The sequence below is a fragment of the Artemia franciscana genome, chromosome 12 (genome assembly GCF_032884065.1).
Source record: "Artemia franciscana chromosome 12, ASM3288406v1, whole genome shotgun sequence".
NCBI lineage: Eukaryota > Metazoa > Arthropoda > Branchiopoda > Anostraca > Artemiidae > Artemia > Artemia franciscana.
Genome location: NC_088874.1, coordinates 35,390,095 through 35,534,273, shown reverse-complemented (window position 1 = coordinate 35,534,273; position 144,179 = coordinate 35,390,095). Strand labels below are relative to the sequence as shown.

Genomic DNA, 144,179 nt, shown 5'->3' with positions numbered 1-144,179 from the left:
AAAGCAAAAAAAAAACAAATAAACACGCATCCGTGATCTGTCTTCTGGCAAAAAATGCGAAATTCCACATTTTTGTAGATAGGAGCTTGAAACTTCTACAATAAGGTTCTCTGATACGCTGAATCTGATGGTGTGATTTTTGTTAAGATTGTATGACTTTTAGAGGGAGTTTTCCTTTTCCCCTATTTTCTAAACCGAGGAAAATTTTCTCAGGCTCGTAACTTTTGGTATAACTGATCTTGATGAAACCTGTATATTTAAAATCAGCATTAAAATGCGATTCTTTTGATGTAACTATTGGTATCAAAATTCCATTTTTTAGAGTTTCGGTTACTATTGAGCCGGGTCGCTCCTTACTACAGTTCGTTACAACGAAATGTTTGAAACCATCTCTTCCGGGGTAAGCCCCACGCTAAAAGATACCGTTCCCTTAGGTATACCCTTAATTCCAATTATCCAACTAGGTGCAGATCAAGACAAAACATATAGCCTCTTTTCAAAATAAGTTTTTAGCGATAGCTTGTATACTACTTAGTAAAAACTTCATTTTCATCTTAAACAAGTATTTTTTTTAATTTAAAAAATCTTCAAAATTAGACAAGAAGCAAAGAATTTGGATTCGTTATTCAAAAAATCATGGTAATCAAAAATCGAAAAATTAGCTGAGATACCTTTTTGCATACATTTTGATTTTGAATATTTTAAAATATATATACTTTTTATACATTGCAGTCATTTCAGAGTTTTTTTTTACTTTTTATACATTGCAGTCATTTCAGCGCTTTCTTGGTTTGTAGAATACTTAAACACAAATAATGAAAATAATATGTGCCCATGGTTTGCACCATTTGTCTTACTATGCATTTTGTGTGCGCACAAAATCCAGGGGCTGGAAACAAACCAAAACACTTTTTGTCCCTCCCTAACTAGTTTGAAGCCTACAGCGGTAAGACTTTGGATTAAGAAGAACTTGATGTAAAAAAGTATTCAGGGCGTGCCCCCCCCCCAAAGAAAAATTTACAATAAAGGGCCGAAATAAATATCATGGTCCTCTTTAAACACATGTTCTTAGACCCTTAGGCTAAAGAGATCCCAATACAGAACGAAAAACAGAATTAAAATATTGGCTCCCCCCTAAATGTGGTTTGGCAAAGGACTAACAAAGGGCCAAAAAAATTGTTTTTTGCCTGATCACTTTGTATAAACAGGTTAGTTGTAGAAACCTGGGAGGGGGCTCCTTTGATTGCAAATAAAAAATTCCAGGTACCTTTTAAGAGTATACCTCGATATGCCTTGCTTTGCATTTTAAATACATTTTGTTAAAACAATGCTAATCATTATTCAAGGTAATTTTTGCTTCATTTTAGTCTCCTTTTCCTTATTTTTATACTAGCAGTGTTTTTCTTTTCTTTTTTTTGGTAATCCATATATCTTTCCATTTTTACATCTTACAAAGTTCACTGTGTAATATTAGATTAACATTGTAGTATGATTTTTCTAATTCCATTGCCCTATTTCCCTAGATGACAATAGAAGGTTTTGGAACATTCGCTTCAGTTTTGAGCCTCGTCTTCTATATTTATTTGGATATATTCCAAAAAAGCATTTCAACTGCAACTATTCTAGACTGATTTTGTAGAATAGTTTATAAATATTCTAGATATCTCTTATATAGATTTACCTCTTGTAGAGACGGAGAGGCGCAAAAAAATATTCGGCGGGAGGAAAACAAAACCTAAGACTCCCATTGGTACTTTTCACCCATCCACCCCTATAACTAGTGCAGCTTTTGAACTCCTGGGGGACAAAATCCCTTAAAATTATTCCCAGGACATAAAGGTAGATTTATTTTATGCATATAATGTATTTTAATTTGTGATGACTGATGTATTCCTTATATGTTTTTGGTCTTTGCGTCCCATTAACGAAAGTAGGTCCATTTTTATATTTCAGATGAAACTCAAAGCTGATGATGATGAACTGTTTGAACGTTTATGCCAGCTAAAACGTTTATAACGTTCTAAGACTTTAGAACGGCACATTCCCACTGAATGGAATTGAGGAATATCTTCCAAGAGAAAGTAGTTTCTAGAAGAAATTTAAAAACAAGTTTGTTTTTTTTTTAACCGAAAGTGCAAAGCAGCTTTAGAATTTAAAATGAACAAAAATGATACTGTATATGATTTTTCACGTTTATATATATGATAGGATTGATAGAATAAACATTGCCCTTGGTGGATGCCCTGCCCTTTCACCTTTCTGCAGGTAAGAAGATGAGTGGGATCTTTCATTTTCCACTAAAAACTCCGAATTAAAAAAAAGAAAATCATGCTAAAAAAGCACATTTTTAAGGGATGGGATTCATAAGACAAGTGTTGCTCTTGGGGGAGGGGGCGCTTTTCTTCGATTATTGTACGAGTAAGCAGATGAATGTGATATTTTATTTCACAAACAACAAGGAGAAGCAACAGGGAAATTTTTCTTAAGACAGTGGAACCTTAACCCCAAATTAATATTTCCATCCTATATCCAAGGGCCGTCCTCAGCAAAACACATGAAAATATAAAAGAAACTTACAGTAAAATACAACCATTAAAACTAAAATCTTTTTAAAACAGTCTTAGGATCCTTACTTCAGGGAAGTTCAGCCAGGACTGAACTTCCTGTTCTTTGTCTTCGTCGCTATTTATACATATTTTTTATTTCACACTAAAAATATTTCTGCAGTAAAGAAGAGTTTAAATAACGGCACTTTAATCCTTGGAAGGTTTAAGAGGCGGTGGCCCAATCTTCACTTTTTCCTAACCTTAGCAATTTAGTCTTCTTAACATTAATTTTCAAACCTATTCTAGCATTCTGAACTCAAAAAATCTAGGATGCTTAAATCATCAGCAAAATCTAAGCCAAGGAAAGTTTTTCTTCCCCATTTGATTCCGTTTTCTCCCATTGCCTTTCCTGTGCTCCTTAAGACAAAGTCCATCCAAATTGTTCATAACATCAATATTTGTAATCCACCCTATTAAATCTAATACATCTAATCGTTTTGTCTGATCCTGGTTCCGGCCTCTTAAGGGCCGGAATATCAGGGCCTTATAAGGGCCGTATCTCAGGGTAATTAGAAGCTTCTTTTCTTTAAGCATATTATCATATCATAATGACCTGTATCTTACCATCAAGGTCAGATAAAAACCTTTTTTGTGCAAACAACTGTTGAATAGTGACAATCTAAAAATTTAGTTTTCAGTTTCCTCACTCTTCTGTAACAGGTATATTGTATAACACACAGCCTTTTGACTTTTCACAGCCAAATTATAGTGAGATGCGATTTAGAAGGGGTAAACTGCGCTGTTCTCAAAAAATTGATAGCCCTTAGATTTCAACACAGCATTGTACATTCTAATGAAAGCTTTCTTGCTGACAGAGACTTTACAGTAAAAGTAACAAATGCATCCTTCTCTTGGTCGTAATAAAAAGAGGTTTACCACAAGTTCCCATCCTTGACACTCTCCTTGAGGTGGTGGTGATAGCCTTCTTGGAGTTGCGCCCAAAAGTACTAGGTAGAAATAGGGGCCTACTACACTAATTTCAGTCTTCATGCCACTGGCGGTCACCAATATTCGATCAATTGAAGCCAGTAATAACTGCCAAAATCATACTCAGAAGGAGGGGTTGAGTCAATCCCATTGACAAATGGAGCGTTTTTGAGGAGAATTTATCTGTAAAATTCTGTAAAATTTATATTGCACAGCGTAACACCTGCTGACTGTACTGTACTGCCGATCTACAATACTCTGGCCAAACTTACCTTTTGGTAAGGGACCTCCCTTTTGGTAAGGGAGGAACAAACTTACCTTTCCGTCATGCTTTGCTTGAGCTGAATGAGCTGTATATGCATCATGTAATGTATGGAGTACATCATCTGGGTGAGCCAGGCCAATTGATTTAATAGCAAAAGCTGTTTGTCGTATTATATCAGGATCTTTTTCACCACTGAAGTCAACCAACAGAAGGATTAAATCTAGAAATGAAAACATGGAAAATTGGACGGCAGTGAAGTTTTCTTAGTTTAAGAATATAACATGGTTAGGATTACCTTAGATAAAAAATTTATTTAGAATAATCCACTGTAACAAGTCTAAATTTGCTGAAGCGTAATAGAAAAAAATATTTTTTAAGTAAAAAAAAATAATAGGAAAAAACATAATAGTAAATTATAAACTATCTTTAGAAAAAGCAATAATTGTATATTTATTTATTTGAATGAATGAGTGTTCTTTATTACCCATCATCTATAAGCAAAAAAAGAAAACAATGGAGTAAAATAAAAGAAAGGAAAACAAAACAAACATGTCATAAAGATATACACAAATTACTAATAATAACAAATCTAAAATAGTACATCCTTCCACTGATGAGAAGAGGACTGGTTACTCAGTTTCTGAAACTGAAGTGTATGTACGTATTTTTTCTTGAAAACAGTTTCATATTTTTTTAGGAAAATTGGCATCCTGTTACATTTTGGCCTGTAAAGAAAATTTAGATAGGTCAGACGTTTGAGAAAAATTCGTTAAGAACCTCAATTTTAGAAAAAAACAAGAGCTACGAGGTCATGTGGCACTTGTGATGAGGTCAGAAGAGCCAAGAGCTGGTATGGCATGAGCTCTAGCAAAATTACAAGAATCAACAGATTGATTTAAAAGGAAAATCAGAGGCTTAATGCCAGTCGGAGTTTAAAACAAGAGCTCTGAGACACGAGGTCCTTCTAAATATCAAAATTCATTAAGATCCAATCACCCATTTGTAAGTTAAAAATACCTCATTTTTTCTAATTTTTCCTCCCCCTTCAGCCCCAAGCTGGTCAAATCGGGAAATTGACTGCTATCAAGTCAATTTGTGCAGTTCCCTGACACACCTACCAATTTTCATTGCCCTAGCCCGTCCAGAAGCACCAAACTCGCCAAAGCACCCCCCCCCTAACTCCCCCAAAGAAATTGGATCCAGTCAGGTTATGTAAATCACGTATCTACGACATGTGCTCATTCTTCCCACCAAGTTTCATCCTGATCTCTCCACTCTAAGTGTTTTCCAGGATTTCCAGTTTCCCCCTCCAACTCCCCTAATGTCCCCAGATCTGGTCAGGATTTAAAATAGGAGCTCTGACACATGAGTTCCTTCTAAATATCAAATTTTATTGAGATCCGGTCACCTGTTTGTAAGTTAAAAATAACTCAATTTTCCTAGTTTTTCTAAATTAACAAACACCCCCCAACTCCCCCAAAGAGAGCAGATTCAGCCTGGTTATGTCAATCTTGTATCTAGGACTTATGTTTATTCTTCCCACCAAGTTTCATCCCAATCTCTCCACTCTAAGTGTTTTCCAAGATTTCCTGTTTCCCCCTCCAACTCCCCCCAAGATTACCAGATATGATCGGGATTTAAAACAAGACCTTTGAGACACGAGGTCCTTTTAAATATTAAATTTCATTAAGATCTGATCACCCATTAAGTTAAAAATATCACATTTTTTCAATTTTTCCTGTCCCTCCAGTCCCCCAGATGGTCAAATCGGGGAAAAGGCTGTTATCAAGTCAATTTATGCAGGTCCCTGACATGCCTACCAATTTTCATCATTCTAGCACATCCAAACGTACCAAACTCGCCAAAGCACTGGAAATCCTCCCCCCAACTCCCCCAAAGAGAGCAGACCTGGTCCAGTTATGTCAATCAGGTATCTAGAACTTGTGCTTATTCTTCCTATCAAGTGTCATCCCAATCTCTCCACTCTTAGTGTTTTCCAAGATTTCCAGTTTCCAAGTTTTACGTTTCCCACTCCACCCCCCCCCCATGTCCTCGGATCCAATTCAAATTGAAAATGGGCATCTGAGACTTAAGATATTTCTATACATCAAGTTTCATTAAGATTCATAAGATAAAGATACCTCAATTTTCATGATTTCTCATCCTTCCAGCCTTCACCAGATGGTTGAATCGGGAAAACGACTGTTATCAAGTCAATTTGTGCAGGTCTCTGACACGCCTACCAATTTTCATTGTCCTAGCACGTTCAGAAGCACTGAACTCGCCAAAGCACTGAAAATCCCCCCCAACTCCCCCTAAGAGAGCGGATCCGGTCAAGTTATTTCAATCACTGTATCTAAGACTTGTGCTTATTCTTCCCATCAAGTTTCATTCTGATCTCTCCACTCTAAGCGTTTTCTAAGATTTCTGGTTTCCCCTCCAACTCTCTCCAATGTCACCGGATCTGGTCGGGATTTAAAATAAGAGCTCTGATGCACGAGATCCTTCTAAATATCAAATTTCATTAAGATACGATCACTCAATTGTAAGTTAAAAATACCTAATTTTTTCTAATTTTTCCAAATTAACTGTCCCTCCACCCACCCCAGATGTTCAAATTTGTGGAACAGACTATTTCTAATTTAATGTGTTCTGGTCCCTAATACACCTGCCAACTTTCATTGTCCAAGCTTATCTGGAAGTGCCTGAACTAGCAAAACCAGGACTGACAGACCAACAGAAACTGCAATTACTATATGTCACTTGGGAAATACAAAGTACCATAAAAACTATTTATGTGAGTGATGTCATTTTTATATGCATCAGTATTGCAATGATCTTGTCACACTTGTCATACTTGTGTGGAAAAATTGAAGATTTCCAGGCATGAAAAGACATTAAATTGCCTAAAGAACAAAAACTAGTAATTGCAAAAATTTTGTATATATTTTAATAAGGGATTAAAACAATTCCAAAACCTTAAAAAAGAAAACCAAAGGTTAGAATCTTGGTAAAAATCGTGGTTACAAACTGGACTTGCTGTAACAATCAAATATCTCTGAATTGAGTAAAAAGAGTATAATTTCTCTGAATTGAGTAATTTGAGTATAAAAAGACGTTAAATTGTGGAAAGAGCCAAAAACGGGTAATTGCAAAAATATTTCTATATATTTAAGCAAGGAATTACAACAATTAAAAACCTTATATGCTAAAGTTATTTGTAAAGTGCAAAAACATTTATGTTGTCTGAGCAATAATTTTAATGTTTTTAATCAAACTAGTAAAATACTTGAAAATTTTGATAGACCTATTTAAATATAGATTAATCTAAACAGGTTCAAATATAGTATGAATATGGGGATAAGGAGATAATGATATGAATTTCCATTTGATTCTACTATGTTCTGTGACCATCAATGTCAACAAAATAGACCACCTGTGTTTTATTTCAATACTTTTGCCATTAGAAAGAGGGATCAAATATCTTGTTTTTGCCAAAAATTTCGAATAACTTATCACATGGCACAGTTTAACCTAATTTGATAAGACTTCTTGTTATAAAATGACAAATTTACCTCAAACATGTACTTTGACAAATTGAACAGTGCTTATTGTCTCTGTACTTTTATTTTAATTGGGGGATAAAATCTTCCATCTTTCAAAGTATTTATATCCTTACATGTTTTTTTTAAACATAGAGCTGTTCTATAGGTTTGAGGTTAAGTCACTTGCATTGAGAAAAAAGATTGTTACTATTAGATTTTTATTACCCAAAAGTAAAGATTATCTGCTGACAGAGAAGGGAAGAGATAGTCTTTTTTTCCCAAATACGACAGAAATTTTATCATACAGTCAACAGTGAGAAATCAAATGTTTGTACTATACATGAATTCAAATTGAAAAGAAACAATCTCTTTCTACATGACAGGGATGTCAAAGCGGATGAGTCTTTGAAAGTATTTCATTTATGCACTTATCTTAATAAACTTATTTGAAATGCTGGCTACTTACTTCTAAGCTCAACTGCCAGATTATCTTCAACTGAAGAAACTGAATCTTCACTTTTGATTGATGATGTTTCTTTTTTCTCTGACATCCTTAAAAAAAAACTATTACCAAAAAACATTTAACTTCTTCAATAAATTGCCAAGACTCTTTTTCTGCAAAAGAATATTTGTGTTCTATGCACAGAGAAGATTTGCATCAATATGATATAGCTGAGTTGTAGCCAAGAAGGACCTAGGTACTTTACAGAAGCAAAACCAGAAAAAAAAGAGGGTTAAATAGAACAGGCTGGAGAGTCTATAGTCCTAAAATAAAGAAGAAGACTTGCAATGAACAGCAAATACTGGTTCCCATTAATATCATCCATATGTAGATTATCTTCTATATAATCTACAAGCATTGATCTGTCCCAACTGTTGGATAAAAAAAATTAGGACAATTTTGTCATTTCCATCTGCCATGTTCTTCTGTTGGCTTTGATATTTTTCAACATTTAGTTGAAAAAGCAGCTTTTAAGCAGCCTAACAGAATAAGAAAACATGGCAGAATTGTTTTGATTTATTTTTCAAAATAAACTTAATCACAACAAATCAATGCTTATGAATTATAAAACTTTAAAAAAATGGATTTATAATGAAATAGTAAGTTTGAAACAAATGTCTTAGCCCATTTTTATGCCCATAAACTATTGAAAAAATTATCATAGCTCTTTAAAAAATTATCATTGTCAAGGGTCCAAAAGGGCTTAAAATTGATTTTGCAACAAACTAATTATTATACTTAAGAAGAGTTTTAAAAAAAAACAAGTAGTGTATGCAATTGATTTGTAGGTAAAAAAAAAATGTGGACTCCTTCAACTTCTTCATCTTTGTACACAAGATGAGGCTGGCAACTTTTAAAGAGGGAAAAGAACTGTTAGAATGCCTGCCTACACACTCAATGACAAGATTTTTAAACTCCTTCATTCCATACTACATGAAGCACTACAATGACAATATCCTCAAATCAAAGTGATAGCTCATCATATGTGTTCTTTATGTTGTGTATTTTTGCGTTTTTCTCTTCTTCTTTTTTTGTTTGACAATACCCATGTTATTACATTGTGATAAAGGGAAAGAATAAATACTATTAATACTATTATTATTAACTTTACCTTCAAAAGCTTTCACTTTAATAACACAAAGGTTATAAAGGGTCCTCAAAGGTCAATGGCCTATGGAGGGAGAAAGAGTGGAGGTATGTGTTTCAAATTACCTTCAAAGGAGAGAATTAAATGCTGTGGATATATTCAGGAGTTTCACTCACCTAGTTTTTAATCACTAATGTTCTTTCCAAATTGGGAAAAAACATAAACTAGAATTTTACTACAGCATGTGACTGTTAGTCAGATTATCATGTATCCTTCTACCATATTTCAAATCATTTTTTATCCAATAATTGTACTGAAATCACTTGGCAGAATGTTTTTTCATCTGGTCAAGAATTCAAGAAAAATGGCTAACAAAGAACATATGATGCATCATGAGAAGTAAAACAGTGGACGAATATAGTCTATAGCTTAATTAGGACTATAGCCTAGGCTACCTAGAGCCATCAGGAGGAGGGGATGCATTGTCAGAAAAGTAATCATGATATTTGGATAGGGTACAAAATAAGGAATCTGATGGTACTGTCCTAATTTTATCAGAATATTTTCCTTAGATGTGATTAAACATGAAAAACTTACCCTCTTTTGTTATAGTATGGTAAAAGACCTCTTTTCTTTGGCATTCTGAAAAAAATATAGATGGGTTTTTGGATGTGAAGTGATGTGAGGGTAGCAACAAGAGCCCCACTTTTGGTGAAATTTTCACCATTTGACAAGCATTTGAAAAGAAAAAATTATATTTAATAGCCTATTTGTATTTATAGAATAGATACCAAGAAATAAAAGTTACAATTTTGGAGTCAGAAGAACATCAGCTTTCTTTTAATATGTGAGTACAGCTGAAACACTGAAAGGATATAGGCTATGCATCAAAATAGGATAATTGGTATTTTCAAAAAGAGGTCCATGTAGGTAAGTCAAGAAACTAATTTTTAAGTATTTGATCTTAAATAATTTTAATATTAACCATATTGATACAGATTTGAATTTTGGCTATTCATTGATATATACAATACATTTCAATTTCTCTTTGGTAGCTAGGTGTGAGGGTTTTAGTTTTACATAATTCTGCTTAATTGGATACTACTTTTTAACTCATCCTAAAATATAAATTAGAGCGGGCTATATTAATAAATTATTTTATAATAAACTAATAGGATAAATAGAATAAATATTCTAATAATATTCTAGTTATAGAATATTTGATATTCTAATTAATAGAATATTTAAATTAATAGAATAATCTATTCTAATAATAGAATAAATTAGAATAAAAACAAAAGCATTATGGAATCAAATAAATGTATGAGTTACTGGCCATTTTCTGACAAGATAATACTATGTTTTCTCAATGCTGTTTTCTTGGTTGTTTTCAACAATATAATATTAAATTTTCCCAGTACCAAAATTATTTATAATAAGGTTAGGTTAGATTAGGTCAAAAAGTACTTAAATTTGAATTTGTGATAGAAGCAATTATTATATCCGCAAAGAGCATAAAACAAGGCATCGAGTGACGAGTCAATAACATGGACCGTCATATATTTATCAAGACCGGTATTTTAAAGCCCTTGTTTCCATAGGCTACCCTTTGCCTAGAATCCATGGCATATCAAATTTACCAAGTTTAGTTTCATTTTGCTTGTAAGTAAAGTCAGATATGCAAATAGCCTGCCTAAGGAATTGACTTAAATTTAGTATTCAAGACTCTACAAGTATTTAAAGAATTCTAAACCTTGAGAAGTTGTTCGTTCAGATCATTCTCATCCACGTTTGCTTGTAAGTTTAAAGTTGGCGCTCACATAGTATGGGATGAATAAGGTTAAAGGAAGAAAACCAAAATTTGCTCAGCTTTCTTTTAAATTGTATCAAAATAGCCAGTATCAAAATAGCCAGAACTAAGCAATGTGAAGTGTATATTACGACAACAGCTAGTGTATAAGTTTTCTTTCCTCAGTACCCGTCCAAGAATTATTCCAGGTTGATTTTTTGAGTATTAAGCGTGTTAATTTAAGTAGAGAGAGCTTTCAGAAACTCATCAAACCCTGTTCACAAAAAAAGTACTAGGCATTACGTATTAGGCATACGTCGGAAGTTTTTGCTGTCTAAAACACCTTTAGGGGGTGTTTTCATTTATGATGGGGTCCAAATTAAAATCAAGAATTTCAAATAATCAGAGTTCCTTATTACAAATAGGTATGAAAATTATTTTCCTTAAGCTTTATCTTATCCTACTATGAAAAATCAACTCCCACACTCGAAAAGTACAAAAAATTAACGAAAATAAATATTATGAAAAAAATTAATTCTATATGATAAATTTAAACATTTTTTTTTCAAATAAAATTTAAGAGTAATGGTAAAACTTTTAAACGAACAGAAATTGTTCTGGAAATGAAGGGGGGCGCCTGCTTTTTAACTTCTTTTCTAGTTATGCTAATTTTTTTTTTTTTTTTAGTGGCTTCAAAAAGCTTGTTATTTCAAATCAGCGGCCTTTGCGTTTCAGTCAATTATTCTTGAAGAATTCGTACAAAAAAATAAACTTTAGCGGAAAGAGCAAGGGGCTGGAGAGGGACCAGCCTTAGACACAGAATAATTTTTTCTTTACTAAGTTTGAATGATGCTCATACATTTCAGTTGCAAAAATTAGTTTTTTGTTAATTTCTTATCGTTTTTCTAACCATGCCCAAGCCTAATCAAAACATAATAAAGGTTACGAGCCCCAGAAATCCCAAACTCTTATTAAATAATTACAAAGGTCTATAATTGTAAATTGATTGGTAGTTTTACTTTTGCAGTTTTCTTTTTGGAAACTAAAAAATGGGAGTGTAATTAAATCCTGTAAGACAAAAGATTTATATACTAGGGGATACATCCGAAATCCTATGTCGTACAGGATAAATTTGGAGTTCTTTTCAAATGAATGTTAGAAGTAATGTTAAAAGTCAAAACAAACAGAAATGGTTAAAACTGAAAGCAAACAGAAAAAATTTGGATATTTGTTCAATATTTTCGATGGATAGTTTCTACTTTATGGCCAAAAATTCTGCCTGATTTTCGATCTTCTATATGGCTGAAGCTATTTTGACCCTCGCAAATGGTTATCTAATATATTGTTTACATGTGTTTAAATGCGTTGAATGTATTCATGTTAACTACCAAAAAAAAAACTTAAGATATTTCACGGTAATGCTTATAATATCCCGTATTAATTTGTCCACTTCCGCACCGCTAAGTATATGACCGTAATAGTTTATTCTACATAGAAAAATTTTATCAAATTCATAAGGGCGCTATTACCCCCTCCCCCAGCATCAATAAAAAGGCTTCTCCCGTGCATATCCCCGTGAATCGGGAGGAATTATCTATCAATTTCTATTTCCTTTTTCCTCTTATCCAAAAATAATTTTATGTTTATTGGAAGGCTCAGTGAGAAATATAGTATTTAATCATTATTATGCGCTATTGAGGTATATGCCCTGCCTTCAAAATTTTCACCCTCCCACTTTCATGAAAACTGATGCGAACTTACACCTCATTTGTATTTTCGAAGCCCACACCTCCTTTCCGTGGTGTAGAAATAACCATTCAAAAGGTATAAATTCTTTTATTAGACAGTGAAAACAATGACAAAAACTCTGGATATTTTCGTCACGTAACTGTGACCGTCGTCAATATATAAGAACTGCGTATGTGACCAAAGTATCCACAGTTTTGGTCATTGTTTTTGCTGTCTCAAAAAAGGTTCTATTGAACTGTTATTTGTGTGGAACTTACTCCTAATTGTACGTAATTTTACTAGATTATTTGTCACGTGTTGCTTTGGTCTCAAAGGAAAGAAAATTCAAGGACAAAATAGAAACAACAAATTGAAATTTATTTTCCCCTTGGACTTTGAACGGTGGCATATCATTTTCACGAATGATTCTTGTAGCACCAAGCGAGGCCATTGGAATACATTACTTGTACTCATGTTTGAGTTGTACTATTTGACTTGTGCAACACATTCCTAGAAATTCAATCTTAAACTTGAATGGACGGACAAAATTCATATGACATTTCTGTTTTTCTAATAACGACACTTTGATGAAGACTGTAATCACAATCAGAATCGTAATTGAACGCCAAAAAAATTAAAATTAACTTATTTCCAAATCCATCTGGTTCGAACATTGCACTCTCAATACAATCAAAGTCTTCTTCTCATTCGATCACTCATTTCATTTGAACAAGCTTGGGCAATACGTACCTTTTATACTCCTAATGTTGATTCTCTTTGCTATTCTGTTTCATATGAGTAGGCTTGAGCAATGAATTGAGTAATGTTACTATTGAGCAATGTATTCTCTTTGATCTTTTGTTCCATTTCAATGGGTTGAGCAATGCGTCTTCTATCAGTTCCTAATCTTGATTCTCTTTGCTTTTATGATAAGTTGGCTTTGTGCAATGCTTGATCGATTAGTTTCCAATTTTAATTTTCGATGCTCATCTGTTTCAGAAACTTGTAATGCCTTTTGCTTTCATACTTCAATTGAAAATCATTCAAACACTTTCCGTTTGGGTGGCATAATTAAATTCAACTCAGAAATTCCAAACTGGAAAAAACAGGATTGTAAAAACAGTCTTGGAAGTGAATGTTCAGTAAAAAAAAAATCAAAAATATTTTGTGTGTGAGATAGATATTTTTACACTTAGAATAATTCCGTTTTCGGGCAGTTGTTTTAGTTAATTAGGATTAGGAATTCTTTCAATTTTTCAAATAACATTCATTCCACGATAGAGTTGATCCTAGGCAAAATAAAGCTGTTTCATCAGAAACTTCGTTGAATTTGAAATACCCCACTTAGGTTGTAGATTAGATCAATATCGCTTATGATTAGTGATTCACCAAAGAATCGCTTTTTTCTCTCTTTGCTGGACAAGTTCATTTTCTTACTTACTATACTTCAGGAGGACTCAGTAATTTTCTTTCATCAAACAATTCTTTGAATTTAAACTTTCTTATCTCGTCAGTATATTAGATAAGTTCTATGTACGATTCATCTAGGATTGTTTTTTCCTTTCGCTTGATTTTTTAACATGGTGAAGATTGTAGTCATCCTCAGTATTGTGATGTATATCCTAAAGATCCAGGTGACTCAAAATTTCTGCTATATCATATTAACGCTATTTACTGCTAGTATATTTGTTCGGGGTCTCTAATTTCAGTCAGCATGAAAATTATTTGAGAGATTAATAGGGTCTTCGGAGGGATTTTATTTCTAAATCTTTCGTCATAGTATAGCCAACAACTTCTAAGAGTTTCTCAAGAACAATACAGTAATGCATAAAATGCACATACACAGACATACATTCGAATTGTTTATATAGATTGAGCCTCAACTATTTAAAGTCTTATATTGGATTGTGACTGCTTAAGTATGTTTGTATTTTTTTACTTTACTAAAAACCATAAGTTTAAAAGACAACATTGATGAAGTAAGAGAAATAACGCTGTACAGCAAATACGAAAATAAAACTTAACACATATAAAAATGGTGCAAATTAAACAAAAGGAACAATTTAGTTTCAAAGTATTTTCATCAATAAATTAATTTTATTATGTTTCATTGCTTTTATATAAACACGGAGGATTTACTAACAATTCCACGTCGTGAAAAAGAGAAATTGTTCCCGGTCAAGAGAGGTAGCATCACGATTATATCTAATAGTATCTAATTAAATCTTATATATTATAATTATATCTTATAATTATAATTATCTAATAGTATCTAATTATATATCTAATAGTATCTAATTATATCTTATATATTATAATTATATATTATGATTATAATTATATCTTATAGTATCTAAAATGTTGAAGCTTCTTTTAGTTCTAAGGCCAATATGCCGATGTTTCGAATATTATCTACACAATTTTCCAAGTAAACCTCATCAATTTTAAACCTACACGTAGTTAAATCCTTCTTTTGCGACATTATATCATGCTGGTGAAATTATAGACCTCTACCCAATGCATTTCATGAATAATATAGGTTCACTATTTTCAATTTCTCACTTGAAGAGGTAGTCTTAATTCTCGTCAAATACTTTTGATAAGAGTTTGGTAGTTTAGGAGCCAGCAAAAATTGTATTGACATTCATTCTTCATTTACTTGTATCATAACTTGACTCTGCCATCTATATGAAAATTGACACGGTGTTGGGTCCGGTTTTTAATGAATTTTGTTGTCGTTACGCTCCATCAGCTTATCAGGTTTGCTCTGATTTAAAAGAATTCTCGGCTTCAGTTGGTACAAGCAAAATCATTAAAATTCACGGCCCCGTCCCCAAACATTTTAGGTGATGACACTTTTTTTCCGGCAAGCATCATAAAGTGTTGTTTTTGCTTGCATAGTTTTGGTTACTGTAGTCAAACCATGGATTTTCAATTGATCTAATTTTGAATTTTCTGGTGGTTATTTTGGGGTTGAGAAAACAAGACCACGTGTCTTAAACAGAAGTAGCTACTTATGATTATACAGTAGTCAAAAATAGTAGTTAATCAATTGTAAACCATCGAAGGATATACCCTGAGGCTAACAATATCTGTACAATCTACAAGAAATCGGTAATATACACCTAATCTATTACACTAAATATTTTACTTTCTTCTTTTTCTACTATAACGTTACCAGTCACACATGATACCCTGACCCAAAATAAACTCTCCTTTTTAGGTATAATTCTAAACCAAGGACAAAATGGCAAGTAAACCAACTCGTAGAACTGCAAGAAAAGTCTGTTTGGCAGTTCCATTGGTCGATTTGCTTTGAAAATTGTCCTTAAAACGCCTAACCTGGACGTAGCATTATTATGGAATTTCTACGTCTCTTTTAATTTAGCGTCTCTGTAAACCCCCAACGAAACCTTGCACTCCCGGCTGAAGGCAGTGAATCAAGAAATCAGCACCTGCGCAGCACAGACTATTGATCCGGATGTGAACTATTTTTTTGTTAAAACGATAAAGAATTTTGCTGTCTACTTTGAATTTCTGTCCAAATAGCGAGTGTTTAGCCTGTAAAGTGTTGACATTTGGTCGATTTTAGCGTCTCGGAAAAGGCCTGTTTTTTCTTTACCGACAAGGAAATTTTTTTTAAGAATTTAAGAAACATTAGAATCATTTAATAAAGTGAATATAATCTGATAGCGGGTCAATTAAGCATTAAACAGTACTTGACCTATTAGTGGGGGATTTATTAAATTGGAAACCCCCACTAAAAATGTGCTAGATTTACTACTTTGAGGTGACTGAAGAAAGGGAAAATAAAACCTTAAAGAATGATAAGCTACAAGAGGCCTGTCAACTTTGCAATATCAAAATCAAATGCAAAAGAAGGTTGACAAAAAAGGGACAAATCAAATCTTAAAGAGTGAAAAGTCAACAAGAAGCTTGTCGGCTTTGCAGCATCAATATCAAACGCAGTTTTATGTAGTGAAGGCTTGAGATAGATTTTTGTTTGAGATTCATTTTCAGGCCACCCACATCAAGACTTTCGTTTGCCACGGATTGTGCAGATCATAATTTTAAGTACTGTGTTTAACACGGGTATTGGTCTTCTCAGAACCCATGTTAAACCATGCTATTCTAGCGCGTTACAATTTTAAACAACCTGAGTCAAACACGCTTGGAACTCCTAAAGTGAAAACACTTTAAGGGGGAACGGTATTGAAAACCTCGCAGCTATCTCTTTCATGTTAAATTTTTTTAGAATTTTTTTAATAATAGACCTATAGGGGTATTGATTTTGGTCTTTATCTATTGCCTCGATCTAGCACTATAATTTGTATTTGCTACTTTTAATTTTTTTTTTTTTTTTACTGGGCTTTCTGAATTAAGCTTTTTAACGCAAATTATATTTCAATTTGTCTAAGAAAATAGTACGTACAAGTTATATAATTCTAACTCAGATTTGTGGAGATTTTTGAAAACAACAACTTGCCTTTTAAGTTGTTTTCTCTAATCAGCTTCGAAAAATGTATTTGCATCAATTTAATTTTTTTCTGCTGAAATTTGTTGAATATTTGAATAGAGGTATAATAAATCTTCGGTAATAAACAGCCAGCCTTTCAACTTGAGTAAATTGACACTGCAAGTAAATGTTTCAAAATATCAGGCAAATATGAGTGTTCTGTCAAATTAGGTTACGGACAAACAATTTGAAAGACGAGAATATCATGCAATTAATGAAGAACTTAGTCTAGTCAATATTTTAAAGGACTTTTTGAAACATGGTAAAGAAACTGCTAAAAGAGGACTTGGTTCGGTTACCGTGCCGAAGCACAGGGAAAAACTCAAGTAAATGTGCAAAACACTTGGAGGACCACGACTTCGAAAACATTTAATCGACGTAAATGAAACAACTCTCCAAGAAGGGACTGTAGTGGAACCAACAAGACTGAAATTCGTAACTGTTGGTCACAGTCTAGAATTGGATATTTTAAGAAATTCTTGCTGGGTGGCCAAGGTACTCTATTTTCTAAAGAGCTAAAAGGATCTGGAAGTCAACCATCTATATAATATCAATTTACTCATTTTGTAGTATAGGGTTTTCAAAGACGTTAGACTTTGATTTATAGCCAGGGGCGGTATTAGTGGGGCAAGAGGGGGTCTATATCCGGATAGTCAATGGACAAGGGCTATCCTTTAAGGGAAAGCTGGTAGTTCTGGTCTATCTAATTTGCTTTTACTTACAGTAAGCATTAATTATTGCTATTTAAGTATTACAGTAAGTGAGTAATTTCCTGCCAACTACGACCTCTACTTTATTTTAATAAAGAAAAATGTCAAAAACTACAGAATTATTATCAATACCAAATTATTTACTTCATATTTGCTCCACTAAAATTTCTGCATCTGCGGCAAATGCCTCCTCAACCCCCTTCATCTAAGGCTACCTGTGGGTGAAGGGGAATTGGAAAACTTGTGAAAAACACAAGCATAAATGTGTTCTAAGGATGTCTGAAAATTCTCATTATTCTGTTGCAAATTTTATCCCGTTAGTCTAAAGGAAATCAACTCTCTCTTTTGAAAGGGTCCATTACAAACATAAGCCAAAGCAGAGGCTGCACCATTAATTGGATCACGTTTGTTAATTAAATTTGTCAAAGCTAAGCTGCTTTCACTGTTATGATTATCTTCCCTTTTTGCTATTGTGTTACTATAAAAATACGTAGATGGTAATCAAAGCCTTTTTCAATACATTCTTCTTGTTTCACTTTTTGTTGCTTTTTTAAAGTTTATTCCGAGCCAAATAAAGAAAGTAAGGAGCTTTACCCTTTTTTTTGTTTTATTAGCCTTTTGTGACCAACTAAAATTAATACGAATTATACTTTTAGTTGTTTTACAAATCTTTTAAAGTTGAGAGCTGGACAACGCTGGTTTTTAAAGAACTGGTCAAGGACCCGAAAATTTGGCCATTTTGTATTGTTGAACCAACAGATGCACTTGCTCTGAATTAGTAATTTATATAATATATAGAAGCCCTGCTCTTCCAAGCCTGGGACCAAATGTGCATTTACTCTTCCACCTGATGGATAGAGGATGTACCAAGCGGTTAAAAAGTAAAGATAGCCTGTTTCTTTCTGAAGTCTTCAAAGGGACATTTTTCTTCAAGTGATAACGAAGAGAACTTACTATTTGGAATAGACTCCAATTGGGTTAAATTAAAAAGCATTACAAAATAAATAAATAAACATTGCACGTGCATGAAACGAACATAAACTAAGTAGCGGAGTCAGCATTAATTATGGCTGTCAGCAATGAGTTGCTGCAGACAAGAGTAGTGTATTTTAAGCACGGTTTTGGGTGGGCGATGGTGATTTTAATAAGCTTGACTTTTAGACAGCTTTACTCTTAATATGAAAGTGCATATACCCCTTTCACTTCCTTCAACTCCCGCGTCCATCATAGGAGACTTAATCTCGCAGTTGAGCGATACACTATTCCAACAGCCCCTTGCTTTGAGTCATTCAGTTGCATGTTATTTTTAAATGATGTCTTATAAAATCATAAAGTACACCCATAAAATTGCATTTGGTGAAACATTGTACAGGAAAATTACATCCCATCCCTTCCTCATTGAACAACAAGAAAAAAGCACAATTTTTACATGGGCAGAAGTGATATGTCCTCTTATTTTTCTTCATTGCTATTGAAGCACTGGAATCTCATGGAGATACTGGGGCCTCATAGACACCCCCCCAATGTTTTTGATCACTCGGTAAAAAGAAAGCAGTCGGTAAAACCAACGCCGCTAAGACACTTTTTCGGTTCAATAAATACCACGAAAGTACTGACATGTTATCTTCGATTTTTAATTCTTGTGAAAAAAGTTCTATTAAAATAAAAACGAAATTAACATATAAAAAAGGGGTTTAATTTTCATTTTGTTCAGTTGTGAATCGATAGGCAGCAGCATCGAAGAAACCGTTTATGTGATACCCTATTTAATCTAGTAAATTTAAAGTATATATTGTCACCAGATGTGGGGAAAGGAATTGTAATATTTCTTGAGAGAGTTTTTTTCGGGGGAGATAACTTTCTGTTGGAGGTTTAAGGATTTCTGGGAAAATTTTCCACATAGGGAGGGGGTGGCAACTCTTTTATCAGCTGAAAGTACGCTAAGCAGAATATTTCAGGTGTAATCGTCCGCAACAAATTTTCTGGTGGGAATTCCCAGCGAGAATTGAATTTTCTGGGGGGGGGGAGTGTGCAATTTGCTGGGAGGAGGATTTTACGTGAGAGAAGATTTCCATGGAATGGGATTTTTAATGAAGGAGGAAGTGTATTTCCTGGCATTATTTGAAAAACAAGCGGAAATAAAATTTCTAAAAATATGTTTTTCAGCTGAAAGAAAGGAGTAAGGTTAAAACTTTAAACGCATAGAAAATATTCCGTGTATGAAAAGGGCTTCTCTTCTTTAATACCCTCACTCTTTATGCTAAAGTTTGGCCTTTTGCCTAAATTCTGTAAAAAAAAGCTGCTGAAACACAATGGCCGTTTAATTAGTATCACAGTCTTTCTTATCAGTACTAAAAAGTTCAGCGTGAAGAGAGGGATAGTGAAGAGGGGGCAGCCCTTTATATATACGGAATAATTTTTTTTCGTTTTAAGTTTTAACGTTGCTTCTTACTGTCAGTTGAAAAACGAGTTTTTATTTAGTCAATTAAAAAAAACTTTTCCTGCAAAATAAGTTTTCTCAAGAAAAATATAATGCATCATTAAACGAAAAATGAGCAGAAGTCAAGTCAAATATTTTTTTTGTTAAGTTTAAAACTACCACAAATTTCAATCAACAAATAAATGAAATCCGAAACTAACAGAAATTACAACAAATAACTGGGTCAAACTGAAACAAGCAGACACCAAAACGAGTAGGGCTGACACCCTCCATGCCTTTTAGGGACCAGCACGTAATTTGTACTTTACTGAAAACAATCTTTATTTTGAGCTGACTGTTTCTATTTTCATAATATCGTGAAGATTCACCATTATAACCAAGATTACTGAAAAAAAAAACTAATGAATGTGGATTGATAGTTTAATTTATATTGAACTGATAAACCATATGTGCCTAGTGTATTTGGATTCAGTTTAGACCCATCCTTAACGTTGTTCTGAAAGTTTAATTAATGCCTTTAGCATCGGTAATGATAGTAGGCACAGTAACAGAAGTTATGGTAGAAGCAATATTAGCTATAGCAGTAGTAGTATTAATCATAAGCAGTAACAAGACTGATATTGTGCCTTTTTGGTTTAGTCCAACGACCCCTCCTCGTGCCCTGATTCAACTTGATACTTTAAGTCATTTACAAAATAAAGTTTATACGTCTTGTTGATAAATTTTATGTACATTGTGTGTTTGTATTTAGCCCAGCATACAACTCTACAGTAACTGGAAAGCTCCACATTAAAACAATTAGCCTTAGTATTATTAGTACTAAAAGTAGTAGTAGGAGCATTAATAATACTTGTAGTAGCATTTACAAAGGTTAGGATAGCCCATAGGACACAGGGAAGCTCGGAAACGGCCGTAGGGGCCAATGACTTTGGGAAAAAAGATGTATCAAACATAGTATGTAAATGGAAAAATAAGAGTTACTAAACTCTCAATTTTGCAAAGAATGTCTGGGAACATTTGTCGAAGTCCAACCTATCTAAATTTCCTGGTGACGAAGTTGACCCCCTCTAATCATCCTGATATTTATGGTAAGAAAATGACAGTAATATTTGTTTTTAAAAATGTTATAAGAATGGTATTATCACCGAGCAGCGGCTACATTCAGGCTTAATTCAACTAAATAAAGGGAAAAGATTAGCTTATACTTCCTCCCTCCCCAGATCATATTTTATGTTTACCTGAATGCTAACGAAAGGTTAAATAGTATTGACGTTAAAATGTGCTTTCGGAAATATTAAGCATTTGTACCCCTCCCCACGATGTAACGAACAACTGGTACTCCTCCATAGTTGCTGACGGAAAATTTTCTCCCAGCCAATTCCATCTTCACGGACAATTTCTCCAAGGTATATTTCTTGCGGACAATTCAACCTCAGAAATTCTATTGAGCACAATATCGCTTGTGAGACCTCTCCCGATCTTCTTGGAATATTGTTTTGATATGTTTACCCTTGGGAAGAACAAAGAAAAAAATCCATATGAATCAGTGATCTTTCTTCTCCGAAAAGTTTTTGAAATTCCACTTTTTCTCAAAGGGGAGATTGAAACCTTGACAGCAGAGTTCTCTGATATGCTGAATTTAATAGTACAGTTTTCAAAAAATTTCCTGAATTTTTTTTTTGTTTGGGGGGGTCTCCGTTTTTTGAAAGTCTGGTGGACTTCGCCAGTTTCAGGTATCAAGTTAAAACCTTCAGGAACCTTTTTTTGCGGGATGGGGAGGGGGGAAACTATTCGCTTATCTTCAACTTGGAGAAATAACAAATTGAAAAGCCTTTGCACATCCTGGCTATCAAACACCAAATTTGCAGGATCTCTAGAACAGTTCATGGCTTGGAATTGAAAATTAAAGGTAATAAAGGAAGCGGGAGGAGTAGGGGAATTTTAAATTTTTAATAGGGGATCGTCTTGAAAATATTGCGTCTCTGGTGATTCAACAATCTTATGCTGTAAGTTTCTTTAGCAATTAGAATCCGATCACATCTAAGTTGGAAGCAAGTAAGAGCTCAGAAGACGAAAAACTAGAATTTTACGTTACAATTTTACCCTTTTTCGCAATAGTCAGTTTTTTTAGGAACCCTTTTCTATTTTTTTTATTTATGTTGTCTGTTTTACCCTTTTGGGTCTCCTCAAGGGCTTAAAATGTAATTTGCCTCATGAGAGATTCCTGAATTGTGAAAGCAGCATATAAAAGGAATTGGGCGAAGTATTTAATCATCTAAATTATGTTGAAAACTGGAAATTTATGGTAGGTCTAGCCAATACGTAAACATAGCATTTTAGGCAAATTACAAACAAGCCATGATGGGTGGACATGCCACCTTCTTTTATTTATTTTTTCCTGGATTAAATAATTCCTCTGATTCTAGAAAACTGAAGCTAATTAAAACTACTGAAAATGCTGCAAAGGCTAAGGATTCTGAATCATTCGTGCTGTATTGATTTGAAATTTTGGCTTCCCACCATGACGTTTCGTGGTTTCAAATACTTTCCCATAAGTGTGGACAGTTTTCGTCAATCCTTGATAGTTTTCCCCAATCATTTTCCCATCCCTGTGAACTGTCTATTACTGTATATTCTCTTCCCTTACGAAAAGGTTGATCAGATCTTGATGAAATTTGATGTTTGAGAGGATATCGTGTCTCAAAGCTGTTATTTTAAATCCCGACCGGATCTGGTGACATTGAGGGGGGGGGAGTTGGAAGGGGGAAACCTAAAACTTGGAAAACATTTATAGTGGAGGGATCGGGACGAAACTTGGTGGGAAAAATAAGCTTAAGTCCTAGATACATGATTGACATAATCGGAACGAATCCGCTCTCTTTGGGGTAGTTGGGGGGGGGGGGGTAATTCTGAAAAAATAGAAAAAATGAGGTATTTTTAACTTACGAACAGGTGATCGGATCACAATGAAATTTGATATTTAGAAGGATATCGTGTCTCGGAGCTCTTATTTTAAATCCCGACCGGTTCTGGTGACATTAGGCGGGGGGGGAGTTGGGAGGGGGAAACCTAAAACTTGGAAAACGCTTATAGTGGAGGGATCGGGACGAAACTTGGTGGGAAAAATAAGCACAAGTCCTAGATACATGATTGACATAACCGGAACGGATCCGATCTCTTTGGGGGAGTTGGGGGGGGCTAATTCTGAAAAATTAGAAAAAATGAGGTATTTTTAACATACGAACGGGTGACCGGATATCAATGAAATTTGATATTTAGACAGATATCGTGTCTCAGAGCTCTTATTTTAAGTCCCGACCGGATTTGGTGACTTTGGGGGGAGTTTGGGGTGGGGAGCTTAAATCATGGAAAACGCTTAGATTGGAGGGATCAGGATGAAACTTGGTGGGAAAAACAAGCAGAAGTCTTAGATACATGATTTACATAATTGGAACGGATCCGCTTTATTTGGGGGGGAATTAATTCTGAAAAATTAGAAAAATGACGTATTTTTAATTTATAAAGGAGTGATCGGATCTTCATGAAACTTCATATTTAGAAGGACCTTGTGACTCATATCTCTTATTTTAAATCTCAACCAGATCCAGCCTAATTGGGGAGGGGGCAGTTAAAGGGGAACCGGAAATCTTAGAAAATACTTAAAGCGGTGAGATCAGGATGAAACTGGATGGAAAGAATAAAAACCTGTTCAAGGCACGTGACTGACATAATCGGACCGGATCTGCTCTCTTTGGTGGAGTTTGGGGGGGGGGTAATTTTGAAAATTGAGTTATTTGTAACTTACGAAAGGGTGACCAGATCTTAATGAAATTTTATATTTAGATGGGTCTTGCCCTTTAAAGTTCTAATTTTAAATTCTGACCAGATCCTGTGACATTGGGGGGAGTTGGAGGGGGAAACCGGAATTCTTGGAAAACGTGAAAAATGGGGTATTTTTATTTTACGAATAGGTGATCGGATCTTAATGAAATTTGATATTTAGAAGGAATTCATGTCTCAGAGCTCTTATTTCAAATCCCAACCAGATCTTTTGACATTGGGGGGAGTTGAACGGGGAAATCTTGGAAAAACACTTGGAGTGGAGGAATCGGGATGAAGCTTGGTGGATAGAATAAACAAATGTCCTTGATACGTGATTGACAGAATCGTACTGGAGTCGCTCTCTTTGGGGGAGTTGGGGGGAGGGGTTCAGTGATTTGGCGAGTTTGGTGCTTCTGGACGTGCTAAAACCTAAAAGTTGGAAAACACTTAGAGTGGAGGAATCAGGATGAAGCTTGGTGGATAGAATAAACAAATGTCCTTGATAAGTGATTGACAGAATCGTACTGGAGTCATTCTCTATGGGGGAGTTGGGGGGAGGGGTTCAGTGATTTGGCGAGTTTGGTGCTTCTGGACGTGCTAGGACGATGAAAATTGGTAGGCATGTCAGTGAGCTACACAAATTGACTTGATAAAGTCGTTTTCCCAGATTCGACCATCTGGGGGGCTAAAGGGAGAGGAAAAATTGGAAAAAATTAGGTATTTATAACATACGAGTGGGTGATCGGATCTTAATGAATTTTGATATTTAGAAGGACATCGTGACTCAGAGCTCTTATTTTAAATCCTGACCGGCATTAAGCCTCTTATTTTCCTTTTAAATTAATCTATTGATTCATAGAATTTTGCTAGAGCTCATACCACATGATCTCTTGGCTCTTAGCTCTTCTTGCCTCGTCACAAGTGCCATATGACCTCTTGTTAATAAAAGTCTCTCTCTCTCTTCTGCATAGCTAGTTTTCAGTAATCGTACTGTCCGGCCTTAAAGTTTGGCTTGGTTAAATTTGGTTAAAGCTCGAAACAATTTTTATCGAACCCGCTAAAACAGGCTTTAAACCCAGTTCTTGATAATTACAATTTGGTAGCGGATTTTTTTGGTATAGGAACAATAAGCTCGATTTGGCGGGTTTTTATCTTTTCTTCTATAGAAAACTATTTGCCGTCCAAGCATGTGCTCAAAACTTGTGTGAAAGTGTGATGAATAATACTATTGAAAATGGATACCCTACCCTTAATAGCTGCTGTTGTTGTCGGAGGAATATGTGTATTTTTATTCCTTCGATCATGGATAACCCAAGCTGTTGAAGTTGAAAAAGGTTATCTCCTAATCATCTTATACATGGATAGTATTTTATGTCTCAAGGTGTAAGCCCTAAGCTTTACACTAATTTTTTTTGCAGCTCCAGTTACTTGTAGATAATGTTTAAGAAGTTACCACTTTAATTTTTGGCCATATCTTAAAGAAATATGCAAACAAAGTTAATGTAGCTAGGCTAGTGAGCTATTGTTAGATTCCTTTTTATGCTTTTTCCAAATATGATGGTCACTTTTCTGGTGCAGAGAATAGTGCATCCACTATTCTCTCTTCTTATGGCCATTGATATAATCATAACTATATATTTTTCTGTTGTTAGTATCTTGTGATGGGCTACTTAGGCAATGTAGTCTAGCCTAGCCTAGCCTATTTCTTGTTGCTTGGTATTCTATTTCTTACATTCTTTCCCCAGTAAATATTAATACAATTATTTTTATTGAAACTATAGCCTAAATAAGTTTTATAGTAACAGACTATTCAGGTAGCTAAGAAATAGGCTAAACTTAAGTTTATAGTCAGAATTGTATCCTGAATCCAAATTTAACATGTATTTGAGTCAGAAAGGAATCTTCTCCCCACTCCTACATGTACTAATTCAGGGTCTTAGGCAAGTCAGGGTGTTTCCACATTAGGGGGAGGAGTGAAGTTCTAACTTACCTTTACAGACTAGTCACAATCGCATCCTGAGTTGAATTTTAATAAGCTATTCATTTTGCATCAGAAATGAACTTTACCTCTGTCTCCCTAATGTGCAAATGTATACCCTGAATTGGTACATATAAGAGTAGGGAAAAGTTCATTTCTGACACAAATGAATATTAAATTTGGATTCAGGATGCAATTCTGACTAGCCTAAAAGGTTAACTGGGTAAAATTCTAGTCCATTGACTTAGGCCTAAGTCTGGCAAACATTGACTCTTCTATAAGGCCTATTTAGCTAAGAAGATCATATCATCACTCAATGCATCTCTTTATGCTCTTTCTAAGTATCGGCTACTAGGCTATGCCTGATTGCTTTTGTTGTAAGTTCTAGGGTAAGATACCTAGTAGGCCTAGTAAGACAGCCAAGGTAAAATTCTAGACAAACTACTTTTTGCTATCTTGTTAAGTGGTTAGGTGAAGAAATAAAACTTTAAGAAATGAATCCAGGGCCAAAAACATGCTCCAGAAATGTAGCCTATTACAAAGCTACTATGTTAACTCTTCTGATTTGTATATCATAGAAATAACAGGTCTATAGGCTGCCCAGATCTATTGCCATCATCAACTACAGAGCATCACAGTTCTCACAACTAATTTGCTCCAAAGTGCGAATTAAGGTAATTAAGGTATATCATAGAAATTTGCCTCCTTGACAGGTCTATAGGCTGCCTATTGGACTTTAGACAAAACAACATTATGCCTTAATTTCACATTTCCTTTTTCTCCGGTTTTAGTTCTAGAAATGGAATTCCTGTTATTTGATAAAATTTTAAGCCATACCAATGGGTCTTTTCTAAATTTAGGAAATGTATTTGCAAATCTGTGAAACTCACAAATTGGGATTGAGGAAAGTTTTGGAGCTAAATAAAGATAAGATATTTATTTAAAAAATGTCTTATCACATCCCCAAAGGACCAAATTTCCATTTTGGAGTCATAAAACCAAAAAAAAACAAAACAGCAAAAAAACAACAAAATCAGAATTGCAAAACCATTCATTTGTCAAAAATAATACACAGACAAATGTCAGGGAATTAAAAAGGTATTAAATAATAAAAGTAACAAAGAAAGAAATAGCATTAGCATTAAAAAGTTTTAAAAGAGAACATATAAAAACAGAAAGGGAACATAAGAATGAAATGAACATAAAACTTGGGTATCACAAGTACTGATGGAAAACTGGCAGTTTATTATATCAGTAATGAAGAGGGCAAATGTTTTTTCATACCTAGAGGGGAAGCATTGGATTGGGGACAAGATAAGAATGGGTTCAGAAAGAGTATATAGCATGTAGTGTCTGGATAGGGCATTTCTTTTGGGGAAAATCTGTTTTGTGTGAAGCCCTATTATTGTATTTCTTGCAAAATTTATGCACAATGTTCCTCTCCTGTGCTCAAGAATTTCCAGCTTGGCCTTTTTAGAAAGAGCCTTAGTATGGTACCTTAGCTTCTTTAAAAATTATTCTCAGGGCTCTTTTTTGAATGGATTCAATTTTTCTGATTCATCACAGAGATGCCAGGATGCCAAACTAGACAAGCATATTCAAGATGTTGGTGGACAAAGGAAGCATAGATCCTAAAAGAATAGGGTGGGGGAACCTTAAGTTTTTATTCAAGAGCTTAAGGAGAGACATGGACACATTAGCTCTATGGACAATATCTTTAATGTGGATATCCCATTTTAAATTAGAGGAAGTTGGAATCCTGAGTAATTTAAAGGAAGACAAAAATATCTTGGAGATAGAGTTGAGGAAAAGGGGTGAGGTTTAAAGGAAACATATTTGTATTACCATACCTTTAGAGGGGTTTACTCTCATGTCTAAGTCTTTAGTGTCATCTGCAATATCATTGAGGATGCTCATAGAGTTGCTTATTAAGTTTCTGTAGCAGGTTTCAACAACTGTTAGGTCATCCACAAATTTCCATCTGTTGGGAAATTCCTTAGCAAGGCTATTTGTCATAACAGAAAAGAGGGGACCTAGGAGAGTACCTTGGGGCACTCCATTGTGGGCAGGGTGGGGACTAGAATGATGATTCTGATATTTGACTACCTGAGATATATTGATAAAAAGGAGGCAACCAATTTAACCAGGAAAGAATCAGTATTGAAATCAGTTGCAAGTTTCTCAACTAAAATAATTTGAATTACAATGTCAAATGCTTGTGAAGGTCAATGGAAATTAAATTTAGCCAGCAATTATTTTTTTTAGAATTTTCCCAATTGAGTCAATAAGACAAATAAGGTAATGGAAAGTAGAAGTGGATTTGATGTTCCTGAATTGTCTTAGATCAGTAAGAGGTAGGATTTTTTTCTTTTAGCCAATCTGCAAGAAATCTTTCACATAGTTTAGAGAATATAGGAGTGAGTGAAATAGGATGAACACCTTCCAAACTAGGTTTTCTATCTTTCTTTTTCAAGGGGGATATGAAACCCTGTTTCCAAATTTATGGATATTGGCTGGTCTCAGTAATCTTATTGAAAATAACACACAAGCGATTTGAAAGGAAGTTACTGAAAGCACTAATAAGAGGAAACAGGATATCTAATGGGTTGACACTTGTTTTTTTAGTTTCTCAATTCCGTTTTTGATCATAGACAGAGATATGGAGGGGAAAGCAGGTGGGAGAACATCAGTTGGTAATAGATAAGACAATGCCAGAAGGCTCTAGACAATGGAAGCAAGGGGTTTGTTAAGATTATTTGCAGTGACTTCTGGGGATTCAGGTAGGTTGAAATTAAGCTGGTCTAGACTCTTACCACACAACTTTTTTACCTCAGAATACCAATTTTTGGTTTATTGGTTCTTGTAGTAGAATTGGGCAGATTTACACATTTTCTTTTTAATTGCTTTTCTTAGTTTATTAGCCTCATCCAGTTTACCATTTCTGAAAAGATTAAATTTTTTTCTAATTAGCACTTGGGTTGACTAATGAATGCTTTGTCACTGGAGCACTTTCTAAATCTTTTTTAAGGAGAAAAATCAGATATTTATCATTAGCTTTTTGTGAAAGGTAGTGATTTTTCTTGTCAAGATTTTGTAAATTGTAAATATCAGACCAATCCTTGCTACTCAGCCATATTCCAAAAGAAAGAAGGCCAGAATTTTTAAGGGGGGTGGGAAGAGCCATAAGTTACTGAGAATTAATGCTTAAAATTAAACAGGGGACAGGAGGAGGGAAAATGATAACTCCCACCCAGTGAAGGTAATACTGAGGGAGGACTGTAAAAATTATTCAGATTAGTTAACTTTTAGAGAGGAGCAAATTGAATTCATCTTAAGTTCATTTGTGTCACCAACCAGAAAAAGTCCAGCACTTGGATACTTAGAGATAACAGAATCAGTGTTCGTCTGTAACTGGAGAAATTTATGTTTTGCTTCAATGTTTTGGTTTGGCGAGTAATGGAAGACAGCTATTGCAATGATATCATGGAGATGGGAGAATACTTTAGGTCTGATACTTAGCCAAAGGATTTCACCATACTCAAATAAATTAGGAACAGGAATAATCTTAGAGAAAAGGTTGGATGGAGATTAATAAATTCTGAATAATTTGACAAACAAAGAGACGTTTGGTCATGAGACTGTACTTCTGTAACAGCAATAATGTCAATTTGGTTTAATTATGATAGTGTGTTGAGTTCAGTAAATTCGTCAAAATTAAGGCTTTGGCATTAGTGATTGAAAATTTTGGAAATTTAAAGTGACCTGGGTAAACAAGACTTGTTGAGTTTCAGTAATCCTTGGGGTTGATGTTAATTTTGGGCTGTGATTTTTCATTTAAGCAGGAGATCTAGGGTATGACCCCCCTCTCCCCAGTACTCAACTACATCTTGACATGATATTCTGTTTAAAAAGCATTTTTCCTATGCATACACAGTAGACTTGTAATTTCGGACCCTATGTATGTAGGGTTAGATACTTGTGATTGGTGGATGGTTGGGGCAAGACCAGTTGGGATTGACTGATTACAATCTTGGAAAACATCTGATTTTCAATCATTTGAATTTAGACAAGAGTTGCCTCTACAGCCTAGCCTATTTAAATACAATTATTCAGTTTCAAAATACTTTCCTTAGATTAAATGTATCCAAGGTTGACTGTGTCTGTGATTAGGGTATGTTGTTATAACTTTAAGATCCTTTGTCATAGATTAGGCAATATTGCAAAGATTAGGTTCAAGCTTTAAATGTGTGGCCAAGATTAGGCTCTGCTAAGACATTTGAAATTGTGAGTGTTGTATATAGGCTAGTTAAAATATTCAAGCTAATCTCATACTTGTTAGAACATTTTGACACATTTGATGGTGAAACAATCCACTTTCTAGGTAGTATGATAGAAATTTTGCAATGATTTAGCTGTAGATTTGCTGGCTGAGTAATGGGTATCTTACCCAATTTTGCAAGGTTCCACTTTTATAAAACAAAGATTTTTGAATCATAAGCCAGTGTTGTCTAAAGAGAGGAGAAGTGAAGGTAGGAACTTCAAAATACCTTCCCAGGACATTCTTTAATGTTTAGATCCATTCGTGAAAGTTTCGTTTTCCTAACCACATTCAAAGGCAGCACAAAGTAGCTTGTCTAGAATTTTACTGACAGCTAATCACCACCTCCGGAATTAAATCAGTAGCCTGTAAAATCTACAGGTTATTGTACAACCTAGAAATTATATTGTTTCTCCTTTGAATTTGTCTTAAATTGAGAATAGTCTATGATTAGCTGGAACATTTTAACAGTAAACAATGCTGATTAGGCTACTTAAAATTCACTGATAGTCAATAGTGTAGCCTAATCTTGGAAAATGTTGTCCAATCTTGGACAAAGCCTTTATATATCTTAAAATTCCACCAAAAAAATTGGAATGTTCACAGGCTATTACATACTATTTCAAGTGTTTATACAGGAACTTAAAGGCCTTCTTAAACTGTGAATCTGTTTCTGGAAATTTTATTACCTAGCATAATAATTTTTGTGTGAACTGCAGTAAGAGTCTATAGAATGCCAGTATTTTATTTAAAAAACAAAGAAATTTTGGTAGAGTTCCTGACCAAAATATTGAACTCTGAGTCCAATTCTTACATATGCTTTGAGAAATTATCATTATGACCTCATGTTCTGTAATGTCACTAATGATTTAGTAATTTAGTAATTTAGTAAACTAATGATTTAGTAGTCACTAATGATGCACTTTCTTGGAGGCATTTTGAAGCGGGCAGTAAGAACCATAAGTTATTTAGAATAAATGCTTAACTTGAAAGAGGGGGGCAGGAGGAGGGGAAATGATAACTCCCACTCAATGGAGGTAAAGTTCAGGGGGGACTAAAAATTATTCAGAATAGTTAGAATGACATCTAGAGAGGTATTTTCCCTAGTTGTTGGTATTTTAACTATTTGCTTAAGTTTTAGAGTGGAGCAAATTGAATTCATCTTAAGGTCATTCCTGAGCACAACTCTTACATATACTTTGAGAACTTATCATTATTACCTTAAATTACCTTAAATCGCACTGTCCGGCGAATAAGGTTGGGTGAACATCCTGTAGATTCGCCGGTTGAGTGATGGAGGTGGAAGTGCGTTGTCTAGTTCCGTTGAGTAGATCCACTGGCCTCCCAGTGTAGTTTCCACTCCATCGCTGCCCAGTCTCGGTCAATTGCTTTTTTGAAGTTGTCAACAGTTTTGGACTGAACTGTTTCTTCACTAAGGGAATTCCACAGTGGAACAGCACGAGTTGAGAAGAAGTTGGAACGTTCTCTCCGTGAGCTTCTTTGTTGCTGGAGCTTCTTGGTGTGGCCCCGGGTGTGGCTAGAGAGCGACTTATTAAAAAGCCCTGGTGTGACACCATTCTCCAGCAGCTTGTGGGTCAGGATTGCATCTCCGCGTTTCCTCCTGTACGTCAGGGTTGGGAGCTTGAGTTTCTTGAGGCGTTCAGGGTACGAGAGGTTCTTACATTTGGTTGGTAGTTTTGTAGCCCTCCGCTGAACGCTCTCAAGGATCATCTTGTCCACGACATAGTGGGGAACGGCAAGAGAGACTCCGTACTCAAGTTGCGGTCTGACCAGTCCTGTATATAGCTTCCTGATTGTCCTGGGAGATCTACTGGTGATATTACGTCTGATGAGACCAAGGGACCTGTTGCCTTTTGCAGCTAGGTATTTGCTGTGACTATGGAATTTCATTTTGTCATCAACAATGACCCCAAGGTCTCTTTCTTCGGTGACAGTTTCCAAAGTTATGAGCTTCCCAGTACGATCTGTCATTGTATATGTCATTCCTGGGTTCTTAGGGCCAAGATGTAGGACTTTGCACTTTTCAGCATTAAACTCGAGGGACCAGGAAGAGGACCAGTTGTTGAGGGTGTGCAGATCTGCCTGCAGAGCTGCGCACTGTTGGTTGTTTGCGACTGGGCCAAACAATTTCGAGTCGTCTGCAAACAGTTTAAGGTCATTTTGCACTGACTGGGCTGAGTCATTGATGAACATGTTGAAGAGGGTAGGTCCCAGTTTAGTTCCTTGCGGAACTCCGCTGAGCACTGGAGTTGGGTTTGACATGATTTGATTCCCCTCCTCATCATACATCATCACCCTCTGTATTCTATCCTTGAGAAACTGGATAATCCATTCTCTTACATCTTGGTGGAGTTGATAGAACTCTAGTTTCCTTTCCAGGTACGAGTGTACTACCTTCTCGAAAGCTTTGGCTTGGTCCAGCAAGAGTACGTCAACTGGAAGGCCTTCCTCAATCATCTTGGTGATTATGTCATATGATTGAATTAGGTTTGTCTCCACAGAGCGACCCTTCCTGAAACCATGTTGTCCATCGTATAACAGGCTGTTAGTTTCCAGATGTGCAACGATTGCATCATTTAAGACGCCTTCCATGACTTTTGATGGGACAGAAGTCAGGCTGATGGGTCTGTAATTCTGTGGTTTATCTTTCTGTCCTTTTTTGAAAACTGGCATGACATTTGCTGTTTTCCAGTCAGAGGGAATAGTTTTGGAAGCTATTGACATCTGGAATATTCTTGTCAGGGGTTCCGCTATTTCAGCTGCGGTCTCCTTCAGCAACCTAGGATGGATGCCATCGGGTCCCTTTGCCTTGGATGGGTCCAAAGTTTTTAGGCGCTTGTAAGTATCACAAGCTGTGAACTGGATCGATGGCATAGGGTGTTTGATGTGGGTGGTTGGCATATCCGGTGGGGGGCATCCAGGGTCTTTAGAGAAATTTGACGAGAAGCATTGATTGAGGGTATCTGCCATTACCAATGGGTCGGTTATTTTGGTTCCATCGCTGGAGGTAAAATGATGGATCGACCTGCGGCTTGGGTTGTTTGAAGTGACATATCTCCAAAACTTTTTTGGATTGGTTTTTGCCTCTAGTGCTATCGACTCCTCATATCTTATGGTTGCTTTTCTGGTCGCATTTCTCAGTTTGTTCCTGGCCTTTTTGTACTGCTCTAGATGGGCTGCACTCTCACAATTTTTATACTTTTTCCAAGCTTTCTTTTTCTTATTAATGACTTTTTTTAGCTGTGGTGACATATACGGAAGGGTTCTGGGACGTTCTGAGAAGTAAGTTTTCGTATGCTTCAACTCAAGACTCAGTAGTATGTCCTTGAAAAGCTCCCAGGATGCTTCAGTGTCTTGTTGCAAGGAGTTTTCCCATTCAATCTCTTGTAGGTCCTGGCGTATTTTCTTGTAATCAACAAACGTTCGTTTGATTTTGTTGGTTGGTATCTGATTCAAGATTATTGCACTCAGGATACAAAGATGGTCGCTTGCTCCAAGGGGGGGTAAGTTTGCTGTTGACATAATTTTTTCGGGGTTGTTTGACAGAACGAGATCAAGGAGAGATGGAGTTTGATGATTTCTATGTCTGGTAGGGAACTCAACTGTCTGGACCAGCAGGTTATCAGCAAAGGCTTCAAGAGTTGGATTGGTATAGTTGTTTTGAAGAGTAAAGCCTAAACCATCGACCCACCTGGTGTCCGGCATGTTAAAGTCTCCTGTGATGATGACATTTTTGGGGTTACATATTGTCATTTCATTTATAATATTTGCCACATACTGAAATGATTCTTCGGAGCTGGGGGGGGAAGGGCTACGGTAAATCACACCAATTCTAAACTTTTCAGACCCTACTGTCAATTCAACCAGGATAGACTCTACCCAAAAATAATTGGCACTTGTGAAAAGGTCAAAGTTATTTACCTTCAAGGCTGACTTGATGTATATGGCAACTCCTCTCCTCACATTGGGTCTGTCCAGATTCGAAATGACTGTGTATCCTGGTATCTGAATATGGCTATCCTCCAGTCTATTTTGAGAGTTTTTTGGGCAAATTTCACTTAAGCACACAACGTCTATATCTTCGTGAGCCAGCAACACTTTTAGCTCATTCAGCTTGTTTGGCAAGGAGTCAATGTTTGTTGACAACACTTTCATCACTTGTTTCTGTCTGCTTCTTCTTCTTCCTGAGCCCGCTGGAACTAGCACGTCATCGTTGGATGACGGACTTTCGTCTGCTTCGCTAGATGCTGCGTCAGTTGAATAAGAATCTGGCGAGTTGTATTCCGATTCAACAGAAAGAACGCAGCTAGTGTCAGATTTGGCAGTTTCAAAACTGCATTCCGATGAATGTTCTTGAGCTGATATGGAACTACTATATAATACACTGTTAAATGACACTAAACTACTATTTACATGTCTTTCGTCTGGCTGTGCATCTAGTGCTCCATCGCTCCCAATGCTGGGGGTGGAGCTCGCTGACCGTTTTTTGAGACGACTTTGCCGTTCCGTACTCCGAGGTCAGTCTCACCGTTTGCAATCCGTCTTTTAAGTTCCTCTGTAGCGCTCTTACGTTTAGCTCTGTCCTCTCGGGACTCATCGCTGTGGAACTGTATGTCTGCTTTCAGCTCGACGGATTTTTTCAAGATCTTTACCTTGGTGGCAATGTCCGTAACACTAAAAAGAATCGGGGGAGGGCGGTGTGGGACTTGCTGGGTGGGTGGTTTGTTTGCACCGAGTCTTTTCAGGTTCAGAATTTTGACGCCGGGGAGACTATAATCTGAGGCTAGGTGCTGGATCACAAAGTTTGTATCATCGTCTGTAGGTGAGACACCGTAAGCGATGAGGTTCAGTTTCCTGCGTTGTCTGTCCCTATCCTGCCTCATCACTTTTAGGACTTGGTCCTCTAGGTCAGTACCAACTTTTCCCTCCGCGACTAGTTTAGAGATTCTGCTATCGACATCAGCAACAGAACACTTAGATGCCATGTCTCTTTCAATGTTGGAGATCCGATCACTGAGTGGGTTTACTGCCTCGCTTATTTCTTTTGTGATACTGTCCTTAAATAAGTCGAACGAATCATCAAACTTTTTTGCGATTCGATCTTCAAACTCGGAAAGGAGGGTTTTTACTTGGTTACCAATGTTACTTTGATTGGACGACTGCGGTGCCCTGAGTTTGCACACTGGGCATACCCACTGGCAACCAATTCGCCTTGTCATCTTTGTGAAAAGATTGTACTCAGCTAGGGGCATCTCCAAACACTTTATACATAGCCAATTTTCACAAGAATCACATTCAAGGGCAGATGAGTTAGGGTCTAATGCTACCGCGCACGCTGAGCATTTGTCTTGGCCTTTAATCGGACTGTCTTTCTTCCGCTTAGATGACTGCGATGCCATCTGTGGTTCTTTCTCGAAAAGTCTGTAATTAATTCGTACTCGTACGCAGATGAGAGTGTCAAGTTTGTGGGCGCGGATTCAGAACTTGGGGGACCTGTGGGAAGCGCGGATACTCAAATCACCTATCCAACTTCATGTTTGTGTAATAGTAGTCACTAGTGACTCACTTTCTTGAAGGCTTTTTGAAGGAGGTGGTAAGAGCCATAAGTTGCTTAGAATGAATGCTTAAACTCGAAAGAGGGGGACAGGAGAAGGCGAAATGATTAGTCCCACCCAATGGAGGCAAAGTTGAGGGGGACTGTAAAAATTATTCAGATTAGTTAGAATGACATCTAGAGAGGTATTTTCCCTAGTTGTTGGTATTTTAACTATTTGCTTAAGTCTTAGAGTGGAGCAAATTGAATTCATCTTAAGTTCATTTGTGTCATTTAAGTTCATTCCTGAGCACAACTCTTACTTATACTTTTAGAACTTAATATGACTTCATGTTTGTGTAATAGTAGTCACAAGTGACTCACTTTCTTGAAGGCATTTTGAAGGGGGCAGTAAGAGCCATAAGTTACTTAGAACGAATGCTTAAACTTGAAAGAGGGGGGCAGGAGGAGGGGAAAATGATAAGTCCCACTTAATGGAGGCAAAGCTGAGGGGGGACTGTAAAAATTATTAAGACGTCTAGGGAGGCATTTCCCTAGTTGTTGGTATTTTAACTATTTGCTTAAGTTTTAGAGTGGAGCAAATTGAATTCATCTTAAGTTCATTTGTGTCATTTAAGTTCATTCCTGAGCACAATTCTTACATATACCTTGAGAACTAATCATTATGATTTCATGTTTGTGTAATAGTCACTAATGACTCACTTTCTTTCACAAGCTGTTTTTATCTGGAAAGTAAAGGAGTTGAACAAAATATGTTTGTAGTTATTGAAAACTAATTTCAGAATGCTTTTAGTACACATTTTTAGGCTAACATTGCTTGGTCCCCTTTTTCACACGACTTCCAGTCTCATATATCCCCAAAATGCAAGCTTCACTCACCCTCTGTGGTTTTCTTGAATCATGAATTGATGCAAGATTGTTAATATAAACAATCACTCTTGAGGGAGTAGGAGATTTATGAGATTTTAAGAGTTTATTTTTGTAAATCTGCTTCCCCTACAAACTATAGGAGGGGGAGTGACTCCCTTCAGCATTGTGCTCTTTAATCTTTTTTCAGACAAGCTGTCCTGAAACTAAATATTTATTTACCTAAACCTCAACTGAAAGGAAGGTAGAAGTAATATTTTGAAGAATCCCTACCATTTTTTCTGACAATAAAAGCAACCTTGGCAATGTATTCTAGATAGAATATTTTTGAGAGTAGAGCATCTAAATATTTATGACCAATTATTAAAAATGAAATCTATTAGTTCTCAAAGTTCTTAACTATTTATGCTTAAAAATTGCCTGAGTTGTCATTTTAAAATCCAATTTTTAGAGTTGAACAGCTAATCTGCTCTTTACAACAGAGCTATCATTTTTTTTTTTTTTTTTTTTTTTTTTTTTTTTTTTTTTTTTTTTTTTTTTTTTTTTTTTTTTTTTTTATGGTTGAACACGGGAATAGTATAATTTAGGATTTATTTATATTTTGTTATGAATGGTTTTATTTCTGTTTTTCTTGTCATTTTGCGTGTGTAGAATAAAAAAGGAAGAAGAAAAAATTAAATTGTTTCATGTTTCCACTGTCTCATGATGCATATTTGAAGTTTAAAAAAAAATCATAGAGTGGGGTAAGGTTATGTCAAAATTATAGGAAATCCTTTTCTAAACAACAATTTTGGGTTTAACTGTATTGAACTATAATCAGCAAAACACATAACCAACTGACTAAATTTATAGAAAATGCTTCCAGAAAAGCCCTTTTCAAACATAAGTATATTGATTAGGTGGGTTGGCTGAGTGACAAAATAGCCAGCTATATATAGGATAATTTTGGTTCATTTTGAATTGTCATACTGCTTTTTGCTTTGAATAAACATGTTTTTTAATAAAGTTAATGAATACAATAGCCTATATTCAGTTATAGATGATGTGCCTCACATGTATAATTTATCATTTTTCCTCCTGGTGGTCATCATACATAGTCTATGGTTGTAGAAAACCTAACCTCAAATGTATAATTTATCATTGTTCCTCCTGGTGGTCATCATACATAATCTATGGTTGTAAAAAACCTAACCTCACATGTATAATTTATCATTGTTCCTCCTGGTGGTCATCATACATAGTCTATGGTTGTAGAAAGTCAGGGTAAAGTTTATTCGACTTTAGGTTAAGAATTGTAAATTCCAAGCATAAAAGCATTTCTTATATGCACACAAGGGATGATTTTAAGGGTAAACCCCTCAAGATTAGTCTGACTCGTAGAAAAGACATGTGCTCCCTGAAAACATATGGCTTAATATGTGCTTCTGAAGGAGTACCACTAAAGTTTGTGTCATGCACCATCTAAATTTAAACGATGCATATAGATGTATTTATTTTTAGCTCTATTTATGATTTTAGATTCCAAAAATGAGCACAAAGAAGAGAAAACAGTTGAAGAAGTTGAGAAAAAAACTACAGAAGTAAAGGTTAAGAAAAAACAAATTGCAGTTGAGAGAAGAGCTAAAGAATCAAAACCAATTTTTAGTCACCCATGGCAAGTAGCAACACTGAAAGGTCATACCTCCCCAGTAATGGATTTGGACCTTAGCCCCAATGGGAAGTACTTGGCATCTTGCTCTGAAGGTAAAATTTCTTAATGTACTCAACAGAGCTGTCAGTTCAGATTCTCTATTCTTAAAGTAAGCCATTTCAGTTAAACTAGTAAATATCGGTTCCACTTTTTCTTTGCCAATCAAAATGCTCGTAAAATTGACGTCAATATCTGTGGTCATGACTTGAGATTTGGAAGTGACAGCCCTGTGACTTAGGGTATTCAAGGATCAGAAACAACTTTGTGTGGGAATTTCGATTATTGTTTTCAGTTCGTATACTGCTTTAATACCAAATCCAAAGCTGTATCCAATCAATAATATTGACTAAATCTTGTGTTAAGCTTCTGGTATAAATTTAATTCTGCTTACTAGATACTTTTTGTACGCCTAGGCTAATGGGCTAGAAGTTCTATATTGTATCCAGCTAGATGTGACAAAAGAAGTGTCAAGAGCAGTGGCATAATTTCGTCAAAATCTGGGGAGGGGGGCAAAGTTGGAGCCAATTGGGGCGGGGATCCTGCCCCCCTATTCTGTAGCAAATTATGCCCCTGGTAAAAAGCACGATGGCTTTCTGCTTTCGCCAGTGTACAATCCTTTGATCAGTATGTTTGTATTTACACGGGTCCTGTTGAAAGCAGATGAGCTTTTGGATTGTATGTTCAGTAATTCTTCCCACATGTTGTATTATTGAGCAGTGCTGATGTGACTGAAAAGCTGTTGGCATAGTTTATTAGTATAAAACTTTAGGAAAAGAAGGAGAATAAAAACAGTTTTATGTAGATATTCAGTATAATCCCTACATATTATACAATAAAATGTTGTATTTTTGCAAACCTTTGAATGATGCTTTTGAGCCTCAAAATACACTTATTTTAGTCATTGTAAGGTTATACTGATTAAGTTTAACTTAATCTTTTGTAGCTCTTGGGAATTGAAAATTAAAATTTTTGTTAGTTTATTTAAATATTTTGCATTTTTTGAAAGGGATTTTCATAAAGGGGTTCAGTAACATAAGCTTATGTTGTTGTTCTTATAAGTGCCTTGATTTGTTACAGATATAATATGGTGAAATACAAAATTATGATCATTCTCTGAATAATTTTTTTTCATCATTTTGTGAAGGACAACGCTTGTTTTAGGGGGTGTTGTAAAATGGAGAATCATGGATATGTCCATCTTCCAGTCTGTTAATCTGAACATTAGTTTTTGGGACTATAAACTAACAACATAATTATATGGGATGTTGTGTTAACGACAAGTTATGTTAACAACATAGCTTTTTGGGACCAGCATAACTATACGTTGGGTGGGGGATTAGATGTTGCATACCCTCTTTGAAAAATAAGCTTGGAATATAGGAGATCAGGAGCTCTCACGGGGTGCTAGCTTGATTGGAGGGTGCTTTTGATGTTGACAACTGTATTCATAAAATTGTTGTATTTTCATTAAGAAGTTTCCTCAATAAATTCGATGGGGACTTGAAGTTCAGAAACTAAAAGGAAACAAGTTAAATTCTAGAGCAGTGGCTTCCTATTGATTTTGGGCCATGTCTCACATCCGTATTTCTAAAATCCTAACCCGAAGGAGGCTGAAGAGGCCACTAACTTGGTTTTTGAGGTCATCTAATAGGTGTATTTTTACGAATAAAAATTATTGTCTGAATCTAACTGTACTATGTAGATCATTGCAATACTACCATGCATCTTATTTGTTCTTTAAATCCATTTGTGTGTGATGTTGTCCACGTTTAAAGTGTTTTTTTTTTTTTCAAATTAAGGTCCCTAAGTATTTCAGCCAAATAGTGCATGTCCTGCCCGCCCATGACCCGCCAAAATGTTGTCACGGCCGTTGATGGGGTTACGTCCCACTATGGGAATCATGGCTCTAGAGCGTATTAACCACAGTTTACCAATTTCAAATAAGAACCATTTTGTGTTGGTAATTTATTTTGTTTTTAAATATTTTACTTGAGTATTCACTCAGAGCCTCTTTTTTCTCTGCTAACCTATTTTAAAAGGAATATCATAGTTCATTCATTTTTGCCTTTTACCTTATGTGTGGGAATCACGGCTCGAGTTTATAAAGATCTATTTGCCAATTATAAACAACAATCAAGTTTGCTTTTTTTTAAGTATTCGCTCCTAGCCTCTTTTATGTTTGCCACTCTACTATAACAATGAATATTATAGTTTATTTGGTTTTTCCTTTTACCTTATGCATTGAGTCAAAATTAGAAAAAGAAAGATTTTACATTAAAAATGAATGGCGAATTTTAAACGTCTGAGTGTATAAGATGTCAAACTTTGTATATACGTTTGTATATATAAGATGTCAAACCTAAAGTGAAGAGAAATTACCGTGAATGAGGAAATAAAACAAGAAATAAACACCAATAACATCGGATTAGCCAAGATTGAAGAGACAGACATCACAGCCAAAAAGTTTGATCTTTCCATCTTTCAAGCCCTTCTCCTTCCAAAAACCAGGTTGGAATTTGTATTTTATCGAAAACTAAACAAAGTGGTTGAATTAATCAACCAATATTATTAAATCACTTGTAATTCACTAAACAAAGCAATTGCACTATTATCTCCTACAAGGCTCCATAACCTGGTAAAAGCAATTTATAGCTAATTTAATTGCAAATGAAACAAATAAAACTGATTTGATTCTAATAAATGTACTGATAAAAAAATGTCCTGCTGGACGTTGGAGCTGCGTTTAGTTTCTTTTATATTCCAAGAAAAATTACGAACTGTTTAAATTTTTTTCTTTCGCCATTCTCAAACTTGTAAAAATAAGCCGCAGAAATTCTTAACTGCCAATTTTGATGAAAATTAAATGTTGTTTTGTTATATTAGCCTAAGGTGTGCCATCAACAAATTCAGAAACCATTAATTACAAGTTTTGGTGGATATCAAATACTGTTTGTAACATATTTGCTAGGGAGTTTTATGGATAGTAATATTACTTTATGATTTTTAACGATGAGGACTTGAATCTGAATGATATCGATTTCAAAGAAACGTAAGACGCGTTTGTACGCAAACTCGAGGGATGATGTCTACTGGGAGGGGGCAAGGGACCACATGCCCACTCCGGGCCATCCGTAAAAATTGAAAATCTATGTATTTGTAAAAGATTTACTTTGTACATGTTGATTGTGGATATTTTTGTTGCACTATTGGCCACTGATCAGTGATTTCATAAACCGTTAAATACCAACTATAGTCGAAATCATTATCTCTGACAAATGTGTACTTGATATGTTCTGATTTTAGATAGTCAGGATTTAATTTTAATGACTAGAATTTAGCCATTTATGACCTATCATTAGCCATTTCAAACAGTTCGTGATAACGAACTGTTACCATGAACTCGATAGTTTGTGGTCGCATGAAGCGACCCGGCTCAATAGTAACCAAAACCGGGTCGCATGAAGCGACCCGACTCAATAGTAACCAAAACTTTAAAAAAACTGAATTCTGATACCAATACTTACATCAAAAGAATCGCATTTTAATGCTGACTTTAAATATATAAGTATCATCAAGTTTAATCTTACCCATCAAAAGTTACGAGCCTGAGAAAATTGGCCTTGTTTTAGAAAATAGGGGGAAACACCCCCTAAAAGTCATAGAATCATAACGAAAATCACACCATCAGATTCAGCGTATCAGAGAACCCTAGTGTACAAGTTGCAAGCTCCTATCTACAAAAATGTGGAATATTGTATTTTTTGCCAGAAGACAAATCATGGATGCGTGTTTATAATTTTTTTTCCAGGGGTGATCGTATCGACCCAGTGATCCTAGAATTTTGTGAGAGGGCTCATTCGAACGGAAATGAAAAGTTCTAGTGCCCTTTTTAAGTGACCAAATAATTGGAGGGCACCTAGGCCCCCTCCCATGCTCATTTTTTCCCAAAGTCATCGGATCAAAATTCTGAGATAGCCATTTTATTCAGCATAGTCGAGAAACCTTGTAACTATGTCTTTGGGGACGAATTACTCCCCCGCAGATGGGGGAAGAAGATTTCCATGAAGGGAGCGCAGCATTTTCTAACATTATTAAAAAAAATAAAAAATAAAATGGATAAGTTTTTTTCAACTGAAAGTAAGGAGTTAAAACTTAAAACGAACAGAAAATATTACGCATATGAAGGGTTCACCTCCTCCTAATAACTCACTCTTTACGCTAAAGTATTTTTAGTAATTTCAACTATTTATTCTACGGCCTTTGTGATTCAGGGGATAAAATTTAAGCTTTAGTGTAAAGAGTGAGGTATTGACGAGCGGGCGAACCCTCTCATATACGTAATAAAAACATACGAATATAGAAGTTTGTTACGTAAGCTAATTCGTAAGTTACGTATATCTTTTACTAATGATAACGTTCGTAAAAAACTAAAAGTTATAGTTGCCTTTTTAAGTGCCCAAAAAATTGGAGGGCAACTGGGCCTCCTCCCCCTCCTTTTTTCTCATAATCATAACTATGGGAAAGCCATTTAGCCAAATAAATAAATATACAAATTTCGCTTTAATTATTTATCTGCGTAGAGCCGAAATCAAAACATGGATTAACTAAAAAACGTTCAGAAATTAAATAAAAAAACAATTTTTTTTTAACTGAAAGTAAGGAGCGACATTAAAACTTAAAACGAACAGAAATTACCCCGTATATGAAAGGGGCTGTTTCCTCTTCAACGCCCTGCTTATTGCGCTAAAGTTAGACTCTTTCTCTCAGCTCTACTTTTTAAAACAGTATAAATGTTAGCGTAAAGACCAGGGCGTTGAAGAGGGAACAGCCCCTTTCATACACGGGTAATTTCTGTTCGTTTTAAGTTTTAATGTCGCTCCTTACTTTCAGTTAAAAAAAACTTGATTTTTTTTGTTTAATATCTCCGAGTGATCATGAGTCGACTGAAGTTAAAAATGTGTATGAGTAACTTTAAGGATGGGTGATGGTAGAGGGCATACAAAACCAGGCCCTTACTTTAAGACCTCTGTTCATAAAGATTGAGAATCCTTTTATGACCTTTCAGAAAAATATAACGTATCCGCTTTTTATAATCTGTTTTGCATAATCTGTGATCCATATCCCTGGCGCATCATGTATGAAGTTGCCACTGGAAGCATATTTTTTGGGCCATTTGATTTAACCTTAAGGATATTGCTGCCTTAAAAATGTTTTCCGATATTACGTTTTGCGGGATGTCGTATGGTCTTTCGAAAACCTCCGAAGTGTCCCTATGACTATCCATTCTACGTGATAAGACCAAAAAAAGATGGGAGACATATTGCTCTTTAAATGGAAAGCGAAGGAAAGCATTTACCACTGATTCGTAAATGAACTCTGATGAAAGCAAGATAGGAAAATGGTGTTCAAAAACTAATTGGAGCTCGGGGGAGATCCACTAATCCCTTGAATCTCCCGAGCTTTTATTATTGTTCCGAAGCTCATTTTTCTGTTTTGCTTTTATCAAAGATCCTTTTTCTATCAGTAATATATCATTTTCTACTAGTTAGATTTTTCTTGTTCTCTTAGATTTTTTCCAGTAGAAAAATATAGATTTTTTTTATTCCTTTTGTTAATATTTCATTTCCTCTGTACAAAGTTTGGGATGAGTTGTTAGTAAAAGAAATTGTGATCATTGGTAAACTGTCCGGATTCTTTGAAGTTTACTAAACAAAAATTCTTCTTTTGGGTGCTTTGAAGTCATATTGGAGATCACCATACGACGCATTTGGAAGGCATTTTTCTTCTGTTCTATCCCTTTTGTATATATTGAAAGCATTGTGAAAGGAAGCATGCATAGCTAAAGGCTGTATTGTGGATGATTCCATTGTTCGTTTTTTGTATATTGTGTCTCGATTCTGTTCATTTTTTTTATTTTTATTTTTTGATTGGAAAACAGCTTTTTGTTCTATTTTGGACTCAATTTGCTGTAGAGAACTGGCACAACGACTGGAGAACGGGGTATTTTAGGCCAAACCTGAAACAGAAGTAAATTGAATGTTTGACCTCATGAATGTTTAGCCTCGTGTTAGGGGTGTTTATAGGGTGATTTGGTTTCCTCCTAAAAATTTGATTTTTGTCAATCAAATTAAAATGGACAGTCTAGAACCTCAAGACATAGTTCTTAGAATTGAATCCCACCAAAGTTTCAGTTGGACTTCAGAATTGACTTGGCTACTTAATACAGCCTAGTAATTTATCATATATTGGAGCTGAACTGTTTGATCCTTTCAAAATGGTGTTATGTAGAATGTGAATCACAGATTGACTATTTAGAAGGAGTGTACTAGTTAGAAGCATATACACCAAGGGGAGTGGGGCTTCAAAGACTTATTTGTAGTATCAGTGACCTTGACAAAGGTGAATTATTTCCAGTTTTCCATTGATGAGTTTTTTGGACCATTCTTAGAGAGGAGAAACTCCTCTTTTGTTTATGAACAGGGATTATCAAGCAGGATTCCCTTGGCTATGGGAGGTAGAAAGCCCGTGGTTTGAGCCTTCTTTAAAAAGAGATTAATGAGACAATAAATAAAAATTAATCATATCTTACATGTATATATATATATATATATATATATATATATATATATATATATATATATATATATATATATATATATATATATATATATATATATATATATATATATATATATATATATATATATATATATATATATATATATATATATATATATATATATATATATATATATATATATATATATATATATATATATATATATATATATATATATATATATATATATATATATATATATATATATAGTTCAATGCTGAACTCTAGTTCAGCATTGTCGAGTGATAGCCATGAGAGGAAAATTTTCAAGTAAGTCAACCCGTAGTCAACCTGCGTGTGTTCCCCGGCGAGAACCTCCAACAGGTACGACTCTAGTTCGGCCTTTGTGAAGGGACACACATGCACGGAAAGGTGTAGCATAAATGGGAGACAGTAACAACGGCAATCAAAGGGATAAAATTAACCCTTGACTGGGCTGCCCACTTAATTGAACAATCTGTCTTGGCTTTTTAAATTCAATTAATCTCCGTAATTTTTTTTAAACATACAAAACATACATACATGTATGTTAAAACATACAAGAGAACATACATTTTTTTAAACATACAAGAGAGAAAAGCTGCAAATGAGACGAACATTTTCATAATTTCCTATAATTTTTATAACCTATAATTTTTACGGACGAATTTGTAAAGGGAGGAACAAAGAAACCAACCATGCTATATTATTTACCATTTTGGTTTATTGTTTTAACCTAGGATAACCAAACTACCGGTAAAGGAGGTTAATTTTCAGTCAGCGTGTATTACACGTGCTTTTTCTTTTGTACATTACTAATAAAAAAACAAGTTTTTTTCAACTGAAAGTAAGGGGCAACATTAACAATCAAAACGAATAGAAATTATTCCGTATATAAAGAGGTTGGTCTCTCATCAATACATTTTTCTTCACGCTAAAGTTTTTACCACTTTTAAAAAGCTTCATATTCTAATTAATCGACCCTTATGTTTTAGGAGTCTTTCTTAATTTTTTTTAGCACTTTAAAAAAAGCTTCCTATTTTAATTAATTTGCCCTTGGGTTTCAGGAGTCATTCTTAAAAATTAGGACAAACAGTCAAACTTTAGCGTAAAGAGTAAGGTATTGAGGAGGGAGGAACCCCTTCATATACTGATTTTTTTTTTCGTTTTGAGTTTTAATGTCACCTCTTATTTTAGTTGAAAAAACTTGTTTTTTTTTGTACTTAATATTTGACAAAAGTCAAAACTTCGGCGTGAAGAGCAAGGTCTCGTGGAAGGGGCAGCTCCTTTCATATACAGAATAATTTATGTTCTTTTTAAGTTTTGATGTTGCTCCTTACTTTCAGTTGAAAAAACTTGTTGTTTTTTTTTTTTTATTTAATTTCTGATCGTTTTAATTAATACCGAGAAATCCTGCTCTCCCCATGAAAAATTCCGGTACTTGTGTATTATACGCCACTCACTTAAGTTTACGATGTGAAAAACTACAGAACAAACCGGTTTGTTCTTTATTTTCTTCGTTACTTTAAAAACAGAGTTGTGCTATATATTTGCACATTAGGGGATGGGGGTAAAGTATAGCATGTAAAACGTGTTAGATACAATTATTCTGCATATTATGAAGTAAGAATTGTTTTCTAACTTCAAACTTTCCAAATACCTTACCCCCCCCCTTAATTGCAAATATATAGCCCAAATTATATATTTCCCGTCTAATCTGTCACTTCTCTTTCTCTTGTCTCACGCTAAGTAGCGGGTACCAAGTTAAAAAAAAAAATAAGAAAAAAATAGGCGAAAATCAATTAAAATTAAGCTAAAAGCGTATGCCACCAAAAGTTATAAGAAGGTTTAGTTTTCTTTTGAAAGTATTGTTTGTTTTGCACTTGTTGGTTTTTTGCCGTTTAATGTCAATTTTTGCTCGTTTTCTTAAAGAATTAGGACAAAAAAGTCAAAACTATTGCGTAAAAAGTAAAATCTTGTGGAAGGGGAAACTCGTTCCATATACGTAATAATTTCTGTTCGTTTTAAGTTTTGATGTTGCTCATTTCTTTGAGTTGATAAACAGGCTATTTTTTTTAGTTGAATTTCAGATTTAAAAAAAAGTAATATCGAGTAATTTGGTTGTCCATGAAAAATTCCGGTACCTGTGTATTATACGCCACTCACTCAAGTTTACAATGTGTAAAACTCGAGAACAAACTGGTTTCTTCGTTAGTTTCGAAAAAAATTCAACTATATATATGCACATTGGGAGGGGATCAAAATATAGCGGGTCTGTATGCAAAATGTGCATCCAAATTACACATTTCCCATCTATTTTGTCCCTTGTCTTGTCTCACGCTAAGCTGAAAGTAACTAACGAAGGAACCAGTTTGTTTTCGAATTTTACATAGCTTAAACTTGAGTAAATGGCGCATAATAAAGAAGTACCAAAATTCCTACCCTCTACGGAAAATAAAAAACAAAACATAAAAAAAGTTCTCAAATTTGGAAAGCCTTATTTTCCACGGGGAGGTATTTTCCGGTGTTATTTTCTGCGCGGGGGGGGGGGTAAACGCCGGGATGTATTTTACGGGGGTATAAACGCCGGCCACCATCCAAACAATGGCGAATTTCATAAACTACAGCCCTGTCCCAACGGGCTGTGGGGTCATCTTGCCCTTAAGTATTGTTTCTAGATCTTTCAACTATGCTGAATAAAATGGCTATCCCAAAATTTTGATCAGACGACTTAGAGTGAAAAAGGGGCTTGGGAATGGGGATAGTTGCTGTCTAATTTTTTTGGTCACTTGAAAAAGGGCGCTATAATTTTTTATTTCTGTTCAAATACATTCTCTCTTGACCTTCTAGACCATTAATTCGATACGATTACTCCTGGGAAAAAAAAAACAAATAAACACGCCTTCGTGATCTTTTTCCTGAAAAAAACGCAAAATTTGACATTTTTGTATATAGGAACTTGAAACTTCTACAGCAGGATCCTGTGATACACTGAATCTGATGGTGTGATTTTCATTGAGATTTCGTGACTTTTAGGGGTGTTTTACCCCTTTTTCGAAAATCAGGCAATTTCTTTCTGGCTCGTAGCTTTTGATAGGTAACACTAAACCTGATGAATTTTATATATTTAGAATCAGCATAAGCCGATTCTTTTTATATATGTGTTGATATTGAACAGTTTGACTACTCTAGGGTTTCTCGTGGGAAGGGTGATATTAGGCCCTCTCTGACGACATTGTTGATCAACAATCTGTTCTGGCGAGACATTATTCACCAAAAATATTGTTCCAGTGACCAAAAAAGCGTTTTGTTTATCAACAACGTTGATGAAGACTATTCACAAATTAAGATCATTCTTTGTCAATTTTGTTGGCCAAATACCAGCAGGAAGTTTCAAAGATGATTATCATAGGATACTCTTTTTTTACAATTTAGAAAAGAAAAAACAATTTGTTATAGAGATTTCGTACATATTATTTAATTGATGTCTTTCTTAAAATAAGACATGAGAAGATACTTTCTTTTGAATTCTCTTTTCTCTCCATAGGGCATGTTTTGAATTACCTATCTTTTTTCCCTTCATTGGACATATTTCGAATTACCTATCTCTTTTCCCTCCATGGGACATCTTTTGAAATACCCTCCATAGGATATTTTTTGAATTACCTACCTGTTTTCCCTTCGTAGGATATCTTTTGAATTATTTATCTCTTTTCCCTCCACTAGACATCTTGAATTACCCATCTCTTTTTCATCCATTGGGCAACCTTTGAATTACCTATCTCTTTTGCTTCCATTAGACATTTTTTGAATTACCCATCTTTTTTCCCTCCATGGGACATCTTTTGCATTACCTATCTCTTTTTTCCCTCCATTGGACATATTTTAAATTACCTATCTCATTTCCCTCCATTGGACGTCTTTTGAATTACCTATCTCTTTTCCCTTCATAGGACATCTTTTGAATTATCTATCTCTTTTCCCTCCCTTGGGCATCTTTTGAATTACCTATCTCTTTTCCGTCCATAGGGCAATGAATAAATCTTCTTGGGTTTTATGAAGAAGTCCATAATCTGATTCGACCCTTTGAAAGTTTATATACTCGGGTTTAATTGAAAATAGTAGAATATTGTTCTTAGATCAACAGTTGTTGATAATAAAATCTTTTCCTGCGACTGCTGATTAACAATTTGTTCGCCAGAAAAGTCCCATTGGCGAAAACTTCTGCTTAAAGGCAAAAGTCTGGAGGATTGGGCTGCCAATCCACACATTTTGACAAGGAACTAATGAAAGGGCAATGAGCATTTTTATCAGGGCTTAAAAAAAAAGAACGGTTAGAATTGAAACTCCCCAGTTTTATGTATTTCATCGTTTTCTCCTCTCAAAACTACCATGGTGAGTTTCGAGGGTCAAACTTCCGTGAGCTTATGAACTTGAACATTTCGAAGGATAAGTGGTTTGCTTTTTTAGTGTCTTACATTCAACAGAAACAATTATCTTTATTTGATTAACGGATTCAAAGGAATAGTTAATTATTCGAAGTATATGCTTTGACTTTAACCCCATCCTATTCCAAACTTATATCTTCGCATCTGCAGATGCTAGCTAGATCCAGCAGAGCAAAATGATTTTCTTATCTCCTATCTCTTTAAGGCTTTTTCAAAAAATAGTCCGAACTAAATCATACTTTTAAATATCTTGCTTTGTTTGATTAATAGACAGTTATTTTCTATCAGTTGTCGGACACGAAGTTGACAGAACATCATCGGACTGTCAAAGTGATGAGTCACTGCATGAGCATCAATTAGAAGAGAAAGAGATACATCAGCCAGAACTTCCAGATACAAGTATTGAATCATTTGAAAGAACTGTTGCCCGACTCTCCCGTCGACAGAGAAAAAATCGCCAAGAACGTGAAAAACAGAGGGAGAAGCAGCGCGAAGAGGCGGCAATTCCTATAATTGTCGAGTCTAAAGAGAAAAAGAAAAAGAAACGAGTTCGAAAGATTCATTTTGGAGGATCTGTACTCACTGAAGAGCAGATTTACCCCTTTTTCAGAAGTTATGCACTGTCTGATCATGCTCTCTTAACTCTTGGATTCCCTTTAAAATTAGAAGATAATAAAGCAGTGATTTACAAAGCTGACTTGAAGCGTTTGATAAAAAAGAAATTTGACGTTAATGCAAATGAGTTTGTTCCCGGAAGACGAAGTTATAACACTAAAGATGGTGATACTCCACCTCCTCATACACCTTCCAGTGATGGTTCGAATGATGACTCTGACAATAGCTTTGTTACTGATACAAGTGATACCAAATTCAAGTGTATAAGGTGTTCAAAGAATTTTACATATTCCCTCGCTACTGTTGATGAGTGCATTTATCATCTAGAAAAGTTTAAAGGATATGGTCCATCATTAGGTGAATATAGATGCTGTGGTCGAGAGGCAAGATCGGAGGGTTGTAGTGTTGCAAAAGTTCATGTGTGGTCTGGATTACATATTGGATTTAATGGTCCCTTAGGGGGCTTTGTTCGCACTCTACCGAGAGAAAAAAGTGACCGCTTATCTATTTATGCTATTGATTGTGAAATGGTTTATACAACGGTCGGGAAAGAGGTTGCGCGAGTTACGCTAGTTGATATTCTTGGGAAAGTGGTTTATGATCATTACGTAAAACCTGAGAATGAAGTAATTGATTATGTCACAAGTTTTTCTGGAATCACTGAGAAGCATGTTGAATCTGCAGAGAAATCGTTTAATGAAGTACAAAGTGATCTGCTGAAACTGATCTTTTCAGATACCCTACTTATTGGACATGGTTTAAATAATGACTTACAAGTGTTGAAAATGATGCATCCTTTGTGCGTTGATACATCTATTGTTTATACTCATCACAAAGGTCTGCCAAGGCGTTATTCCCTGAAAGACCTTGCAAGATCAGTTTTAAACAAACCTATACAAAATTCAAAAGAAGGACACTGCAGTATTGAAGACGCTGTGACGTGTCTCGATTTAATGTTATTCAGAGTATTACAGGACTACCATTTGGATAATAATGGATCTTCCGGGTCCCAGTAAGTTTTATTTCACATACTTCAGGGTCTTGAAACTATCAGAGTATAATTTTTACCGTACTTTTAGCATTATATATTTTAGAAGATATCTCTTTATCGAAGTTCCTTAAGATCTGAGTGAGTTTCTGGTCCTTGATGTGTGTTTTCTTGTAATTTTAAGTCCGGACGTGTTTTATTGATGCTTAGGCAGGATTCCGTCCATATGGCTTTTGCTCGAACGGGATTCATTCCATATTAGACCAAAATGTATAAGTCATAAATGCAACATGCCTACAAGTAGGCATCAGAAGTTTAAACAGCTATTTTGTTAGTACCCTACGAAATGTGTAAAATGACATATTTTAAAAATTTTAGGTTTGTTGCTATTAAACGTGAGGCTACTAAAAAACAAAAATATAGGTATTTTGTATTCCTCCAGACCAGGAGAGGCTTTGGGCCCCCCTCATTGCCGTGACAATTCCTTTTTTCGTTCTATCGTATTTTCGTATCTTGCTTCTCAATAAAACTGCTCGGGCTTTTTCACTTGTGTAGGTTTCGTCTGAACAAAGTAAAATAACAAGTGAAATCTCAGAATTGATGTTTTAACGAGTATATAAACCAGATTATTCTCAGTAGGCCTCGAAAAAATATATTTTTTTTTTAATACTTGCGCACGGGGAGACGAAAGACTTCTTTGATGTTGATTCTTTGATGTCCCTAAAAACATTTTTTTTTGTTTTACCACATTTTCGTGTATTCATTCTCGTTACAGCCTATTCAGGTTACCCCTCCTCCCTCCCGACCAACTTGATTGAAAATGCATTTTAATTCAGATTCTTCATCCCCCTCCCCTAGGGTCGGATTCTGGTGCACCTTACATCTCAAATTCCTAGTTTGATGACATAAAGGTAAGTAATTTTCTCAATTCGCCCAGAACGCATCATATTAAATACCTAACCCCCCTCTGTATACTAAATATTTAATTAAATACACCTGTATCCTAGCTTTCTCATTATGAATGACCTAATTATAAACGATTGCAGACAGACAAACTGGTTTTTCTCAGATGAAACAGAACAAACTTCTTGAGTGTATTCGGGATAGTATAAAGTATCAAAATTTTTGTCCGGGCAAGGCTGTATCTGGTTTCAGTTTTTGATCCCCCTCCCGAATTTTTATGCGTTTATGAAAGTTTTTAGCCCCCCCCTCCACGCCGAACAAAAACCTGGATACGTCCCTGTCTCCAGGATATAAGATCCTTCCCCAAATACAAAAAAGCTGAGTACTGATGGTAACTTGTCAGGTTCCTCTAATAATTTAACATGAGTATTTTAATGCTGTGATTTTAGTTACTAGTTTTGATAGCGAGATTTTATTGCTTCGTTTTTTGTCATAATTTGTTTATATGTGAATTGGTCAATACTTTTTGCAGCTGTTTTGTACCTTATCTGATTGTAATAGTTTTTTTTGTATATTTATAAAAAAGTATGACAGTTGTTAATGCTTGTGTCACTAACCATTAAGAAACGAAGTAAAGTATTGAGTATTAGGCAACAAATAAGAAAAGAATTTGCAATAAAATAGCTGGCTTGAGAATTTGAAAAGGGACCACGTGGTCAATGCTTGTATGCAAAAACTTACTTTGAGAGGGATAGTTTACAAGCCGAAATAATAGATGAATTAGTTGTAGATAAATTTTTCAACTAAAAAAAAAACCGCGAGATTTGAGATGGATAAAGGCTTTGAAATTTAAAATCAGCCTCGGGGCCCAGGTACATACACTTATACTTTTGGTGATTTGGAATTTAAAATATTTGGCACGAAAAAACAGGTAAATTTTATGCATTTACAGTTTTTAAGAAAAACAGCTCGAGATTTGGGGATGGCTGTATGAGGCCAAAAAGAGTGCGCGCCTAGTGTGTTATATTTTTTAATTGGGATTTTGCTTCAACCCTGATAAATCGGATCAATTGTTTTGAGCTGTTTCCAGTGCCTCAATTGGCATCCAAGAAAGTGTGGGTTTCCATCTTTCTGAGTTTGTCTTTAACTTTTCCTTAAAAAATTCAGAAAATCGAGCTTTTCGTCTCAGAAACATTTTTTACCATGTATATATATATATATATATATATATATATATATATATATATATATATATATATATATATATATATATATATATATATATATATATATATATATATATATATATATATATAGGTTACCTATAGCCTAGGTACCCGTGCATAAGAAAGGGCGTCCCACCCCCTGAGATAATTTTGAATAACCCATTTCCTGGAAAAGGTAAAGATAATGGCCAAAAATTTTTTTACGGTCTTGATATTATACCCACATCCCTGGTAAAAGGGCTGATACCGCCCCAGAAGTTTGAGCTTTACTGCACCTATTCAAACACACACACACACACACATATATATATATATATATATATATATATATATATATATATATATATATATATATATATATATATATATATATATATATATATATAATATATATATATATATATATATATATATATATATATATATATATATATATATATATATATATATATATATATATATATATATATATATATATATATATATATATATATATATATATATATATATATATATATAAAAATAAATATATATATATATATATATATATATATATATATATATATATATATATATATATATATATATATATATATATATATATATATATATATATCGAAGTAATTTCATCCTTCCATCTCTCAACTAAAAATGTTAATTTTTTCAGGGGGCTAGAATCAATCTGCCATAAGTTAATGCCTTTGAACGCGAATTGTTAGAGGTAATAGGTGAAACGATGCACTAACTTATCACATAAATAAAATTTTCTTGTTTTTATTCTTTTGTTTTATGGACTAGTGTTAAAAAAATACTCTTGAGGAAGTTCTGGCTTGTGGCTGTCATAGCGCACTTCAGTCTCTTGTAGGCCTACAACAGAAAACGTTTTTACTTTTTATTCTACAAGGTTTAACATAATTGTATAAACTTCACAATCTAACCCTTTATTTTCAGTTTAAACTATTAAACTGTTTAGTTTAAGATCTAAGTTGGCCAGGAGTATGGTGACATATGCGAATTTAGTCAAGGCTAAGGATTTGGATTGAGTATAGTTGGGGGGGGGGTGTTTAATTAGTTTCGTGCGGTTTCCACTTACGTTCATACAAATTTGTCGTACAAAAAAGGTTATTAACATGATTCCCAAAAGTTAGGTGTTTTTGGTTTCTGGTGTCTGGTGTCAGCATTTATAATATACCATCTCTACAGCTGACAAAATTTGACTTGTAGACTAAGTGTACCTTGATTCCAATACTTCAATGCGTTAGCAATAAGTCGTGGGTTGTTTTTTACTTTTAAAAATAATTTCAATTTGACAGTGCAAATTTTGTATTACCCTGTATTTGCAAAATGTAGTTTGACGTTTTATGGTTCTTTCGTTTTTATTGCTTTAATTTTTATTTTTTAAAATTATTTAATTTTACTGTGTTGTATATATGTTCTTAAAGGTTTTTAAATTGTAAAGCACTAATTTTGTGGTAAGGCTTGTTTCAGACATGTGTGGAACAAACACTACTGCCGCTAGTAATGATAAAGCAAACTTTGCGAAGGTTTTTTTTTCAATAGAAACTTTCAGGTTAGGTGGACTGGGTGAAACAACTCCGATTAGACTCAGTGCTGGCTTAAATGAGGTTAGGGTACTGAGAAGAACTTATGTATGAGGACCACGGGGTTTCCCAAGACAATTGTCAAACTGAGACTAAACCAAGCGAAATAAAAACTTGATGTTTTTTCTATAGAATTCATCCAAGACCAAACCCCTGTAAGGTTTAAAGCCCCTTCTGAAGTATGAAAAGGTAAATGAAAATGCGTTGAATTTTGGTGGTATAATGACTGGAAGGACTTATAAATGACCTCACATCTCAGTCCCCTCGAGTCGAATTCCTTTGTCATTTATGAAATGGTTATTGTTATCAGAAAATGGAATATCAACTGCGATCCCACAGGGTTACCAAATATAACCCCCTAATCCCCCTTCCAAAAAAGAAAGAAAAAGAATATAAAGATGTAAATAAAATTGCTTAACTTTTGGTTACTTAATCCCAGAAATGTCCTATAAATGACCTCATTGTTGTGCTTCTCTCCATTGTAATATAATCCCTGAGTTCAATACAAGTGTCCATCATTAGTAAAAGTTGAAATGCAATCTAGAACCAAAATTACAGACAACTAAACTACGTATGTGACAAATCATTTTGTCTTCTAAAAGAGAAAGTGTGTTTATTGATAGAATAATGGACAATTTCTTAGAATCTTTTTCAAGTTCCTCTTTCATATTAGCCTACTATAAATTCCATTTTTCTAAATGATTCGTGAAAAATTCGTCGTTTTGGTGTGGGATTTTGGTCTCAATCGCTGCTTTCGCTATGGTTAGCTTTAAAATTTGGCTATAGAAAGTATCGAAAGAGTTTCGGCAATATGTTCCTAGAAGTAGTAGTGGCTGACGGCCGCTTAGTCTGATGAAGCCTAAGGCGCTGCGACTATTTAAAAAATATCGAAAGAGTTACCGGCAGTAGATGCATTTGTTTCTGGAAGTAATAGTGGCTGAAGGTTACTTAGTCTGATGAAGCCTAAGGCGCTGCGACTATTTTAAAAATATCGAAAGAGTAACCGGCAGTAGATGTATCTGTTCCTAGAAGTAGTAGTGGCTAACGGCCACTTAGTCTGATAAAGCCTAAGGCACTGCGACTATTTAAAAAATATCGAAAGAGTAACCGGCAGTAGATGTATCTGTTCCTAGAAGTAGTAGTGGCTAACGGCCACTTAGTCTGATGAAGCCTAAGGCGCTGCGACTATTTAAAAAATATCGAAAGAGTTACCGGCAGTAGATGCATTTGTTCCTGGAAGTAATAGTGGCTGAAGGTTACTTAGTCTGATGAAGCCTAAGGCGCTGCGACTATTTTAAAAATATCGAAAGAGTAACCGGCAGTAGATGTATCTGTTCCTAGAAGTAGTAGTGGCTAACGGCCACTTAGTCTGATAAAGCCTAAGGCACTGCGACTATTTAAAAAATATCGAAAGAGTAACCGGCAGTAGATGTATCTGTTCCTAGAAGTAGTAGTGGCTAACGGCGACTTAGTCTGATGAAGCCTAAGGCGCTGCGACTATTTAAAAAATATCGAAAGAGTTACCGGCAGTAGATGCATTTGTTCCTGGAAGTAATAGTGGCTGAAGGTTACTTAGTCTGATGAAGCCTAAGGCGCTGCGACTATTTTAAAAATATCGAAAGAGTAACCGGCAGTAGATGTATCTGTTCCTAGAAGTAGTAGTGGCTAACGGCCACTTAGTCTGATAAAGCCTAAGGCACTGCAATTACTTAAAAAATATCATCGCTTGTGCAGGCTATCGGCTTTTTCTGAATTTTGTTTCCTGTTTTGCTTGTTTTTGAGCCTTTTTTGCTTCTTTTTTGTCTCTGTTCGTGTAGTAAAAATAGTTTTGAAATGTACTAAAATTCTGACGGAAAACTTTGTCTCTCTGATTTGTTATAAAAACCATATCTTGCTTTTTCGTTCAAAAATCAATTGTATTTAGTTTAGGTTTACTTTCCATGTACTATAAAATACTATTAGGTATCAGAAGGTCGTATCTACTATTATTGTCAAAGCACGTAAATATGTCATGGTTTTGGACATATTCTCCACTTGAATAAAAACTGGACCCCACAGGGAAATTTGGGACCAGGGTTGTACTCCTGTATTGGAGTCTTAAGATACGTAATACTCCTTGGGTTTGCAGCGACAGGATCCATAAAGAAGGAATTATTTAAAGATACTCTGCAGAAATATTACGTCTAGAAGCTTGTGGATGACAATCTTGAATTTAGCCAATTTTTTGTTTTTTGCCAATTTTTTAGCCAAAATATTTAGCCATTTTTTTTCACTAACACCAGTTTGATCTTTCCTGGGTCCTTGGACTCAGCTGGACTCTTTGGACCTATCCAAACTTTGGACTCAGCTGGCTTTCGCACCTGTTTTTCCATTTTGTTCTAGATGGCATAATAATGATACGAAAACCAAATGGTTGTTGGCACTGCCGTATCCATAATTTTTAGTTGGGGGGGGGGGTATTTTTACTGGGGGTGACAAAAAACTTATAAAATCAATAAAAGTAGTATGTATTTTCATTGCGTATGTACAAGTCGGAAAAACATTTCTGAGGGGGGAGATCAAACCCTCTAACCCCTTCCCTGAATAAAACTTGGGTTTTTGGTCTGCTCCTAACCTCAAGTTTATGACACCACAATTGTTTAAATCGAACGCAAGATTTTAATTTTTCTTCAAAGTAAAAGGTGAATTTAAGCCGACAAAATCCTGAAAATATTTAGAACTAATGGAAATATATAAAATTAATCTATCGAAAATATATAGAGTCAATATTTATAACCCGCCTACAAAATTGAAGGTAGTAGAGTAAGATAGAGAAAATAAATGAAGAATACACTGCAAAAAGAGCAAATTAATGAGAACAACCATTACAACAAAAATAACAATTCTTTTAAATTAAACAACTGAATAAGGCAATCATGGGGGCCCAGCCATAGGTAGGCATCAGGCAAGATGTGCTGATGACGATACAAATCAGGCAATATGTTAGTAGTACCAAGCTAAGCGATTATTATTCTATTCCCTATTAGACCCGGGAGAATAAAGGAGAAATCGGAAATAAATAAATATAAATAAATATATTCGCAAATTTGATGGCAGGCCGTTAAGCCTCTACAAGTAAGGAAGTAATAAGACAAATAAGAAGTAAGGGATCGTTCACACTAGTGAATAAGGGGTATAATTCATAAAATTCTGCGCCTTGTACACGAAAATCTGCGATAAATCTTATACACATTAAAAATTAACAGAAGCGAGTCCTATTTTCTTCTGCTATTCGAAGCCAACAGGCTGCCGACTTTCGTGTCACGTGTGTATTTAAGAGTGGAAAGAAGAAAGGTCTAATATTTTTTTTTTAGCCAAAAATTAGTTAATGAAAGGGAAAATCAATTGAATTTTATGAGTTTTGAGATTATAATAAAGAGAGAGTACCGACTCTGCTAATGTAACAGAATGGCGGTTGTGCAATTATCACTTGCCTGTGATAATTGAAAACATTTTATGTGCAAATTATTTCAATTATTGACGGGCATGGAGAATAAGGGTTATACACGTACAGTTTATTGCTTTTTTTTACACGTAAGCCAAAACAGTCCTTAAGACTAATAGCAGTTTCACAAAACATAGGCTAAAGCCTAGAGACAAAAAAATTAGCATGATCAAGATGTGAGTGTATCTTCGCGAGACCGAGCCTATCGCCACGGTTGTCGATTCGTACCTCAATGACGGAAAAGGTTTTAATACCAAGGTTTGAATCAGGCCGTGAATTAGGATTTTTCTTGGGGGAGAGCGGTCAAAATAAAACTAAGGATCGTCCTTATTTAATACTTTTCTGGGAGAGTCCCTTTGAACTAGTGTAGGGAAAACTGTTCCCGCCTGTTTGTGCAAGCATGTAGCTAGCGACTAGTTCCATTTCGGTAGCCGGCGTTTACCCCCTCGGATTATACCCCCCTGCGGCTGGTTGGTCTCCAATGACTTTTGACTTATAGAAATAGACTAACTATCAATTTCTAACCTAATGAGCACCCTCGAAGTTTCTGCAACCATGTGGTGGAGGTGGGATGAGGAAGGGGAAGTCCTCTTCTTATACGGAATAAATTCTGCTCGTTATGGGGTTTAAAATTGCTCTATACTTTCATAATAACAGCGCAGACCATAAATATTCCTGGAAATCAATAGGGCTAAGATATTAGTTTCATATTTTGATGTTTTTTAAAAGCTTTTTTGTACTCTCTCTGCGAAAATTACCCCATCCCCCCGAAAAAACACCCCCTCCCCCATACAAGAGTTCTGAATGCCGCCCTGGGGATGATATATCAATTTCGACCTCCACATATCCCTCGTCTTTTCCTTAGAACTAATTCTGAATTTATCTGAAGGCTCAATGAGAGTTTGGCATTAAAATGAGCCCTTTGAGGCATCTCCCTTCATCTTTTAACAAGAAAACTATCAGATAATCTCATTGTAGAGGTTTAAGGCCCTTATTTGTAAATGTTTGAAATTTGTAAAACAACAGGGAATTTACCTAAGACAGTGAAATTTGTTTAGACCTTAAAAATATTCCTTACAGGAGTGGGACTACCCCATCCTCATCCCCACGTCTGCCTCACTGCCGTAGAAAGTCGAAAGTGATTGGAGACCAGCCTGCTGGGGGGTGGGTGAACGCCTAGCCCCTTCCGCTTCATAATAGATTTGTTGAACAATAAGACGTCGGTTTGAATAATGGGAAAGCCCAAACACTTATTATTTTCAATATTATATGCCGCTTCTTTATGATAGCAATAACAACACTCAGTAAAGACTTAGGTTTATATGCTAATTAGCTGCTAATTAAGAGAATCAAGATATATGGTTTCCCCCTGTTTTAGGTATATTTGTTTATACAGATGCGATCTTTTGATACGTTTTTTCTTATTTTATTTTATAAAAGAAGTTAATTTAATTGCTTTACTTATTTTCTTCCTGCAGTTTGAGTGTAATAATTAGAAAACACTAAAAATATTGCAATTTTATGGCAATGTTTTTTGTCGGACTACAATTCGTTTTAAGAGAAAGTGATTTTGTCTCGTATTCTAGTCCGATAGTTTTTTTTCGGTGAACTTTTTCTTGTCTTGAAATCTTATGTTTTTGCGTTTATCTTAATTTGTAAAAATATATTTGGAAGTAGTATATATTTTTCTGTTAATTTGTAAGTTTCTAAAATAAACGTAATGAATTAGAATGTTTTGTTTTAAATATATTTTCGCAGCAGGCAACATCAAGGACGCGTTTCTATGAAATTGTTGCTGCGTGGTTCAACTGTTCGTGGTAAGGAAATGAGAGCAAGGAGCAACATTTGTCAGTAGCAACCGAACCTCTAAAAATTAAAAGTTTAGTAGCAACTGTTACATATGTTACCTTGAATGTCCGAAATACCTTTTTCTTTCCTTGGCCAGGGTTGCCAGTCAACTTTTTCAGTTTAATGGAAGGCTTAAGAATGATAGGTTAGGTTGGGTCAGGTAAGCGTAAGTTTTTGACCCATTTCTGATATTTATAACCAAATTTAACTTTAACTTTTACCATCATAGTTTGCATAACACTGAAAATTGTGATTCGCAAACCTAATTGAATCTAATCAGAGAAAATGGAATTTCGGTATTCATAGGTGAATGTCGAAATTAACCAGATTTATGCTTAATATATACTGAAATATACTTAAAAAGAGTGCTTTTATTGGTGATTCCCAATTGTAAAACCAAGTGAAAGGTTTTTTAAGTAAAAAATGGGGACATGTTCCAAAAACTGGGAGCGATCTTGATGAAAAATATATTGTCAAATTGAAATGTCATCTTACTTCTAGAACCCTAGATTTATTGCTTGATATGTCTCACCCTCTTCGAAAGGCGAAAATTGGGCTTCAGCATAGAGAGCAGAGATCTTGGGGCGGTATCCCCTCCTCACTCACATATAAGATGAAATAAGCTGGTTTTAGGTTTGAACTCGTTATCCTCATTTGGAAATCTCGTTTAGGGCGTACTGTAGCAATCGCATAAAAACTACTTTGGCTATATCATGGCTGAGACATTTTAAATGGTTGAAAAAGTCTTAGATACGGTACGGACTTAAGTGTTAATATCTTGGGCATTGTTAACCCCCCCCCCCCTCCTACCACCAAACAGCGTGTGGCCATTTCACAAAGAAAATACCTCTTAACAGAAGTAAAATTGACTCACTTTAGAATGAAAGTTAAAGCAAAGAAGTTGTGCAGAAGCCTTGATGCCAAAGTTAAAGCAAAGAAGTTGCGCAGAAGCCTTGATGCCAAAGTTAAAGCAAAGAAGTTGCGCGGAAGCCTTGATGCCAAAGTTAAAGCAAAGAAGTTGCGCATTAAGTAAAGGGGCCGCCAGTGTAGGCCTTACCGAATGTGAACTCTAAACGGTTTACATCTGTAATGTATTGTTTTCAACCATACCAATAATCCTTGATACAAAAGGGAATAAAACTAAAAGAGACTAATACAAATATAGTGAATAGACTGTTACTTGTAGTGTTTTAAAGTACTCTTTTTTTTCGCCTTCTAAGGCGAAAAAAAGGGTTTTTTTTTCGTCTTCTAAGGCTCATGCAAGTTGACTCAAAAAGGTATAATCTACGCAAGAAACAAATTTATTGATTTCAGTTAAGGGTATCAAAAAAGAGGAAGAAATGAGCAGAATTCGTGGGCGGACATAGGGGGAGGGCTAGAGGGGGTGAGCGCCCTGCAAACAAGCTTAAATTATAAAAATATTCGGTCAAAAATTGCAATATTTACAGTGATGGTGGTGGAGCAGGGGGCGGCAAAGCCTACGTTTGTCCCCCCTCCCCCACACTGAGAAAAAACCTAACTCCGGCTTAGGTGAAATTAGTCACTTAAGAATTATTACTCCCTATTTTTAACTTCTTCTTTCTTTTGTTGTCAAAAGAAACGAAACAGCGAAGAAAATTAGGGAAAGGCCTTGAATAGAATGATAACCTGGAGTGGAATTCACATCAAACTCACTCACAAGATGAAAAAAAAAACCTCTTTATCCATGACTTGAAAGCTAGAAGCCTTTGTGGGCAACAAAAGTAGCTTTTGTTGCCACTTGTTAGTTGCTTTCTAGTCGTTCACTATTTTCTGAATTGCTAGAAAATTCGTGATCAGTTAGTCCTTTGGTAATAGTAGCTACCGGAAATTTCACTTCTGCATTTCTCTTATTCAAAGGAATGCAGTGAAAGTACATCGGGTATGAAAGGACTTTAAAGGGGTTGAATGTGCTCTTGACCTTCATAACTTCAACGGTCTTGCGAATATAACAGCTTTAGAAGTTGTTCGATTTTACCATGGTTTGCTTTAGGTCAACACTCCTTAGGGAATGAAGGTCAAGAAATTCTCCTTATTTGCATAGTTTAGAATAATGAGGCGGGTTTTACGAATTCTATAGATTCGATGTCTGGAGATGTTATGACTTTCGTATTCCTAAATATATGTCCTATCACAGTGGTCCTATCACATTCTCATATATACTGATAGATAGTATATATGTATGTATGTCCTGATAGATAGTATGTATGTCCTGATAGATAGTATGTATGTCCTGATAGATAGTATGTATGTCCTGATAGATATCAGGACATACTGATATCTATCAGTATGTCCTATCACAGCGGTGTCAATTCACGAAAATGTAGGATGGAGGGGCTAAAATGTATTTCAAAATCTATGGGGCCAATTTTTTTAAGGGTATGACCTCGCCCCACACAATTAACGTTACTGGTCCTACATTTTCCTGAAAAACTGGTTGTTTGTCAAACATTAAGGCGATGTGGTATTTCATTGCTGAATTGTCAATCACTCTTGTCGGTAAATTGGTCAAAGAACAAAGCTTCAATTAGTGACCTCTCCAGGAGACTTAGTTATCAAGACCAACCATGAATTTGATTTCTGTCTCTTGTCAAATTTGAAAAGTTGACATTTTCAAATGAGCAGGTTTGTCTGTACGAATACATTACACCTTGACAGAAGAAAAAAAGTACCAGAGACGGAATTCTGATTGAACTAGTAATTCTATCAAATGAGGAAAATTTTATACTTAAGAGAATCTTTCGAAGGGTTACCGTCTGGAAAGGGAGTCATCCGGAGGGGTGCATTAGCCAGAAACTGCAAATATGCAAATAAGTAATAAAATCATTGAAACTTGAGGTCAAAAGTGTTCCCTTTGGGCTGTGGAGCGGGCAATTATCTGTATACTGTAAATACATAACTATAAACAATTTAAAGATTTTCGTTGAAGATCTAATTCGAAACCACGCCCTGCCCGGGTCTTATCCTAATATGAATAGACAAATTTTAATGGCAAGGACAGCTAAGAAACGTATATTTAGGTATAATATAAGGTAATTGCATACCTTAGTATAAGTAAATTCAGCTAGAAACTGACCTAGCTAGCCTAACCTGATTATGTGAGGGTTTTTCCCATGTAAAATACACCCCCTCCCCCTCTGCAAAATTCTCTCCAGACAGTTCCATCCTCGCTGAAAATTTCGTAAAATTTCTTGTGGACGATTAATCCAGAAAAATTCACCTTAGCACACTTTCATTTGAAAAAACATTAACTTTTTCATTGTTTTTTCGATCACTCCGGAAATCCCCCCTTCCGTGGAAATCTTTACTCCCAGAAATCGAAACACACTCAAAATACCCGGATAATTCTCCGTTTTATCCCCACACACAAAATTGAGTTGGCAAAAAGAAAGTAAGACAATTAAAAAGAATTTCGTATAGGAATTTTGTCAAGTTCTCCCAGTTAAAAATTTCCCATGAAAATTGTCCCTATGGGAACCCACCCCAAGCACATAAAATGTCTGTATGCTTCCAAACAAAAAATACAATAAGTAAACAATGGGCAAATTTCTTAGCTTACAGCCCTCTCCTAACGGACAGTTGTGGGTCATTTTATCCCTAAAGACACAGGGTACTTTTGTATTATAGCAACCCCAGTCAAGAAGTCAAGTTGGGTAAAATATACCAAAATATTTTGAAAATATGATTCCTAATTAGCAAAATTATGGAAACTACAGAAGAAAATTATTTGAAGCAATGTTATTTTACTGTCAGCAATCAGCGTGTTGACACGCAGACTTTTTCGTGCATAGCCTAGTTTTACACTTCCAACTTTATCGAAAGTTATGTTGTGTCCATTGACATACTGTTCTTCTCTGGGCAACACCCCTTATCCTGAAAAAGTCTAATTGCCTCTTTTTCAGTCCTTGGCGAATCCCTTGACAAACTAAATAAATTTCATTCATTGTCAGAGAAACCGGTTTTACTCTGATCAAGAACTTAAGTGGGGTCGCTATAATCCATAGTACGTAACAGTTAATGAATCTTTCGACTATGCTGAACAAAATGACTATTTCGAAATTTTGGAGGAAAAAGGGTCGTGGAAGGTTACTTAGGTTTTTGGTTACATAGAAAGGGCGCTAGAACTTTTAATTTCCGTTCGAATGCACCCTTTCCCTATCTACTTGGACGATTATTTCGATAGGATCACCCCTGAAAAATAAAATAGCAAATAAACACACACCAGTTGGAAACTTCTGCAATGGTGCTTTCTGATCTGCTAAATCGGATGATTTTGTAGGGACTTTCGGGTGGTGTTTCCTCCCTAATTGAAAAATCAGGCCAATTTTTTCAGGCTCGTAACTTTAGTTGAGTAACACTAAACTTGTGAATTTTATTTATCTGGAATCAGCATAGTATGCTAATTCTTTTGATGTATCTATTGATATCAAAATTCTGTTTTCTAAAGTTTCGGTTACTATTGAGCCAAGTCGCTCACTGCTTACAGTTTCTTACCACGAAATGTTTGACTATGTTTAGTGAGCATGAGATGGGGAAGTAGTGGAAAACGAGAAAAAATAAACAAGTAATATAAATTGTCATTGAAAATCAAATTTGAAAGTGGGCTTTCTTGTTGATTTTCCTAGGACAATTATTCTATTAAATAGAACTATGTTTAAAAGATATATGGGGCGGGGGATAACTGGGATAACTAGCCGAAAATTAGGAGTAAATAAACGACTGAAATAAAAGGAAATTCAGGTATCCCCCCCCCCTACAGCCCTCAGGGCAAGGGCAAGGGCTGTAAGTTAAGCAATTCCGTCATTGTTTACATATAGTAAATGTTATTGAGAAAGTTATGCATGTTTGACCCTTACTTTCCAAAAAGACGAAGAGTAATCAGGTAAGGCTTTCAGAAAACGTTGAGGGGGCTATTGAACTAAATCAAAACACGTTATGTGTCTAAGGGTGTAACTCAGGAATGTCTGAGTGTATTAATTTGGAACTCTCGGGAAATGATAAGGGAGATGATCAATTGACTGAAAATCTTAAATAAATAATCAAATCTTGTCCAGAATTTTTCTTGGATTCCAATATTTGAATTCTTAAGCAGAAAATTGAAAGAGCGGGAAGCTACCAACCAACCACTTTACAACTATTAGTACAGGCACTGAATTGTGATAACCTTTCCTCGGCTAATCTGTCAATCAAAGCGGGTGACAGCACATGAATTCTAAAAACGACAAGATCAACCAAATGATAATTCTTTTGAACTGACTTCAGTATTTTTCGAGCAGGTAGGATAAAACATTTGTCGGGCCTGACTTTTCCTGAACTCATTAGAATACTGGTTCCGATTAATAGAAAAAACAAAATTCACAGTTGTCGATGATGAAAGTCTCATCAAAACTGGAAATCTCTATATCAGGCCCAAATTGAAAGAAATTAAATGATTTTTCTAAGATATCTGGGAAATTCGGTGTCCGCTTTTAGTTTTCTCTCGTTTATATAAATCTATTATCTAAGTTCTACAAGTTATATCAAGGCCGCCTACATAATTCTAAATAGTTTACCCACACAAAGTAAAAACGTTTATAATGAACGAGGTAGGGCAAGTCTTTAAGGTACTACACACGTCGCCTTAATAGTTAATTTTCCTTTTTTACAAAAAAAAATGCTAAAAAGAAAATACAAATTTCATAATTAAATTGCATTTTTTCTATATCCCTGTGACTTGCAACCAATTTTTGTTAATATATTGTATCCAATATTTGTCAATAAAATAAAAACTGTTTAATTTACTAGTTTGAATGGGTCACCCTATAGATATGATCACTAGAAAAAAAGGACAATTTAGGTTAGAATATTCTTTAATTCATTAGATTGTCTTCATATTATCCGATCTACCCCTTCGTAGATCTTGTACAAGATAAACAAAACTTATAATGCTTTGAATTAATTATTTTAACATGTGAGAAAAGGATAAAAATAAGCTTCTGTGATTCAGCCGTTGATGTGTTATCGGTAATATTTCAACTATGAATTCAGTCACTTCTTACTGGATGGACCAATAGACCTTTCAAGTTTATCAAACAGTTCGTGGTGACAAATTGTAGTAAGGAGCGACCCGGCTCAATAATAACCGAAACTCTTAAAAACGGAATTTTGATAGCAATAGTTACATCAACGGAATGGTATTTTAATGCTGATTTCAAATATATAAGTTTCATCAAGTTTAGTCATACCCATCAAAAGTTACGAGCCTGAGAAAATTTGCCTTATTTTAGAAAATAGGGGGATACATCCCCTAAAAGCCATAGAATCTTAGCAAAAATCACACCATCACATTCAGCGTATCTGAGACCCCTACTGTAAAAGTTTCAAGCTTCTATCTGCAAAAGTCTGGAATTTTGTATTTTTTTTGCCAGAAGACAGATCACGGATGCGTGTTTATTTGTTTGTTTTTTGATCCTAGAATGTCGCGAGAGGTGTCATTCTAACGGAAATTAAAAGTTCTATGGCCCTTTTTAAGTGACCAAAAAAATTCGAGGGTACCTAGGCCCCCTCACAGATACAGTTTCCCCCAAAGTCACCAGATAAAAATTTTGAGATGGCTATTCTGTTCAGCTTAGTCCTAAACCTAATACTATGTCTTTGGGAGCAACTGCAAGTAAGAAGTGGCATTAAAACTTAAAACGATTAGAAATTGCTCCGTATATGAAAGATGTTGTCCCCTCCTAAACGCTTCGCTCTTTACGCTAAAGTTCGACTGTTTGCCACAACTCTACTTTTTAAAACAAAAAAAAAACATATATATATATATATATATAATATATATATATATATATATATATATATATATATATATATATATATATATATATATATATATATATATATATATATATATATATATATATATATATATATATATATATATATATATATATATATATATATATATATATATATATATATATATATATATATATATATATATATATATATATATGTATATATATATATATGTTAAATATTTAATTAGAACATACCTTCATAGTTACCGTAGTTTATCTCACTCAGGCTAAGCTAATTATCTCCCGACGCAGAAAGAGAAACCGGTTTTATTCAGATCAAGAACTTGAGCATGGTCAGGACAATACACAAGTGCTATTCCCCCCACCCCCTCGAAAGTTTAGATTTTAAAGAAAACTTCATTTTCCACTAATTTTTGACAGTGGTCTTCAAAAATAGTTCAGTGATCCCAGTTATTCTAACGTCAAAATAAAACTACAAGGCCGCATCCAGGATTTTTTTTGGGGGGTACAAAAAAGCCTCAAGATTTCTTATGCATTTTCTGCTACGATTTTACGAGATGAACAAGCATGTTGGGCGGGGTGGGTCAAACTCCCTACCCCCCTGGATACGGCCTTACTAATCTTTAAAGGAATAAGCATTACTTTGGAAAATAAAGTTCTACCAATAAGACAACCCCACGGAAAAAGGAATTGCCACATTGAAGTAAAAATATTAGATTTAGCGTTTAGGCTATATTTATCGTCTCCAAAATGATATTTGTCAAATAGATTATCGTCCTGGCTGTATGAGCAGTTTCGTCGGCTATTATTTTATTGACTCAGTTTGAATATTATTTGTTATACTTCATGGAAGAATCTAGAGCAATGGGGGGGATGTCACAAGGGTACCAATAATTGCAAAATTGACAAATTCATTTTAAAGAAAGAGTGAAAACAGAAGAAAAAATATGGAATGAAGGCACAAAGAAAAACATTTGGGGGCCGGGATCACCCTGGCCCCCCAGACTCTGCAAGTGTTTATACATAATAACATTTAACGGTTCATTATTGTATATTTCAGCTTTCGAAATAGTGGTACAATTTTTAATCATGAAAATAATTTGGTTTACTTTAGTTTTTACTTATTTATTACGTATAATAGTTTTTACTTTAAAACTATGCATCAAAAATGAGTATTTGATGCCCCAAAAATTCTTGACATTAATCCAGTTTTTGCAGTCTCAAAACAGCAGATGTTTTTATTTTGTCTGATGCAAATCCCGTTAATAAACCCCAAAATGCTGACACGTCATCCGTGATGAGCTTGTAGGACGCCTAAAATATTTCGTAATCACGAGCATATCTTTTCAGGAAGTTAAATTCCGGAAGGAAAACTCTATGGAAAACTACTCAATGGTGAAACAAAAAAAAAAGTCTCAACACTAAGACTGTCACCAAAACAAATCCTTTTGTGTAATTTATTCTGCCTGAATGATGATTATGATACGTGATTCGAATGAATACCACTCTTAGGGTAACCAGACTAGGGTAGGTTACCCCAGACAACCAACTAGGGTAACCAGTCCTATGGTTAAAAGTATCTGATAGGCCGCCTGTCTTTTAACTCGCCCTCTGTCACAAGGTTGTAATTGTCTTTTGAATCTCTTTTGAAGGAATCGACAAAAAAAAATCTTTTAAGGAAAACGTCCTGAGGAAGATCACCCCAAATCGAAGTGTACTGTCGAATGAAACCCTTTGTTAAACATTAACTTCTTGGTATGTCAACCTTAAAATAATTGCGTCAAGATAAGTCCCTTCGTCTCTGTCTTGTCGGTTGGATAAGAAGGGGGGGGGGGTAGTGGAGTTAATTCACGGAAATTGAGTGAGGAGAGGCTAAAATGCATTTTTAAAATCTGGAACTGGTTGCGATTTTGTTGTTTCTTCATGAAAGTACCAAAAAGGCCATTTTAGAATAAAAATACCGAAAAAAATGTTATTTTAGCAAAATATGTGAAAGACCAAAAAATTGGACATTTCTCCCCCTCTTCCCCTCTATTGCCACCACTGAATGGAGGAACAATACGAGAAAGCTCTAAAGAAGGGAAGGGGCATTTATTCACTTTTAGAAATCAGCCATACATGCTACATCAAAGACACGAGAGTTGCGGGTAACGACTTAGCCCCATTCTAGATCAAACAGTTTTTGGTAACGACCTGTAAGTAAGGAGTAATGCGGCTCAGTAGTAACCAAAACCCTAAAAATGGAATTATGATATTAATAAATATATCAAAAGAATTGGCTTATTATGCTGATTCCAAATATATAAGATGCATTAAGTTTAGTGTTACCCATAAAAAGATACACACGTAAGAATTATAAACTGGCGATATAAGGTTTTCGACTGAGTTTTGAAATTGTCTTGCAAGGCCTCCTAGCCTTTCTACCCAAAATGGTACCAGAAGGTGCCGTTTGTGGTGCAATGTGGCATCCGATGGTGTAATATAGATAAATTTGTGAAATGAGTGTAGCTATGAGCAGTAGCATTAAATTATTCTGTAAATATCTCTTTGAAATCTTGTAGTATTCTACTAGCCTTGATAGAAAAAAGAGGAAAAAAGGAGAAACATCTCCATACCCATGCAAAAGAATTTGCATGGGTATAACATACGATATATCGTTTTAGACCATCAAGACCGAGTGGTTATCTTATAATTTGCATTTTTCCTGCCCCTTTTGCCCTCTATGGCCGAAAATTGACGTTTTGTACGTCACGTTTACACGTTTTGTACGACGTTTACACTTTGCTGTGTTGTGATTAAAGGGGTACTTATTTGTTATTAAAAAGTGCACTAAATACTGTGTTTTCTGTTTGAATTTGCCCTCTCCCAATATTTTACGACCGCTCGATAACGATAACCCCTGGAAAAAAAAGCAATAACTTCCCCAGTTTTCAAAATTACTTGGTATTGTTGACGTAGCATATTGGCATGTCTAGCTTCCCAACGGATTAAATTGTTTTTTCGTGTAATTTCTGTTGAACTAGATTTTGTATAGGTAAAATTCCAGAGGGAATAAAACCGCATGGGCACTTACCCCTATCCGATTTTAGTTAGTATGACCGATGGTTCGCATGCCACTGATTAAGACAGGGTTGGTATTCAAAATTTCGTTGGTTCAGATCCAATGATGAGTTTTTTTCTATTTTGCTTCTTTTATTTGGCTCTTTTTCATTTATGTTTGGCTCTTTTTTAAATTAGTACATCAAATTAATTTACATAGTTATTTGGCAAAGCTGCTGATAATTCACAAAACCTGCTGAATTAGTTTGATTGATCCGAAGTATCTTGTCAACAGTGAGTTCTGGTTTCCCTTGGTTTTCTCCAAAAATTCACTCAAGCGAAAAAGAAAGTAAAGAAATCAGGAATATGGAACAAGTCCATTATCAAGTTTGCTTTATGCACACGCCTAATTTGGCCAAGATTCTATAGCTTTGATCACGACACAGTGCTTTGGCAATAATAAAGGAAAAAATAAGTAAAGTCTCTGATTTTTGATTACATTTTAATTTAATGGAAAATCAAGATTTTTTTTCATTTGAAATTTGTTAAAGAATTTTCACAATATTTTTCAAAAATAACTTCTGGTAATATTTTCATTAATTGAGGGGGAATGTAGATTTCACCAACAAATTTTAATAAAGAAAAACAGTTTGGATCCCCCTCCATACCAAAGAATGGGGCGTAGTTCTAGCATATTATTGGGGGACAAGAGGAGTTTCCATCTGGAAAATCAAGGGGCATGGGCTGCTATATTCTAATTTTTTCTCAAATAATTTAGGGGCAAATCCCTCGCCCCCCTAAACGATGCCACTGCTTAGGGCAACTCTTCAAGGAGGGAAAAATGAGAATGAAAAGAACTTTGGATGCTTGGACCTAAAATAACACGTTGGTTTTATTGTGGCAGACCTACCTCCCTGCCAAACTTATCTGATCTTAGAGTAAGATGGTAGACTATGTGTACCTTTTATTTATCTAGCTGATACTTGTCTTTCCATAATTCTCCTTGTAGTTCCCTTAATTTTGTTGCTAAAGTGTTATGTTATCATCAATTGTGTATATTTCATAATAGTTAATCTAACTCCACTTTTTGAGCGTGGTCGTCATAACGAACAAGTACCGATACTTGTCTTTTACGCCGATCACACTCAAGCTCTTGATTTGAATAAAGCCGGTTCTCTGTCTGCATTCGGATGCAGGTATATCTTAATTATGTATTTAATATATAGAGTTGGCTAGGTTAGATATTTAATATAATGTGTTCTCTGCGACCAGCTTTCCATAATTCTGTTGTAATTCCATAATTTTGGTACTGAAGTATTATATTTTTATCAAATTTCGTATATTTCGTCATGATTAACCTAACTTTACTTTTGAGTGTGGTCGGTGTAACAATCAATTACCGTCTAGCTAATTGCGTTTTATACGCTCTAGAAGACCCATCAGAGGGAAAACACAGGGTAATTCGTCGTCGTTCGCACCTCCAGAGTGCATAAATAGGGCTTAATTGCAAAAAATATTTACTGTCGACTGCCTAGTTGGGAACGGATCGAAAGTTTTGAATACCCCGTAGGGCATGCATCCGTCACGGCTTTTGTTGTCCTCCCGTACATATTTCGTAAATCAATTTTTATTTTGACCAAAGTGCGTCCAGGCAAAAAAGGGGGAAAAATAAGAGCTGTAAGTAAGGAGCAACCCGGCTCAATAGTAACCGAAACTCTAAAAAACGGAATTTGATACCAATAGGTAAATCAAAAGAATCGGCTTTTTATGCTGATTTGACATATAAATCTCATTAGGTTTAGTCTTACCCATCAAAGGTTACGAGTCTGAGAAAATTCGTCTGATTTTCGGAAAAAAGGGGAAATATCTCCTAAGATTGAAGTGACTTTAATGAAAATCACACCATCAGATTCAGTGTATGAGAGAACCCTAGTGTATAGGTTACAAACTCTTATATGTAAAAATGTGGAATTTGTATTTTTTGCCGGAAAATGTTTATTGGTGTTGTTTTTTTTTTTTGTTTTTTTTTTTGTTTTTTTTAGTGATCCTATCGACCCAGTGGTCACTAGGCCCCTGCTATGCCCAAATTTTCCCAAAATCGTCCGATCAAAATTTTGAGATAGCCTTTTGTTCATCATAGTTGAAAGGGCCAATAATTATGCCTTTGGGTGTAACATGAAGCCCCTCCCCACAGCCTAAGGGGAAAGGTTTTTAAGTTATAAGATCTGTCCTTTGTTTACGCATAGTATTTGTTATTGGGATGTATGCATACATTTTCGAGTGGGGGGTCAATTTTAGGCTGGAGTTTTTTTTCCATGGAGAGGGAAGTTTCTAGGGAGTGAACTTGTCACGGTAAACTATATAGTGGAGGAATGTGCCAGAATTCATATACAAGATTCTTTTTTATGTCTTGCTTCTCTTTTCCATGTCAATTTTTAGCCCGGAGTTGTTAAGAGTAATTGTCCGGAGTAAATTTTCACAAGAATTGAATTGTATAGAGGATATTCCCGTCAGGAGGGGGAGTCTCCGTGGAGATGGGGCCAGATTTTCTGGCACTATTTAGAAAACGATCAGAAATTAAACAAAGACTACTTGTTTTTTCAATTGAAAGTAAGGAGCAACATTAAAATTCAAAGCGAACAGAAACTAATATGTTATTGGTAAAAAAGGGTAAAGGTAAAGGATACGGCATTAGACTTTACAGTCCGTACCGGCGGTGCTGATCTCCGTTTCTTGGCCCTTCAGCCAGGAAGTGCAATGGGGGGTTGGGGCCAGTCATCCTGTGCTTTCCTCCCTTTTCAACACCTAGTTCTTTACGGTAACGTTTGGGATTTTTTCCCATTTGTTCGAGAATTACTCCTAAAACAGGGCCTTTTAAGTAGAACAATAAGACGGTTTTTTAATGGACTAAAAAACTATAGCGTAAAGAGTGAGGTGTTGAGGAGGTGGCACCCCTTCGTATACGTAATAATTTATGTTCGTTTTGAGTTTTAATGTTGCTCCTTACTGTCAGTCGAAAAAACTTGTTGTTTTTTTTAATTTAATAATGGACCTAGTAATGAATGGTGCCAAGTATTTGATTCATTTTGTTAGTAAAGTAGATAGCTTAGTGTGTTAGTTTTCCGCGTGAATGGAAAAAAAATAACACATTTAGATTATTTTCATGGACAGACTGGAGATCATCGCGGCATGCTTGTACTCTGTAATAAAGGTTTCAGGGTTGTATCCGGGGAAGGTCTCTGGGTTCTTGGCATTTCGTGTATCATCATTTTGTATTATTGACTTCCTTAAAAAAAAAACTCACTTGATAGGCTCTCGTTCATGTTCTGAAAAATCCCCTCTCTCCAAGTTCTTAATATGATTTGGAGACTGTTCTGCTAGTTCATGATTCTTCAAGCTAAGTCTTTCAAACGTATTGTATTTTTTCAACTAATAAATATTTCTTATTTACATAACAAATATATTTTTATCATAATCAAAATTTGTGTACGCTCTAACAAGTCTAATGCAAAAGAACCCTAAGAGTTGTAGAAAATTGATACTTCCTGTCTTAGCAAAAGTGAAAATGTTAAAGACTAATTACATTACTACTTTGCACAGCTTAGATGTACAATACAGTTATGAAAACTCGATTTATTTTTGGACACAATGCGCGGTAGCGATACTAGGGGCTGGAGACAGGAAACTGGCAGTCTGAATCTAAAAGTCGGAGCAATTCCCAGCTTAGATAAAAATAAATACCAAATTGCGTTCCCGCCTATGGTGTTGTAGTACGATCTGGAGGAGACGCCAAGTTCAGAGCTCTGTACCAAAAGCTTCTTATAAGCAAGATAGGAGTTTTCATAACTGTATTGGTATCTAAGCTGTGCTACTTTGCACAAGTGTGAGAATAAGTGCCAACATCAGGTACCGCGGGCAACTGCGCGTCCGCTTCGCAAACCACCGCTTCGGAAATAGCCCTCCAATAAAAAGGCTCTAAACAATGCGAACGACTGCCCTTTCTACGCCACCAGTGTGGCGCACTTGTACTATGTACCGTACATGTCAATTGGCGTAAGCCTATATGATTTTTAAAGTAGCAGCCCCTCGGAAGAATATATAGACACACTATTTTTGCATATTGTCATTTTTGTAAGAACTGAAATGAAATGAGCCACACCTAGCAAAAAAAAAGACACATTAAAAAAGTATAAATAAATAAAAAAAATCGACATGACTGCAAAAAAAAGCTTTGTGTTTGTTCTATTCGGCAAATTTGGGATCTTTTCTTGGGGCTATCCATTCATTTATTCTTGTTAAGAGGAATCTACTCCATTTTGATCTAATGCTATTTTCCTATCTTAAACAATGCTCAAAATCTTTTTTAGGAATTGGTATTTTTTTGTGAGAAATTCTAAGTTTATACTCCTAAACATAGCCAAAAATATCTGTGAAGTGTGTTTTTCCTTTCCAAAGATACCATTGGTAAATTAAATAAAAAATAAACTGTCACATGCACTCTAATTTCTAATAAGCTCTATTTCAAGATGATAGAAATAAATGAAAATATGAATGGCATATAGTGTGAAACAGCGAACGTACATTGAAACAGTTTGAACGTACGAACCGGATTTTATTTATGTTATCTGATTTTTTCAAAAACTTGGGTTTTAGTTTTTTTTCGAAAACGGCCTCTATGCACACCACACACCACAGACTTTAATTTTCGGCATATTACGGCTTATAAAGCCAATAATGCTCAGGGGAGTTTAATAGTTTTATATGTATTTTTAAACAAGATATTGACTTTTTTACTACATAAGAAAATGCTATGTCTCCCATTTGTTTTTTATCAATAGCTAAGTCTAATTTTGTCAAAACCTTGATCTATAGTGACTTTGACAGGTTAGTCCAATTTGATGTGTGGTAGTCTATTCCTATTCCTTTTTTGGTTGGAGGGTCAATAATAAATATATTTAGGGGAGGATATATTTAGGGGTACTAATGTAAACGTATATGTCTAAGGGTATAAATGTTAATTAATTCGAATATATTCGTTACAATAGTATACAGCCGATATCTTTGCTTGTGTCTTGTGTTGTTACAAGTGTTGTGTACACGTGCACTTGTGTTGTTGTTGTCTATTCGTCTATTCCTAATTTGGTAGTTTTATTATGACTTGAATTGACTGCTTCGTTGACGGCTATAGAGAAATATAAAGATGCTAATCATAAGAGATCTAATAGATCTGATGGAAAGGAACCGACGTTTACCCCGCTTCCCCATGGCTGGTTGGTCTCTTATTACTTTCAATTTATAAAAAGGACTAGAACACCCAATTTCTGACATAAAAAGCACTCTCCTAAGTTTCGACGACTGAGGAAGAGGCAGTCCCCATCCTATACGAAATGCTCGTTATGGGGTCAAATGTTACTCTTTACTTTTATAATAACCGCGTAGAATAGAAATATTCCCAGAAATCAAGAGGAATTTAATATCAGTTTCACGTTTTTGATGTGTTTTTTAAACTTTTTTACCCTCCCCCCATGGAAAAACAAACCACCCAAAAAATTCCTGGTTACGGCCCTGGGGATTATATATCAATCTCTACCTCCACCCTCTCCTCGTTTATATATATATATATATATATATATATATATATATATATATATATATATATATATATATATATATATATATATATATATATATATATATATATATATATATATATATATATATATATATATATATATATATATATATATATATATATATATATATATATATATATATATATATATATATATATTTATATATATATACTAGCTGTTGGGGTGGCGCTTCGCGCCACCCCAACACCTAGTTGGTGGGGGCGCTTCGCGCCCCCCCCCAAGCCCCCCCGCGCGCGTAAGTCGTTACGCGCCATAATAGTTACGCGCCATTGTAGTTGTGTCCCTATGTCCCACCTGTGAATATAGATAGATATATATATATATGGTTTTAACTACGTAAAACTTGCGAATATACAACATTCTTTGCTGTCCCATTGTCTTTGCATATAAATAGATTGTCAGGTTTACCGACTCTTGAACATGCAACATATAATGGTCCATGGGAAAACAATCTGTATTCAGATCTATACCTCATGATTCTAATGATTGCCCTTGAGCTTTGTTGATGGTGATTGCTAATCGACCATTCCCTGTCCCGGTGTCCCGGTCGTCATTTACATCCCCCTGTTTCCCCCGGTGTCCCCGTTGTAGTTGTGTCCCTGTGTCCCGGTCGTCATTTATATTCCCTGTGTCCCGGGTCCCGGTCGTCATTTGTATCCCGGTGTCCCGGTCTGTATATACATTCGTTTTTTAGTTTTGTTTTTCTCCTTTATTTTTTTCCTTTTTTTTTCTTTTTTAGCTTATTTAGATTTTTAGATTTTTTAGTTTTTTTATTAGTTTTTAGTTTTTTTTTCTTTTTAGTTTTTTTGTCCCGGTCGTCATTTATATCCCCCTGTTTCCCCCGGTGTCCCCGTTGTAGTTGTGTCCCTGTGTCCCGGTCGTCATTTATATTCCCTGTGTCCCGGTCGTCATTTGTATCCCGGTGTACCGGAGTTGTGTCCCTGTGTCCCGGTCGTCATTTATATTCCCTGTGTCCCGGGTCCCGGTCGTCATTTGTATCCCGGTGTCCCGGTCTGTATATACATTCGTTTTTTAGTTTTGTTTTTCTCCTTTATTTTTTTCCTTTTTTTTTCTTTTTTAGCTTATTTAGATTTTTAGATTTTTTAGTTTTTTTATTAGTTTTTAGTTTTTTTTTCTTTTTAGTTTTTTTGTCCCGGTCGTCATTTATATCCCCCTGTTTCCCCCGGGTCGTCATTTATACTCCCTGTGTCCCGGTGCTTTGTTGATTGCTAATCGAACATTCCTTTTGTCCTGGTCGCTTTCTCTTTGAGTGTCGTCATTTATTTTTTTCTTTTTTAGTTCTTTTAGTTTTTACCTTTTTTAGTTTTTTTTAGTTTTTAGTTTTTTAGTTTTTTACCTTTTTTTAGTTTTTTTAGTTTTTTTTAGTTTTTTAGCTTTTTTATTTTTTTTATTAGTTTTTAGTTTTTTTGTAGTTTTTGCCTTTTTTTTAGTTTTTTTAGTTTTTTAGCTTTTTTATTAGTTTTTAGTTTTTTTTGTAGTTTTTGCCTTTTTTTAGTTTTTTTAGTTTTTTAGCTTTTTTATTTTTTATTAGTTTTTAGTTTTTTTTGTAGTTTTTGCCTTTTTTTTCTCTTTGAGTGTCGTCATTTATTAGTTTTTTCCTTTTTTTTTTAGTTTTTTATTGGTTTTCACCTTTATTTTAGCTTATTTTTCAGTTTTTTCCTTTTTTTTATTTTTTTTTATTTTTTATTTTTTTTAGTTTTTTACCTTTTTTTAGTTTTTTTAGTTTTTTAGCTTTTTTACTTTTTTTATTAGTTTTTAGTTTTTTTTGTAGTTTTTGCCTTTTTTTAGTTTTTTCAGTTTTTTTTTTAGTTTTTTATTGGTTTTTACCTTTATAGTTTTTTTAGTTTTTTAGCTTTTTTATTTTTTTTATTAGTTTTTAGTTTTTTTTGTAGTTTTTGCCTTTTTTTAGTTTTTTCAGTTTTGACGTCACCTGATCCAGTTTTTTCAGGTGACGTCACCTGACACATCCATCCATCCATCCATCCACAGACAACTTATTTTTATATATATAGATATATATATATATATATATATATATATATATATATATATATATATATATATATATATATATATATATCAAATCTCTCCACGTAAAATTTACCATGAAAGCAAGCCCCCCAGTATTTTACCTTCCCACAGAAACTCTCTCTATGGAAACCCACCATAAGCAAAAATTTTCCCTCCCAAAAAAGTCTGTATATTTACCCATAATAAATACTATACGTAGACAATGGGCAAATTTCATAGCTTACCGGCCTCTCACCGTGGGTTTTTAGGGGGGGGGGGTCAAGTTGCTCCTAAAGAAATAGTTCAATCATGCTGAACAAAGAGAATGTCTAAAAATTTGACTGGACAACTTTGGGGGAAAATGGGTGTGGGAGAGGCCCCCTCTCATGGCTATTTTTTCTAGCAAATAGCCCTCCGAGGTGGCTTAGTTGCCCCCCCAAATCTTTTGAATCACTTAAAAAGGACACTTGAAACTTTAGTTTGAGTTTAAATGCATTCTCTAATATCTTCTATGACGATTATTTTGATAGATCAACTCTGGCAAAAAAAAATTAAGCATGCATTTGTTATCTTTCTTCTGGCAAAAACAAAATAAAGAATTCTAAATTTTGCTATATAGGAGCTTGAAACTTCTACAGTAGTCCTCTGGTATGCTAAACCTGATGGTGGGATGTTCATTAGGATTCCTTAACTTTTAGGGGATGTCTACCCAGAGGTCAATTTGTGCAGCTCCTTGACACGCCTACCAATTTTCATCGTCCTAGCACGTCCAGAAGCACCAAACTCGCCAAATCACTGAACCCTTCCCCCCAACTCCCCCAAAGAGAGCGAATCCAGCACGGTTACGTCAATCACGTATCAAGGACATTTGCTTATTCTATCCACCAAGCTTCATCCCGATTCCTCCACTCCAAGTGTTTTCCAAGATTTCCCCCTCCAACTCCCCCCAGTGTCAAAAGATCTGGTCGGGATTTGACATAAGAGCTCTGAGACATGAATTCCTTCTAAATATAAAATTTCATTAAGATCCGATCACCTATTCGTAAGATAAAAATACCCCAATTTTCAAGTTTTCCAAGAATTCCGGTTTTCCCCTCCCACTCCCCCCAATGTCGCAGGATCTAGTCGGAATTTAAAATTAGAGCTTTAAAGCACAAGATCCTTCTAAATATCAAATTTCATTAAGATCTGGTCACCCTTTCGTTAGTTACAAATACCTTATTTTTCCAAATTACCCCCCCCAAATCCACCAAAGAGAGCAGATCCGGTCCGGTTATGTCAGTTGCGTATCTTAGACAGGTTTTTATTTTTCCCATCCAGTTTCATCCTGATCTCTCTGTTTTTAGTATTTTCTAAGATTTCCGGTCACCCCCTACTGCTCCCCCCTCAATGACGCTGGATCCGGTTGAGATTTAAAATAAGAGATCTGAGTTACGAGGTCCTTCTAAATATGAAGTTTCACAAAGGCCCGATCACTGCTTCGTAAGTTAAAAATACGTCATTTTTTCTAATTTTTCAGAAGTAACCCCCCCCCCCCAAATGGAGCGGATCCGTTCCAATTATGTTAATCACGTAACTAAGACTTCTGCTTATTTTTCCTACCAAGTTTCATCCCGATCCCTCCAATCTAAGCGTTTTCCATGATTTTAGGTTCCCCCCAAACTCCCCCCAATGTCACCAGATCCGGTCGGTATTTAAAATAAAAGCTTTGAGACACGATATCCTTCTAAATATCAAATTTCATTGAGATCTGATCACCCGTTCGTAAGTTAAAAATACCTCATTTTTTCTAATTTTTCAGAATTGACCCCCCCCCCCCAACTTCCCAAAAGAGAGCGGATCCGTTCCGGTTATGTCAATCGTGTATTTAGGACTTGTGCTTATTTTTCCCACCAAGGGAAAACACCAAGGGACACGATATCCTTCCAAACATCAAATTTCATTAAGATCTGATCAACTGTCGTAAGTTAAAAATACTTCATTTTTTCTGTTTTTTCCGAATTAACGGGCCCCCCACTCCCCCCAGATGGTCAAATCGGGAATACGACTATTTCTAATTTAATCTGGTACGGTCCCTGATACGCTTGCCAAATTTCATCGTCCTAGCTTACCTGGAAGTGCCTAAAGTAGCAAAACCGGGACCGACAGACCGACAGAATATGCGATTGCTATATGTCACTTGGTTAATACCAAGTGCCATAAAAACTTCCCCCCCCCCCAATGTCATGAGATCCGGTCGGGATTTAAAATAAGAGCTTTGAGACACGATATCCTTCTAAATATCAAATTTCATTGAGATCTGATCAACCGTTCGTAAGTTAAAAATACCTCATTTTTTCTAATTTTTCAGAATTAACCCCCCCCCCAACTACCCCAAAGAGAGAGTTAGGTTTCTCCCTCCCAACTCCCCCAATAAAAGCTTTGAGACACGATATCCTTCCAAACATAAAATCTCATCAAGATCTGATCAACCTTTCGTAAGTTAAAAATGCTTCAATTTTTCTCTTTTTTTCGAATTAACGGGCCCCCCAGTCCCCCCCCAGATGGTCAAATCGAGAAAACAACTATTTCTAATTTAATCTGGTCCGGCCCCTGATACGCCTGCCAAATTTCATCGTCCTAGCTTACCTGGAAGTGCCTAAAGTAGCAAAATCGGGACCGACAGACAGACCGACAGAATTTGTGATTGCTATATGTCATTTGGTTAATACCAAGTGGCATAAAAACGATAAAAAAAACAACAACAGTTTCTTCAACTGAAAGTAAGGAGCAACATTGAAACTCAAAACTAGCAGAAATTGTTATATATTCGAAAAGTTCCCCCTCTCCCTCCTTCGATACATTGCGCTTCACACTAAAGTTTTTAGCACTTTTTAAAAGCTTCATATTCTAATTAAACGATCCTTGTTTTTCAGGAGTCCTTCTTAAAGAATTGGGACAAACAGTCAAACCTTAGCGTAAAGAGCAAGGTATTGAGGAGGGGAAACTCCTTCATATACAGAATAATTCCTGTTGTTCTTGAGTTTTAATGCTGTTCCTTAATTTCAGCTGAATCCACTGTTGTTTTTTTTTTATATTTAATTTCTGATCGTTTCTCAACTAATGCCGGTAGATCTGGCTCACCCTCCATGAAAAATTCCCTCTCGTCACGGAAAACTCCTGCATGGAAAGTTCCTCCTATGTTAAATACATCCCTCCCTTGTAAAATCTCTTCCGGACAATCCCATCCTCGCTGAACCCCCCCCCCCCCATCATGAAAATTTTTTGCAGAAGATTCAGCCCGAAAAATTCTCCTTGGCATACTTTCGTTTGGAAAAGACTCAACAGTTGCCTCAGAACATCTCCACACCCAAAACTGAGCAGGCAAAGAGAAAGTAAGACAAATAAAAGAATTTCGTAGCCTATATGAATTTTGTCAAATCCCCCAGAGTAAAATTTCCCTTGGAAAGTTCACCCCTGCAAGTTTCCCTTTCAATGAAAATTTCTCTCTACGTATACTGAAACAGTTGGCAAATTTTATCAAACAGTTCGTGGTAACGAACTGTAGAAAGGAGCGACCCGGATTAATAGTAAGCAAAACTCTAAAAAATGGAATTCTATGCTGATTTTAAATATATAAGTTTCATCAAGTTTAGTTTTACCCATCAAAAGTTACGAGCCTGAGAAAATCTGCCTTATTTTAGAATATAGACTATTTGCTAAGTTAATTAAGATAAAAATAAGTTAATTAATTAACTTATTAATTAAGTTTAATTAACTAAGTTAATTAAGTTAATTAATATAGACTATTTAGTAAGTTAATTAGTAGTTCCTATAAAGGTTTGTTTCTATGCAATCTATATTGAAAAAAAAATTCATTATAGATAGATCAATTTTGTTTTGGAAAGTGAAGGAATTGGCTGAAAAGAATCATCAACCCAATAGAGGAGCAGTTGAATTTGATCATGGGTCCAAGTTGTCATGGAGTCCAGATTCTAAAGCTATTGTCATCTACCGAGCAACAGACTGCGAAATTGAAGTCTTTAAAGTGAACAAGAAGCCAGAAGGAGGAATCGCTATACAGCATGCTTTGAAATTTCCAAAGGTCAGTAACTCTATTTTATTGATTGGCATAACTGAATGTAGAGAAACCTCAAATCAAAATGGCTTCTAAATTGGATTCCGGAAAAAGTTTACCGTTTTTTTGTCCCTACTGGCCAAACCTTTTTTTGGCAGCAGAGATGATATTTAAGCTGATTTTAGGCCAGTCATAATAATAATAACTTATTTGTACAAAAGCCAAAAAGGGGCCGTGACAAAACGAAGAAAAAAACAACCAATCAGGGATGAGGCTTAAAATCAATCGGTACTAAGCGCTTCCCCCCGTGGAAAATATACTCCCCAGAAAATACCTCCACTTCAAGGTCACAGAAACTTCGGAGGGTGCTTATTAGATCAGAAGTTGAGAGTTCTAGCCCTTTTCTATAAATCGAGAGTGACTGAAGACTAACCATCCGCGGGGGGGGGGGGGGGGGGGGTTAACGTGGGCCGTCACATCAAACACATAAATACAATCCATATCAACCTACAGAAGTAGACAGTGTTCGTTCTAGGTCTGAACAGGGGTCAGCTGCCCTTCCGCCACAGTTTTATCATACATCAAATTCCTCTCATTTCATATTTTTATACTCCTATTACCCCCCCCCCCCCCCTCAGTTTATAAGGCCTGAAATTGCTCTTGAAATTTGGCATCTATGGCTCATTCCTAGTCTCAAGAGTTTTTCTATCCCTAGAAACTCCTCCTTGGCGTTAATACTATCCAATTATTTTTCATCAATGAAAATTTTTGCAAAAAATATCTTCCTTGTATCTACCAATTTTTTACATTCCCCTACCAAATACAAAAGGTTCTCCCCAATATCCCCAAACATTGGACAAAATTAAGGACCGTTCCCCTGTCTGGCATATTTACCATGAGATTTGTACTAATACCGAGATTTAACTAGCGCTAATTTGAACCAGTCGGGATTTTTCACAGAATTTTTAACCCAATCAGAAAATAGTATGAAAATGTGATTGGTTCGAATCAGTACCAGCTAAGTCTCGGTCTTAGTATAATAAATCTCATGATAAATATGACAAATCTACTCTTAAGAATGGACCTTTAGGGATAGTTCATTGTCTTAGCACTTGCGAAGTTGTTGATCCGGCGAGATATCCTTTTTTAGGAATGGATATGCAGTTGCCGAGGATCTTCCAAGGTGTGTCTGCACAGTTTTTTTTTTTTTCAGTGAAAATACCGAAAAATATATTTCAATGAAAAATACAAAAAATGGATTTTTCAAAGTCTAACACGGGGTGGCTGAAAATATAAAATTCCCCTGTTGCCCCTGCAAGAGACCATAAGGTGATTGCCAGCTGAAAAAAAAAACAGTTATTTAGACGTTCTTCTCTATTACCGCCCTACCTTTTACCTGGTCACTTATTGCAATATTTTTTCTGTATTATCTAATATCTGTCCGGGTAATAAATCTATGGTCCGGGGCTGTGAAGTCAAAACATCTAATTTAGTCTGACGAGCTGTGAATAATATAATGATGGTGCTCAATGTCTGATGCTCGACTTTTTTCTTTTCTGCTGCAGAGTGCTGTATCCATGATTTTGGTTTGCCGGGGGGGGGGGAGGTAGAGTAAACAAAAAACTTAAAAAGTGCTTCAATATTTGTTTATATGCATTTTCGTCACGTTTTTATGAGTCGGACAAACATTTAGAGGGGGGTAAACGCCCCGTCCCCTCTCCTGGGTACGGTCTTACTGCTCACCAAGGACGGTGTAAATCAGAAATCCTATCGTATAACGCTTTTTTAATTCCTTTTGTTGATCGCCAATGTAGTTTTTCAAATAGTTCTTGGTATCAAACAGTTCGTGGTAAGGAACTGATTTTGATACCAATAGCTACATCAAAAGAATCGCATTTTAATGCTGATTTTAAATATATAAGTTTCATCAAGTTTAGTTTTACCCATCAAAAGTTACGACCCTGAGAGAATTTGCCTTACTTTAGAAAATAGGGGGAAACACCCCTTAAAAGTCATAGAATCTTAACGAAAATAACACCATCAGATTCAATGTATCAGAGAATCCTATTGTAGAAGTTTCAAGCTCCTATGTACAAAAATGTGGAATTTTGTATTTTTTTTTTGCCAGAAGGCAGATCACGGATGCGTGTTTATTTGTTTGTTTGTTTTTTTGTTTTCTTTTTTTCCAGGGGTGATCGTATCGACCCAGTGGTCTTAGAATCTTGGGAGAGGGCTCATTCTGACGGAAATTAAAAGTTCTAGTGCCCTTTTTAAGTGACCAAAAAAATTGGAGAGCACCTAGCCCCCCTCCTGCGCTAATTATTTTTCCAAAGTCATCGGATCAAAGTTCTGAGATAGCCATTTTATTCAGCATAGTCGAAAAACCTTATAACTATGTCTTTGGGGACGACTTACTCCCCTACAGTCCCCGTGGGAGGGGCTACAAGTTACAAACTTTGACCACTGCTTACATATAGTAATGGTTATTAGGAAGTGTACAGACGTTTTCAGGGGGATTTTTTGGTTGAGGGGAGGGGTTGAGAAGAGGGGGATATGTTGGGGGAACTTTCTATGGAGGAATTTGTCATGGGGGAAGAAAATTTCCATGAAGGGAGTGCTGGGTTTTCAAGCATTATTAAAAAAAAACAATGAAAAAAGAAATATAAATTTTTTTTCAACTGAAAGTAAGGAGCGGCATTAAAACTTAAAACGAACAGAAATTATTACGCATATGAGGGGTTTACCTCCTCTTAATACCTCGCTCTTTACGCTAAAGTATTTTTAGTAATTTCAACTATTTATTCTACGGCCTTTGTGATTCAGGGGGTCATTCTTAAGGAATTGGGACAAAATTAAAGCTTTAGTGTAAAGAGCGAGGTACTGACGTGGGGGTGAACCCCCTCATAGACATAATAAAACATACGAATACAGAAGTTCGTTACGTAAGCTAATTTGTAAGTTATGCATATCTTTTAAAAATAAAAACGTTCTTAAAAAATTAAAAGTTCTAGTTGCTTTTTTAAATAATCAAAAAATTGAAGGGCAACTAGGCCTCCTCCCTCGCTCCTTTTTTCTCAAAATCATTCAATCAGAACTATGAGAAAACCTTTTAGCCAATAAAATAAATATGCAAATTTCGTTTATTATTCATCTGCGAAGAGCCAAAATCAAAATATGCATTAATTCAAAAACGATCAGAAATTAAATAGAAAAAAACAAGTTTTCTAACTGAAAGTAAGGAGCGACATTAAAACTTAAAACGAACAGAAATTACTTCGTATTTGAAAGGGACTGCTCCCTCATTTACGCCCAGCTCTTTACGCTAAAGTTTTTACTGTTTTAAAAAGTGGAGTTGAGAGAAAGAGTCAATCTTTAGCGTTAAGAGCTGGGTGTTAATGAGGAAGCAGGCCTTTTCAAATATCAAGTAATTTCTGTTCGTTTTAAGTTTTAATGTCGCTCCTTACTTTCAGTTAAAAAAACTTGTTCTTTTTATTTAATTGAGTATAGGAGAGAAGACTTGCACATCAAGTACTAGATGTATTGGCAAAGTACCACATCATAAATATAATACAATACGGAAAATTTGGTTTGGAAATGGGACACATCACAGCGCGCAAAGGGAAGTTTCTCTTTGTATAAATCGTAATTGTTTCAGTTGCTACCACAGCTTAGATACCAATCAGTGTTTCCACTTTCTCATTTTCTAAATCCCTAATAAAGAGCTGAAAAATCCCTAGAAATCCCCATCTTCAGTTCCAAAATTCCTAAAAATCACCCATTTTCTAATTACTCCCTGAACCGCTTCTCCCTATCTCATTTTACCCGTACCATTGAAAGGTAACATATTTTGGCTTCTTAGATTGAAGTGTAGCTATCACTACCATAATAGAATGTCTTGTCATGTTGTTTAAAGTGTTTTTTAATCATCAGCTAAATACAACTTCAAATATACTTCAAATAATATTAAGCAAATAGAAAAGAAAATGTAATACTGTAATGTAGATTACAGTACAAGATGTTTAATACTGTTCAATCGTAACTTGTAAAACGTAATCAGACCTTATCTTCCCCTGATGTATCTTCAACATTTTTTGTATGGTGGCTGAAGCTTTCATCGTTCTCATGTGGTGAAGTAATCATCTTCACATTCCACACTTTCTTGAGCCCTTTTCATTCCATATTTTGTTTTTAGAATCCCCCGCAAAGTTTATGTTTTCAATTTATTCTAACGGTCAGTTTTTACTGCTTTTACAGCACTGAAAAACCTCTCGACATTGACATTTGAAAATGGAACAGTGGAAATAAATAATACTGCCGGTTTCAGGTTAGGATACAAATTCTGTTCCGGCAGCATTTTTTTTTCACCAATACCAAACACCAGCAAGTCACGGCATCCATTGTTTTGACGTTTTCAGTATCGGTGAGGCTCTCCCTCCTCCACTCCTGCTGGGTTTTGGTTCCGTCCCATGGGATCTGTCCATACTTCCTAACAAAAGGTAGCAGAGAGGCAGGCTGAAGTGATTGGGCTGACACTGGTTCAATTATTTCAGCATATTTGTAAATGTCGTCTTCAAAATGGAACCTTTTCTGTATCTGGCCTACTGCTTTGATATGGAACGCCTGTGCAGCTTTGAGAACTACTTCGATTGAATCAGGGGGGACGGCGGTATCTGACCTTGACTTACAGAGGGAATCTTGTCCGTTCGGACCCAAGTAAACGCTTTCAAGGGGAAGTTAAAACTTCCGATTGCTCACATCGATTTCTAAAGCCCTAGTTGATTCCACATAGTCCTTCTGCAGGAAGTTCAATGCTGAGACCAATGTTTTAAGCTTTGTTTATACCCCAAAACTAGAAATATTTTGGTTTCAAGAGCTCAAATTGTGCTTAAATTTGAATTTGCGACAGAAGTGATTGTTATATTTGTAAAGAACATAAAAAAAGACATCGAGTGGTATGTTCACTTTATTTGTAAGTAAAAAAAATGAACAACAAAAAATTTACCAATTATAGTATGAAGGTTCATGATTTTCCCCTGGGTACGTAGGCTTGCCAAAACACACAATCCGTTTATTCCTACATGTGCCATTGTTTTTAAAAAATGGCTCTCAGTTTGTTTGTCTGTTAAAAACTAGGGTAATGAAACGGTAAGAGAGGTGTTCGAATAGTTATAGCCTACCTCTATTATTCACATCCGTACTTATAAAGCTGGCTACAAGTTCGAGTTCAAGTTTTTTTGATTTAACACAAAAATCGTAAACATCAAACAAGTACTGTGGAGAAAAAGAATCGTACATGCAATACTTGTCAAAAAAATTTACTACAGTAAGAACAGTGCTGTCACTTCAATTCAATTCAATTCAATTTATTCAAAAAGAAAAGAAAACACATAACAACAATAATAATAAAGATCCTAGAAGCGAACTTGTTAAGGACCAAAACAACAAAGAATTGTAAATGAAAAAGAGAGAGAAGAAAAAAAAAGAAAAGAAAAGAGAAAACAAGGGTAATTAAAGCAAATTGAACAACATTTAGAGAAATATAATATCAAGATTTTAGTACATTGTTATATAGCGTCCGAAAACTTGTGGATAGCTCGACACTGGAGGGTATTACATTCCATTGAATTATAGATTTATAAATTGGGGATCGCTGGGCGGAACTAGAGATACACCTGGGGACAATGAAGGAACGGTTGGATGAATGGAGACAGTGGCCTTCAGGATTATTACTATTAAAATAAGTTAATAAGTGGGGAGGAAGATTTTTATGGTAAGCGGAGTATGCAAGGGATAGATTTAACTTTTTGATGATTTGTTCAAAAGGGATAATACCAAAATCGGAGTACAAGTCCTTGGTGGGATATAGTCGTGGCAACCGAAAAACTGCTTTGACGGCACGGTTTTGTGCAGATTTTAATTTATTGGTAACTGAAGGATAAGTATTGCCCCATACAGATCCGCAGTATGAGATATATGGGTAAATAAAAGAATAATAAAGGGTGACAAGGATATCGGGAGGAAGAAAATAATTCACACGATTAATTATACTTACCTGTCGCAAAATTGTGGCTCTGATATAGGACACATGTGTTGCAAATGATAGGCAGGAGTCTATGTGGACACCAAGAAACTTGGCAACTTCGACCTGCGGGAGGAGATTGGTAGAATAATTTAGGCCAAGTGCTGGCTGAACTTCATTTTTTTTTGTAAGGGGCTTGAATAATACAACCTGACTTGTCTTGCTGTTAATGGTCATGCAGTTAACGAGACACCACTCCTGTACTCTATTCAGAAGGGTTTGAGTAGAGGTGACGACGGATGGTAAATCAGGACCGGCGATGAAAAAGTTGCTATCGTCAGCAAAAAGTACTGGGTGCACTGATGGACCCAGGTCCGTAATCAAATCATTAATATAAAGGAGAAAAAGTATTGGACCAAGAACAGAGCCCTGTGGGACGCCCCTCCGGACAGGTAGGGGATGTGAAGTCACCCCGCCCAGTCTCACACTCTGTACTCTACCAGAGAGATAAGAGCCGAACCATGAGAAAGGAACTCCGCGAATCCCTAGGTTATTGAGTTTACTTAATAAAACACTGTGATCAACCATGTCAAAGGCCTTTGAAAAATCCAGAAATAAGCCCAATACAGTATTTTTAAGGTCAAGTTGGGAACGCATAAACTGTGTGGCGTCTATTAGTGCATGAGCAGTTGAAAATTTGGCACGGAAGCCATATTGATGAGGAGAAATCAACGAATCTGATGACTGATTCCCAAATACAAAGGGAGAAAGACGTCGGAATATAATTCTCTCGAGCACCTTAGATATAACTGGGAGAAGTGAGATTGGACGATAATTGCTTATCTCAGACGGATCGCCTTTTTTATGAATCGGGATAACAATTGCTGATTTAAATATTTCTGGGAAGACTCCATTGGTCATAGACAGGTTTGCTATGTGCACAATGGGTTCACAAATATAGGAAGATACGGTCCTAAGAAGCTTATTACTTATGCCAAAGAAGTCAGGTGTACTACCATTAGAGAGAGATTCGATAACTTGAAGCACCTCTTTGCGATCAGTTGGAGAGAAAAACATGGATCTGGGATTCTTGCTAGGGTGTACTGACTGTGAGAAGGAACTGGAGTTAGCATTTGGAATATTAGTGAAATAATTATTAAAAGCATCCGGTACTAAAATTGGGTCAATTAATCTGCCACTGATGTCCCTAAGGTTAATAGGAACAGATCTTGAATTCCTTTTTTTTGAAAGGATTTCATTTATTGTAGACCAAATTTTTTGCAGGTTCCCTTTGCAGTGAGAGATTTTTGAATAATAATAATTTTTCTTTGCTTCCCGGATGAGTTTGGTATATATGTTTTTGTATTTTTTATAATTAATCAGGTCAATAACGCTACTGGTTTTGCAAGCTAACTTATATAGGTCATTTTTTCGGTATGAAGAGATTATCAGGCTATTTGACATCCAGGGGCGTATATGGGTAGTTTTTCGGTTTGATTTACGAACTGGAAAGGTTGAACTAATAAGATCACTCAATCCCTGTGTAAAACTACTTGTGGCTGAATTAACATCCTGACAATCCAAAGTCTTGGACCAGTCGAAGGATTTCAAACAATCCGTGAAACGGTTCATATTCCCAGTATTATATATTCTATTAGACGTAGGGGTATTAGTTCTACGGGGTTGAGTAGCTGATAGGGAGGGTAAGGAAAGATAGATTGGAAAGTGATCTGACAGGTCAGAAAATATTATTTTGGAGGACAGGTGGTTTCCCAGGGAAGTGGATACAAAAATGTTATCAATTAAAGTAGCGGTAGACCTCATGGGATCAACTCTAGTAGGAAAAAGGATTGTGGGAAGAAGACCACTTGAGGTAAATGTTTCAAAGAAGGTATCACTATCATTGTTATTGCTAACATTTAATAAATTACAATTGAAGTCCCCAAAAACTATTGCCTTCTTTTGTGGTAAATTAATAAAACTAGAAAAATCATCAAACTGATTACAAAAGAAAGGTGTCGGAAATGAGGGTGGTTTATAAAATAACGAAAAAATAAAAGAATTCTCGTCTACACTTATGTCGACGATTATTGAATAAATGCATCTATTATTTATAGGTTGCGAGAACAAGAATTCACAATCGAATAGTCTGGTGAATTTTAGACTTGATCGGATGTAAAGAGAAATGCCACCAGAGGACTTGGTTAATTTTCTTTCAATATGAATAGCTTGAAAGCCAGTGAGGGAAAATTCATTAGTATCATCAATTTCTGAAAGCCACGTCTCCGTTATTCCAATTACGTCGAAAGGGCAGTAACCATTTGTTAAAATTAAATTTTTAAAATTAGCCCACTTATCCCATATGCTTCTGATATTAAAGCAAATTACATTAAGTTTGGTCTCTTCCATTAGCTTAGGTTTCACATTTTTCACAAAATCAAAAGTGTCGAGATATTTACAGTTAATTTGGTTTAAAGGGCTATCAGGGCTAGCTAAGGTGTTGGTGGACAGATTATTTTGGTCATCATAATAATTAAAAACAACATTATTGCACAGTGACAAATTATTAAGAAACGTAAAATCTTGTAAAGTACTTGTACTTGTGTTTGTTTGACTGTTCATTTCTTAAGCAGTAGTTTCTGTGCTTCTGGACATTTATACGAATAACAGGGGTGGTCGGAGGAGCCACAGAGAGCACATTTCATGACAAGTTGACACGGGTTTTCTTTGGAGTTCTGGTGGTCACCAGCGCATTTAGAGCATCTCGGGGAAGCTTTACAGTTATTTGCAGTATGGCCGTAGCACTGGCATTTGTAGCACTGAGTAGGCAAAAACTTGTACTCAGTTATAGGTAGACGCTCGTAACCAATAACAAGGGGATTCTCAGTGGCATAGTTTAGGTGGTCACGTGACTCAAACTTTAATCGAAAAGACCTCGTACTTCCTAACTGAACAACTTCTATACAGTTATTAGCGAGATCGCATAGGTCACTTTTAGATGTTCCGTCAGGCACTCGGCGTACTATACCGAAAAAGGCAGGACTCTTCACTTTAGCATTAATGGATTGGTCTGCTTTGCTTAATGCATCTGCCAAAGTATTTGCGGCACCCTTGTCCGACAGAACTACTTGCCATGCATCCCTCCTAGGCCTCAAAACAACTATGCTTGAACTGACACCCCCACAAGCTTTATCCAGGAAATCTTTTCGAGCGTCAGGATTATTCAAGTTTTTTGGTGGATTTTTCACAATAACTGAATAGGACGGTTTTGCGGGTGGGGGAGGTTTCATATCAGGAATAGTTTGCACGACTGACCTTGCTTTATGGTGCTCAGCGAAGCTTTTAAATTCCATGTAGAGTTCATTAACCTTTCGAGTTAACGTAGCTGTTGTCTCCCCTGGCACACATGGGACCTGATCTGGCTCGAAAATCAGATACTGAGGTAGGCTGATCTTTTTCTCATCACAAAGATCAAAGGCTCGAACCATATCACTTACATTATCAGTCACTTTGGGGCGCTCAGTTACCCTAGTAATAGAGGCGTCAGCCCACAAAATCTTCTTAGCTTCAATTAACATATCTCCTTTGAAAAAATCGCAAGCAATTTTTACAATATTATCAGCTGAACAACCTGCATTTCTAGCCCGTGAAATGAAATTCAACACGGGATTCAAGACAAGTCTTTCACCTGGTATCATCCGGTAAAATGATCAAATTTCATCAAAATTCGTGGGCGGGGCCACAATAGTTGTCAGTAAAAGCAATAGCAAATCAGGTAGCAATACTCACAAGATATATATTCAGAAGTTGCGTACACAATTTTAATTATCCAAAATCCAATTATTCAAAGCAAATTGTTCACAGCACGTTACATAACTTAAATAGTTGCGTACACGATTTTAATTATCCAATTATCAAAAGCAAATTGTTCACAGCACTATATAGCATTGTACACAATTTCAATAGTTGCGCAATGAAATAAATATCCAAACAATAATCCTCTGTAAGTTAACCAACCAATATAAACTGGTTTTCATCCATATAGGTCACTTGAACCTAATAGGTTACTTTTACTTGAAGTACTACTTAAGTAAAATTTTCCATTACTTGTACTTGTACTTAAGTAAAAACTCTAGGGTGTAATTATTACTTGATACTTAAGTAAGATTACGAAATACTTATTACTTAAGATACTTTTAATGTACTTGTTTTTCAAATACTTTACCTTTGACACGAAAATTTTGTGTGTGTGTGCTTTGGCAATGTACAGGAAAACATCACCTTTAGGCTTAGAGCAAACTCAGATATAGCTTTTGTGTGTCTGTGCTTTGGCAATGTACAAGAAAACATCACCCTTTAGATTTAGAGTAAACTCAGATATAGCCCCATGCCCTATTTTTGGATATGAAATAAGGTATTTGTTTTTGACGAAAAAATTATAGTATGATTAACACTTGGTTTAATTTTTGCTTAAAAGTTATATAACAAAGAAAACTGAAATTATTTCACAGTTCACTGGTCGACAGTGAGCTAAAATCCCTTGTTTTGTGCTAAATGTTGCATACTTTAGTCAATTTGGGCTTATATTTCTGACATTAGTGTTTAAGTTTTGTCGTATCTTCAACTGAACCAGATTTCTACCATTTCATCATCTTCAGGGCCATATTATTGGTAAAACTACTGAAGCTATGAATCTTTGCCCATCTAAATGATGTCTGCAATAAACAAGTCTAGGCAATTCTATCTGTATCCAATGCAGTGGTATTTTGTCAAATTCGTTCCAGGAAATTCAGGTATTCAGACTAGTCTGACTTCAGATTTGTCACTCCATTCATAAGTTATAGGCCCTACTAAATTAAAGGAAAACTCAACCTTCTTAAGACTTGAAACCCTCTCCCCCTTGCCCTATTTGAGATAGGGTTTGTGATACCGAAACTTGATATGAGCCCTGATCTTAGGCATTTTTGGTCTAGTTTTCATTCGGATCCGTTACTCCATTTGCAAGTTATACTAAATTAAACAGAAAACTTGAATTTTTCAGGAATTAAAACCCACTACCCCCTGTTAAATTTGAGCTAGGGTCTTTATCTCAAAACTTGATATGTGTCATGGTCTTAGGCCTCTTTGGTTCAATTTTCATTCAGATCCATCACTCCAGTCGCAAGTTACTCTGAATTAAACGAAAAACTTTTTAGCAGGTAAAGCACTCTCCCCCATGTTTTATTTGAGCTAGGGTCTTCATCTTTCAACTTGATGTGTCTCATGATCCTTGGCAACAAATCTGGCCATCAAAATTTTCATCCAAATCCAACCAGCGTTTCTCCCCTAATACGTGATTACACAGACGGACGGACAGACAGACGGACGGACGGACGGATTTTGCAACGTCTTAGGTAGCCATGTTGGCTAATTGGATCCAAAAAAGGAAAACAATGGCATATCATCATCCAGGTATCATCACCTATTTGGATAGTGGAAAATATCCATCAAGATAGGTTTTTGAGATCTGTCTGTCTGTCCGCCCGTCTGTGCAATCGAGTATAGCGGGAGAACCGCCAGTCAGATTTGTATTGAAATTGAACTATTTGGATTTAAAGTTGAGCTTAATTAGGGCGATGGGGCTTTAAGTGTTAAAAAAATTCTAGTTTTTTATTTAATTCATTGTAACTTGCATATGGAGATGAATTTCGATGAAAATTGAATAAAGATGCCTAAGAGTATGGTATGCATTGAGTTCTGGGACAGAGACCCAAGCTTAATGAAAAGTTGAGTTTTTCATTTTGTTCAGTGTAGCTTGCGAGAGATTGATGGATCTCAGTGAGGCTTTTGGTTTAATTTAGTATACCTTAAGAAAGGAGCAACGGATCCAAATGAAAGCTAGACCAAAGATGACTAGGATCAGAGCTCGTATCGAGCTCTGATATCACAAGCCCTATCTAAAATAGGGCGAGGGGGAGGGGGTTTCAAGTTTTAAGAAAGTCGAATTTTCCTTCAGTTTAGTAGGGCCTATAACTACTTCCACCCATGGCTTGCCCAAAGCCTGGGAATAACCCTTTTCCAAAATATGTCATACTGAAGCCAACCTTCAACCAAATATTCCATTCCCAGAGAAAATTACTTTATATGGCACTTGGTATTTACCAAGTTGCATACAGTGATCGCAAATTCTGTAGGTCTGTCGGTCTGTCAGTCCTGTTCTTCCTAGTTTAAGCACTTCCAGATAAGCTAGGAAGATGATATTTGGCAGGCGCATCAGAGACCAGATCAGATTAAATCTGAAATAGTTGTTTCCCCGATTCAACCACCTGGGGGGGGGGGAGTGGGAGGACGGTTAATTTGGAAAAATTAGATCTGATCTTAATTAAATTTGATATTCAGGAGGATATCATGTCTCAGAGCTCTTACATTAAATTCCGACCGGATCAGGTGACATTGGAGGGTGAAACCAAAAATCTTGGAAAATGCTTAGAGTGGAGGGATCGGGACGAAACTTAGTGGGAAAAATAAGCACAAGTCCTAGATACGTGATTAAACAGAACGAATTCACTCTCTTTTGGAGAGTTGGGGGAGGGTTAATTCTGAAAAATTAGAAAAAATGAGGTATTTTTAACTTACGAAGGATTGATAGGATCTTGAATTTCATCGGATGAAATTTCATATTAGAAGGACCTCGTAACTCAGATCCCATGTTTTAAATCCAGACCGGATCCAGTGTCGTTGGGGGATTTGGGGGGGGGGACTGGAAATCTTGGAAAACGCTTAGAGTGGATTGATCAGGATGAAACTTGGTGGGAAGAATAAGCACAAGTCCTAGATACGTGATTGACATAACCGAAATGGATTCACTCTCTTTGGGGGAGTTGGAGGGGGTGTTAACTCTGAAAAATTACAAAAATTAAGGGATTTTTAACTTAAGAGCGGATGACCGTTCGTAAGGTATTTTGAATTTGATATTAAGAAGGAACTCATATCTCAGATCTCTTATTTTGAACCCCGACCAGTTCTGGTAACATTGGGTGAGAGTTGGAGGGGGGAAACCGGAAATCTTGGAAAACGTTTAGAGTGGAGAGATCGGGATGAAACTTGGTGGGTAGAATAAGCAAATGTCGTAGATACGTGATTGGCGAAACGGGACTGGATCCGCTCTCTTTGGAGTAGTTAGGGGGGTCCAGTGCTTTGGGGAGTTCGGTATTTTTGGACGTGCTAGGACAAAGAAAATTGGTAGGCATGTCAGGGACCTGCGCAAATTGACTTGATAAAGTTGATTTCTCCGATTCAACCATCTGGGGGGGGGGCTGAAGGGAGAGGAAAAATTAGAAAAATGAGGTATTTTTAACTTGTGAGTGGGTGATCGGATCTTAATGGATTTTAATATTTAAAAGGACTTTGTGTCACAGAGCTCTTATTTTAAATGCCGACCAACATTAAGCCACGGATTTTTCTTTTAAATTAATCTATTGATTCTTATAATTTGGCTAGAGCTCATGCCATATGAGCTCTTGGCTCTTCCGACCTCGTTACAAGTGCCATATGAGCTCTTAGCTCTTGTTTTATTCCTTTTTTCTCAGAAGATTTTCGACTTAGTCTCATGGTTTTTGCCACTTCATGGTATGAAAACTGCTGCTAGAAATAGATAGGTTGCAACTTCTGCCGTATTGTCTTCTAGTATATTTAAATGTGTGCTTGCATCGTGCCTGCGTCCCCTTAAAAGTTCTGTTTCTTACGGTAATATTGGTTTGTCTTCTGTTGCATATGCAGACGACGTTCTTCTTGTTGCCCGGACTCGCCGTGGATTGCTTTCCAATTTTACTATATTAACCAATGAGCTATCTAAGATTGGACTGTCAGTTAATGCGTTTAAATGCGAGTTTATTTGTTTTAATAGCCCTTATGCGGTCGCTCAATTCGTTGCTGGGACTGCAATTCTGTCATGTTCTTCTTTAGTTAGTTGGCTTGGTCTGTGTTTCGGTCCAACACTTTCCACTACCTTTTCATCCCTAGTGAATCAAGCCGTGAAAAACCTACGCGTCGCTTACGGAAAAATATCCCCAAACAAAAGCCGTTACAGCTGCAACGGTTTGTGCATGATTTATAACGCTTATTGCGTCCCTGTGCTTTTGTTTTTATCTGGCATGGCTTATCTGTTCCGTAAGAAAAATCCCCATACTCTACGTGCGGCTTATTTCAGATATTGCAAAATCCTTCTCCGGCTTCGTAGATGGCACCAAAACAGAAAAATAATTGCTCGATTTGGTTTAATAGACATGCCTTCTTGGATTCGGTCTTCCAGTGATAATTTATGTAAAAAGACTATCTACTTAATTCACGGTTGCGACCCTCAGCAGCCTTTTTTCCATATTGATACTGGTTAATTAGTCCATGTTGTTTTTTGTTAGTTTGAATTTCTTTTCTTGCTGTTTATCGTTTTTGTTTTTGTTTATTTATAACACTCCGTACTTTGTGTTTTTTATACTTTTACGGATAATAAAGTTCATTCATTGATACATTCATTCATTCTGCAGTTTGACCAGCCGTATGGAATGCGTCTGAATCAGCGGACTTGCTGCAGGCCCGTGATTTAGTAATATATGTTTGTAGGGAGTTTTACCGACCATCTGAATTGACTAAGCATCATGTGGCTTGCTTGAGTGAAAACCAGCCAAATGATAAAGATGCCATACATTTTCGTAGCGTGTCTGAAATTTAACTTGAAAACTTGAGGCAGTGTCCTTGTAAAGGTGCCGAGGGCGAGACATGCCATCAATTGATTTTTGATTATTGAGCTTTACTTTCTCTTGTTAAAAAAGTCTGCAACTGACTCACTTGGCTCCTTACTTTTAAATTTGAGTTTTTTTGTTGCTAAGGTTTTTACTTATTGGATCAGAGAATGAACTACTTTATTACCTTTTATCTGTTTTAAAGCCGATCCAAAGTTTATTTTTCTATTTTCAATATTTTTTCCACCATTCCGATATGTTTCAGAATAACCCTGTATTTTTTCAAACGTGCCAGATATGACTGAACACTAATCGCCAGAAGTTCAACTCTAAGTGCACTGTATTAATCCTGTCATGTGATCTGTGTGATCCAATCAGGAGTTTTTTGACTGCCTTTAATTGTTTTGAAAGTCTTTTTCTTTCAAGCCTTTGTGTTCAAAATTGCTTCAGATTATTTTTTGGACTTCGTTGGGTGTGTACCAGCCAAACAATGGAAAACAATACTTTCAATATTTTTTCCATCATTCCCACATGTTTCAGAATAACCCTGTATTTTTTCAAACGTGCCAGATTTGATTGAACACTAATCGCCAGAAGTTCAACTCTACGTACACTGTGTTAATCCTGTCATGTGATATGTCTGATCCAATCAAGAGTTTTTTGACTGCACTTAATTGTTTTGAAAGTCTTTTTCTTTCAAGCCGTTGTGCTCAAAATTGCTTCAGATTATTTTTTGGACTTCGTTGGGTGTGTACCAGCCAAACAATGGAAAACAATACTTTCAATATTTTTTCCATCATTCCCACATGTTTCAGAATAACCCTGTATTTTTTCAAACGTGCCAGATTTGATTGAACACTAATCGCCAGAAGTTCAACTCTACGTACACTGTGTTAATCCTGTCATGTAATATGTCTGATCCAATCAAGAGTTTTTTGACTGCACTTAATTGTTTTGAAAGTCTTTTTCTTTCAAGCCGTTGTGTTCAAAATTGCTTCAGATTATTTTTTGGACTTCGTTTGGGTATGTACCAGCCAAACAATGGAAAACAATACTTTCAATATTTTTTCCATCATTCCCACATGTTTCAGAATAACCCTGTATTTTTTCAAGCGTGCCAGATTTGATTGAACACTAATCGCCAGAAGTTCAACTCTACGTACACTGTGTTAATCCTGTCATGTGATATGTCTGATCCAATCAAGAGTTTTTTGACTGCCCTTAATTGTTTTGAAAGTCTTTTTCTTTCAAGCCGTTGTGTTCAAAATTGCTTCAGATTATTTTTTGGACTTCGTTGGGTGTGTACCAGCCAAACAATGGAAAACAATACTTTCAATATTTTTTCCATCATTCCCACATGTTTCAGAATAACCCTGTATTTTTTCAAACGTGCCAGATTTGATTGAACACTAATCGCCAGAAGTTCAACTCTACGTACACTGTGTTAATCCTGTCACGTGATATGTCTGATCCAATCAAAAGTTTTTTGACTGCACTTAAATATTTTGAGTCTTTTCCTTTCAAGCCGTTGTGTTGAAAATGGGTTAAGATTATTTTCTTGGACTTCATTGGGTGTGTACCAGCCGAACAAGGGAAACGGTTAAAAACGACAAAACGGAAATTCTGGTTCTCGATTACAATTTCCAAGAGAGGAATGCCAGGGACATTTTATAAGCAAGGGAAGGGGCTAAGAAGCCTTCAGAATGGCTTTAAAAAAAGGTAGTATGGGCTATATATATATATATATATATATATATATATATATATATATATATATATATATATATATATATATATATATATATATATATATATATATATATATATATATATATATATATATATATATATATATATATATATATGTAGAATAAATACTTGAAGTAGTACTTGAAGTATTACTTAATTACAATTTTGGCAAGTACTTGATATTTGATACTTAAGTAAGAATTTGGAAAATACTTATTATTTGATGTTTAAGTAAAAAAAACAATGAGTACTTAATACTTGATACAAAATTTGGAGTACTTGTTGCAGCACTGAGTAAGAACAACTACGTACCCTATAAAACTATCAAAATATATTATAACTTTATTTATCTGACCTGTAAGAAAATGACATGCTATCTACCAAATAATCTTATGAAAAAAACAACCCAAAGATGACAAACCATATGACTTCATTAATCGAGAACAGTCCAAGCTGAAATTATTGTTTTAAGCCCACATCAGCATGGAACTGTTACAAACAGTTCTTTGTTGCTAGTTTGTTACTTAGGACTCCTGTACATCTCAAAATCTGCGTGGTGTTAAAGTTTTATAAGCAACTGAAGAAGTTCTTCTCTGTGATTCCAAGTTCAATTCGTAAGGAAACAGATCCTATATCGAATTATCCTGCTTCTCTGATAAAGAAGATGATGATGAACAAATTGAAGGAAAACCCCCAAAAATTTCCCTAAAAGTCCATGGGAGAGGAAATATCCCTAGAAAATCCCAAAATCCCTAAAAGAAAACTCTCGCCCCTAAAAGACTTAAAAAATCCCCATTTTAGGGGGGAAATCCCCATAGTGGAAACACTGATACCAATATTGGTTATCTAAGCTGTGCTGCCAGTTTCCTGTCTCCAGCCGCTAGCATCGCTACCGCGCACTGTGTCCCGAAAATAAATCGAGTTTTCATAACTGTATTGGTATCTAAGCTGTGGTTGCTATTTGGCATTTTAGAAATTTTCCGTGCTGCATAATATTTATGCTGTGGCAAAGTACCATGACCTTTTCACGAAAATCAACCAAAGCTTAAAAAATTCTTTAGCTCTCTCTAGATTGCGAAATAGTGTGTCTAGCTGTCAATAACCACAAACTTATCAATAACCAGAACAGTCCTCTTAATGTTAATTTGGAAAGTTAATTACTGGATATGGTTGAGGAAATGTCCGTTTAAACCTGTTCGTTTTTAGATTATAGTCAATTTAGAAAATAAGCATTCCGATCATAGTCGAAATCAGCTTCTTTGCCTACTAATTCAGACATTAAATATTTTAAATGTGACTCAACAGAAACACAGATGTCAAAACGATCAGGTGTGCATAGGACCATTTCTGGTGGGGACAATACCGACCCTGTTGCCGAATTTCATATGAATGCAGAAACTTTAGTATAGAAGGTAGATCGGGCTCAGAAGAAGTGGGCGCCTCTGAAAATCCAATCGCTCTGTTTCACTGACCTTAATTATTAAGGTCAAATAAATTGGAGGTTGAGGAAGGGGAGTGTGCCTCTGAAACTCAGTGTTCATGTCCCATTGGACCAGGAGATGTGCCTCAGAAATTTCGAACTGCTCAGTGAAAGCTCAAAAGGATGGAGGGAGGGTATTGGCAGTCCACTGGGGCCTTTTTTCGGGTTTGGTTTGCCACGAATTAGATTAAGACTCATATCTTTAGCATGGTTATTGGCCACCTTTTGGTGTATACTGCTACAGAGGATATGTTAACCTCTTGAAATTATATATATCATGAACAAAATAAAAAACAAATACAGAAGAAACATGATGCAGTGAACACCTATCAGCTCTTTAAGGGTATTAAATAAAAAAAACTAGTTTTTTAACTGAAAGTAAGGAGCGACATTAAAACTTAAAACGAACAGAAATTACTCCGTATATGAAAGGGGCTGTTCCCTTCTCAACGCCCCGCTCTTTACACTAAAGTCTGACTCTTTCTGTCAATTCTACTTTATTAAACAGTAAAAAAAACTTTCGAGTAAAGAGCGGGGCGTTACCACGAACTGTTTGATTGATCAGTATTAAAAAGAAGGTTTGTGTCTTTTAGTTGAGAAGCTGATTTTCTTGCGGGGGGCGATTTTCTAATATCACTGCTAAGAAAGGAACTAAGGAAGCCTTCAAGTTCTTTATTTTGGAAATTTAATTTTTGCTATTTATTATTCCAAGAAAATTTTTTGGTGATAGGGAAGGGATTCGTCATGGATATTAATCAATCTTACATTGTATTCTAACCTTGATTTGAGTCCAGATTTGGAACAAAACAAGCAGAAGAAATTAAAGAATCTGTTTCATTTCCATCTTTTAAATAAGTAGTTTGGTTTGTATATACGCTTCTTTTTTTGTATCGTTTGCATTTTTTTTATAACATTGTGGCATGCTGTATTCATGAATGAATACTATGCTGTGAAGGAATACTATGTATTCATGAATGAATACTATGCCGTGAAGGAATACTATGTATTCATGAATGAATACTATGCAACATTCATAAATACTATTCTGTATTCATGAATGTTGTTCATCGATTTTCTGATTTAAAGCTTTGCAACACTTGGGATTGTATCTTGGCCAAATGGCATGTTTGTTTAGTCCTAGGTTATTTCGTAATGAATATTTTATGAGGTACTAAAGTCGGGAATCTAAGGTGAATCGAAGCCAATTGAAAAAGAGAAAAGCGAATGAAAGAGAAATACGACACAGAAGAAAACAATGTACATAACAATCTAAATCAAAGCTATGGAGAAAAGAGAATACATATTATAGAGAAAAAGAGAATAACGACAAGAAGAAAACCGAGGTGAATCAAAGCTAATTAAAAAAGAGAAAAACGTATGAAAGAGAGAATACTGTCCATTGAAAGCTGTGCCATATTGACTACATCTTCGCCAAATATCTTGTTTGTTTAGTCCTGGGTTATTTCGTAATTAATATTTTATGGGGTACTAAAGTCGGGAATCTAAGGTGAATCGAAGCCAATTGAAAAAGAGAAAAGCGAATGAAAGAGAAATACGACACAGAAGAAAACAATGTACATAACAATGTAAATCAAAGCTATGGAGAAAAGAGAATACATATTATAGAGAAAAAGAGAATAACGACAAGAAGAAAACCGAGGTGAATCAAAGCCAATGAAAAAAGAGAAAAACGTATGAAAGAGAGAATACTGTCCATTGAAAGCTGTGCCATATTAAGGACTACATCTTCTTCAAATATCTTGTTTGTTTAGTCCTGGGTTATTTCGTAATTAATATTTTATGAGGTACTAAAGTCGTGAATCTAAGGTGAATCGAAGCCAAGTGAAAAAGAGAAAAGCGAATGAAAGAGAAATACGACACAGAAGAAAATAATGTACATAACAATATAAATCAAAGCTAAGGAAAAAAGAGAATACATATTAAAGAGAAAAAAGAGAATAACGATAAAGGAGAAAACCGAGGTGAATCAAAACCAATGAAAAAGAGAAAAACGTATGAAAGAGAGAATACTGTCCATTTAAAACTATGCCATACTAAGGACTATATATTAAAGAAAAAAAAAGAGAATAACGACAAAGAAGAAAACCGAGGTGAATCAAAACCAATGAAAAAGAGAAAAACGTATGAAAGAGAGAATACTGTCCATTTAAAACTGTGCCATACTAAGGACTACATCTTCGCCAAATATCTTGTTTGTTTAGTCCTGGGTTATTGTGTGATGTATATTTTTTGAAATAATAAAGCCTGAGCTATTTTCCTGCGTTTTCTCTGTTTAAAGGGAGCTTTCAGTTCGAAAGCAGAAGCATGGCTTGAACAAACAAACGTTTGGTAAAAAAAAAGAGAAAAACAGGACGATTCAAATTTGTTTCAGAAAAAGAGAAAAACAATAAAGAAGAAAACCGAAGTTAATCAAAGCCAAAAAAAACATATGAAAAAGAAAAAAAGAGAGACTACTGTTCATTGATTTTCTAATTTAAAGCTGTGCAATGCTAAGGACTACATCTTCGCCAAATATCTTGTTTGTTTAGTCCTGGGTTATTGCGTGATGTATATTTTTTGAAATAATAAAGTCTGAAGCTATTTTCCTGCGTTTTGTCTGCTTAAAGGGAGCTTTCAGGAAAGCAGAAGCATGGCTTGAACAAACAAAAGTTTGATGAAAAAAAGAGAAAACAGAAGAAAAACGAGAGGATCCAAACTTGTTTCAGAAAAAAAAGAGAAAAAAACGAAAACCGAGGTGAATCAAAGGCAATGAAAAAAGAGAACAAGAGCTAAGAGCTCATATGGCACTTGTGACGAGGCGAGAAGAGCTAAGAGCCAAGAGATCATATGGTATGAGCTCTAACAAAATTCTATGAATCAATAGATTGATTTAAAAAGGAAAATAAGAGGCTTAATGCCGGTCAAGATTTAAAATAAGAGCTCTGAGTCACAAAGTCCTTCTAAATATCAAAATTCATTAAGATCCGATCACCCACTCGTAAGTTATAAATACCTAATTTTTTCTAATTTTTCCTCTCCCTTTTGCCCCCCAGATGGCCGAATCTGGGAAAACGACTTTATCAAGTCAAATTGTGCAGCTCCCTGACACGCCTACAAATTTCCATCGCCCTAGCACGTCCAGAAGCACCGAACTCGCCAAATCACTGAACCCCTCCCCCCAACTCCCCCAAAGATAGCGAATCCAGTACGATTCTGTCAATCACGTATCAAGGACATTTGTTTATTCTATCCACCAAGCTTCATCCCGATTCCTCCACTCCAAGTGTTTTTCCAAGATTTCCCCCTCCAACTCCCCCAAATGTCAAAAGATCTGGTCGGGATTTGAAATAAGAGCTCTGAGACATGAATTCCTTCTAAAAATCAAATTTCATCACGATCCGATCATCTATTCGTAAGATATTAATACCCCAATTTTCATGTCTTCCAAGAATTCCGGTTTCCCCCTCCAACTCCCCCGAATGTCACAGGATCTGGTCGGAATTTGAAATTAGAACTTTAAAGCACAAGATCCTTCTAAATATCAAATTGCATTAAGATCTGGTCACCCTTTCGTAAGTTACAAATACCTCAATTTTCAAAATTACCCCCCCCCCCCCCCAATTCCACCAAAGAGAGCAGATCCGGTCCAGTTATGTCAGTCACGTATCTTAGACAGGTTTCTATTCTTCCCATCCAGTTTCATCCTGATCTCACCGCTTTAAGTATTTTCTAAGATTTCCGATCCCCCAACTGCCCCCCCCCCCCAATTACGCTTGATCCGGTTGAGATTTAAAATAAGATATCTGAGTTACGAGGTCCTTCTAAGTATGAAGTTTCATGAAGATCCGATCACTCCTTCGTAAGTTAAAAATACGTAATCTTTTCTTATTTTTCAGAATTACCCCCCCCCCCCCCGTAATTGATCGGATCTGTTCCAATTATGTAAATCACGTATGCAAGACTTCTGCTTATTTTTCCAACCAAGTTTCATCCCAATCCCTCCAATCTAAGTGTTTTCCAAGTTTTAGGTTTCCCCCTCCCAACTCCCCCCCCCCCAATGTCACCAGATCCGGTCGGGTTTAAAATAAGAGCTCTGAGCCACGATATCCTTCTAAATATCAAATTTCATTGAGATCCGATCATCCGTTCGTAAGTTGAAAATACCTCATTGTTTTTAATTTTTCAGAAATACCCCCCCCCAACTACCCCAAAGAGAGCGGATCCATTCCGTTTATGTCAATCATCTATCTAGGACTTGTGTTTATTTTTCCCACCATGTTTCATCCCGATTCCTCCACTCTAAGTGTTTTCCAAGTTTTAGGTTTCCCCCTCCCAACTCCCCGCCCCCGTCACTAGATCCGGTCGGGATTTAAAATAAGAGCTCTAAGACACGATATCCTTCTGAACATCAAATTTCATTGAGATCCGATCACCCGTTCGTAAGTTGAAAATACCTCATTTTTTTCTAATTTTTAAGAATTCCTCCCCCCCCCCTGAACTACCCCAAAGAGAGCGAATCAGTTCCAATTATGTCAATCATGTATCTGGGACCTGCGCTTATTTTTTCCATCAAGTTTCATCCCGATCCCTCCGCTCTAAGTGTTTTCTAAGATTTTAGGATTCCCCCACCTCCCACTCCCCCCAATGTCATCAGATCCGGTCGGGATTTAAAATAAGAGCTCTGAGACACAATATCATTCCAAACATCAAATTTCATTAAGATCCAATCACCCGCTCATAAGTTAAAAATACTTCATTTTTCTATTTTTTCCGAATTAACCGGCCCCCCACTCCCTCCCCCCAGATGGTCAAATCGGGAAAACGACTATTTCTAATTTAATCTGGTCCGGTCCCTGATATGCTTGCCAAATTTCATCGTCCTAGCTTACCTGGAAGTGCCTAAAGTAGCAAAACCGGGACTTTAGGTTTCTCCCCTCCAACTCCCCCCATTGTCATCAGATCCGGTCGGGATTTAAAATAAGAGCTCTGAGACACAATATCATTCCAAACATCAACTTTCATTAAGATCCAATCACCCGCTCATAAGTTAAAAATACTTCATTTTTTCTATTTTTTGCGAATTAACCGGCCCCCACTCCCCCCCCCCAGATGGTCAAATCGGGAAAACGACTATTTCTAATTTAATCTGGTCCGGTCCCTGATACGCTTGCCAAATTTCATTGTCCTAGCTTACCTGGAAGTGCCTAAAGTAGCAAAACCAGGACCGACAGACAGACAGACAGACCGACAGAATTGGCGATTGCTATATGTCACTTGGTTAATACCAAGTGCCATAAAACAGCAAAGAAGAACAACGTATCTAAGAGAAAAAAGAGAAAAGCAGCAAAGAAGAAAAACGAGATGAATCAAAGAATGAAAAAAGAAAAAAACGTATCAAAGAGATAAAAGAGAAAAGCAGCAAAGAAGAAAAACGAAGTGAATCAAAGCCAATGAAAAAAGAGAAAAAGCTTTCAAAGAGAAAAAAGAGAAAAACAGCCAAGAAGAAAAAAGAGGCGAATCAAAGCCAATGAAAAAAGAGAAAACGTGTCAAAGACAAAAAAGAGAAAAACAGCCAAGAAGAAAAACGAGGTGAGTCAAAGCCACTGGAAAAAGAGAAAAAGGAGAAAAGCAGCAAAGAAGAAAAACGAGGTGAATAAAAGCCAATGAAAAAAGAGAAAAGCCTATCAAAGAAAAAAAGAGAAGAACAGCAAAGAAGAAAAACGAGGTGAATCAAAGCCAATGAAAAAAGACTAAAAGGTACCAAAGAGAAAAAAAAGAGAAAAACAGCCAAGAAGAAAACAGGTGAATCAAAGCCAATGAAAAAGAGAAAAGCGGTTATCTCTTTGATGTTTTGATTCACATGTGATTACGTTTTTGGTGAAACAAATTTGGATTCTTCTCTCTGTTATATAGAGGATAAAACTTGACTTCAGCTTTCAAAGTTAGGGTTTCTGAGGCATAAATAAACAAGAATTATCCATTTTGGCATCAGGCAAGAATTATGCACAACTTTCCAGAAGGTAGTGTCGTATTTAGCAACCCTGGCTAAGGTCATTCTTTCCGTAAGAAATGCAGTGCTTTCCACTTTCTCAAAATTTACTGGAATCGGCTGCATAGAAAAGAAGGATAGATGCGAAAAGATGATTAAAAGAAAGAATAAATAAAAAAGGAAATAAGAAAATGCTAAAAACTACTAGAACAAAAATGTTTCCAAGAAAAAGAGGAAAAATATGAAAAAGTGAGAAATAAAAAAGATAAATAAAAAAGGAAATACGAAAAAACTAAAAACTGCTAGAATAAATATGTCTCCAGGAGAAAATTAATATTTGCTAGTTATCTATTTAACCTCTCATAAATGTAAAAAGAAATTGGGAAAATTATAAAATCTGAATGAAAAAGAAAAATTTTGAATATGCGATTAGGCTACATTGCGTAATTTTTCTTTTTGAATAGAATGTCCCATTTATTTTCATTTATTGTGCAAGAACTCGTTAGCCACTAACACTGATAGACACTTTGATTGCTATCCATCCATTGTACAATTAAATAAAAAAAAACAAGTTTTTTTTTAACTGCAAGTAAGGAGCGACATTAAAACTTAAAACAAACAGAAATTATTCCGTATATGAAAGGGGTTGTCCCCTCCTCAACGTCCCGCTCTTTACGCTAAAGTTTGACTCTTTCTCACAACTCTACTTTTTAAAACAATAAAAATAATGGGTAAGATGAAACTTATATATTTGAAATCAGCATGAAAATCCGATTCTTTTGATGTATTTATTAGTATCAAATTTCCGTTTTTTAGACTTTCGTTTACTATTGAGCCGGGTCGCGCCTTACTACAGTTCATTACCACTAGCTGTTTGATACAATGCTTTATTCCAGATCAGGAAGACTGCATTTTACAAAAAAAGGAACCATAAATATATTATTACTTTCATCATTTCTCTTATAAGACATTGGGAACTTGGTAAAAGTATACTAGAGTGGGAACTGGTGCTAGTATCCACAAAAAAAACATCAGCGCTATCTAGCATTTGGTTACAGTTGGCATTTTTTTTTTACTGCGATATATTTAGCTCCGGCTATTTGGAATGATATCCCAGCTGGCATTAGGGAGGCTGAACACATTGGTTTATTTAAATTGAAATTTAAAAAATATTTATTAGGAGTGAGGAGGTTTTTTCTGTTTTTCTTCTTTTAAAGGGTAATTGACTGAGAGTATTTTCGTCCTTCTTTATTTTTTGTTCTTTCAAATAAATAGGTTGAGAATCATAGATTGCAGCCGTCCAACATCAGGCTGTTTGAACCTTCCCTGGCCGGTTGTGTGTATGTATAGTTTTTGTAATTAGTAGTCAAACAGTCCGTGGTAACGAGCTGTAGTAAGGAGCGACCTGGCTCAATAGTAACCAAAACTCTGAAAAACGAAATTTTCATAACAATAGTTACATCAAAAGAATTGTATTTTAATGCTGATTTTAAATATATAAGTTTCATTATGTTTAGACTTAACCATCAAAAGTTACGAGCCTGAGAAGATTTGCCTTATTTTAGAAAATAGGGAGAAACACCCCTTAAAAGTCATAGAATGTTAATGAAAATCACACTATCAGATTCAGCGTATCATAGAACCCTACAGTAAAAGTTTCAAGCTCCTATCTACAAAAATGTGGAATTTTGTATATTTTGCCACAAGACAAGCGTGTTTATTTGTTTGTTTTTTTTCCAGAGGTGACCGTATCAACCCAGTGGTCCTAGAATGTCGTGAGAGGGCTCATTCTAACGGGCTCATTCTCACGCCCTTTTTAAATGGCCCAAAAAACTGGAGGGCATCTAGGCCCCCTCCCACGCTCATTTTTTTCCAAAGTCACCAGATCAAAATTTTGATATAGTCGTTTTATTCAGCATAGTCGAAGAACCTAATAACTATGTCTTTGGGGACGACAAACTCTCCCACAATCCCCATGGGAGGGGCTGCAAGTTACAAACCTTGACCAGTGATTACATATAGTAATGGTTATTGGGAAGTGTAAAGACGCTTTCAGGGGGATTTTTTTTGGCTTGGGGAGGGGGTTTTGCGTGGGGAACTTTCTATGGAGGAATTTGTCAGGGGGAAAGAAAATTTCCATGAAGCGGCGCAGGATTTTTTAGCATTTTTTAAAGAATAATGAAAAAATAAATATGAAAAAGTCTTTTCAACTGAAAGTAATGAACAGCATTAAAACTTAAAACGCAACAGAAAATATTACGCTTATGAGGTGTTCACCTCCTCCTAATACCTCGCTCTTTACGCTAAAGTGATCTTATTAATTTCAACTATTTATTCTACGGCCTTTGTGATTCAGGGGGTCATTCTTAAGATATTGGGACAAAATTTAAGCTTTAGTTTAAAGAGCGAGGTATTGACGAGGGCGGAACCCCCTCATATACGTGATAAAGATAACATATAGTAACGGTTATTGGGAAGTGTGCAGATGTTTTCAGGGGGATTTTTTTGGTTGGGTGAGGGGTTGAGGGGAGGGGGTTATGTGGGGGAACTTTCCATGGAAGAACTTGTCGTGGGGGAAGAGAATTTCCATGAAGGGGGCACAGGGTTTTCTAGCATTTAAAAAAAATGGAAAAATAAATATGAAAAAGTTTTTTTCAACTCAAAGTAAGGAGCAGCATTAAAACTTAAAACGAACAGAAATTATTACGCATATGGGGGGTTCACCTCCTCCTAATACCTCGCTCTTTACGCTAAAGTATTTTTAGCAATTTCAACTATTTATTCTACGGCCTTTGTGATTCAGGGGACAAAATTTAAACTTTACTGTAAAGAGCGAGGTATTGACGAGGGGGCGAACCCCCTCATATACGTAGTAAAAACATACGAATATATAAGTTCGTTACGCAAGTTAATTCGTAAGTTAGTATATTTTTACTAATAAAACCCTTCGTAAAAAAATTAAAAGTTCTAGTTGCCTTTTTAAGTGACCAAAGAATTGGAGGGTAACTAGGCCTCCTCCCCAGCCCCTTCTTTTCTCGGAATCGTTCAATTAAAACTATGAGAAAGCCATTTAGCCAAAAAAAATTAATATGCTAATTTCGTTTTCTAATTTCTCCTTGATACTATAGACAAGAAATAAAAGTACAAACAAGGTTCCTGAAAGCCGACCTTGGAAATATAAATTGTTTTTCAAGTTTTCCAACAAGACGTAGACAACAAAAAATTTACGTTTATAAAATTTTAACCAAACAGTTCTTTTTGAGGTACCTATAGAGCACAAACCCCTGTGTCTTCGTCCCTTAATTGTAGCCTTGGTTAGGAAGGGCTAATTACATTGCAATTGACTTGGTGTTAAACTATTAATAAGAAAGCTATCAAGTTCACGTAGCCCTTTTAATATTTGCTAGGATCGCTTGAATTCATGTAAGGATGCCCACGGAGATGGATTGAGGGCGCAATGTTCTTTTTCAAAGAGAACCACAAAACTTTATAAAACATAAAAATGGTAATATCCAAAATAAGTATCTAATTCTCTGGGAAGGGGACCCTTAATGTTTATAGAAGCATCCCCCTGTCCAAGGTTTCGTAAAAAGGAATTCATCCCTAATTTCCAAATAAGCAATACCACCCGCTGAGGATTACATGATGTGAAGGGTATAGCCCCCCCCCATTTAGAAGACTAAAATTGAACAAAAAGAGTAAAGTTTTGTACTAGAGTGGAAGTTTTGGGGAAAACGAAATATGACGTTGGTGTTTTTCAGCGGAAAAAACGCTTTCGAAGCTTTAACCCCGATAGGAAATGTTTTGTAGAGATGTCCCCTACTCCTGGCGAAGCTTTCCTAGGTCCTCTTGCCAGGTTTGCTATCCGGTGAAAAAAAATCACTAGATTTTAGTGTTTCTTGTTTATTTAATGATTTTCTTCAATAATCTAGTGATTTATGTGCTGATTCAGTGTTTTTTTTTCTTTATGCAACATTAAAGATTACTAGAAAAAGTGATCAATCACAAGGGGCAGCAGCCCTACCTCTTGCCAATAAGCAATTGTTTTAATGGTTGCTGATTGCAGGAATTAGACAATTTATTGTGATAAAATTTTTATCATATGAGCCTTACTAATCGAAAGTGACTCATTGCTTTTCTTGAACAACAGGTGATAACAAAGGCATCATTGTCACGTCACTATTTATGACTAACAAGTATGAGAGCGTTTCGTTATTCATTTCTTGAATTTTGAAATCTTGAACAGCCAGTTCTTGCGAAATTTCGCAGTCGGATTTCAAAGATAATACAGTCGCGCAATCTTGGAATTCTTGTTAGATGAATAGAATAAATCACACCAAGCATCGAACGCCTTATCTCTACTCCCATTTCTCTCTGTGTGCATGTCTCCCCAAAGCTTTATACTATTAAGATACATAGTCAAGTACTGTTTGTTTTTGAATACATATATATATATATATATATATATATATATATATATATATATATATATATATATGGAATTTTTAGAGGTTTTACCAGTTCAGGGTGCTAAAATAGGCTTGAAAATTAATGTTAAGAAGACTAAGGCTAGGAATAAGTGAAGATGAACAGATGAAATTAGGTAACGAAAAGATTGATCAGGTTGGGAGCTTCAGTTGCCTTGGTAGTATTATTAGTAAAAATGGTGGGAGCAGTGAAGATGTTAAAAGTAGAATAGCTAAGGCTCAGGGTGTTTTTTTACAGTTAAAAAAAGTTTGGAAGAATAGAAAGATAAGTCTACAAACCAAGATTAGAATATTGGAAGCTACAGTGATGACAGTGGTCAAATATGGCTCTGAAGCATGGGAACTCCGAAAAGCAGATGAAAATTTACTAGATGTTTTCCAGAGAAATTGCCTACGGATTGTTCTGGGCACCCGGCTGACTGACCGTATTTCAAACAGTAGGTTGTACGAAAAGTGTGGTTCAATCCCGCTTTCTGGGGCTATAATGAAAGAAAGGTTGAGTCAAAATATTCATTAATTCAAAAACGTTCAGAAATTAAATTAAAAAAAAAAACAAATTTTCTTAACTGAAAGTAAGGAGCGACATTAAAACTTAAAACGAAAAGAAATTACTCCGTACATGAAAGGGGCTGTTACCTCCTCAACGCCCCGCTCTTTACGCTAAAGTTTTTTACTGTTTTAAAAAGTAGAGTTGAAAGAAAGAGTCGAACTTTAGCGTAAAGAACGAGGCGTTGAGGAGGTAACAACCCCTTTCATATAAGGAGTAATTTCTGTTCGTTTTAAGTTTTAATGTCGCTCCTTACTCTCAGTTAAAAAAATTTTTTTTTTATTTAATCAAGAATAGATTTGAAAATTAGTGTTAAGAATACTAAGGCTCCAAGAAGGAATAAGTGAAGGTGAAGAGATGATGTTGGGTTACGAGAAGATCGATCAAGTGAATAGCTTCAGTTACCTGGGTTGCCCTTGGGTAGTATTATTAGTAAAGACTCTGGGGGCTGTGAAGATGTTAAAAGTAGAATGGCCAAGATCCAGGATGTTTTTTTTACAGCTGAAAAAAAGTTTGCAAGAATAGGAAAATAAGTTTTCGAACCAAGGTACACAGTAAGCTACAGTGATAACAGTGGTCAAGTACGGATCTGAAGCATGGGTGCTTCGAAAGGTGGAAGTGTTGCTAGATGTTTTCCAGAGAAATGGTCTACAGGTTGTTTTGGGTATCAACTGATTGACCTGTATTTGTTAATTATACGGAACATACTCAATGATTACGCTTTAGCTATGAAAACAAGTAACGGATGATACAATGCTTTGGAATTAGACATAATGCATTTGACTCGTATAATTTGGGCTAGGGCTATATATTTGCATATTAGGGGTAGGGATTAGGTTCAGTTACCCCCCCCCCCTCCCTTAATGTGTATATAGCCAAATTATATTATTACATAAATTAAAGATTATATGAAGGTTAAATTTCATTAGGATTAACCTAACTTCACTTCTTGGGTGCATTCCGTATTATTAACACGTAACGACTGACCTTATCTCAAATAGTAAGCTGTTCGAAAAATTGCTTCAATCTCACCTTTTTGGACTATAATGAGAGAAAGGATGAGATGGCTAGGACATGTCCTGCGAATGAAGGATGACCGATTGGCAAAGTTTGTCCTTGTCCGCCAATCTTCTAGGGCGAAAGGAACAAAAGGTCGTCCCCGAATGGTGTGTGAGGGTGTCATAAGGAAATACTTAAGGGAAATGAGGAATTCTTGGAGGTTTTAAAAAGGAAGGCTCTGAATAGATTGGGTTGGAGGAGGAGTGTGCGTAGCTTTGCTGGGCTGAGGGTGCTTGATGCTGAAATGAGTTGATAGTAGTGGCCGTAGCATCGCACAAGTGAAGAGTATTAACAAGTTACTGGTAACAGCTCAGAACAAAAATCTGAATTTTTTCTGAAAACAAAAAGTTTATTTTGTGTATGAAAGGAAATGATGTACTGTATCTAAAACGGGTTCTGAAATGTTTTGGCTGATGTCTGAATCAAAATTTAGTTGATAAAGGCACCGCAAATTACTCAGTTTTGCTATGTTTGGGTTGTGCAAAAAACCAGTTTTGGGTTGTGCAATTAAAAAAAAAGGACTTGGTCCACTTTGACTCCAAACCGCTTCTATATATATATTTTTTTTTTTTTGAACATTTTGTTCTATGAAGGAATTTTAGAAATGCAACACGTCTGTGATTCGATATTCATTCCTAGCCTAAACAAAATATTCCTTTTCAAATATTATTTTTTGCGTAATCTAAGAGAAATAAATTTTATTGTTTGTGGTTTTGTGAATTATATGTAAAAGCTATAGGGTGTCTGAATTGAATAGTTTTATTTATGGCATTGTGTTATTTACCTAATTTGTCTTGGTTATCCTTGAATTTGGTTTTTCAGCATCATACTCTTGACCTAGTGGGCTTTGGCATCGCTGCAAATGGAAAGTTTATCATGTCGTGCGATTCAGAAGGAGATCTAGTTCTATGGAGCTTAAAAGGAGCTATACTCCATCAGCTTCATACCAAACTATCTCCTGCTTATTGTGCCAAAATTTCACCAGATGGGAAGCTAGTTGCCATTTCTGGTAAGATTTTCCTAAAAATATTTTGACCTTCTTTTACAACGACTAAATTTATGTCTGGCTTCAAAATTACTGGAGGCTCTTCAATCCTGTAAAATTGGGCATAAACACAAATGATAGTTGAAGGGAGACTCACTTGTTCAATTGTCAAATTTCCTTATATTTTAGTTCTTTTCGTTTGATGAGTAATAAAAAAATAATTAAGAAAAGCAAGAGAACTTTTGCTTTGTTCTTCAACTGGCTGAAAGTCACCATAGTTGTTTTAGTTTTTGTTTATTATTTTTATACTTATTCATTTTAGTAGCAAAATGGGAGAAGCGTAGGCCAATGTAGAAAATGGGATAATTCACAGCCAGTGAAGACTATGCCATTATAGTCGAGATTAGAGGCTGTAATGCTGAAGGGTTATTTAAATCTTTCATATAAATTTGTTCTGAGACCATTGAATACGTTCTGAGATAATTCACAGCCAGTGAAGACTATGCCATGATAGCCGAGATTAGAGGTTATTTAAATCTTTCATGTAAATACGTTCTGAGGCCATTGAATACGTTCTGAGATAATTCACAGCCAGTGAAGACTATGCCATTATAGTCGAGATTAGAGGCTGTAATGCCGAGGGTTATTTAAATCTTTCATATAAATACGTTCTGAGGCCATTGAATACGTTCTGAGATAATTCACAGCCAGTGAAGACTTTTCCACCACCTGATGTGCATATCAGAAAATCACGTGTGTCATAGAGTTCCACCGCACTTGGCACACTTCCCACCGCACTTGGCAAACTTCCACCTCACTTAGCCCGCGCCACCTGGTGTGCGTGATTTCTGAAAGTGGGCACCACTTCAAGTGCTTTATTGTTCGAACTTGTTCGAACATTTCCTAAAACATAATATAAAATAAAAAACAGTCTTAATGAGAATCCTACTAAACCCTGAGAGCCAACCACTGACTTTCTCAGAAAAAATGACAAAATTTAAGAGATCGTTAGAAAAGAAAAATGGAAACACTGGCTACCAGTAATAATCCTGAATTTGCTCAGAAAAATGTTGAGCATACGAAAACCTCGGGAGATAAGACTGGGGTGGTCTAGGGTAATGTACCTGACAATAGACCTGATCTGCTTCATTTCTGTTTAAGGAACGGGATGATGACGGTGATGATGACTCACAAAAAATTTACCGATTACGATTTGCCGATTACAATGAAAATTTGCCGATTAAAAACAAAAATACAAATGAAAAAGTTCACTTCTTTTTAAGGGGTATTTATGATGATTCGCGAAAAAATTGCCGTTACTACAAAATTACAATAAATTTCAATAAAATCGGAAAATAATAATAATATTTTTTTCTATGTTGTCATTACTGCGTGTTATTGTAACTACGCTGTTACTGCTAAAGTTAAGTAAAGTGAGCATATTAAAAATATCATAAAAAGCTTAACAACCCAAAATATGTTTATTTTATTACTTTAGTCACAACATCAGATGTTTTGAATGTCTGGTATGCTTTGAAGAAGGTCTGGTATCCATACACATTGCCATTACTTTTTTTATTGCTGCCAAAATGTTACAAATTGCGTTATTAATTTTATACTGCGTAAAATTAAGCCATGAACTGTGTCACAAGACTACTGGGACAATAAACCCGGGAAAGGGGTGTAAAGGAAGAAGAGGAAGATCCGGATATTCATGGAACATGAGTCGTATAATAATTTTTTCTCCAAATTAGGGGGGCAGCTGTCCTCCTTCCCCTCCCAAACAACGTCCCTGGTTATATCCACACACACGTTATGACTTGAAATTGAAAAATAGCAGCCTTAGAATTGACTTTTCGTGTTTGAGTCCCCATCTCTAGGACAAAATTCTTGCCCCCCTCCCTGCCGAACGTACATACAAGGGCGGGGAGTTTTTGAACTCATGACAATATATCAAACTCAGAAGCCATTGTTAACAAAGTAAGCAAAGGCGACCAGCTCAGTATGTATAATATGAAAGAACCGCTCATTATTCAAGTTCAAGTTTTTTTTTTCAAGTTCAAGTTTTTCATTTCAACATTCACAAATAAATAAATAAAATACAACACTTTCGCGCTGGGGAAAACCTATGAAAGTTTGTATTCGCGCGAAAGTCCACATATCTACATATCTACCGCGCGAAAGTCCTAATAACAAATCAAATCTCTCTTACTCATTAATACACATACTCTCCCTGCCCCCTTTCATTCCTCCCAACCCCATCTTACCCCCTGCCCACCCTTACCTCCATAGCCCACCCTTACCTCCCTAGCCCACCCTTACTTCCCTAGCCCCGACCATACCTCCCGAACCCACCCTTTCTCCCCTAATTACCCTGCCACCCATAAAAAAAATTCAACAATGAAAAAAAGTCAAGGAAAATTGTGAAAAAAGGGGTCAACCTCGAACAAATTACTGTTCAAATTATCCTTTCACTATCCGCCCCAAAAATATGTGCTCATTCCGAATACGAAAGGTTAAACGCTCTAGCTCTTTCCCATATTTGACTTTTTTGAGGTTGAATCTGAGGTTGAGGCAAAAAACGTTGATTGAGTATACCAGCAAATGTGATTTGATATGTCATTTCATTTCTGCGCTCTTTTTTGCTGATGAAAATGAAACTAAATGTATAAAGTCAAAAGAATTGTTTGGAGCTTAAAGTTTTAAGAGAGAGTGAGGACGGAGGAGAGGTTCTAGGAATATTGTGAAAAAAGGATCAACCTCAAACAAATTGCTATTTAAAAGATTCTTTCACTACCCTACCCAAATATATGCTGATTCCCAATCCGAAAAGTTTACCACTCTAGCTCTTTTACAAATTTCAGTTTTTTTGAGGCTGAATTTGAGGTTGAGGCAAAAATGTTGATTGAGTATATACCAGCAAATGTGATCAGATATGTCATTTCTACGCTCTGTTTTTGTTAATGAACATAAAACTAATTGTTTAAAATCAAAATAAGTTTGAGGCTTAAAGCCTTGAGAGAGTGAGGTTGGGGGAGAGGTTCCAGGAGAATTGTGAAAAAAGGGGCCAACCTCAAACAAATTGTCATACAAATGATTCTTTCACTACCCGACCAAAAAATATGTTCTGATTCCGACTCCGAAAAATTTGCCGCTCTAGGTCTTTCACAAATTTGAGTTTTTTGAGGCTGAGGCGAAAATGTCGATTAAATAAATACCAGCAAATGTGATTAGATATTTCATTTCTACGCTCTTTTTTTGCTGATGAATATGAAACTAAATGTTTAAAGTCAAAAGAATTGTTTGGGGGTTAAAGTTTTTACAGAGAATGAGGTCGAAGGAGAGGTTCAGCCTGCAGGTGTATATTAAACTTGGCTATGGCAAAACACTTGCAGCCTCACACCTTGGTAACAACCAAGACTGGGTTCCGGTAAAGTCCAGTATACCTGAAACCTCAGTTTAGTTAAATGATTAAAAATGAGGAGGAGGAGGAGAAAAACTTTAGCGTAAAGAGCGGGGCGTTGATGAGGAAGCAGCCCCTTTCATATACGAAGTAATTTCTGTTCGTTTTAAGTTTTAATGTCGCTCCTTACTTTCAGTTAAAAAAACTTTTATTTTATTTAATCTATCCATCTAAATCCAATACTTAGATGGATAGATAGGTATTCAGAATACCTGTCTATTCATCATTACATGTATAAAAAAACAAGTTTTTTTCAGCCCCCCCCCCTCTTTACGCTAAAGTTTGACTCTTTCTCTCACTCTATTTTTAAAACAATAAAAAACTTAAACGTAAAGAGCGAGGCGTTGAGGAGGGAGCAGCCCCTTTCATATACGAAGTAATTTCTGTTTGTTTTAAGTTTTAATGTCGCTCCTCACTTTCAATTAAAAAAACTTTTTTTTATTTAATTTCTGAACGTTTTTGAATTAATGCATGTTTTGATTAATTTTTTACGAACCTTTTTATTAGTAAAAGATATACGTAACTTACTAGTTAGCTTACGTAACAAACTTCTGTATTCGTATGTTTTTATTACGTATATGAGGGGGTTCACCCCCCTCGTCCGTACCTCGCTCTTTATACTAAAGCTTAAATTTTGTCCCAACTCCTTAAGAATGACCCATGAATCACAAAGGCCGTATTTGAATTAAAAACGGAATAGTTTTGGGCAAGTCAAGTCATGGCTAATTGTAGAAAAAGCCAAGATAGATAGTTCAATTAAGTGAGAAGAAAAACATGGCATTACCTCCCCCCTTCATTGCCGTTGTTATCATCTCCCACTTATGCTATTACTAATTACAAAAAATAACTAAAAATTACTAAACAATACTTTAGCGTAAAGAACGAGGTATTAGGAGGAGGTCAACCCCTCATATGCGTAATAATTTCTGTTCGTTTTAAATTTTAATGCTGCTCCTTACTTTCAGTTGAAAAAACTTTTTCATATTTATTTATTCATTGTTTTTTTTTTCAAATAATGCTAGAAAATCCTGTGCTCTGTACATGGAAATTTTCTTTCCCCATGACAAATTCCTCCATGGTCAGTTCCCTCAACAAATCCCCCTCTTCTCAGCCCATCCCCCCAACCAAAAAATCCCCTTTAAAACGTCTTTACACTTCCCAATAACCACTACTATATTTAAGCACTGGTCAAAGTTTGTAACTTGTAGCCCCTCCCACGGGGACTGTGGGGGAGTAAGTCGTCCCCAAAGACATAGTTATAAGGTTTTTTGACTATGTTGAATAAAATGGCTGTCTCAGAATTTTGATCCAGTGACTTTGGGAAAATAATTAGCGTGGGAGGGGGCCTAGGTGCCCTCCAATATTTTTGGTCACTTAAAAAGGGCGCTAGAACTTTTCATTTCCATTAGAAAGAGTCCTCTCACAACATTCTAGGACCACTGGGTCGATACAATCACCCCTGGGGAAAAAAACAACCCAAACAAATAAACACGCATCCGTGACCTGCCTTCTGGCAAAAAATACAAAATTCCACATTTTTGTAGATAGGAGCTTGAAACTCCTACAATAGGGTTCTCTGATAATATAGGGTTCTCTAATATTTAATCAAATTCATACAGCAAGCCAAAGACAAAGGAATATGAAAGATTTTTGAAAACAAGAAAGGAAATATAGATGAAAAGAAAAAAAAATCAAACAGGTGAAAAACGAGGATTTTGTCAGCCAGTTGCAAAATATTAAAATGAAAATCAAGCAAATATTTCGACAAGGACCTCCGCCAAGCCGTCCACAGTGCTCAAAAAAAAGAAAGAAAAAACAACAAGTTGTGTGTCTTTTTTCCTCTCGTGAAGTTCACTTAAGAAGGTTAGATTTTGTTGTTGCTTTTTCTGTGTTTCTTTTTTTCCTCTTTCTTATTTTTTTTAGCAATGAGGACGACTTAGCGGAGGTCCTTGTCCAAATATTTGCATGATTTTCATTTTCATATTTTGCTACTGGCTGACAAAATCTTCGTTTTTCACCTATTTGATTTTTTTTCTTTTCATCTATATTTCCTTTCTTGTTTTCATACGTCATGCATAGCAAGTATGGCCTCAGAACGTATTTATATGAAAGATTTAAACAACCCTCAGCATTACAGCCTCTAATCTCGACTATAATGGCATAGTCTTCACTGGCTGCGAATTATCTCAGGACGTATTCAATGGCCTCAGAACGTATTTATATGAAAGATTTAAATAACCCCTCAGCATTACAGCCTCTAATTTCGACTATAATGGCACAGTCTTCACTGGCTGTGAACTATCTCAGAACGCATTCAATGGCCTCAGAACGTATTTATATGAAAGATTTAAATAACCCTCAGCATTGCAGCCTCTAATCTCGACTATAATGGCATAGTCTTCACTAGCTGTGAATTATCTCAGAACGCATTCAATGGCCTCAGAACGTATTTATATGAAAGATTTAAATAGAACTTAGCATTACAGCCTCTAATCTCGACTATAATGGCACAGTCTTCACTGGCTGTGAACTATCTCAGAACGCATTCAATGGCCTCAGAACGTATTTATATGAAAGATTTAAATAACCCTCAGCATTGCAGCCTCTAATCTCGACTATAATGGCATAGTCTTCACTGGCTGTGAATTATCTCAGAACGCATTCAATGGCCTCAGAACGTATTTATATGAAAGATTTAAATAGAACTTAGTATTACAGCCTCTAATCTCGACTATAATGGCATAGTCTTCACTGGCTGTGAATTATCTCAGAACGTATTCAATGGCCTCAGAACGTATTTATATGAAAGATTTAAATAGAACTTAGCATTACAGCCTCTAATCTCGACTATAATGGCACAGTCTTCACTGGCTGTGAACTATCTCAGAACGCATTCAATGGCCTCAGAACGTATTTATATGAAAGATTTAAATAACCCTCAGCATTGCAGCCTCTAATCTCGACTATAATGGCATAGTCTTCACTGGCTGTGAGCTATCTCAGAACGTATTCAATGGCCTCAGAACGTATTTATATGAAAGATTTAAATAACCCTCAGCATTGCAGCCTCTAATCTCGACTATAATGGCATAGTCTTCACTGGCTGTGAATTATCTCAGAACGCATTCAATGGCCTCAGAACGTATTTATATGAAAGATTTAAATAACCCTCAGCATTGCAGCCTCTAATCTCGACTATAATGGCATAGTCTTCACTGGCTGTGAATTATCTCAGAACGTATTCAATGGCCTCAGAACGTATTTATATGAAAGATTTAAATAGAACTTAGCATCACAGCCTCTTATCTCGACTATAATGGCACAGTCTTCACTGGCTGTGAACTATCTCAGAACGCATTCAATGGCCTCAGAACGTATTTATATGAAAGATTTAAATAACCCTCAGCATTGCAGCCTCTAATCTCGACTATAATGGCATAGTCTTCACTGGCTGTGAGCTATCTCAGAACGTATTCAATGGCCTCAGAACGTATTTATATGAAAGATTTAAATAACCCTCAGCATTGCAGCCTCTAATCTCGACTATAATGGCATAGTCTTCACTGGCTGCGAATTATCTCAGGACGTATTCAATGGCCTCAGAACGTATTTATATGAAAGATTTAAATAACCCTCAGCATTGCAGCCTCTAATCTCGACTATAATGGCATAGTCTTCACTGGCTGTGAATTATCTCAGAACGCATTCAATGGCCTCAGAACGTATTTATATGAAAGATTTAAATAGCCCTCAGCATTACAGCCTCTAATCTCGACTATAATGGCATAGTCTTCACTGGCTGTGAATTATCTCAGAACGTATTCAATGGCCTCAGAACGTATTTATATGAAATATTTAAATAACCCTCAGCATTACAGCCTCTAATCTCGACTATAATGACATAGTCTTCACTGGCTGTGAATTATCTCAGAACGTATTCAATGGCCATCCTAAAAGCTCAAAGATCAAATCTACAGGATCCAGGTGCGATTCCAGCAAGAACTATGGGATTTATTCGACCTTTTATTTTGTTAAAGTTGACTAAAAAAAACCTCAAATTATCAAGAATGGCAATAAAGTACCATTTACCGTGGATTCAGAGATTTTTGTAATTTTTCGGTGGCTCCGCTTAGTTCTTTGTTTTTTTCAGGATATGAGGTTCGGAATTTAGCAGATCTTCTGAAGAATCGGTAGAAGTAGAATACTCTGTTTAGCACAGCACCGTTTTTCGAGGTTGAAAATGTGGAAAAAAACTTTTTTTTTAACTAATTAGGATGCTTAGATATTTTCATGTCTCAGAACTGAGAAAATATGGTAACTGCTCTAAAAATGCAATGATTTTGAGATACCCAATAAAAAAAACCTTAGAAAGTAATCTATCAGTTTACCCGAATAGAGGTTAGCTGAGGTTGGATACGCTGAACCTCGTACATTGCAGAAAAGTTGGAAAGCAAATAATTTAAGAGAATAAATCCGAGCAGTGTAAAACATATATTTCTTAAAAAATGTGGGAAAATCTGGTATTCAATTCTAAATGAAACAGACATTCATTTACAATTATGCAGTATTTAAAAAAAAATGAGTGAAGATTAGCCAAAAATTAGGCAAAACTAAAAACCCATGGAAAAACTTTAAAACAGAACTTTACAAAAACGCAAACCCATCGAAAAATTTTTATATTCATTTTGACACGTTTTTACTAGTCAGATAAAGATTTTGGAGGAGGGATTGAGAGAATAGAAACCTGGGAATAATAAGTCCCTTTTAGGATTGTAGGGTTGTGTTCTTTTCTCTCATCAAGGTTGACTAAGAAGAATGTCAAGACTGGCATTGTCTATGTGTTCTAAACAAAGCACAAGCAATTTGCTTTATTGGTTCACGACCTTTGTCTACAACTTTTTTTGAAAATTGTCGTTGTTTCTTTTTATACCGTTTGGACGCGGAATTAGCAATATATTCGCTGATTTTTACTGTGCCTGTCCAAACCTTAAGACATAGAAGAATATTTTTTTCCCTTTTTCAGTAAAAAAAAAAACTAAAAAGACTTGAGCACTGCTACGGTGTCAAGTAGGATTAGTTTGGTATTACTTTCATGTCTAATCAAACAGTTACATTTGGCTAAAAGTTACATTTGGCTAAAATTACGCTAAAATTACGCCCCAGAAACTGGGGCGTCTTTTAGCGTAAATGTAATTAATTACGCTAAAGCTTTTAATTGTTTTAAAAAGTAGAATTGTGGCAAAGAGTCAAATTTTAGCGCAAAGAGCGAGGGATTGCGGAGGGGACAACCCATTTCATATACGGAGTAATTTCTGTTCGTTTTAAGTTTTAATGTCGCTCCTTACTTTCAGTTTAAAAAACTAGTTTTTTTTTATGTAATATAAAAGTAGAAGCATAGGTTCTTGACTTTTGTCTCCATAATTAGTTTTCAAGTTAAAATCCCCATTAAAGTTTATTTGTTATTTCACTTTTTCTTATCTATTTCAATTACGTTTATTGCGTATATAATAGAAGACTTACATGTGTAATTAATTTTATTTAATATCTTTGCATAAGGTTTACAGCACTCCCGTAATTTTTTATTTATCTTTTTTATTACATCAACTGCGTAGATATGAGAAAATAGGCCAATCAGCTATTTGATGTTTATTTTTGGAATTCCAAAGAAATTGTGTCCTAGAATCAGAAATGAGGAAATGATTTTTTGTTTACTTCTATTGTGTAAAGGTTCAGCGCAATCTGACCGCCGACATTCCTGGAATACTGTATTTTGTCTCTTGTGTCATTGTTTTGCTCTGTTAGCCGTTTATCGAGAAAGTTGATTTATTGGAAATAATCTAGAATATTTTCCGGAAAAAAACAACGATTTGCAAACCTACATTTGCAAAGGAACAAAAAGATAATCGCAACAGTAAATCATCAATGTTTCCTCATTTCTTTCCAAACAATATGTAAAATTTTGGCGATGTTTTGTAAGAAATCCATTGATGACTCAGTCTAAACGCCATCCACCGCTGTTCTATCGAAAATAGTGTTTGTGGGTTCATTGATTTGATTTGTGTGGGGTTGGTCGCCTAAAATTGATAACTTCTAAGGTAGCTTGCTGGGAAGGTGAACAAAATAATCAAAAGTTCCGAAATTCACTTAAAATTCAACAGGCGGGCTTTTACAGGCATAACTGAGCAAAGTATCGAGAACTCTAATCTGTGACCTTCTATCGCTTCTCGGTTAATACTTGATAATGTTAAGGAGAATATTTTACAAGGTCGTATCCAGGATTCTGTTACGTTTTTACGAGTTGAACAGATATTTCGGGAGTTCAAACCTTGTACCCCCCTTCCTGGATACCGTCTTGATCATTTATGCAGTACTTAAGGAAAATACTTCAATACTATAGTTTCATATCCGCTATCCATGTTAACAAATTAAACCACTGTTTATACTTGACAGTGCTTAACAAATAATCGAATTCACACCTTGGAATAAATCGCCATGAATCATTCCATTATCGCAAAGGGGATTACGTCACTTTTACCAGTGTTGCCATAAAACATATTCAGCTATAGTCCAAGTGGTCTTGCCAGCGTTTGGATTGCGGTCGCGTCCGGAAAACAAAAACGGGGAAATATTTTTTTTTCCATTGTTTAAAGGTTCAGTGGAATTTGGCCGCTATCATTCTTAGAACAGTTTGTTTCTATGATATGTGAGTTATTGCTCTCTGAACCACGGATCGAGGAAGTGGATATAGGGTAAACAAATACAAAGTAGAAACAATAGAGAAAATCTTTTCAAGACAGTGGAAATCAGTTCTGTGAATATTTCGGCCCTATGTCCAAGGGCCGTCTTCAGCACAATACGAGAACGAGAGAGAAAATATGTATACATAAATAAACCTACATTAAATTGTCAGAATTAAAACTAATAATTTTTTTTAAAAACTCTTTTAAAAACAGCCCTAGCATCCTTACTTCAACGAAGTTCAACCAGGACTGACAAAAAGAATGAAGTGAGAATATAAATTCATTCAAACTAAAGAGAACAAAGTGATCAAATGAAATTTCTCAGAGCCATCCTTGCATTTTCTGCAGCCTGTCTCAAAGGCCTTTTCGTAGCTGGTTCAATACTATTATAAATCGGTTTAGTAAAATATTTTGTTAGATCATTTTTAATTAAATTTGAGCATAAAGAATTTAGCGAGTATTCCCCTAAATCCCTGTTCAAAGAATTATTATTATTTATTTTGAGACTAATTTCGATTGATTCCCGAACCACCTGTTTTATCCCCAAATCATTACTGATGAGTGAAGATTTTTCAAAAAGTATCGTGCGGGACGGATTATTAAATATATGCCAAACTAAAGCAGAATCAAAGGAGTTGTTGGAACTATTTGAAATTAATGCCTTGTCTATGTCTTTTTTATGCTGTTGTAACCGTTTTTCTAGATTCTGATGGGTCCTGCCGACTTAGTAATTTCCACAAGCACATGGTATTTGATAGACCCCTCTTTGGCGAGTAACTGGGGTCTTGTCTATACCAGAATTTAAGAAATTAATGATTTTAAAATTATTAGTAAAAACTACCTACAGATTATTTTTTGTGCAAATATTTTTTAATTTTGTTGTGATTTTGGGATATACGGAAGATAGACAATATTTGAGGGCTTATCAGTAGCCTCACATTGTGAAATATCTTCTTCGATTTTACAAGAATGTCTTTTTAGTCTACGGTTAATTATCTTATTGACAAAAGGAATGGGGTATCTATTACCAAAAAGAATATATCTGATAAAGTTTATTTCTGCATTTATATACGAATCGGAGCAAATATTCAGGGCACGATCAATGAGGGAAGTTACAACTGCTCTTTTAACTTGTGGTGGTTGATTTGAATTAAAGTGAAGATATCTATTGTTTTGTGTTGGCTTTCGATAAATAGTAAAATCCAGTTTATCAGCATTACGAATAACTAACACATCTAAAAACAGTAGTTCATTTTTAATTTCAGCTTCTAGGGTTAACTATAAATTTCGGTCATAAGTGTTAAGATGATCTAAGAAGCCCCGTCGCTATTTTTTATTTTTGGATATAGGGTAAGGAATCACTTCTTAGATGGTACTTTCTTTAACGTACCATGGGCATCAAAATAAAACTACTATTTTTTCCCGCTGGACCCGCCAAAGTTCTATTCAGGCCTGGTAGGCTATAGTACTTTTGCTTTGGATTGTTACAAAATTATGAAGTTTTTTGGGCAATTTATGAAGTTTTTAGAAGTTGCTTTTGGTTGTTGCAAAATTGTAAAGTTTATTAGGCCAGTACCACATTTCATCAAAGTGGTAACGTTGAATAATTGTTACAAAATTATGGAGTGGTTAGGGCAGTACCACATTTTATCAGAGTGGTAACATCGAGCCATTGTTTACAAAATTATTGACTGGATAGGGCAGTACCACATTTCATCAGAGTGGTAACGTTGAATCATTGTTACAAAATCTCAAAAATTCAAACTTTAAAAACCCTCTTGACTCCCAATGACAACCATTAAACGAATGACACAACTTCTTAAGCTGTTTTTTGTTGATTTTTCAATCCAAAAAATTGACATTTTCATTTTCTTTTTATTTGTAGCCTGCTACAACAAAAGCTGCCTAATCTCTTATGAAGATCTGTTTCTTTGGAAATTATATTCCAATTTTCCTAATGTTTTAAGATGTACAGCTTGTGGTTTTTTAAACTTCCCTTTAAGTAAGGAGAAACTTATTTAAGAGGAAACTTCTAAGTCTCGCTCAAAGTAAGAATTCCGAAAATCAAATTTCATTTTCACTGTCTTTTGGCGCTGAAATCTTTAATCAAACTCATATAGCGAGCCAAAGAAATGATTTTGAGAAATGTTTGTTTAACCCCCTGTATTTCTGCCTCCAGTATCCATTAAAAGTCCTCAGTTTTCATCCCAATCGCTTATAACACATTAATTCTCCCTCTAATTTAACAATATTTGACCAATAAATCATCGCTCACATCGGAATGAAGCGCCATAAATCGTTCCAGTGTCTGAAACGGGGTTGAATCATTGTCACCAATATTTCAGTAAAGCGAATTTTAGCAGCACTCCACAGCGGTTTTACTTGTGTTTGGTATACTGTCCCATCTGATGTGCGAATATTTACCATATATTTTAAAAGTTGTATTTGGAAAATCTAGTTGGCAAATGCGCTGGCCTCAGCAAATCTTTAGGATAAAATCCGCTAAGATCAGGGACTGTTACGTGACGGTAAGTCGATTTTAATACGGATTACTGTACTGCTGGCTACATTATGTTATTTTTCAAAGGGGTTTGAACATGGGAAGAAGGTGCATTCTGTACTACACTTACTCCAGTATTATACTAAGGGGATTTTGTTTCAATTTGAGGGAAGTATTATCTCCCTTTCATATCCGCCTGCTTAGTTTAATCATCGACTTGGACATGTCTGTTTGGCAGTAATTGTTTTAGCAGAATTGAAATATTTGAAAACGCGGAACAAAGCCACTTAATTTATCAAAAATTTCTTTTTTAGGCTTTACACCGGATGTGAAAGTACTTCAAGTGTGTCTGAACAAGTCTGGAGATTTTGAAAAAGTTGTCCGAGCTTTCGAACTGAAAGGTCATTCGTCCGGGGTTTTGGGCATCGACTTTTCTAGCGATACTAGTCGCGCTGTAACAGTTTCGAAAGATAAAACTTGGAGGTTTTATGACGTTCGTGGTAAGTTTCTTCTGGTCAACATTTTTATATCAGGGTTCAAGAATCTTAATAGTAAAAATCTTAACAAACAAATTATTTTTCTAGGTTAGTTGAAGGTTTTGTGTCGTTCGTGGTAAGATTTGTTGGTACTTGTATGATATAGTGCCGGCCACTCCAGTTGTTCATCCATTGACGCATTGTAGAACCGTTTTGTTTTTTTTCGTTAGTTTCTTTCAGCTTAGCGTGTGACAAGACAAAGAGAAGTGACATAATAGATTGGAAAATCTGAAAAGAATATTAAAAACCTGAAAATACTCAAGTTAGTTTAAAATCCTAACAGAATCTTAAAATCGTAACATATAGTCGAAACTATATATTTCCAATGCATTTTTCGTTTCTTCATTTTGTTGATACTGCTTCAACCTTGGTCCTAAATTACTTACAGATATCATTACTAAGTTCTTCATATTACTTAACCCCCTAACATTTGCTAATGTGCAAATACATAGTCAAGCCCAGTTATATATTTTTTGTGTATCTTGTAGTACATAACTTGGTACTTGCATGATATAGCGCAAACCAAATGTTTTTTATGTAAGTACAACTTGTTTCTCTGACGACCAATCCTAATGAAATATGCCTAAGTATGATAAAAATATAATTCTTTAGAAACAAATTCGGGCTGTGTGTTTGCACTTTAGGAGGGGGGGGGGGTTCAATGGCTATCCCCTCTCCCTTAGATCTTGAAATATACCTATATCTCGTATTGCCTTTGAAATATATCTTTTTAGTTATTTTCATTTTCAAAAAAATGGCTGCCCTAGAGAAAAAAAATTCCCCTCTCCTAATTTTCGCGGATTGGCAATTATAAAAAGAAAAAACTTCTTGGTTGTTATACAAAATGTAAACGTTTGTTCTTGTAAGGATAAAGATCCTCCAGAGCTATTGATGTTTTTTTTGGAGCGACAGGTAGTAAGCCTGTCGTCCAACCTTGCAGAAGCTGGGATCAAACCAGGATATTGTATTGTCAGGCGGAGATCAATTCACTCTGCTACCATGGGGATATAAAATTCTAAATAGATTATTATTCTGCGTTACTTTGAGGTATTGTAATGTTCGTGATAAATTTCTTCTGCACAAAGTTTTTAAATCAGAGTCCAAGAGTTCCCTCTATAATATGTACTTAAATCTTGGCGGGTCTTTTTGAAGGGGCATCTAGTAAGCCGGTCGTCCAGCCTTGCAGCAGCTGGGTCAAACCAGGATTTTGCATTGTCAAGCAGAGACCAACTCACTCTGCTACCCTGGGCTTACAAAATTCTTAACGAATTTAAAATAGATTATTATTCTACGTCACTTTGAGATAGTATAAGGTTCATGATCAATTTCTTCTGCACGAGGTTTTGAAATCAGAGTCCAAGATTTCCTTCTATAATATGTACTTAAATCTTGGCGGGTCTTTTTGAAGAAGCATCTAGTAAGCCGGTCGTCCAGCCTTGCAGCAGCTGGGTCAAACCAGGATTTTGCATTGTCAAGCAGAGACCAACTCACTCTGCTACCCTGGGCTTACAAAATTCTTAACGAATTTAAAATAGATTATTATTCTACGTCACTTTGAGATAGTATAAGGTTCATGATCAATTTCTTCTGCACGAGGTTTTGAAATCAGAGTCCAAGATTTCCTTCTATAATATGTACTTAAATCTTGGCGGGTCTTTTTGAAGAAGCATCTAGTAAGCCGGTCGTCCAGCCTTGCAGCAGTTGGGATCAAGCCAGGATTTTGCATTGTCAAGCAGAGATCAATTCACTCTGCTACCCTGGGCTTACAAAATTCTTAACGAATTTAAAATAGATTATTATTCTACGTCACTTTGAGATAGTATAAGGTTCATGATCAATTTCTTCTGCACGAGGTTTTGAAATCAGAGTCCAAGATTTCCTTCTATAATATGTACTTAAATCTTGGCGGGTCTTTTTGAAGGGGCATCTAGTAAGCCGGTCGTCCAGCCTTGCAGCAGCTGGGATCAAGCCAGGATTTTGCATTGTCAAACAGTTCGTGGTAACGAACTGTAGTAAGGAGCGATCCGGCTCAATAGTAACCAAAACTCTAAAAAATTGAATTTTGATATCAATAGCTACATCAAAAGAATAGTATTTTAATGCTGATTTTAAAATATAAGTTTCATCAAGTTTAGTCTTACCCATCAAAAGTTACGAGCCTGAGAAAATTTGCCTTATTTAGGAAAATAGGGGAAAACACCCCCTAAAAGTCGTAGGATCTTAACGAAAATGACACCATCAGATTTAGCGTCTCAGAGAACCCTACTGTAGAAGTTTCAAGCTCCTATCTACAAAAATGTGGAATTTTGTATTTTTTGCCAGAAGACAAATCACGGGTGCGTGTTTATTTGTTTGTTTTTTTTTTTTTTTTTTTTTTTTTTTTCCCAGGGGTCATCGTATCGACCAGTGGTCCTAGAATGTCGCAAGAGGGCTCATTCTAACGGAAATGAAAAGTTCTAGTGCCCTTTTTAAGTGACCAAAAAAATTGGAGGGTATCTAGGCCCCCTCCCACGCTCATTTTTTTCCTAAAATCAACGGATCAAAATTTTGAGATAGCCATTTTGTTCAGCATAGTCAAAAACCATAAAAACTATGTCTTTGGGATGACTTACTCCCCCACAGTCCCTGGGGGAGGAGCTACAAGTTACAAAATTTGACCAGTGCTTACATATAGTAATGGTTATTGGGAAGTGTGTAGGCGTTTTCAGTAGGATTTTTTGGTTGGGGGGAGGGGTTGAGAATAGGAGGATAGGCTGGGGGAGCTTTCCATCGAGGAATTTGTCATGGTAGAAGAAAATTCCCATGAAGGGAGCGCAGGATTTACTAGCATTATTAAAAAAAAAAAAAACAATGAAAAAAGAAATATGAAAAAGTTTTTTTCAGCTGGAAGTAAAGAGCAGCATTAAAACTTAAAACGAACGGAAATTATTACCCATATGAGGAGCTCACCTCCTCCTAATACCCCGATCTTTACGCTAAAGTATTTTTAGTAATTTCAACTATTTATTTTACGGCTTTGGTGATTCAGGGGTCATTCTTAATGAATTGGGACAAAATCTATGCTTTAGTGTAAAGAGCGAGGTACTGACGAGGGGGCGAACCCCCTCATATATGTAATAAAAACATGAGAATACAAAACTTCTTTGCGTAAGCTAATTTATAAGTTACGTATATCTTTTACTAAAAAAAAGATTCGTAAAAAATTAAAAGTTCTAGTTGCCTTTATCTTAATTAACCAAAAAATCGGAGGGCAACTAGGCTTCCTCCCCCGCTCTTTTTTCTCAAAATCATTCAATCAAAATTATGAAAAAGTCATTTAGCCAAAAAAAAAAAAAAAAAAAAATATGCAAATTTCGTTTTAATTATTCCTCTGCGGAGAGCCAAAACATGCATTGATTGAAAAACGTTCAGAAATTAAATAAAAAAAAACAAGTTTTTTTTTAACTGAAAGTAAGGAGCAAAATTAAAACTTAAAACGAACAGAAATTACTTCGTATATGAAAGGGGCTGCTTCCTCACCAACATCCCGCTCTTTACGCTAAAGTTTTTTACTGTTTTAAAAAGAAGAGTTGAAAGAAAGAGTCAAACTTTAGCGTCAAGAGCGGGATGTTGGTGAGGAAGCAGCCCCTTTCATATACGAAGTAATTTCTGTTCGTTTTAAGTTTTAATTTTGCTCCTTACTTTCAGTTAAAAAAAAAACTTGTTTTTTTTATTTAATCAAGCAGAGATCAATTCACTCTGCTACCCTGGGCTTACAAAATTCTTAACGAATTCAAAATAGATTATTATTCTATGTCACTTTGAGATAGTATAAGGTTCGTGATCAATTTCTTCTGCACAAGGTTTTGAAATCCGAGTCCAAGATTTCCTTCTATAATATGTACTTAAATCTTGGCGGGTCTTTTTAAAGGGGCATCTAGTAAGCCGGTCGTCCAGCCTTGCACCAGCTGGGTCAAACCAGGATTTTGTATTGTCAAGCAGAGATCAATTCACTCTGCTACCCTGGGCTTACAAAATTCTTAACGAATTCAAAATAGATTATTATTCTACGTCACTTTGAGATAGTATAAGGTTCGTGATCAATTTCTTCTGCACAAGGTTTTGAAATCAGAGTCCAAGATTTCCTTCTATAATATGTACTTAAATCTTGGCGGGTCTTTTTGAAGGGGCATCTAGTAAGCCGGTCGTCCAGCCTTGCAGCAGCTGGGATCAAGCCAGGATTTTGTATTGTCAAGCAGAGACCAACTCACTCTGCTACCCTGGGCTTACAAAATTCTTAACGAATTCAAAATAGAGTATTATTCTACTTCACTTTGAGATAGTATAAGGTTCATGATCAATTTCTTCTGCACGAGGTTTTGAAATCAGAGTCCAAGATTTCCTTCTATAATATGTACTTAAATCTTGGCGGGTCTTTTTGAAGGGGCATCTAGTAAGCCGGTCGTCCAGCCTTGCAGCAGCTGGGATCAAGCCAGGATTTTGCATTGTCAAGCAGAGACCAACTCACTCTGCTACCCTGGGCTTACAAAATTCTTAACGAATTCAAAATAGAGTATTATTCTACGTCACTTTGAGATAGTATAAGGTTCATGATCAATTTCTTCTGCACGAGGTTTTGAAATCAGAGTCCAAGATTTCCTTCTATAATATGTACTTAAATCTTGGCGGGTCTTTTTGAAGGGGCATCTAGTAAGCCGGTCGTCCAGCCTTGCAGCAGCTGGGATCAAGCCAGGATTTTGCATTGTCAAGCAGAGACCAACTCACTCTGCTACCCTGGGCTTACAAAATTCTTAACGAATTCAAAATTTAGTATTATTCTACGTCACGTTGAGATAGTATAAGGTTCATGATCAATTTCTTCTGCACGAGGTTTTGAAATCAGAGTCCAAGATTTCCTTCTATAATATGTAGTTAAATCTTGGCGGGTCTTTTTGAAGGGGCATCTAGTAAGCCGGTCGTCCAGCCTTGCAGCAGCTGGGATCAAGCCAGGATTTTGTATTGTCAAGCAGAGACCAACTCACTCTGCTACCCTGGGCTTACAAAATTCTTGACGAATTCAAAATAGAGTATTATTCTACGTCACTTTGAGATAGTATAAGGTTCATGATCAATTTCTTCTGCACGAGGTTTTGAAATCAGAGTCCAAGATTTCCTTCTATAATATGTAGTTAAATCTTGGCGGGTCTTTTTGAAGGGGCATCTAGTAAGCCGGTCGTCCAGCCTTGCAGCAGCTGGGATCAAGCCAGGATTTTGTATTGTCAAGCAGAGACCAACTCACTCTGCTACCCTTGGCTTACAAAATTCTTAACGAATTCAAAATAGAGTATTATTCTACGTCACTTTGAGATAATATAAGGTTCATGATCAATATCTTCTGCACGAGGTTTTGAAATCAGAGTCCAAGATTTCCTTCTATAATATGTACTTAAATCTTGGCGGGTCTTTTTGAAGGGGCATCTAGTAAGCCGGTCGTCCAGCCTTGCAGCAGCTGGGATCAAGCCAGGATTTTGTATTGTCAAGCAGAGACCAACTCACTCTGCTACCCTGGGCTTACAAAATTCTTAACGAATTCAAAATAGAGTATTATTCTACTTCACTTTGAGATAGTATAAGGTTCATGATCAATTTCTTCTGCACGAGGTTTTGAAATCAGAGTCCAAGATTTTCTTCTATAATATGTACTTAAATCTTGGCGGGTCTTTTTGAAGGGGCATCTAGTAAGCCGGTCGTCCAGCCTTGCAGCAGCTGGGATCAAGCCAGGATTTTGTATTGTCAAGCAGAGACCAACTCACTCTGCTACCCTGGGCTTACAAAATTCTTAACGAATTCAAAATAGAGTATTATTCTACGTCACTTTGAGATAGTATAAGGTTCATGATCAATTTCTTCTGCACGAGGTTTTGAAATCGGAGTCCAAGATTACCTTCTATAATATGTACTTAATTCTATTTGTGTATATTTCGTTAGGATAAACCTAACTTCACTTCTTTGCTGTGTTTCATTTAACAGACAAGTACCTGAAAGTTTTTAGCTCAGAGTAATTAAACAATTCTGAATTTTCACGATTTTTTTTGCGACTAAGTATATCATATTAAATTTTAGTTGAATATGAAAAAGGACAAGAGCCTTATCTTCTAAAGACAGGCGAGTGGCCTTTTGCTGATCTTCCTACTCAAGTTGCACTGTCTCCTGATGCCCGCTCTATTGCCATCAGCCATGGAACCAAGATTTACAATTACGACACGGTAACTGGGGCCAATCACGGAACTCCAGATGTTCACAATGGTAAGCAAAAAAGGGCCTATAAGATCGATTTCATTTTGCCCTTTGTTAGATATTTTGTCAGTTACGTCGAGGTTAATTAATTGTGTCTGAAACGCGGCCGTATTCTGGACACGAGAGTTAGCATTTCAGACTGGAGTCAAAATCGGTTTTACAACATTGGTAAAACTGACATAACCAGATTTCGGAAAATTTTACGATCTACAGAGATTTTATCCAAAACGGATGCAAAATTACCTGTCAAATTGTTGAAATGAATGGTTATTTATTTATTAAAATTGCTAAAGGAAAAAAAGAGCGTTTTTTGTGCATATTAGAGCAATTTTGTACCCTTCAGCATACTGCTGAAGGGTACGTAAGTATTTTTCCCATTCCTTCTTTGGCTTGTTGTGTGGGTTTGACTAATTATTAAAGAAAGTAAGGCTCTAGAAGCGATTACTTATCCTACGCAATATTGTTGGAGCGAAGCTCTGTGATTAGCCACATTCGAAAGCAACTTGGTCCTCTTTGGGCTGTTTTGTTTCACACTTTTCCTCCGAAACAGATATTTTTTTTAGATAATACTAGTCCAAAATTAAACTACTTGTCCAAAATTAAATCCCTCTTTTGCGTCTATCATTTAAAAGAAATAAATCTGTTTTAAATTATTTTTTGAGTGAAAATAAAAAAAGACAAAATAAAACTTTTGATAACAGTCTTTAAAGAAAACTATTGAAAAAAGGCATTTATCAATCAAAATACCCCCAAAATCGTTTTTTCGAAATCTAGGGGTGGGGAGGACAAAAAAATGTGAAGGAGATTTTACTATATCTTTTCATAATGGCAGAACTCCCACGACGTACCCGAGCCTTGAAGCAATCATTCTGTCTCAACCTCCCCTAACGCTGCCAAGATAACAACTCAAGCGCTGGTTTGCTGTCATTGGCAGCATTACAACCGTAGCTCTACTTTCGGTGTGTCGCAAAGTTCAGTACTCGATTTTATACCACGATCTGTATGGCTCTGGAACACCAGAGCCATACCCATGGAGGGACGCAAACACTGAGTGCACCTTTTTGCAATTTTCTGGAAATTGGAGAAGTTAAATAATGTGTATGAGTTTTGTATGTACAAATGTACAAACATTTGAACTGGTTTTAGTCACGTCAGCTAGTCTGTATATGTGGGTTTAAATAAAAAAAAATTATCGTAAATATCAATATCACGAAGTTTCATAGTGAGCAGAGCCGCATCCAGGGTTTGTATTTGGGGAGTTTTTTTTGGGGGGGGGGGAACAAACTTTAAAAGACGCATCTAAAATTGTTTTATATCCATTTTGTTACGTTTTTACGAGTCAAACAAAAAACATTTTGGGGCGGCCGAGGAGAGTTCAAACACCCTAGCCCCTTTGCATCAACAAAGAAATTGTTAACTGTAAGAGACAAGGAAGCATCGAATGGCCGGCCAGGATTAGATACTGGTTTGAAACACTTCATGAATTGGATGTTTAGCTGGAGACCATGGTTAGAGCATACAGTATTCGGCAGATGGAAAAATATATGGTAAGATTAAGACACAAAGTATTATTCCCTTCCCTCTTCACTACGCAATGGATAATGACTGGGAGTGTCCTCATTACTGCGTTACGGGATTAAATATAAGTCTTCTTATCTCCACTGCTGATTTTTTTTTTTCGTATTTTTGTTAAAGGCAATGAACCTCTGAGCCTCGAATAAGTTTTGTGAGTCTGCCCAATCCAGAGTGTAATGATAGGGACTGTAAGAATTAGCACTCATGTTATCTCCATCAATATTTATTGTGTAGAGACTAGCTTTTCTGCTTAGCTGCATGGTCAGTTTTTGAATATTTCATTCCAGTATATCCAACAGTTTTCTCCAACAATCGGATCTCCGACAATTTTCAACTTTACTTTCAGTTAAAAAAAATATATTATTTCTAGTCATTTTTCAAATAATGCCGGGAAATCCAGCTCCCCTCCATGAAAAATTCTTTCCTCTTACGAACAATTCGTCACATGGAAAATAACCCCCCTCAGAAAATTTCCCGGATAATTTAATCCTCGCCGAAAATTCTCCCGAAAAAAAACTTCTCGTCTATGTGCTTGGCTGATCCTAATTACTTGATTCTAAGCCACCCCCTTTTTCTAAGCCACTGGCACTATCCATTTATAGATTTGTTTGTCTACGTGCTTTGCCTTTAATAATCATTCAGTCATGTAATTAACCTCATTAGTGCACAGTCATTTACTGTTAAATATGGATTGCATAACTCGATGTCGTACGACAAGGTCATATTGTATTCTGATTAAGTATTTTTTTTTTATTGCATAAGTATTTATAAAACGTGGCTGAAATGCCAAGTTAAGGTTATCCAGAGATGTAAGAAACCTTATAGAAAATGTTTACTCATAGCACAGCGAGCTATTTTAGGTATGCACAGAGCCGTTCAAACGGGAGGTTGGAGGCTACTGGCTCAGCTACCCTGGACGGCATGGCTGGGGGAATGTCCATTTTTATCTGATGTTTTATTTAGATTTGGATTTTTTGCTTAAATTTGAGTCAGGGGCGAAATGTTGTAATTAATTTCTCCCTGGGTGCCACCAACCCTAGGAACGACTCTGGGTATTCACGGGAATTTTAAAGGATACGTAGCCGGTTCAGATGCACGGGGAGACGCTCAAAAACTGATCGGTAGCCTACTATGGAAAAACCGATCGGTTTTGTGGCTAGGAATTTTTTCGTGTGGCTTTCAATACTTTCAAGTATTATTGAAAGTGGAAAGGATCTCAGCGGTTGAGCATGCGAAAGTTAAAGATTTGATGGTTCTTACCCAGAACCATCAGTTTTTATCCAATACAAGTAATGCTCCGTGTAAAACTAACACGAAAAGGGAGAGTACTTAGCAGGAAATATACTTGACTTCGAGACTCGGGCTGAATAAGTGGGCTGATCATACTTTTTAGGGAAAATGTTGCACCTACCGTTTTAAAACTTTTCACCTCTTACTGATCGATTTTTCTCGTCAGTTTTTACAAGCGTCGAACCGGACCATTAAGGATTTTTGTAAAGCAAAATAAGAAGATGAGGAGATTCACCTCTTCCAGACAGGGCCATATCCTGGGGGTGGGGTACAAGGTTTGAACCCCACCTCTCGAAATTTTGTCCGACTCTTAAAAGCGTAACAAAATGCATATAAATAATTTTTTATGCTTTATTTTTCAGTTTTTTGTAATAAACCCGCCCCCTTGAACAACCAATCTTGGATACTTTCTTGGTTGTAGACAGGAATTTTTCCAAAAAATTAACGAAAACGTAACTTATTCACTACGTTAAACACATATTCTCAATACCATTTAGTATCGTTTTCTATTATTTTGCATGATAGAAAATTATATAATAGTTGTGGTTTAGATTGTTATGTAGCTACTCCCTCACCTCCCTGCATTTTGAGGAACACATCTGGACAAAGTCTGTGCTGAGTCTGTTTTCCATTTTGCGATATAGATGATCATATGCTTCCTTGAACAGGAGAGGAAGGGGAATTCTCATAAAAAAGATTTGTCCAAAGTTCCCCTCTCTCTGGTAAAGTTTAAAAGTAGTATTTCAAAAATTTAACATTTAAGATCTCCCCCTCCCCCTTGAACATACTTAAAAGGTCTAATTTTTCTATGAATATTATCGATATATCGTAGTTTCAATTGTGAAGATTTTAACACAAGCAATAGTTGAGAAGCGTGAAATTCTCCTCATGGTTACAGCAACAGCTGAAACTGAGTAAAGGGTAAACAACGGCCCTAAATATCCAGAAGTTTCATATTTAACGAACTTTAATTAAAGAGCAGCTCATGTAATTACAAACTATAACTCTAGTAAACGAAGTTTTGATTGCGATATATACATCGAAGAATATACTTTTCCATGCAAAATCTGTTAATTTTAAGTTTACCTGCAAAAAGTATTAGGATAAGATTGAATTCATAATTTCAGAAAAGAAATTAACTATATTTAAAACTATAATTTGCACAATCAAATTCGACATGCATGAAAATCCTAAAACAGGCTTTTGAGGCTTACAAAGAAGCGAAATTGTACAATTTTCGCGAGAAAAACAGTCACGGATATTTGTTTGCTTATTTGGCAAGGTTATCGATTCAATCGTACTAGATTATTGGGAGAGGGTTCATTTGTACGTTTGAATGCCTCTTTAAAAGTACTAAATATTAAGTATGATCATGCATCAGCTGTTCTCAGATTCACGATCAGCAAAGCAACATAGATAAGAAGCACAGCTTAGATACCAATATACAGTTATGAGAACTCCTATCTTGCCCATGAGAAGCTTTTGGTACTGAGCTCTGAACTTGGCGCCTCCTCCAAGCCCGTGATCCGACGCGTAGATCGTACTACAACGCCATAGGCGGGAACGTAATTTTGTTTTGTTGCATACACAGCTTAGATACCAATACCAGTTTCCTGTTACCAATTAGATACCATTACCAGTTTCCTGTCTCCAGCCACTAGCATTGCTACCGCGCACTGTGTCCCAAAAGTAAACCGAGTTTTCATAACTGTATATTGGTATATAAGCTGTGATAAAAAGGAACAAATTGTGGTTGGACTTGCATTTCCTTACTGGTCCTCTAATTGAGAACAGCTGTACAAACACACTGGGGTAATTACCCTAGAAGTGTTTGGATTGAAGTGAAAAACCATATTAAGAGGTATTTTTGAGAGCTTTCAGTGAAGATTCCTCATTTTCTTGAGGTAAGGCTAGGTCTTTCTGATTGAAAGGCAGACATTTGAGTCATAGAATCGTTTTTTTTTGTATTTTGAATAATTTAGTTGCAAAAAAATTAAATATTTCAATCTAAAGTTGATTAATTGTTGAAGTTGAATAATTCATCTATTAATAATCAATAATAATTAATCTAAAGTTGAATAATTGTTGAAGTTGAATAATTCATCTAATAATAATTAATCTGAAGTTGAATAATTCAATCAACACTTTTTATGCAGATTTGACAAAAGAATCCTTGTTCTTTGTTGAATCTTTGCTGAAAAGAATCTTTGTTGATTGAGATATGAGATGCTTATAGAACCCCATCTATACCTGAAATTGGATGTCACCAGAAATTTCTTCACTTGTTTTGCCAGGTTAAAAAACACTGATAAGGATTTCTTTACCGTTGGGGACTTTTTTTCAAAGACAGTGATTGACATAAAACATCAGCAAATATTTCGGTATATGGACCATAGTTGTTCTCAGCAAAATAGAACAAAAACTAAAACAAACTTAAGTTACCGGGTCTAACCCCCTCCCCCCTCAGATTTCTGTACAAATCCTAAAATTGAAAAAAAAAATATATAAACAAATTTATGATGGGTTAAAAAAGGAGATTGTTACCTACAATGCTGTAGTGGTCCTCTACTTGAGAAGAGTTTCACAAACGCATTTTGGCAATTATCCCAGAAGTGTGACGTAAATACGATCTTTTGGTATAACAACCACAAAATTTCTTCCACTCTCATCCAAAATACTTCCTATGTTTCACTGAGATTTTTGTTAAAAATACGAATCTCTTACCATATTCCGTTTTTATAATATTCTTGTGTAGTTGAAAAAAAATCCTTTCCATGCGTGTTTTCTTGCAAACACTCCGCGCTTAGACTCCTGTGAAATGACGCCCAGTATGAATCGTTTTAAAATCTTTTTTTAATGTAAAATTTCTTCAAACAACAATTATTGTCTGTATGAACTATACTTTGAAACCTCCCTAGTGGTTGAAACCACCCAGCAATGTGTTAATTTGCATGGTGAAACAGAACACCGTCATGGGAGAATCCTCTGTAGGAGGACAACTGCGCCAGGGTGTAGGATCCAAATATATGAACAACAGCCTCTACAAAAGGCTGTCTCGACTCTTTTGAGGTTACCCACAATATTGGAAACGTTGCGGTCAACTCTATTCCCACCTGAGGAGTGGTCCCCCTCGAGCAAACTATAGCCTAGTAAATGACACAGCATTTTTACTGGATTCTGATAACTAGATATGTTCTTCGGGTTGGGCTGTTCTGATAGGCGTTTTCGGTCTGAAAAATCTCTTCCTATCTAATTTATATACTATGGGTTTCCTCCCCATAATAGCCTAATATTTGAGCCATGAATACAAAATGAGTTGGAGGTAATAGGATTGATATTGTCTGTGCAGGATTTCGACTCTTGTTGATAGAAGAGCATCGCCAAGTGCTGAAAACAATTTTGTGACTAAGATGGGCCCAGGATTGCACAAAAGCCTCCATTCAAGTGGAGATCCCAGGGACTTCTTGTTGTCCGTTTCAAGCCGGCTCAAACGTATTGGTGTCGACTTGAGAAGATGTACTTGTCTTCATCCTGCAATGGTTCTGAGACCATTGCTGTTCCTGAGGCCAAAATAATTTCAGTTAATAATTTAATTAATAATTCAATTAATAATTTCAATAATTTCATATTCTAAAGAATATGAAAATTGCAACTTGGAATGTTACGACGTTAAAAAATATATGTCACATCGATATTTTGCCTGACAAATTCAGACACTTCGAACTGGACTTATTATACTCACCTCTATCTTGCTCCATTTCGTTAAATTTGCAGCGAATTTGGTTCGGTTGCTCTCTTTCATGTGCATGTTCAATCCTGATGAATATTAAATAAAAAAAAACAGTAAGGAGCAAAATTAAAACTCCAAACGAACTTAAATTATTCCGTATATGAAAGGGGTTGTCCCCTCCTAGACGCCTAACTCTTTAAGCTAAAGTTTTACTCTTTCTCTCAACTCTACTTTTCAAAGCAATAAAAAAAAAATAGCGTAAGAACGAGGTATTGTGGAGGAGACGAACCTCCTTATATACTTAATAATTTCTGTTTATTTTAGGTCTTAATGCTGCTCATTACTTCCAGCTGAAAAAACTTTTTTTTTATTAATTTTCACATTGTTTTATTTTCAAAGGATGCTAGAAAATCCTGCGCCCTTGCCCTCTTCATGGAAATTCTCTTCCCTCATGATAAATTCCTCCATGGAAAGATCCTCCCACGTAAACCCTCCCCCCTCCTCAACGCGAAAAGTCCCCCTAAAAACAATTCCCAATAACCATTATTATATGTAAACAATGGTCAAAGTTTGTAACTTGCAGCCCCTTCCCCGGAGACTGCGGGAGATTCAGTTGTCCCGAAAGACATATATATATATATATATATATATATATATATATATATATATATATATATATATATATATATGTATATATATATATATATATATATATATATATATATATATATATATATATATATATATATATATATATATATATATATATATATATTAGGTTTTTCGACTATGCTGAACAAAATGGCCATCTTAAAATTTAATCTGACTGTGAAAAATAAGTGTGGTAGGGGGCCTAGGTGCCCTCCAATTTTTTGGTCACTTAGAAAGGCCACTAGAACGTTTAATTTCTCTTAGAATGACCCCTCTCGTGACATTCTAGGACCACTGGGTCGATACGATCACCCCCGGAAAAAAAAACGCATCTGTAATCTGTCTTCTGGCAAAAAATACAAAATTCCATGTGTTTGTAGATAGGAGATTGAAACTTCTACAGAAGAGTTCTCTGATACGCTGAATCTGATGGTGTGATTTTCGTTAAGATTCTATGACTTTTAGGGGGTGTTTCCCCCTATTTTCTAAAATAAGGCAAATTTTCCCAGGCTCGTAACTTTTGATGGGTATGATTAAACTTGATGAAACTTATATATTTAAAATCAGCATAAAAATGCCATACTTTTGATGTAGGTATTGGTACCAAAATTTTATTTTTTAGAGTTTCGGTTACTATTGAGCCGGGTCGCTCCTTACTACGGTTCGTTACCACGGACTGTTTGAAAGCAGTACGAGTTTAAGGGTAGCATATGGAAAAATCTCGAACAATAAAAAAAGGTCTTTGTTGTTTGTACAACAGTTTTAAATCCCTAGCTAATCTTTTCCTTTCTGGCATTATCCATTTCTTTCGAAAGAGCATTGTAGTAACCTACTTGTGGCCCCTCAAAGTTTAACAGCCAGCTTATAAGGTTGGGAGAGCCGTCAAGTTTGGCCCAGGGAGGCTGGACAACCCCTGCAATATTTTTGGTGGTTCATTTTTTAAACTAAATAAATCACAAGAGTAAAATTAATAATAACATTATTAATAATAATAATGGGCAGAAGAAGAAGAAAATTCACAAAACTAATGAGTAAAGAAAAAGAAAATACTGATTTGACAACTACGAAAATCTCGACCTGCCGAAATATTGTACTTATATTTATGTGTTATAGTTATAGTTATATATCATATATTTATAGTTACATAGCATATATAGTTATAGTTATATATTACATTATATAGTTATATAGTTATATTTATATGTACTTATGGTAAATGCTACGGCCTCCAATACCAAATTAAATTTTATGTCTGTTCACTGTTAATAAAAAATTTCATCCCTGTTTTGAACTGTTTTTCTTTTGTATTGTTTCTTCTTTTTCAAAACTCCCACAAATTTCCTCAGGTTTGAAACTTTTGCTGGGTAACATTAAACTTGAATAATTTTATATATTTTGAATAAGTAAAAAATTTTTTTATGTATAGATTATTATTAAGACTCTTTTTCTTAGCGTTTTGGTTACTACTGAGCCGCGTCACACCTTACAGTTAGTTACAGCGAATTATTTGACTTTACATGATAATGCTTTATTAGTTGATGTTCATTACTGCCAAGTTTCTTTCAGTACACCCCTGGAAAAAAAAAAAAAACAAATAAACACGCATCCGTGATCTGCCTTCTGGCAAAAAAAAATACAAAATTCCACATTTTTGTAGATAGGAGGGTTCTCTGATACGCTGAATCTGATGGTGTGATTTTTGTTAAGATTCTATGACTTTTAGGGGGTGTTTCCCCCTATTTTCTAAAATAAGGCAAATTTTCACAGGTTCATTACTTTTGATGGGTAAGACTAAACTTGATGAAAATTAAATGTTTAAAATCAGCATTAAAATGCGATTCTTTTGATGTAGCTATTGGTATCAAAATTCCGTTTTTAAGAGTTTTGGTTACTATTTAGCCGGGTCGCTCCTTACTACAGTTCGTTACCAAGAACTGTTTGATCTGGTCCATCTTACAGTAACTATTTCCTATCATTTTATCTAACTTTCTGCCTGTATATATATATATATATATATATATATATATATATATATATATATATATATATATATATATATATATATATATATATATATATATATGACACTCGTGGAGTAATCAAAAAAAGAACCATTTCTTTCAACTAGGGAACTGCTTCTGATGTTTTTAGAGATCAGATATTTTATTTGAAATTTTATATTCGTGAATTTAGATACAGGCAGGCAGATTTAAGTCAATCGAAAGAAACAAATTTGTGCCCCATTTCAGGCACCACAAATCTGTAGAACCATGTCCTCTTCATATTTGCAAAAAAAAATCGCAATCTTCAGACCTGGCGCTGTCTACATCCCCTACAAGTTTCTAGTCTATCAAAAATGAAGACAATTTTAGGCTAATTTTGGGAAATTTTAGGCTAATTAGAAAGAAATAAATATTTTAAATATTAAAATTGTTCCCTAGTACTGTGCTGGTAGCACCATTTTATGTAAGTGATCAGTAAACCCTAACTCTTGGTTCGGTTCGTAGCTATCCGATTCAATTTATTCATAATCATTTACTTACTTGTGCTTGGGACGAGGTGCAGGCTGTTTCAGTCTAACTCGCCTCTACAGCCGTTGCCGTTTCAGTTGCCAAATATTTTTTACAGAAATAGGTTGCAAGCCTTTCAAAAATATAAAAATTGATGGTTAAATAAAAATTCAAAAGTGAAGAAAAATGATGCCTAAAAGTTTTGGTAAAAAACGAGCATTGGTAATTTTTCAAACAATCTAATTTGTAATTAGCCTAGAATTTCTTTCTAGATGATGCAATTTCACAATAATGTGCATCATCTTATGTATATATATATATATATATATATATATATATATATATATATATATATATATATATATATATATATATATATATATATATATATATATATATATATATATGTATATATATATATTATGATGTTTGTTATGTAATATTATTATCAACGTTAATAGTATATTTTATTGTTACTTTTTCGCTTAACTTTTGTTAATTTGTGTTAGGTTTATGGCCATGGCACATGGGGCTTCTGGGCTAAGTAAATAAATCTATCCATCTAAATACAATACTTCGATGTATAGTTAGGTATTCAGAATACTTGTCTATTCATCATTATATGTATCTTATCTATCTTACTGTAATTATTTCCTATCATTTTATCTAACTTTCTGCCTGTATATATATATATATATATATATATATATATATATATATATATATATATATATATATATATATATATATATATATATATATATATATATATATATATAATATTATATAATAATAATAATAATTGAAACATTATTCTATCATATTGAAATTTTCAGGTGATATTTCAGCACTCATTTTTGACCCCGAATCTCGATTTATCATTAGCACTGGTGATCGTTATATTCAAGTCCTTCACAATGTTGCCGGATGTTATGCCATCATAAATGAACTTCAGCCAAAGCGTAAAACAGCTGCTACCACAGCTCAAAAAGAACGTATCGATCAACTGATTAATCAAGCTAAATGTGTTCTGCAGAAAGTTGGTGAAAAAGTGGAGGGTTAATAAAGAATGTTACTCTCTTCCTTAAAGTGTCTTGAATGAAATTTACCATGGAACTTTACTGTGGTATATTTGTGCTGATTTTGGAGTTTGATTATTTATTTTAGCGGGTTTTCCTCTACTAAGGATGTGAGTGAAATCGCTTCTTTTTTTGAAAGAAATAAATCAAATTTAATTATTTGGCAATCTTATAGTCTTTATTTTAGATTATTACAGTTTTTGTCTAATAGTTAAATCTAGACACATAAGATAGGCGGGGGTGTATTCACCCCACCATTCTAGGTTCTGAAAAATACTTTCTTTTTGTATTTCATCGAATAATACCTTTTGTTGATATTCATTGCAGAAACTAAAAAGAAAAATTCCCTTGCCTCTCACTCAATTGGACTATATGTCTTGGCTTTTTCTACAATTAGCCATGGCTTGATGCCTACAACTATTTCATTTTAATTCAAAATCTTAAGTCCCTTAAATCCTTTTTTTATTTAATTCAATATTAAACCGACATCGTGATTATTTTTTGCTAAAAGATTTTTTATTAAAGCTTTTGGAGAGAAAGTTAAAAGCTTGTGATATCCTAGGGACTCAAGGATTTAAGGGACTTAAGGAGATGATCAATGAAACTTAAGATCGATGAAACTTACGATCAGAAGAAATAGAAACCTACAATAACTCAAACTCAAAACAACCATAAATTTCGTTTTTGTATTTAAAATATTGAAAATGAAAAATTACAGTGAACTAAAATGTTGAATTGCTGAGTTTCTAGGAATTAATGACATTATGTATTAAATATTCAATTTATGTTCATTATCTATTTTGAGTCATCTTGATTATTATAAAGATTTATGTTTTATTTCTCGTCGTTGTTTTGGAAAAGCAATCGCATTGTTCAAGATAAATACAGTTTTCAATAGATTTTGATAAGTTCAAAGTACATATTGCTTTTTCTATAAAAAGCAAGAGGCTTTAAACTTTCACAGTTAAAAGAGGAAAAAAGGAAAGCTAACCAAATTTCTGTTTATGGTAACTTTTGTCCTTTTAAGTTTGACTTGAATATTTAATTTAGTATGTACTCGTTTTAAGATTTGTTTAGTCATCAGTATTTTTATCTTTGGGTTCGATGCGATCGTTTGTTTTAATT

General features: G+C 35.5%; 2 protein-coding genes across 3 annotated transcripts in view; one reads left to right on the top strand and one right to left on the bottom strand.

The window, feature by feature from the left end:
• The window catches only part of LOC136034043 (maestro heat-like repeat-containing protein family member 1), a 109,390-nt gene extending 99,822 nt beyond the window's left edge, over positions 1 to 9,568 (bottom strand). The window contains exons 1-3 of the mRNA XM_065715119.1: positions 9,530 to 9,568; positions 7,810 to 7,895; positions 3,852 to 4,018 (exon numbers count right to left, since the gene is read on the bottom strand). Of these exons, the coding sequence (XP_065571191.1) occupies positions 3,852 to 4,018; positions 7,810 to 7,894 (252 nt within the window). The 5' untranslated portion in view covers position 7,895; positions 9,530 to 9,568. The remainder of the gene's footprint in view (positions 1 to 3,851; positions 4,019 to 7,809; positions 7,896 to 9,529) is intronic.
• Positions 9,569 to 24,925: 15,357 nt separating this feature from the next.
• On the top strand, positions 24,926 to 143,213 carry LOC136034042 (transducin beta-like protein 2). 2 transcript variants are annotated; one of them, XM_065715118.1, is made up of 7 exons: positions 25,086 to 25,271; positions 38,194 to 38,418; positions 81,479 to 81,699; positions 112,542 to 112,728; positions 125,722 to 125,907; positions 132,046 to 132,228; positions 142,812 to 143,213. In XM_065715118.1, the coding sequence occupies exons 1-7, from the start codon at positions 25,172 to 25,174 to the stop codon at positions 143,036 to 143,038; spliced, it is 1,329 nt and encodes a 442-aa protein (XP_065571190.1). In that variant the 5' UTR covers positions 25,086 to 25,171; the 3' UTR covers positions 143,039 to 143,213. The 2 variants fall into 2 exon arrangements, with proteins under 2 accessions (XP_065571189.1, XP_065571190.1); XM_065715117.1 differs by lacking the exons at positions 81,479 to 81,699; positions 112,542 to 112,728; positions 125,722 to 125,907; positions 132,046 to 132,228; positions 142,812 to 143,213 and adding an exon at positions 49,700 to 53,426 and having other exon boundaries at positions 24,926 to 25,271.
• Positions 143,214 to 144,179: the final 966 nt, after the last annotated feature.

Bases quoted from the DNA above. Each gene is read 5' to 3' on its own strand.
- LOC136034042 (XM_065715117.1), top strand. From the start codon at position 25,172: ATGGATACCCTACCCTTAATAGCTGCTGTTGTTGTCGGAGGAATATGT. The intron at 25,272-38,193 runs GTTATCTCCTAA...TTATGATTTTAG, and splicing joins AGCTGTTGAAGTTGAAAAAG to ATTCCAAAAATGAGCACAAA. The intron at 38,419-49,699 runs GTAAAATTTCTT...ATTTTCTATCAG, and splicing joins CTTGGCATCTTGCTCTGAAG to TTGTCGGACACGAAGTTGAC.